Source organism: Protopterus annectens, chromosome 4.part1 (genome assembly GCF_019279795.1).
Source record: "Protopterus annectens isolate FY-2018-M chromosome 4.part1, PAN1.0, whole genome shotgun sequence".
NCBI classification, from domain to species: domain Eukaryota; kingdom Metazoa; phylum Chordata; order Ceratodontiformes; family Protopteridae; genus Protopterus; species Protopterus annectens.
The window spans coordinates 982,401,510-982,545,688 of record NC_056734.1 but is presented as its reverse complement, the minus strand read 5'-3'; positions in this window follow the sequence as shown (position 1 = coordinate 982,545,688).

Genomic DNA, 144,179 nt, shown 5'->3' with positions numbered 1-144,179 from the left:
CTTATCATGGAAAACAGCTCTGCTCCTAGCAATAACTTCAGCAAGAAGAGTCTCAAAGCTACAGGCATTAATGGCTGTGGAACCTTTTATTATCTTCCATCCGGACAGGGTTTCTCTAAGGACAAACCCAACATTTATGCCTAAGGTAGTGTCCAGTGTGGCTCTTAACCAAACCATTCATTTGCCTACTTTTTACCCAAACCCACAGAATAAAGGGGAGAGATTTCTGCATTATTTGGACATACACAGACAGCTACGGTTCTACTTGGACAAAACTAAAGCTTTCAGAAAGACTGAGCAACTTTTAGTGGCATATGCTGCAGGATCACAAGGAAAGGCTATCTCAAAGCAGACTATTACAAAATGGATAGGACACTGCATTCGTTTCTGTTATTCTCAACATGGAAAATCAGTGCTTAAGGGCATTAGACCACATTCTACCAGGGCAGCAGCCACCTCAGCAGCCTTCTTCAGAGGAGTACCAACCAAGGATATTTTAGAGGCTGCAACTTGGACTTCAGTGCACACTTTTACTAAGCACTACCACTTACCTCTTTACTCTAAATCCAGAGCAGGCTTTGCCACTGCAGTTCTGCAGGGCCTTATAGCCACTCCTAATTCTATTTAGACCCAGCCGCCCAACCTCAGCTTTGGGATTCAACCCAAGTGTAATGACTGCAACAGTGAAACACGATGAACATAGTACAGTTGTGTACCTACCATAAATGTAGATGTTTGAGTGTATTCACTGTTGCAGTCCAGGTTACCCACCCACCATCCCCCTTTCTTTGCTGGGACTTATCTGTACTTCTCTATTCTATACAACCTATGTGGTGTATTTGCTTGTAGATGAAGGTATTATTTATTTTAGTGCATGCTTTTATAAGCAATGTGTTTTAGCCTACCCTTTTGGGGGCACCTGACATCTGGGGCAAGAAAAACTGAAGAAAATGGCATTGGCTGCATCTTTTACACCCCTGGCGCACTGATGTCAGGGAAGAGGTGACAGCAACCGACGCCGGACCAGGACTTTGGAATTCAGGCTGACTCGAACATCTACATTTATGGTAGGTACACAACTGTACTTTCTGCGGCTTCGCTATTTTCAGCCTTCGATGTAGTGGTGTCGCTATTATAACAATTGAAGTTTTGCAACTTGATGTTATAATATAGACCCTCTTGAAGAGTGTTAGTGAGGAGCTCTGCCTAATGTAGATTGGAATCTTTTTCCAAAGCATGGGAAGTCTCTGGGACAGGAATCTATCCATCCAGCATGTACTGTTTATTGTTGTGGTGAGGTTTAGATCCCTAGAATGTGTGGCTCAAGGGGATAAGGTTTTCTTTAGGTGAAGCATGTCCATCAATTCTGGGTTGGACATGGCCTTGTATGTCAGGCAGAGATCACCTCTGAGTAGGCGGTATGCAACCAAATACATCTGGAGTTTCCTCAGTCGAGCTGCATAGGTCATCTGTTTGAGGCCAGTGATCCTCTTGGTGAGGTACTTCTGTGGTCTTTCCAGCTATTGCAGGTGTCTTGTAAGGTACATCCCAAATGGGGCATTGTACTCTATGATGGGTCTGATGAGTGATGAGTAGAGGGGCACGATGACTGCTTTTGATCTAGATGCAAACCCTTTTGTGATTAGGTGGGCCACATAGAAGGATTTTCTATCCACTTTGGCAATGTGATTATCAAAGGAGAGATTACTATCTACTTGGGTCCTCCGTTCCCTTATTATGTGGTAGTTTGTGGGTACTTTGTTTTTTCCAAAGGGGATGACTATGCATTTTTTGGCATTTACCTTAAGGCCATGATTTTGACACCAGGTATCTGTCTCAGTGAGACCCTTTTGGAGGATATCTGTGTCAGCTGGAGAGTCAATTATAGCCTCTAGTTTGCAGTCAACTGTGAACTTGGTCAGCAGTAGTCCTCCTGTGCTTGCCTGTACCACTAAGAAATATATTCCGAACAGAAGGGGTCCTATGACTGAGCCCTGGGGAATGCCACTTGTAACTGGTTTAGAGTCGGACCTAGCTCCCGCAACTCTCACCATGTGGGTTCAATCCATGAGCCAGTTGGCAACCCATCTTGTGACATAGGGGTTTATGTTCAGGCTGGTGAGCTTGTTTATAATACCAGAATGGGGAATGGTGTTGAAGGTCTTTGCAAGGTCTAGGTAGGCTGTGTGTACCACCTTTCCCTCATCTATAGCCTTGGTAACTGTCTCAAAGAAATCCACCAGGTTTAGGAAGCATAATCTGCCCTTAACAAAGCCAAACTGGGTAGGGTCCAGTGTTTGGAGGTTCCCAATGTCTCTGTTAATGAGTTCCATAATGATGCACTCCATAGCCTTGCAGACCAAGCTAGTCAGGCTTACAGGGCGATAGTTCCTGGGGTCTGTTGTGGCCCCACATTTGTGGAGCAGAATAACCATTGCTGTGCACCACTCTATGGGTATGTAGTCTGTGGAGATGCTGAGTTTGAACAGTGTGTTTAGGTGAGGGGTTAGTTCGTCTTTGAGCTTGTGTAGGAAGCAGCCTGGGACACCGTCCGGTCCCATTGATGCTGTGTTTTTGGCTTTGGAGAGGGCTGTTTTAACTGAGTGTGTGTGATTTCAGGGGCTCTACATTCTTCTGGTATGGTTATGGGCCTTTTGGGGGTGAGAGGGGGTGAAGTTTGCACTGAACCTGTCTGCCAGGATGTTGGCGATATCTGTCGGTTCAATGTATTTTGTGCCATTCTGCACTAACTCTGAGCAGATCTGAGCATAGCCACTTAGAGTCTTGACAAAGCTAAAGAAAAAAGAATGTCTTGTGGTTATATTTGGAGTCCTTGGCAATTTTTCTTTCGAAGCTCGCCTTGGATGATTTTATGGGGGATCGTAGTTTCTTGCTGATACTGATCAAGGATGTCTTGGGATAGCACAATTCTCCACCTCAGTCTAAGACCTTTATTTTACCACTGTTAATGAATGGATACACCCCACCTTTTGTATTTCGTCGTCTTAAACCAGGTTTCTGTTACTGCACATATATCGATTTTCTCCATACTGAGGAGTGCCTCGAGTGCGTGCATTTTGAGGTTTAGACTTCCGGCATTGAGTAGCATTATCCTCAGTTTTTTGTTACTTGTGCTATTTATGGCAGTGGGTTTGTCTTTTGAGCCTTGCCTAAAAAGACACTATGGGGGGTGGCAAGAGCCTTGGTCAGTATTCTAAAGCCTAAGGGTGAAAGTGCAAGCCATCTCTAGTGAAGTATTACGGATCATCAAGCATATCGTCCCAGGCAGACAGACACTGGATCCCCTTTGAATGACACCAGAAACTTAGCCAATTGTTAAAACTGATAATTTTTTCTTTATACTGTGATATCATTCTTGGTGAGGGCAGGATGCTACTCAGGGTCAGGGTCATATTGGCCTGGGCTATGTTATCAGAGAGCTCTTCCATGTCTCTTTTCATGTAGTCCAGGGAGATACAGATCAGGTCATTGACACCAACATGAACAATGACAGAGTCGTATTTGTACTTGTTTTGGAGTGACCTGAGTGCTTCTGTTATGTGGCAGATCCTGGCACCCAACAGGCAGCTAACAGTAACATTCTCCTTATTTAGCCTAGTGAGTGGGATGTCAGTGTGCCTGACTATAGAGTCACCATTACTAGTATGTTGGGTATGTTATTTTGCCTTAAGGGCTGTGATTGCGTGGCACATTGGCTTTGTGAATATGTGTTTCATGGTTTGTGTTGGGAGGTGGAGGTTGCTTGGATGTCTGCTTTGGAGGTCTCTGTTGCTTTTGCATATTTTTATTTAGAGCTTCAGAGTATGTTTTCATGTATTTATGTATGTTTTTTACTGGTGCAGGTTTAATGGGCCTATGTGAGACTGGTGGTGTGATGCAAGTATTTCCCTTCTCCTCTTGACTTTCTGATCCAGTCTTGGGTTGAGAGAGTTTAGCCTCCAGTTTGGCTGTATAATTGCATCTCTGGCATGTATTAGTGTTTGGTGGTAGGAGGAGAGGGTTGTCTGTGTACATGAGGCAGTTGTAACATTGCCTCAAAATGCCAAGATTCACCAGTTGGACTGGAGAGTACACCTGAAACTTCCCATTGGACATGCCTGGATAGGTACAGTGAACTGTTTTACTGAATGGCTGGTAAGGTCGAATAGAGAGCCTTGTCCTTCTGTACAGTATAGGGGGTCTAGTGCTAGGGTTTATAAGTGCTTGCTATGAGTTTTGAGCAAGTGCCAGGCTGAGAAATTAATGGCTTGAGTGCTTAATTTGAAAGTTTGTCTAGTTCCAAGGGAAAAATTGAAGAGGAGACTTTGTGGAGCCAGGAATGGTTATATCCTAGCTACCCAGCACGCAAAACTGGGCAAATGCGTTTTTTATAGCAGGGAAATCAAAGAGATCAAAATTAGCCAAGAATGGCCAATAGACTACTAATTTCTGGGCTGAAACCACTCCTCCAGGGACAGATGGGCTGCTCAAAGCTCCCCTCTCTCACAGGTGAACAGAGAAACTTCCTTCTATCCAAGTAAGTTATGGGCACACATATGGTTAATGTCTGTACTAGTCCAGGTATTTATCTTTAAATGGCATTTAAAAGTAAAATAAAAATTAAGAATTCTAAGCTGCATCTGTAAAACCTTTGTGATTACATCATGTAATTTTATGCCCTTTTAAAATGAAGTGATGAACTGTTTAAATTTATTTGAAGTCTCATAGTAATTTTTATAGAGACAAAAGTATTTACCCATTAGTTTTATTAAAGTTTGGTTTGAACATTGGAGTAGCATTCAACTTGTTTTGTTGTCCAGATAATAGTTATGTGTTAACTTTTTTTTACCAATCTTTTTTATTGATTTCAACATTAAAATCAGAAAATTAAACATTTATCAAACTATAGCGTTAAATAACTATATACAGTATACATTGTCCATAACAAAATATACCATAACTTTCATCATTAATATTTCTCTAATAAATCATACATTTTTTTGCCAGGATAAATATTGATGAGTCATATTTGGCATTCTTATTTTAACAATTAAATTTCTCTGTTTTATAAATTAAAGTTACCTTTTGAGGAGTTAAGAAAATTCTGTGCAAATATTTCCAAGTATAAATTTTCCAAGATATTGATGAAGTAGTTTTACTTACAGATTGTAAAGATATTTTTTATTCTTATCTGAGAATACTTCATCATTAAGTTTTGTTGAATATTAACAATGTAATGAATTGGAGGTTAAAAATTCAATTCTTCAAATCTTGTTTATTTTGTGTAAATAAGATTTATTCTTCATCACATTGCTATCAATAATATAAAACAATTCTATAATTTTTGAATGTAATCTGTACTCATGTTTAAAAACACTTTTAATTTGTCATTAATACAATTTGTACAAGTTTGTATACATAACCAGTTATTGTTTCCTGTACTCTGTCTAGCCAAAAGGAAATTGGATGAATGCATTCGATTTCCATTTAATAATTGAAACCAAATGTTTAAGTGTTTATCTTTAAGATCCAACATTTTATTCACATTAAATGTTTCTAAGCAACCATTAGTACAGGCTATGGAGAATGTTAACATTAACAATTCTTTAACAACATGATTAGATTCCATAACTCTTTTAAATGCACTCAAAATATACTTAAAATGAAGAGAAATAAAACAACTTTTAATATTCAAGCAGTACTTTTAATGACCCAATATATTTTACTAAATCTCAATTGAATGTTAGAATCTATTTCAAGTCTACTATTAGAGGTTAAAATGATTCAATGCAATTGTTTCCATTTTGAAATATAAGAAGAGTCTAACCCTTGAATTACTATTTTTGTTATTACAGATTTAGCATATAACTCAGTATTTGGAAAGCCATTTCCACCCTCTTCCCGACTTCTTACATGCCATTTAAATGATGTTCTAGGTTTTTTGAGAGTACCGTAAAATTAAGCAAAACAAGAGTTTAAACTCTTTAATTTTTTCAATGGTATATTACCTAAAATTCTATTTTATGTGCAGTTTCTAGTTATACATATCATTTTAATCAATGTTAATCTGTCTTCCATTGTAAAAAAAAATATTAAATTATTCCAGTTATTCATTAATTTATTCAACTTGTCAATTGCATTTTTATACTTTACCAACACCAAATCTTTCCAACTAGAGGTCATAGTAATTCCCTAATATCTAATTTGTAAGTTCTTCCAATTAAAATCCTTATAACCTCTTCAAAACATATTTTTTTATTGATGAGTATCATTTTTGTTTTACTATGATTAAATCTTAAATTTGATTTTTTTTTCATAACTATTTATTGAGTCAATGATGTTCAAATGAAGAATCAGTGTCTCAACACTTGTTAGCATTATATCATTTGAATAAAGTTGAATTTTGGAGGTATAGTTTCTATCTATGGAAAAACCCTTAATCGAAGAATTTGATCTTAGGAAATTCTTGCTTTGTGCCCTTCAATATTTTAAAGGAACTAGAAACAAAGGAGCCTATTTCAACAAAAGATAATGCATTATTATACAATGTTGTTATTAAATCTATGAATTGTAAAGAAAAATTAAATTCTTTAAGAACTTTAAATAAAACCAATTGACAGAATCAAATGCCTCATCCAAATTTAAACCTATAATTAAAAGTACTTTCTTATTTTTGTTTGCTATATCTAATAAGGAAAAAGTAGTACTCTTCTATTCAAAATAATACCAGTTTGACCATCTTCAATTAAACTAGGCATCATATGATTTAAACGTTCTCAATTATGGATATACATATTTTGTAATCTATATTAGCAAGAGAAATTGGGTGATAAGAACAAATTTTTGGGCCTTTATCTGGCTTTAATATGGGCAAAATCAAAGAATATTTCCAAGAGGGAGGAATATTTGATGAATTGTGACTTCCTCTAATTTTTTAAAAATGTTGTAAGGAATAAATTTATATATTTTCAGGATTATACCATCCATCACATGAGCTTTATTAGATTTAAGAGATTGTATTTGTTATTTTATTTCTTTAAAATAAATTGATTTGTTTAATTTTACACTTTGTTCTTTCATTAATTTTTTATATTTTCCTTCAAAAAATTGTCAATTAAAACTTCATATTTTATTTTCAATTTAGTGTTAATTGATTCATAATACTTTCTAAAACTTTCAGATATATATTTTAGGTTTGTTACTTTTCTAGTTAATGTGATTTATATTATTTAATCTTTTTGAACAAATAGCTAATCTATGTAAATGTTCAGTGTTAATGGAATAAGATTGCAATTTAAGATTTCAATGAATTGTGAAACATTAATGATGCATTATTTCTAAGTATTTTTGATTTAATACTTTTAACTCAGCATTTCCATTCTTGTCATAGAGCTTTAGATTCAATTTTATTGTATCAGTATTTGACTGCAAAACATATAACTCCATATCCCACTCTTTTCTTTTAAATGAATATCAACTTTTAATTCTACCATATAAATATGCTTTTAATGAATCCCAAAAAATAACATCTGTCACTTTTCCATTGTTAATTTCCATAAACATATTTATGTAGTTTAGAAACCATTCCTTAATATAAGCTGGAATTCTCTGACAAAAAACTAAATCACTAGAGTTCAACAATATATTAAAAGTAATAGCATTATGATCAGATAAAAGACAAGAAGTTTTCAGCACTTCATCAGTTTTAGAATATGATCCACTAGAGGCAAAAATGTTATCTATATTAGTTTGAATACGGAATCAAAATGAGTGATGTGTATAAGAGAATTTGATCATGTTAGCTTATATATATATATATATATATATATATATATATATATATATATATAGATTCACTTTATAACCTTGAAATGCTGAAATATCGAATTTCAGTATCTCGAGAATTTCAGTATCTCGAGAATATAAAACCGAATCCTCAAAACACAGACAAACAAAAACCGTGAAACCACATAATCGAAAACACCGCACACACTACACTAAACATACAACACAACACCCACATCACAACATAAACAAAAAAAACACACATACACAACTCACCCCCCACCCCCCCTACTTATATATACTAACTCTGAGATCGCACAAACACAACACAAACGCTCACTCACACATGCACATTCTCCAATCCCTCACACACACTCTAACTCCCACTCAAACCCCTTACAAAACACTCACTTACCTGACATAACACCTATATCCAAATACGGCACCGCGGACCAACAAAACACAAACCTGGACATTACATAGCGCAACTTCATAACCGCGAATTCGACATATTTTCGACATACATCAAATTCGCGATTATGAACGTTCGCTATTTTTAACATTCGACTTTATAGCTTTGAGATACTGAAATTCGATATTTCAGTATTTCGATGTTATAAAGTGAACCCATATATATGTGTGTGTGTGTGTGTGTGTACACATACACACACACACACATATGTATATATATATATATACATATATATATATATATATATATATATATATATATATATATATATATATATATATATATATATAAGGTCATTGAATTTACGAAACTGTTTAAACTTTTAGCCACTGCAGGTATTCTAGGTTCTTTTTAGTAGTATCTTTTCCTGATAAAATGCAATTAAAATCACCAGCTAAGAAAATTCCCCCTTTGCATGTAAAGCTATGATATTTAGATACTTTTTTGCTGCCCTAGAACCGATTCCAGGAATTAAATAAATATTGATAAATGCATAATATATTTTATTTATTTCAACCACCAATCCCATCATGCCATTTTTATCTGAATATACATCTTGTACTTCGGGCATAATTGACTTCTTCCGATGAATCAGAGTGCCTCCTTTTTGCATTACAGGAGACACATTTGTTGTCTGTATCCTTAGACAGCAAATGTGTCTCCTGTAAAAAAACAATTTGAACTTTATTTACTTTCAAATATTTGATCAAGCAACCTCTATTTATCAGACTGTTAAGACCATTAATATTTAATGAGATACATTTATAAACTGATATGTTTAATAAGTAACTTAGAGAAAACAGAAATATGAATTGTTATGGACAAATTCAGAAATCTATCTACTAAAAATCAATTATAAAAGTATTTAAACCTCCTCGCTTGGAATAAAAAAATCCTGGTTTGATGAAACTTTCATACAAACCACTTGCAACCAAACTCCCCAATAATTTTCTATTGCTTCTACTTCCTAATATAATTTAAATAATTAGCCTAATATAATTTAATATAATTTAAATATCAGCAAAAGTATTGCTATAATCAATCCATATAAAGAAATAGTATAATACCTGAACCCAGATTAACTGTATTTGATTTGTCTAGACACTAATGCCTATATTATATTCATGAACACCACATGTAACTAATGTTTTATGTTAAATCCTCATTTTAAAACAATCTTGGGAATGAAAAAAAAGAATACCTCTTATATGTATCACTTCAGAGTTAGATCACCCTTCAGTATTCCCTGTATACAGAATCAATCTAAGAAAAAAAAACATTTCCATGACACATTTACTTTCTATTAAGAGCATCCCTGTTAGAGTTTGATATACACAACACAGAAAATTACATTAATATAATGTACTACAATAAAAGGTATCATTTGGCATATTATATTCAAACGTATGTAATGTGAAAACAACACCCTTCTTCTTTATACTCATGAATTAGCCATACTGTGAACCAAAGATTTTTCCATAGTCCTGCTACTAATCAACTTCTAATTCATATCACAATTAATAACACAGGTGCATAAAACTGTCTCCATAATAACTTCCTTAATGATAAGCTGTAACTCTTCTTTCCCATTCTCTAAAATGCACATAACCAAAAATTATTTATGGATAAGAGTCAGGAAAGAAAGCATTGCCTTGAAACAATTAAAACAAGGACAACAAGTCTTAGATAAAACCATTTGTTTGAGACAGGAACAAGCAGCAGTAGCACTATTTTGAATGCAATAGGAAAACTTCAGCCACAAAATCTGTATATAGTAAATGTTAAAAGTCAATGAAAGTATCCAAATCATAAGAATCCTGCATTTTGAGAATGTGTATTTAACCTAAATTCCAAGTTACTACTTCAACAGAACTGCTCACAATTAATACTCATCAAATATATATTATATACTTATAATAATTAAAAATTTAATCTGTAGCTCAAATAACTTCTGGTCACTAGTATTAAAATTCTATAGACCTGCATACTTGTGTCTTAGTTACAATCATCTTTAAATGAGTTGATACTTGATAACTAATTTTACTATTTACAATTTCAAAAGAAGGAAAAGTTGCCAAATGTAACAAACTAAAAAAAAAGAATAATAAGCACCCGGATAGCCGTTTTACCCAAACAAAGTGTATTTTAGGCACAGCAAACATATGAAATTAACGCTGAAACACCAGTACACAGTACGTTTTCATCTGTAACTTCCTCAGAATAATAGCAAGCTTGCAAGCTCAGCAATATATAACACAGCCCATCCTCAATAATTACTTAATAATTAACTCTACCTTACTAATAGAATACTGAGTCATAGGCGAAAATACAAATTTTTAAACTAGTTTCCTAAACAAACATATCCCTAGGGATTTGTTCCAGGGCCTTTACTATTTTTACTCTTTACTAATAAGACCTGATCTGGGAACCTCCATGCAGCAACTACATGTTGTATGCTGATGAAATTATCATAATAAGCTCTCAAAAGCAGCAAATGCTTTAAAAATACCTAAGTACATCAGCTCTCTGTGGAACTGACTTAACAGAAACAATCTCATTATTAGTTAAAACTTCTTTCATGCTGCTTGGATCACAGCTAAGATGTATTACTGCCCAAGCTCCTCTAATAAGACCCACATGCACCCCACTACATATTACTGTCCAACAAAGCTGTAGACACCAGAAACCAGACCAAAATCTGCCATTCCATTTACACAGTTATACTAAAGTAGAAGTTCTGATGGGTCTAAATGGAAAGATGATAAATCAGCAAGAAAAGGAGAGAAGTATGTTGGAAATTAATTCATCCTCAAGTCTTAGTGAGTACCTTAATGAGGTGGACCCTGTTTTTCACAAAATCTCAGCAAGACAACACTGATGTAGAGACTGCATCTTACATAGCATATGTCATGGACTGAAGTAGGTTAAAAAAGAAAAAAAGTAAGTATGAGTATAAGTATGGGAAATTATATGGCACTGGTCATCTGATGAAGTCGAATTTTGTATGACGAAAATGCATTCATATGTTTCAAGGTGTTTATGGTGTTGATATTTGGTGATTGGCGTTTGTGGCTTAAATAAACAATTTGACAATATTTCTATATCTCAGCTCCATTTTTCCAGGCACCTTGTTGGATTATTGGTAGATTCAGTGCTGGTTCTGCTTTATTTTCTTAAACAAGAAAAAAAAGAGATAAGTGCACAAGACCCAAGATAAAGGTGTCCAATTCTGGTGGGTGTACTGATGCCAGGACTGGTTACAATGACAGTGTAGAATCCTCAAGGCACAGAAACATTCCTAGAATGGGTCTGGGCCAGGTTCAGGGGGAAGATGGCCCCTCTGTTGTAGAAGGAAGTAGAAGACCACAAAATCACAAGAACTGATAGGCCAAATAAAGAGCCATAAGGATGATGAGGATAAGAAAGAAATTATGTATTGTTACTATTATGCAAGAACCCCAGAATTTCCAAGCAGAAGATCTACAAAAAGATTAAGCGAGAATTAGAGAAAAGAAAAATACTTGCATAAGAAAAAATGTCATAACCTTCAAATAAAAAATTGTTTTCATTAATAAAACATATTTATGAAAAACATTATATAGACCAAGAAACCTTGGGCCACTTGGAAAAAGAAGTGACTGAGGAAGTGCAAAAATATAAAGAATAAAACCTAGAGATTTTTCAAAGGAATCAAAAAGAAATATGGACATGGGAAAGAAAGAGGGATCTGACATGATGCAATATTTATGCAAATTAGAAAGCCAAATTAATCAATACTAAAAAGCAGCCCCAAAGATATTCAAAGAGAAATTCAGGCAAAGGCATCCAGATATGGAAAATTTCCCAATACAAAAAATAAGGTCATAAAGAGGGAACATAGAACAGAAGATTATTACTGTAGAAGTTAAAAAATAGAACCTGAGGTTATAGATTACCTGCAAAGTGAAGGATTTAATGTAGAAAATCTAACTCTGATAACATCACAGCAGGATAGAGCAATGGATCCCCAAATTAAGGGGAAACCAGTGGAGTGGGGAACATCTGATTAGTTGCCATATGAAGATACTTTAGTACTGGCTTCCTATAGAAAGCTCCAAAGTTCAGATGGAGGAGCTCAGCAAGGGAAGGAACAGGAAACTCTGGCAACTCTAATACGGTCAATGTTGTGGAGTAACAGGCCAGTGAGTTCCCATATGAAAGAGCAATGGATAACACAAGATGAAGTTGAAGAGAATGTGGCACATGAAAATGATCTGGAACATTCTGTAGAATGCCACAGGAAATGGACAACATAGAATACACCCTCTGTTTAGAAGAAAATTATATAAGAGAAGAGTTTCAAAGATATGCGTTTGGAATGTTTCTGCCTGGGCCTCTGCTGAAAATTGGCTTTGTGCCAAGTCAGGCTTTCCTGGTAAACAAATATTAAATAAATAAATAAATAAATAAAGAGTTGCTTGATTTTAATAGAGATGGACAGACCTATTAAGATCAATGAAAATAAAATGGACTACAGAAAGTCAATAAAACCCAAAAAGTTAGAAGTTTGATAAAACAAATGAACACAGTAATTAGAACTGTTCATAGAAATTCATGCAATATAGCAGAAGTAAATAGGATATATTACTGTGCATCTAAATTAATAACAGATAAAGTCTTACCACAAAAACACAGGGCAGTAAAGAAAAGGAAGGGAAGAAATCAAATGCCATCGTGGAAGTATTGAATAGGAAAGCTATAAAGCAATTAAGACAAGAAGTGTCACTGTTAGAGTATAGAAGGGAGAAAAGATGAACAAAAAACTCAGAAAGATATATGTAATAAAAGCAATGTGCAGCATCAGAACAAATCAGGATATATCGTGCATTATCACAAATAATAAACTGAAAATATCAGCACAGGCAGAAAAACTTTGAAGATATGCAGATAAATATAAAGGAAAAGTACAAAATAAGCAATTTATTGATGAACCCAAAAAAAATTTAGAGAACTGGGAAACAAGGCAAAATAAATTGAAAAACCACCAAAACAAGAAGAAATAGATGAATTTTGGAAAAATATCTTTGAAGATTCTGTGAAACACAACAAATATAATGAAGGGATAGAAAAAATAAAATAAATAATAATAAGTTCAAATTTACAGGATATGAAATGGGATGAAGTAATGGCCAGAGAGATTGAAACAAAGTTAAGAAAAGCTCCTAATTGGGAAACCCCAGGCCCAGATGCAGAAACTATTAACATCTTTACATAAAGATTTAGCCATGAGTAAGAACTATTTATATGTACACCCCAAACAGATACCAACCTGGTTAATAACAGGAAAAACAATACACATACTTAAAAGTGAACCTGCAAGCTATCCTAAAAACTATAGACCAATAACTTGCTTTTTTCCAGTTTATAAACTATATACTGGAAATGATGCTGACAGAGTTTATAGTCATTTAGAAGAAAACTCAATCATGGCAATGGAGCAAAAGGGTAACAAGAGAAAGTCATATGGAACAAAGGATGATTAGTTAAGCAAATGGAGAACTGTAAAAAGGAGAAGAATCTCAGTATGGCATTGATAGACTACAAAAAAGCATTTGACAGTATCCCACATTCATAGATAGGAGTGCTTCAAAATGTATAAGATACACCCTACACTGATCAACTGCATTACAGTGACCATGAAACAGTGGCAGACCACTCTGCACTTAAGCCACAATAAAGGATAAGTTATTCCAGGGATAAAAATTCAAAGAGGGATATTCCAGGGTGACTCTTTGTCAATGCTGCTCTGTTGTCTTGCCCTTAATCCATTAAACTGTATACTTAATAGATAAGGTCATGGCTACAATTTGGCTCCTAGAAAACAAAATCTCATCTTCCCTTTTGTGGATGATTTAAAACTGTATAGCTCATCAGATGAACTGAAAGCACAACTGCAAGTTGTCAAAACCTTTTTAGGTGATATAAAAATGTCTTTTGGTTTTCATAAATGTGCAAAAGCAACCTTTAAAGCAGGAAAGCTGGGACATATATCAGCTGAAATTATTCTGGTGTGTATAACCTATTCAACTTAGTTATTAACTATAACTTGCAAGACTAATTGTTGATCACTATTGTGATCTGTAGTGAGAGTAGGGAACAGGTGGAGGAAACCTTGGAGAGTTGGAGATATGCTCTAGAGAGAAGAGGAATGAAGGTCAGCAGGACTAAGACAGAATATATGTGTGTGAATGAGAGGGAGGATAGAGGAATGGTGAGGATGCAGGGAGTAGAGGTGATGAAGGTGGATGAGTTTAAATACTTGGGATCAATAGTTCAGAGTAATGGTGAGTGTGGAAGAGAGGTGAAGAAGAGAGTACAGGCAGGATGGCGTTGGTGAAGAAGAGTGTCAGGAGTGATTTGTGACAGAGTACCAGTAAGAGTGAAAGGGAAGGTCTACAAGAGGGTAGTGGAACCAGCTTTGTTATATGGGTTGGAGATGGTGGCATTGACAAAAAGGCAGGAGTCAGAGCTGGACGTGGCAGAGTTAAAGACGTTAAGATTTGCACTGGGTGTGACAAGGGTGGACAGGATTAGGAATAAGTATATTAGAGGGTTAGCCCAGGTAGGAAGGTTTGGAGACAAAGCCAGAGAGGCAAGATTACGTTGGTTTGGACATGTGCTGAGGAGGGATGCGGAGTATATTCGGAAAAAGATGCTAAGGATGAAGCTGCCAGGTAACAGGAAAAGAGGAAGGCCAAGATAAGGTTTATGGTTGTGGTGAGAGAGGACATGCAGGTCGTTGGTGTGACAGAGCAAGATGCAAAGGACAGGAAGAAATGGAAACAGATGATCTGCTGTGGTGACCCCTAATGGGAGCAGCCGAAAGAAGAAGAAGAACTTGTTAGACTAATCTGAATGTATGATAATATTATTAAAAAATATATTATATAGAACAGAACAAAATAAATAAATAACCATATAAATGTATGCAACTGAAATGACAAAAGTTATGACTGACAACTCATAATATCTGAAAAACATGTGTGCCTTATAAGGTCATTGGATATTATGAGTTGTCATATGTGGGCCAAACACACTGGAATGATTTCAGCTGATATAAATTATATATGTACATTTTTTATACTTTTTTTTTTGGGGGGGGAACTATGTGTGTGTGTGTTTTGGAGTTTGCATGTTCTCCCTATGTCTCTGTGGGGTTCTTCCCACCTCCAAAAAACATGCTGAGTGTTTCTATCTCAAACTCACTGATGAATGGAGCCATGGGCAGCAGCACAGACTCTATATGTTGCCTATAGGGGAAGAGTTTGTACAGACCATCTGCTTTGGGCATCTACTGTGGTGTGCAGTGCCCTCAAGATAGGAGAACACTGATCACAGACTGCATACCATGGCAGGGCTAGCCACTCAGCGGTGTAAAATATGGCTCTAGGTGATGTGGTCATGTTGACTAATGTCACCAAATGGGCATGGGTAGTTAACGGTGATAAGTGGGTTGAGGACCCAGCCTACTCGGACCTACGCCAGGGACCCATGCTAATGATGGGAGGGGTGTATGTGCCCCTATTGGCCAGTGTGTACCTGCCATAAAGCCCAGCAGCCCTGGGTCAATAAGCTACTGGCCGGCATCTAGTTGCTCAGCCTGAGTTACATGGGATAGCCCTGTTGAGTAAAAGCTGGATGTAAAACCTGCCAAACATGAACTGAGAATTGCTGCACTTGATGTAGGTTCACTGACAGGATGCAGCTTGGAAGTGGATGACATGATGATACGGAGGAGGCTGGTCGACATCCTATGTATCCAAGAGACAAGATGAAAGGGCAGTGCAGCAAAGCCAATTAGCTTGGGATGCAGAGTCTACTACTCAGGAGGGGGACAAGCTAGAAATGGTGTGGGAATTGTGGTGAGAGAGAATATTCAGAAGTCAATGAGTGCTATCATCAGAATTAATGGCAGACTCATCCCAGTCTGACTCCTGTGTAATGACAGGGCAATATGCATAATCTCAGCCTATGCCCCACAGCAGGGTTGTGATAGTGAGGAAAAGAGTGCATTCAGACAGCAGTTGCAGGACCTAGTAGATAAAGCAAGCCAACATGAATTGGTGTTGATAATGGGTGACTTGAATGCACATATCGGGACAGAAAGAAGAGGATACAAGGACTGCCTGGATCCATGTGGGTGGGGCAAAATGAATAAAGAAGGAGAGGCTATTCTAGACTTCTGTCTGGCAAATGGATTGTTAGTAGCCAACTTATAGTTTAGAAAGAGAGACAGTCACAAGATCACATACAAGAGTGGCCAACATGCAAGTTGGGTAGATTTCCTCCTAGTAAGGAAAAGGCACTGGGGTAGAATCCATGATCGCAAAGTCATCCCCAGTGAAACAGTCAGCCCCCAGCATAAATCACTGGTTGTCACAATCAGCTGAAGCAGTGGTCAGAGAAGGCTCTAAGGTCAACAGAGACCAGGCTGAAGACCTGGAAGTTGACTGGAGAGAAAATACAACAGTTTAAGGAATTACTCAGGGCTCTAGCACCCCAAGAAGAGGAGGAAATAGGTGTGAAGAAGAATGGCAGCACCTCAAAGCAGCATGTATAATGACTACAGAACAGATATGTGGCTGAGCCAGGAATGGAAATAAGGTACGTAAGGAAAGTTGGTGGTGGAATGCAGAAGTCCAGAAAGTCATAATAGGTTCATAGGTGTTTACTAGGCTAATGATCACAAGAGCCTTTTTAAGTCTAGCCATGCATCCCAAATCTCTTACAAGTTCTGATACCCTTGATAAGTGTAAGCATGGGCCTGGGAGATGAACCATTTACAGGTTACCACTGTTCATTGGAGACATAGGTGCCAAACCAGGGATTTATTTCTGGTTTTCCATCCAGTTGTCCAAGTTGCACTTGAATTGGGTTAGGGAGGAACTCTGCTTCACATGGATGGGGAGCCTGTTCCATAGACTGTGTAGTCTCTGGGATACATACCTCTCTCTCCAGCAGTTCCTATTTGTATCACAGGCAAGGTTTAAGTCTTTAGAATGGTAATTCTGGTGCTGTTTGTTTTGTGAATATGCAGGAGGTCCATCAGAGTGGGGTCTGACAATGGACTATAGAAAGACTGACCAGGCCAGGAAGGGATACTGGTTGTCTAACAAAGAAGCTAAGAAAGGAGTTGCAGTAGAAAAGAATAAGGCATCAGAGGCATCCTACCAACTTCTGGAAAGTGCCTCAGTATGTCGCACAAAGAAACTTTATCAAGTTGCAAGGCAAAGACAGAAAGGCAAAAAAGATAGTCAGACATTCTTCATAAGAGATACCAGCAAACACCTGCTCACCAGTCCACAGGACATCAAAGGCAGATGGAAGAAGTACTTTTATTAGCTTCTAAATGAAGAAATCCATGCAGAAGCTGTACTGCCCTAGACAGTGTCACCCAAGGTGTGTTTCAGTTAGTTTATCTTTGTTTTACCATAACCTGGTCTGTTCTAATACCGTGTGTTACTTTTATCACTTCTATCTTTCTAATTATTTTTGTTGATCTATTCACTCTTGTAACAGTGACACTTCTTGTCTTAATTGCTTTATAGTTTCCTGTATTCAATACTTTCATGTTGGCATTTGATTTCTCCCCTTCCTTCCCCTTTTTGTCCTGTACTTTTGTGGTAAGACTTTATCTGTTATTAATTTAGCTGCACAGTAATATATCCTGTTTACTGCTATGTCACATGAATTTATGTTAATAGTCTTGATTACTTTGTTTATCTGCTTTATCAGACTTCAGACATTTTGGGTCGTATTGACTTTCTCTAATCTATTTCTTATCATTGATGTCAATATGTCTATCCATCCCTGTTAAATCAAACAACCTTTCCCTTAGATAATTTTCTTCTAAACTGAGGGCACATTCTTTGTTCTCCATTTCCTGTGAGCATTCTACAGTAAGATCCAGAACATCTTCCTGTGATACGTTCTCTTTAGTTTTATCCCATGTCATCCATTGCTCTTTCATATGGGAACTCACTGGCCTATCACTTCACAACATTGCCTGCATCAGAGTTACCACCATTTCATTCCTTCCCTAACTGTGAAATTCCAACAGAACTTTTGTACTGGTTTCCTGCTGAAGGCTCCAGAGTATTTTCATGTGGCAACTGATGAGATGCTTTCTGTTCCACCTGTTTTTCCTTAATTTGGGGACTCATTGTTCCATCTTTCTGTGATGTTACCAAAGTTGGATTTTCTATACTTGTTTGTCTTTTCAGCTTTCGTCGCCACAGCGGAACTCCGGTCCACTAATGATTGGCAGTAGATTTTTACAGTGCCGAGGTGCCAGCTCAATGCCCAACCTTCAGCGAAGGCACACCCATTCACGTATGTTTTTTGGAGGCCACTCGACCATGGGGAGGACATGCAGACTCCACACAGAAGGCACTCCAGCCGAAAATCGAATAGGAGAACCTCTTGCTGTGAGGCAACAACACTACCACTGTTAAATCTTTAAAATTGCAGGTAATCCATCACTTCACTTTCCATTTCTTTAATTTCTCCATTCCTAATCGTATTTTCTACCTTCCCTCTTTGTTTTCTTAGTTTTTGTACTGTAAAATTTTCCATATCCTGATATCTTTGCCTGTAGTTCTCTTCAAATATCTTTGGTGCTGCTTTTTTGTATAGATTAGTTTTGTTTTTTTCTTTCTATAAATATTACACCATATTAAATTTCTTTTTCTGTCCTATGTCCATACTTTTCTTCAGATGTCTGCAACTCCATCTCTTTCTCCTTAGGGGGACTCATCGTTCCATCATGCTGTGACGTAACCTGTGTTAGACTTTCTACTTGAAATCATTCACTTTGCAGGTATTCTAGACCTTCAGATTCTATTTGTTAAATTTCTGCTTTACTAATCTTCTGTTCCACTTCAACCCTTTGTGATCTTATTTTTTTTGTATTGTGAAGTTTTTCATATCTGACTGCCTTTTCTTGTACTTCCATTTACAAATATTTGGAGCTGTTTATTTTTGTATTGATTAGTTTGGCTTTCTCCTTTGCATAAATATTATACCATATCAGATCTCTCTTTCTTTCCCAAGTTTGTTTCTTTTCATACCTTTCACAAATGTCTAGGTTTTGTTTTTATTTTTGTACTTCCTCAGTCGGTTCTTTTTCCAAAAGGCCCAAGAATTCTTTGTATAATGTTTTTCATGAATCTGTTGTATTATTGAACACAGATTTGCATTTGAAGCTTTTAACAGTTTTTCTTATGGAAGTATTTTTCTTTCCTCTAATTTCTCTTTCAGTTATTTGGAATATATTTCTTTTATGGGGAACGTCTGGGCTTTTAGCATGATAGTAACAGTACAGAATTTCATTCTTATCCTCCATTGTCCACTATGTCATCTTTATGGCTCTTTTTTGGTCTGTCAGTTTTTGTTTTGTTTTTGTGCACTACTTCTTCCTTCTACAATGGTGAGGGGGCAGCCTACCTCTGGGCTTGGCCTAGCTCCATTGTAGAAATGTTTCTGTGTACTCCTGGCACCAGTGCACCTACCAGGACAGGGCAGTTTTGATTCTGGGACTTGTGCACCAGCCGTCCTTTTCATTTTTTAGCCTACTTGTGTCCGTGATATATACTTTATAAAATACAGCTATGTAAAAGTGTCATGTGAGGTTTTGTAAAAACAGGGTCCACATTGTGAAGATACTCATAAAGACTTGAAGATGAATTTAATTCTAGTAATACTACTATCCTTTGCTTACTGATTTTATCATCTCTCCATCTGGACCATTTGGGGAAGGGTAATTAAGCAGCAGATGGAGTTTCAGATTGACTGGATGGTGGTAGAGTTTCTTTTGTAGGTATATGCTACAAGAGGTAGGCAGTACTCAATGTTGGGCATGAAGAATATTTTAGCCAATAGCATTTCTTGTTGGGTGAAAGAGGAAAGAGATTTTGTTACCCTAAAAGAGTAGGGAATGTATCTTTTTACTGAATTTTTTTCGAGATGATGGTGGGAAGTTATGTGAGGGATCAAGCTAGACTGCTAGGTATCTGAAGCTGTTAACTTTCTCAATGGCATTGTTAAGGTATTCAAGAATAAGAAGTGAGTTGGGGTTCTTTTGCATTTTAGTGGAGGTTCTGAAGAACATAGTTTTAGTTTTTGAGGAGATAAATAAATGCTTTTTTGCTGATGAGCCATTTAATGAGGCAGAGGAAATCTTTTGCAGATCACGTTGAAATGAGTGGGTTGTGTGTTTATAGAAGAATTTTATTTATTTATTTATTTATTTGTTTTTGTTGACTGCGAAGGTCTGACTGGGCAGAACAGCCCATTTTCAATGGATGCCCAGAGAGAAAAGCTGAATTTCAGACAGTTCTCAGAAAAGCAGCAGTTACAGTTCTCATGAAACACAAACATAATTACAAGACAGGTATATACAGTAAAGTATTTACATCAACAATTTTAAGTCTATATAGTTGTTCCAACTGTAAAATCTTGCAGAAGTAAATAAACTGATACTACAGAACGGAAACATTAATGCAAAGAAGTTTAATGTTCTTTCATTTCAGTAAAGAAGATTTTAGTATTATGTAGGTTTTTAACGAGTTTGAGAGATATATTCAAGTAAGTTATAAAATAATGTAGGAGGGGATGGAAGATATTAGTACTGTATATGAGGATAGTGGTAATAGCATATGACAGAGAGAGCATGGTGTAGGATTAGTTTGGTTTAGGCTGTCTGTTCCAAATTGGTGTATCTAGAAGGTTTATAACTTGGGTATACAGGGGATGCATGAGAGGGGTAGAGCGGTGTATGGGAGCAGTTACAAAAAGATCAAAATGAGAAGTGTTGTTTAAGGGGTGATAAAAAGGGATGCATTAATTTAGGTGCAGAAGAGAAAGTTTTTAGGGGTGTAATGATTCAAGCAGAGGAGGGCAAAAAGGTTTGTGATAATAAGAAGTTTATGGTTTTACTAGAGGTCTCAACCTGTTGATGAACATGAGCATGACCAAGATTGGGTAAGGCACTGTTTGAGGTGGAGTTTATAACTTGGAAGTTTGTTAATCAGTTTTACTTGTGTAGGGATGATGTTCTAAAGCTTGGAGATGTGACAGGAGTATAGTGACTGCTCTGATGATCATTTACTTTAGTAGTGCTAAGTAGACATTTATCATCAGAATGGAGGTCCCTTGTAGGGGTGTAGGGCAAGAATATGTTTTTTAAGGTAGGGCATTGTTCAAGAAAATATATCAGTTTGTGTGCCATAACTAGCTGAGAGTATGTTAGTTGTTAAGCTCTAGCCAGTTTAGCTGCCTTAAGGCTTGGCAGTGGTGAGCTCAGTGTGCAGTGTTGGTAGCAAATTTAGCTATATTATTACAACAGGAGGCTAGTTTGGAGTTTAGTCTAGAGCCTACATTTGTAAGGACAGGTGAGGAGTATAAGAGGGTTGGAAACAAATTGAATGAGGTTAGACTTTTTCTTGCTTTATCTGTAAGGTACAGTTTTGCCCTGAAAAGGGAGCCAGGTTTCTGATGTGTCTTTTTAAATGTTTGAATAATTTGTTGACTGAATTTAAGACTGTCATCTACTGCAATGCCCAGTAATTTAGTCTGTGATACTACTTCAATTTAGTATTTGCTGATGTAATCAAAAAAGATTGTTTTTGATGCAGATTATGTGTTGGGACAAAGAGCATCAGTTCTGTTTTATCGGCACTAAGGAGTAGGTATGAATTTTTCAGCCAGGTCTTGATTGAAGAGAATGAAATTTGAGTGATTTCTTGTAATGTGGATGTTTCGGCGGCTATACATTATTAAAGTCAAATCCTCTGTGTATTATACTATATTTGTTTGGTTTATGACAGTGTGAAGCTTGTTTATAAAAAAATTAAAAAAGGGGGTCTTAGTATAGAGCCTTGAGGGACACCTATGTTAACTGGAAGAGAGGTCCTGTTGCCATTTGACTGCTTGTTGCCTTCCAGGTAGATAACTAAGGAACCATCTAAGGGAGGATAGAGAGAGATCCATAGAAGAGAGTTCAGCAAATAAATGCTGGTGTGATACAATGTCAAAAGCTTTGGATACGCCTAAGAACACAGATGTCACTAGGTTACCATTGTTCCTATGCTGGGTTATAGTGTTGGATAAGTGAAGGAAGGGTGGTGGTTGTGCTGTGGTGGGGTCTGAAACCACGCTGTGTTTCAGAGAGCAGATTCTTTGAATATAAGTGATGTAGAAACTGTGCATGAAAACATGTTTTAAAAATATGATTTTTAAAACAGTCTATCTTTAAACATGAGATTTGTTGTTTATTTTTTTATAAAAAAACTACTTTCTTTGTTACTGATCAGGAATATGTATTATTGAGAGAAGGTGTCTATGCAAATAGGTTAGAATAGAGACAGGAAAGGTGAAAGATTATTTGCCAGGCAGAAAAACACCAATGGCTAAATGAGAATATAAATAGAAAATGCTTTTTGAAAGTACATGCCTTGGAAAAAGGCAATGATTTTTAATTTCTTTTAAAGTTAAATTATTTTTAAGTAATGTAAAAATTAAGTTGCTGCTTTAAAACTAATTGATGGAGTTATTGTTCAATCCCATGATACATCATGTCATTTTTCGGCTTTACAAGGTGCAGCAGTTTTGTACCCACGTTGTACCTCTTCTGTTGAAGTCCCGTTATTTTTTGGATGAACGTCCAAATGTTGTATTGTTAAGATTAAGTGCATCTCTTTTGCTCACCTTTAGAATGTTTTTAGTTGTGTTTTAGTTTTTACTCACATGTGATTCATTTCAGATATCTAAGCTGCAGAGAGCACAAGGAAGATAGTGCCTTGAGAGTAACGAACCAGAAAATGATCTGTCAAGATCAGAGTTCTACAATGGATTATGAATGAAAACAAGCAAAGGTACAACTAACTAAATAAATAAATGACTGGACTGCCTGTTTTCTTATGTAGTTGTATTCAAAGTCTACCCATGGAGTAGACACATAGAGAAAAAGAGAGAACATTAATAGCTACAGCTCATAATATGAAAAACATGGAATATTACAGGAAAGTTCCAGTGAAACATAGATAACTATGTTATTCCATTCATGAATTAAGCTGGTAAGTGTGCTAGTCACATGTGTCTCTTTACTGGGGCAGAGTATAAGAAATAGTTTGGTTAAATGATTTATAGTGCCTTACAAATTGAGATAATACTGAGGAAACCAAACATAGGGCTATAAGATGAACATCTTTAACAACTCATAACATTATCCTTTCTTAAAACCCTCTGTAATGTCCTGTCCGGGCAGGTGAGTCTAAAAGTACAAGTATATTTAGCCACTGGTAAAGTCTAAAGAGTCATATGTATTTACTAGGCTATTGCTCCACGAGGATCTTTAGACGGCCTGCTATATATTCCCATGAAGTTTTTTTAGGCCTTACATTTGATGTACGAATAACATAATACGAGCAGAATGTTTACAGGTTACCCCTATACATAAGTGAGAAAGATGGTAAACCAGGAGTAAATTTGCTGTTACACATCCATTCATCCATATTCTGTTTAAATAATGTAGGTGAAATAGTCTGCTTTATGAGGAGAGGAAGATGATTCCAAAGAAGTGGTATTCTCTGCAATACATAGCTATGCCTCCAACATGTTTTATTTATGTTGCAAATGAGATTTAGATATCTTGAGCAGGTATTTATATCTCCAATAGACTGTCACATGTGCAGTAGGTTTGACAGGTTAGGAGCATACAAAGAAAGCAGTCACACGGACCATAAAATGCCTAGCCATGTACATCTTTAAAATGATAAACTTAAAGGTTGTTGCCACCTTTTTCAAGCACTTAATATAGTGCTCACCTCCCTAATGGAACAGGACTGTACATGATATCTCTGGTGTAAATCTGCGCCTGTTCATTCAATCATCAAGACCAGCCTTAAAGGTAGCAAATGTAGTACTTTGAGCTGTAGTGATCAGAGAGGGATCATGGTCAAATGGGGTGCTAGGCAGGGTAATGGATCAGGGGCCCCCACATCACCCCCCTGCTTCCTCACCCAGCAAACATGCCAGTTTCCCATTTTTTGCCTCTCTCTCCCCAGTTACCATAAACCCTGTTCAGACCTGTCAGTGTGACACTATTTTCTTCTTTACTTCTACAATGATTACAGTGATTTGGGTTTAATTTAAAATTTTACTTCAAATTTTATAGCACAGATACTGATTCCTAATAGTCAATATGCCAGGCTGCAGAAGTAAAAGTCAGCTGAATTACTCTACATTAAATAGATCTGTAACTAATGAAGAAGTTCCTCCTGGCAATCAGCTTTGCATATCAGTGCTTCATCTACAAATTCAGTGCCTGCTGCCCTTGAGAATAAATTACATTAAAAAAAACAAAAAAACGGTGTGTTAGTGATGTGCAATAGGGAATGGTTGACCAACAGACAGGTTCATAGTTACTAGGCATCTCATCCAACGGAGGACACAGTCATGGGTGCTGCACTCTTCCCCCCTTATGTTGCTCTGTAGTGTCAGCAATCAATCTACCTGGTTTGATAAGAGAACCCACAGCCTTCTGCACAAAAGGCTAGTATGCTACCTATTTCACCACTGATATTGAACAACAGAACCATGAAACTTTGTGACTGACACTGACAGATTGTAATCCTTAAGGATTTTTAAAAAAACAAACACAAAAAAATAAATAAAAGGAGACCTGGCAGTTGGAGTGGAGGTTTAAGACACTTGCTTGCCAATAATAAAGGCTCATGGTTTAACTCTGAGCGAAGTCACTTAAATAATCAGCTCCCCCCCAACTAGGGCATTTCTCACACACAGACACACCAGTTCTGCAGCATCCTTACTGTTTTGTTTTCCATTCTGTTTTACTGCTGTACTGTGTGCTTCAGTCCCACAACATTTTCTGGACAGTATATCTAAATCCCTGGCTGCTGTGCTTGGCTCTGCATATCCTCAGTTTGTTCAAATCTCCTGCGCTGAGGTTTTTGGGGTTTGCTGTTCTTGACAGAAGTCTCCTGCAAGGTCCTAAAGCCCTGCTGTGTTTATGGATATCTTTGGGCTTGTTTTATTTATGGAAGAGATTTTATTTGTATTGACTTTCAAGCCAAAACAGGTCCTAGGCAGATGTTTATGTCACCTAGCGCTGAATCTGGCTCTGGTAGTGGTAACTTTTTGCACAGGCTAGATATAAATTGATTTAGGAACCTGTCTCTCCATTGAGACTTTGGTATAAATGTAAGTCCTTAATGTAGGTATTTTAAGAGCCACTTGTTTTATGAAGAAATAGAAGGTCAAATAGAACTGGGTCTTTCATGCTCAAAAATGAGACATTTGTCACCTTATAGCAACCTTTCAGATACTGATTTTAAGGAGCTCTGCTAACCTAGCAGAGTAGTTGAAGGATTTAAGACAATTTTCCTTAGTTAGAAATCTTTGGGGTTTTTCCAGTTCACCAATATGCTTGGATTTGTACATACCAAAGGGTCATTCTTTTTGATGTTGGATTTGATAAGAGAAGAGTACAGTAGCGGGTTGACTTATTTGGATCTTGAAGATATTCCCTTGGAAATTAACTGGGCCAGAGAGGAGTTCCTGACTCTGAAGGAAACATGATAATTGAATGAAAGAAAGTTATCCACATAAGTAGCTATGCCTCTTATGACACTATACAAATTAGACATAATATAAAACCATTGTTTAAAATTGATACAAGGTATATGACAATCATTTAATATTTAGAGAAATTTTAGACAGGTTGTAGAGAAATTAAAGGTAAGTTAGTCTAATACAAATAGGAATTGCAATATGAAGTGAGGGTTAAAACAGGAATATAGTATTTTTAGAGAGAGCAGTATGGCAGTAAATGGAGAGGGGAGAGTAAGGAGGTATAAGGAATGAAAAGATATCTGATCACATTTAGGGATATAATTTCCACCTTCCCCTTCCACCCATATAAATCTATATGGGTTTACACAAATTATATCCACTCCCACTAGGATCAGTAAACCCAATAAAAAGAAAGCATCTTAGACTGGATACTTATCAATAGTCATCCACATATGTATAAAGGTGGGACCCTCCCTGATGATCAGACTCTAACCTATATCATCAGACATAAAACTGATGATCCCCACCAGCCCACTCACAAAACAATTAGAAACAATAAGAACTTCAATCCTGCCAGCTTACAAAATGAAGTGAAAGCATGTAACTGGTCAATCATAAGATGGCTGCCACTTCATGAAGCTGTAGTATTCTTTAATACTAAATTTCTTGCAATACTTGACTCACACGCCCATGCACATACCATTAGAACTAAAAGAAAAGCTGCACCATGGCTTACAAAGGATACCAAATCAAAGATCAAGCTTAGAAATAAAATATGGGCCACCTGACATGACACCAAAGCCCCTCTAGACCATCTGCGATATCGGCAGCTTCGTAATGACACAAACAAATCCATTCTGCTAGACAAAAAAACTACTATTATAATCTTCAACAAAGACATCAAAATAAACCTCAAAAGTTTTGGGCATGTATAAATAAACTTCTTCATCCAGGACAATCCACCACTCTACCTTCCACTTCTACCCATAAATCTCAAAAAGAGATTGCCAACACCTTTAACAGCTTTTTACTGAGACTGTCCAGTCCCTTGATAGCCACATAACTCCCACAAGTACTAATTCTATCATAACCTCACCCACTACCCATCTCCCCTTAAGTTTTCAACCAGTCTCTACCTCACTTATCCGATCCTTGCTTAAAAAACTAATACTGACCACCCTACTTGAAGATCTTCTACCTGCAGATTACCTACAAAAAGCTGCAGATGTCATAGTTTATCCAGCCTCAATCTTGCTCAATAGAACCATAACTGAAGCCTCCATCACCTCCATTTGGAAAACTATGTCATACCACTCCACAAAGGTGGCAATTCCACAGAACTATCAGATTATAGACCCATTGCCGTACTTTCACCACTGGCCAAAATAATGGAGAAATGTATTCATAAACAACTCTTGCACTATCTCATACACAACAATCTGCTGGCTCTCAGCATGGCATTGGACCACACCATAGTATCTCCTCTGCCCTCCTCACTTTCTCCAATGTCATAAATCATAACCGTAATAACAACAAACTATTCTCTGCCCTATTCCTCGACCTGTCCAAAACCTTTGATATGGTCATCCACCAACTACTCATTGCCACTTTGAAATCCATTTCCTTGAATAACCATGCCATTCAACGGTTTCAATCCTATCTGAATGGCAGACAACAGGCTGTCCTATGGGAGGGAAATTTATCTACTCTACTACCCCTTACCCTTGGAGTTCCCCAGGGCTCTATCTTAGGACCTCTTCTCTTTTCAATCTTTATGAATGACTTGTACTCTGCCATTCCAGATGCTGCATTCATACAATACGCAGATGATTCCACATTGATCTGCTCAGCCTCCACCCCATCTGACCTGCATACACTATCCCAGAAAACATTTAACACAGTTGAGAACTGGCTCTCATGCTGCCATTTTCTCTTGAACCCTAAAAAAAACAAACTGCTACTTTTCTCCCCCACTCACAGGTCGACATCACTTTCCTTTACGATTTCCTCTAATAATGGAACTGTTATTTCCCCAGATAACCATACTAAACTCTTAGGGGTAACTATTGATAATAACCTTAAATTTGATGTGCATATCAATCAAACCATTAATAAAAAACTGGGCTCCCTATATAAAAATAAACCTTTCCTTACCCCACTAGCAAGGACTGCCATTGCCCGCACTCATCTTCTCTCCACAGTTTTCTATGCCTCTTCCATTTTCACTAACTTGAACAAATCTGAACTCTGCAAACTCTCAAGCTGTTGTAATCACATTGCTAGATTTGCCACTGGCTCTACTTACAGAACTCACCACTGTCAAAACTTTAAACCTCTAGGATGGCTAGAATTGACTAGCTCACTTCAGTACAATCAACTTGTAGTAGCCCACAAAATTCTCAACCAACCAGATAATACCGCTGCACTTAAAAGCATTATTTATCCCCACAGGAAGAGGCCACTGCAATCTTTTAACAAACTACTAATTCAAACACTCAAAACTAACAACTCAGCTGGTGACTCCTTGTTTTCCAACTCTGTTGGTAAAATTTGGAATTCACTTCCAGCTGATCTAACACTAGAACCATCATTAAACCAATTCAAGAAAAATCTCAAACAGTATTTCATGACACACTGGCTATGCCCCTGCCAGAATCCAGACTAACTCCTTTCATACTATAGTATATGAAACAGTATTGCAAGGAATACCTAGCAGCTTCTATCTGATAGTCTGTAACCATATAAGTTTGAGCTATGTCTGACAAAAAATGTTTTTAATGTTCATGCTTAATTTCAATGTAATGTTTTTAATGTTGGAGCTTTTCTCCCCGGGCCTCCGCTGAAAATGGACATGTATCCATTTGGACTATCCCTGTCAACAAATGTAAAATAAAATAAATACATAATTTATCCTGCATTTGAGCAAGAGCAGAGGCAGATTTTAGCTAGAATTCATTCAGAGAGGTTTTGAAAGATGAGATGGAGGGTGTAGGCCTAATGGATACAGGTAAGGCGTTCCAGGCCTTAGCAACCTTGTACAAGTACAGAAAATGCCCAGCAGATTTGCTAGGTTTGTAGACAGACAGGAGTTTTTGGTCACTGGATCACAATGACTGACTGGGAACATAGTTGTGTAGAATGTTTTTTAGTGCTGGACAGGAAGATGGATATTAGATAATTTTATAGGTGGTAAGAAGTTGTGTATATGGTAGTTGATATGGCAATTCTAACCAGTTTAGGAATTTCAGTGCTGTACAGTGGTGGGTTCTGAAGGGGGTATGTGCTGCAAATTCAGCAACTTTGTTATAGCATTGTTCAAGTTTAAAATTTTGTGAAGCCTAGAGGTTAGTAAGGATAGGAACACCATAAAGAAGTGTGGAGACGAGGTAGGTAGTGGCAAGTGAAGTTTTAGTTCTTTCAGTGAGAAAGTTTTGGGGTCTGTAAAGTATCCCTAGTTTTTGATGAGTTTTTCTTATGCAATTTTCTATATGCGGATCAAATGTGAGATTGTCATCCACTATCTCCCCAGTAGTTTGCTATGAGAAGTGACTTCAATTTTTTTTTCTTTGAGAGAGAGATTGGGGGAAAAGTGGTAGTTTGGTCTTTTGTGGATTGAGCATGAGTTGTGAGTTATAAAGCTGTGTTTCAATGGCTGTTAAAGCTTCCTGAGTAATTTTTTTGGAGATGCACCTTGTCAGATGTGCAAATACGAGTGGAATCATCTGCGTATTGTATTAGGGTGGCCTGTTGCATGGAAGTAGAGAGGGTGTTGATGAAAATGTTAGAAGAGGAGACCAAGGATAGAGGTTTTGTGGTACACCAGTGGTGACTGGGAGGTAAGGAGAGAGCATGGAGTGGCATTTTACTGACTGATACCTATTGGACAGGTAGCTTTTGAACCGGAGAAGGGTAGGCTGAGAGAGACGTGGTGAGGACATTTGAAGTTGTGGTTTGCTGTGCAAACAGTGTTGAAGGCTTTAGTCAAGTCTAGAAATAAGGACAAGTCTAGTTTGCCATTATCTCTAGCTTTAGTGACAGTATCTGTACAGGTTAGAAGGGCAGTACTAGGACTATGGGAAAGATGGAAGCCATGTTGTGTAGGGGATAAGAGTTCTTCCTGTAGGAGATAGTTTAGCAATTGTTTCTGAATACATTTTTCAAGTATTTTGATGAGGGGAGATAAGATTGTTATAGGTCTAAAGTTATTAATGTCCGTTGAATTTTCTCCTTTGTGCAAGGGGATAATGTGTGACTTTTTCCAGAGAGAGGGAACATGAGATTCCTTTGAGGCAGGATAGGCAATGCTACTGGCTGCTAATTTTAGATATTCACTGGGAAGGTCATCAGCTGAAGAATATCACAGTTTAAGTTTGTTTAATAGTAGTTTTATACAGGATGTGGTCACAGGTTTGAAGGTGAAAGTGGATGTGGTGATATGTGGCTGTTGGGCAGGGCTGGAATTAGATGTTCAGGAATCCTTAGTCAGAAATGTTATATTTCAGTCCTTCCTATCAGTGGATGAACAGATAATAGTGCCCAGTTTGCAGTCATCAGCCAACTTGGACAGCCACATTTCTGAGATATTGGCTTGGATGTCTGAAAAATAAATGTCAAACAGGAGAGGGCCAAGAACTGATCTCTGTGGCACCTCACTAGTTAGAAAATTACATTCATGGGCTTCACAACTTGGAATCTGTTGGATAGCCAGTTGACAACCCAGCTGACAATACAGGGGTTTTAATTAAGCTTATATCATTTTTCAATAATACCAGCATGGGGGATAGGGTCAAAAGCCTTGGCCAGCAAAAGATAAACAATGAAGAAAGAATGACTACTGTCCACAGCCCCTGTAACCTTTTTAAAGAAGCTTATTAGGTTCAGGAGACAGAATCTGCCAGGCACAAAACCAAACTAATTGGGGTCTAGATCAGTTAAGTTACCTATCTTTGCATAAATTAGTTCTGCTATGATAGGCTCCATATTTTTCAGATAAGACTGGTGAGACTGACGGGTCTGTAATTAACTGGGCCTGTAGAGGGGCCACCTTGTGGAGGGGGAATCACAGTGGATGTTTGCCAGCCATCAGGAACATACCCTGTTGATAGGGAGAGGTTGAACAGGTTTGGTAGTGGCTCAGATATTGAATACTTGGCACAGATGAGAATGAAGCCTGATATGTTGTCTTGTTCTACAAAAGTATTATTTTTTAGCTTTTAACAGGGATTTAAAGACTTATTTCAATGTGATTACAGGTGCGACACCCCTGCACTTGCCCAGTAATCAAGGAGACTCAGTCCTTACCACTGGCAACAGTTTGGAACATACACACTGAGAGGATGATAAGTATGCACACAGTAAAGTGCAGTTTCCCTTAAGAGCACACAGAGGTCACAGTCAGTCTGGGGCTGGTTTCTCTCTCTTTCTCCAGATCCCCAATAAGACTCCCCACTTTCACAGCTATAGGGTTAAGATCTCAGCTGATGGGCCAAGCCAAGACCTCCAGCACCCTGTCTGTCCAACCAGTGCTTCGTGTCCCTGCCCAAGTAGATGACACGCATACACTTTGAGATTTGATATATGTACAAACACACACACACACACACACACACACACACACACACCTGGGGAAAGCTGGCACAGGTTTATTACCTATGCACACTTCTGCCCAGACTATAAGGTAGTTTCCACTGCCACCAAGCCCTACTTATCAGCTACTATACGGCCCTTACAAAGGGTGTCCAATCCTACTGTGTAATGTAACTATTATCCAAATGGTAGTTTTGACCAAGTGCCAGGCTATTTAGGAGTGGCCTGTACAGTGTCACCAAATACATATGCAAGTACTCTCAGAGCTTAAATATGTCTCACAAATATCAGCCACAATGATAGGTTTAAATATATTTAATAATAAATAATACAAGAACAAGACAATACTCAGTACAACACAGTAACTTGAGAGTTAAAAATCACAGGAAATATTTTAAAACAACATTGCAAGAGAGTCTCAAATAAATAGAGAAAACATCTAAACTAATCTTTACTATATTCCTATCATCTATATCTAAAAGAGATACTATGCCCTAAATCTTATTTACAGCCAGGCAAGTGCAGATGTTGATGATGAGTGGATGTTCTTGCTAGGTCCAAGACAAAATACAAAATGCACAGTCTCTCTCTGAGAAAGTTCCGAAATTAATATCAAACATTACTTCTGGGCCACCTTGGATGACATCACTCTTTGTCAACTGATTTCATTTCCAAGGCTAAACAGAAACTAACAGAATTTAACATCTCTGTGTGAGAAATGCATATCCCTCAGATGTTTGCTTAGAACTTGGAAGTTGTAAAACAATAAAACACTTTTACATTTTAAACCTAGTAATTACTTCTCTTCAAGACAATACAAAAGACTTCTAGCTCTAGACATTGTGTTTGCTACTGAACTGAAACTGAGAGATAACATCTTTCATTTATGGCCCAGCTATAAAGTAACTCAACCTCAACTATTCTTAAGTTTTACAAGTTAATCTGCTATGTTCCAGCAGGGCACACTGTAGATACATCTTAGCTCAGTACATAACATGCAGTTCTGTATAAATCATATGAATATTCACAAATGACATAGAATTATTTACAAAATTCCAGATAGCTGGGTTGGCTGTGTGACAACAGGGTTTGTCAAGTCCCTGTATGTGAGCACAGATTGCCCCTTGTAGTCTGTATAACACAGAGAAGAGGGGCAAGGCTTTGAGAAAGTCTACATAATTTTTTATGATTTAAGCCCTTGGTTTTCTTAGTTAGAAAGTTCTGTGGATGTTCAAGTTGTGTCAAATGTTTGGACAATTACATACCAAAGGGGTCATAATACTCAATGATTGACCCAGTGAGTGTGAAATACAGTGGAATGATCACATTCTTGTACCTGTACCTGGATGCCGTACCTTTAGTAATAAGCTTTGCAGTAAAAAAGCACTTTCTTACAATAGTGGATACTTGTTGGTCAAAGGAAAGTTCATTGTTTTCATAGGTTTCCAGGTCAATAACTACTGGATTAATTTTCATGGGTGTTTCATCAATGTGATAGGTTACACGGGACAGCTTGTTTGCTAAAGGATAGTGTACATTTCTTGACACTTGATTTTACTCCATGGTTTTGATACCAACTGTTGGGTTAGAAAAGGGTCTCTTGGAGGATCTTAGTGTCTTCTGTGGAGGTTATAATGCCACCAAGTTTGCAGTCATTTGCAAACTGTGCCAACCATGAACCATTAACAAGAAGTAAGTACCAAAGAGGAGTGGCCTACTAACTGAATTGTGGGGTACACCAATAGTGACAGATCTTTTGGTAGAGGTAAAGCAGCCCATCCTAATTTTCTAGGTTCTGTTTGTAAGTCAATTTGCTGTCCATTGAGTTACATAGGGATTAACAACTAGCTGGGATAGTTTATCAATATTGCTCTAGTGTGGGATGGTGTCAAAGGCCTCCTCTGTAAAGTCTAGATATGCAGTGTGCATGGACTTGCCCTCATCCATTGCTTCATTAACCTTCTCAAAGAGGTCAACCAGGTTAAATAGACAGGATCTATCCTTGACAACTGAAACTGGCTTGGGTTGAGAGTTTGTAGATTACATATATCTCTATTTATTAATTCCACAATGTGCCTTTCCATAACATTATAGATAAGGCTGGTGAGAATTCCTAGGTCTGTTGATGTCCCACCTTTATATAAAGAGATGACAGTTGTTGTCCTCAATACCTTTGATACAAAGCCCATTTTGAGACTGACATTAAATAGCTTCTGTAGGGGTCTGACAGGCTCTGTCTCAGGCTGACCAGTAAGCAGCCCAGTATGTTATCTGGCCCCTTAGAAGCAGTGCTCTTGGCCCTGGATAGTGCCTTCAGGACTTGTTCATGGGAGATTTGGGGCGAGTGTAGCTGCAGGTTTGAGATCTGGGAATGTAAGAGAGGAGAGTGGTATGAAGTCAGAGTTAAGTTTATCCACTATTAGAATGGTCATGCCCTCTGGGTCCAAGTATGTAATATCATTTTCTATTAGCAGTGCACAGCACTGGGCATTGTTTCTAAGGTTTCGAACATAGTTAAAGAAGGCTTTGTGGTTGTCCTTTGCCTGGGTGGCAATTTTTACCTCATAGCTGGCTGATTTGATCAGGGTCCAGAGTTCCCTGTGAAGTTTAGCAAGACCTTGAGAGCTGCATTTATTTTTACATGCACTGATTTTTTTTTTTCCTTTTACTATAGAGCCTGTTTATATTTGGGCTCCACAGTAGGGGGTTATTTTTGAATTTGGCATTGTATTTATTTCAGAGGGTGCAGATGCATCTGTGCACTATTCACACGTTCATAGTATTTAGTAGTAAAGGGTTATACATAAGCTGTGGGGTCACTGATTTAAACACGAATGCTGAGTTTAGCCAGGTCATCACTCAGTTTTAGTAGATTAGCCTTGGAAATCAAATTTCCAAAGGTATTTGTACCACAGTAGTTAGGATTTTATCAACTTTTCTTGTAAAATCTCATCTACTTAATATACAGATTTTAATAACTGCATAGTAAAATGATGCGACTCGACCCAATAACCCCAGACAGATTTACCATAGCATGGTAACAGGGTGATAAAAATTCCTTACTGGTGTTTAAGTGCTTGGTAAGATGACCCTTAGTAAAAGCTTTTCTATAAAATAAATACAAAAACGTGACCTTCAATGTTATTATCCACTTGCATGTGTGTACACATACATCCATATACATGGATTCCCTTGGGAATGTCTCTACTGTTAGCTACAGAGTATGACAGAACCATAAATTCCTTGATATGTCTTAAGAGTATGTTTATATGTGTGTGTTTTCATTTAGTTATCCTTGGAAACAACCAAGTGACATGCACAAGATTTTTCATGTATTTTTCTGTTCATTGAACTGTATTCAAACTGAGCATTTTACATTGTATTTGATGAGAGGGTGTTTGTTTAAATCTCAGGTGTTATAGATGATTCAGCAGTGAGATGATCTCTAAATGCCAGTATTTGTGTATGCTGGTATTTTGCATGAGATCGATGTTTTTCTGGAAACTGGGATGTTTTTCCCTTTATTTACTGATAGGCAACCTTGGAGTTGGGTGTGTGTGCGGGTGGCTTGCCACTGCAAAAAGGTAAGTTTTATTTATTTATTTTGTGAGTGTGTGTGTGTGTGTGTGTGTGTGTGTGTGTGTGTGTGTGTGTGTGTGTGTGTATAATATAGTGACAAAGCTCGCTATCCCAGAAACCCACTCCTGTTCTGATGTGGCCAGCCTATTAGGCGTTAGGTTTGGTATAAGTATAATTTATGATGGGTTCCCTTGTGAATGTGTCTGCTGTGACCTACAGATTATGGCAGAACCATAAATTGCTTGGTGTGCCTTAGGTTTGCCATATTGCTTTTGGTGACACAGCATCACAATGTGATTCTCTCTGCTTCTTTTACTTGTTTCATTATGAGTGAGTTAGCAGTCTTTACTGGGCTTTGTAAAAATGAAATGCAAGGCAGGAAGATGAGTTTTCCTGATCTAGATTAAAATATTAATATTTTATTGTTTTTTAGCCTCACTGGGTCTTCCAGTAGTGCGGTTTATTTAATGTTTTGCACACAGACAGCTGGGGAAGATGGTCTATTAATATTAACATGCATAAAACTGGCACACCTTACATAGTTGTATTCCACACTAAAATGATGTACAATAGTGGTCATAGGTTCATAGGTAAGTACTAGTCTAGCTGCCTTTGCAGGCCATTTTAAGTCTAGCCAATTTCCTTTTTTGTGCTCAAATTAACCTATCCTGTTTGGTGTTGGATTGGCCTTACCAATCCCATTGTTGATAATTATTTACTACTCTTAATGAGAATAACTGGGATCATACCATAGATAATTTGAGAGGACCCAATGCAAGGATAAAGCATTTAGGAGGTGCTTCTGTCCATTAGTAGTACAGGGGGCAGTCCTTGGTTAAATTTTCTGTTTCCCATCCATCAATCCAAATTGTGCTTGAATATGGACAGGGATAAACTTTGTTTTATGTGGATGGGGAGTCTGTTCCATGGCAGCAGTATCCCCTGTGAAATATACCTGTCCTTTCAAACTGTTTTGTTGATGTTGCAAAAGAGGTTTAGATCCCTAAACTGAGTATTTCTGATGATATCTCACTTGCTGATGTGCAGCAAATCCATCAGTAATGGGTCGCAGGATGCCTTGTATGCCAGACACAGGTCACCCCTTTGGAGTCTGTAGGATATCAAGTATTGTGACAGGGTTTTGAGTCGGTCCATGTAGGAGATGTTTAGGCCTTATATCCTTTTAGTATGTTATTTCTGTGAGAATTCCAGTTATTGCATGTGTCAGGACAGATACATGCCAAAGGGGGCATTATATTCAATGAATGGCCTCATAAGGGTGGAGTAAAGAGGGACAATGACATCCCTAGATCCAGGCACAATCTCTTTGTTTATAAACTGTGCAGTATAGGAGGACTTTCTTACAATAATAGACACATGTTGGTCAAAGTTTAGGCTACTGTCCACATAAGTTCCTAAATCCCGAACAACTAGGGCATTCCTTAGGGGTGTATTGTCAGTGTTGTAGTTCCCTGGAGTAGAGGACTTCTCAAAAAATACAATAATGCATTTTTTGACATTTAGTTTCAATCCATGATTTTGGCACAAGTTATTCATTTGAGGCGAACCTTACCACAGAATGGCTAAGTCATTTGGGGATTCAATGACTGCTCCTAGCCCATTGTTATTGGCTTCTACTTTAGAAAAGCAGATGGTAAACAGGAGAGGTCTTAGCACAGAAGCCTGGAAGAATCCACTAGTGACTGGTCTCTTTGTGGAGGTAACTTCCCATGTTTTGATTACCTGTGTCTTATCTGTGAGCCAGATGACAATCCAATGCATGACATAGGTGTTTCTTCCCAGTTTATTTAGTTTTTCAACTATGCTTGAGTGGGGAACAGTGTCAAAATCTTTGAACAGTTTTAAGTATGTGGTGTGCATATTTGTTCCTTCATCTATTGCTCTAGTTATCTTTTCAAAAAAAAAAAAATCCACCAGGTTGAATGACCTGCCCTTGATGAATCCAAACTGAGATGAGTCCAGTGTTTGGAGTTTCCCTATGTCCTGACTGATTAATTCCACGATAAATCTTTCCATGGCTTTGCATATGAGGCTGGTCAAACTTATGGGTGTATAATTGCCTGAGTCCATGAAAGGCTGTCTCTTATGAATGGAAATGCCTGTCGTTCTTTTCCATCCACTTGGTACAAAACCTGAACTGAGACTGAGACTGAACAGTGCTGTTAGGGCTGTGGCCAAATCATGGTTTGTTATTTAAAATGCATCCAGGGATATTGTCAGGACCCATCAATGTAGTAGTTTTAGCTTTGGGTAGCAGTTTTGTGACTTGGTTTTGTGTGACAGCAGAAGGCAAGACTATTTCAAGTATGTCATGAGGGAGAGACAGGGGGAGAGATGGATAAGTTTAGTATTTCTTCAGCCGCAGTTTATATCACATCATTTACAAACAGCTCAGTGCATTGCTGTGTTGTGCTTTTGAGATTGTGAGCATAACTAAAAAATACTTTGTGATTATCTTTGGTTAAAGTAGCTCTTTTAGCCTCAGACTTGGCATTGGTGGATTTTATTAAGCTCCTGAGTTGTTTTATTTCAGTGACAAAAGTTCTAACATTCTGCAGATTACTCTTTTTACTTTTCGTCAAAATTATTTTCCTTTTATTATAAAGTGTGTTGATATTATGATTCCACCATGTGGGCTTGTTTTGGAAAAACCTGCTTTCCATTATGTTAAATTTAAATAATATTGCCCTATAGTGCAGTGGGTACACCAAATGGTGAGGCGGAAAACAGATAATGTGCACCAGAGACACAAAACCTTAAGAAACATCTGAAGTCTGGATAAATAGGAGAGTGATAACAAGCATCTTTTAAGTCTAGTGTCACCAGAAAACTTGAAAGAGGAAGAAGAGGCAACAGGTTATGGAATGACATCATTTTGAATTTGGGCACCATCACAAACCGGTTTAGGGAAGAAAGATCCAGAACTGGTCTCCAATCATTTTCTTTCCTTGGGACTAGGAGCATCCTTGAATAAAAACCCTTCCCCAGCAGGGAAGAAGGAACTGTTTCTGTCTCCTTTTGGGACAGTATGGGATGAATAAGTGGAAACAAAAGAGTCTGATCTGGAAGATTAGGAATGACCCCCTGGAAAGGAGGAATTTCATCCCACTGCAGTGTGTAACCCTGATGAATGATTTTCAAAATGTATTTGTCTGAAACAATCTGTTGCCAAAGATAAAAATGGAGATTCAGACTTTCTGTAAGAAAATAGGGTCCAGGTTAGGAGTGGGTCACAAGATCTTTTGAACAGCCATTGAGACTTGTTGGACTGTCCTTGGTTTTAGAAGGTTTGAAACTTAGTTTTAGAACCCCCCCCCCCACACACACACACACCTTGCCATTTCTTGAGTGTTGTGGAAGGTAGAAAGCCACCATCAGTTAACATAATACTGTGACAAAATTCTCTCATAAACATGTTTAAATGCTGCATTATTGCAGGTGCCCTTACTCATGTAGCTCACATACTGTACTAATATACCAAGGGTTTGCTGATATTGTATGTATTCATTCAAACTTACATTGAATCTTAAACCTAAGGTGGTGTCTGGTATATGGAAACCAGATTAGAGCACTTATAGTTAGGACAGCAGTAGCAGAAACATCCATGCCTTTCAACTGTTCAGAGTTTCACAGAATGCTCAAATGTTTAACTCATATTTGGTTTTCTGGCAAATTAGAGAGGGTTTAATTTACTCAATAATGACATGCATTTCAGTTTCAGACTTAGACTTTCTAACTTTCAGAAGATGCATGCTAAGACAAATTATTATTCTATCAGCTTTTTAGGTTTGTAAGAGCAATATTTAAGTTCTCTGTCTATTTTTGTGCCATCCCCCATTATTTAAGGCTTTCTCCAAATTTCATGTGCTAACAGGTTGAGCAGTATGGAAACATTTCCTTCATGCGTGAGAGAAGAAAAAGTATAAACTTGAGACATAGTGCAGATGTTAATGTTTTATTCTGTGCAAGAAAAGCACATCAGATACCACATACATAGTACAATGTTTTGCAGCCTGCTCCTCTACTATGCAATGTTTAATTATACAAGAAAAGTAAAGTTATAACAATATAATTTTTAACCCCTGCAAAATGTGTATACAGTACAGCCTCCGGTCAGTGTAGGAGACTGCATTTTTTTAAGTTAAATCAGTAGCATGTGCATTGGCAGTAGTGTGAAATGCCAAAGAATCTTCCTTTGTAGTCAAGAATCGCTTTTGAGACTTGTGTACTGGTGCACACAAGGCTCATGGAACTGGAATGTGACCCATGTTTTTCTTGACAGATCAGTTGACCCATGTTATTCTTGACAGATCAGTCTTTTAACATTTTTCTCCACCACTGTAGCTAACTCACAACTTCAAATTTTCACTTATGCTACAGTTTTCCACAGCTTCCTCTGAACTCCATTTGCCCTATTACCTCCACATTTGTCATCAACTTGAAGTAATCCTTCAGCTGAGCAGTGCAACCTTACTAGTGCAGTAATCTGAACAGCCACTGCTGGTGTCAGCTCCAGTATTACCCAAGTGCTTTGGCTTTCAGGGGGCCAGTGGCCTTTATCCAGCTGGTTCCTTCCTCCCAAGTTGGTTAGGAAAATTTGGCATATAATATAATTAGTGAAGTACTGTTACTCCATCATAGAACATATGCCAGCTCTGTACCAATCTATTTTATATGTCTGGTAGACCCCTTAGTCCTCTCTCTGTACTACCGACCATCAAGAATGGGACCCTGAGGTGATAATATTCATGGAGTTGTATGAAGAAGTGAGCATATAGTGTGCTTCCAGTATCATAAGGATAACCAGATAAATTAATGTTATCATGGCACCTGTGAGGCTGCAATTGGCTTTACTCTTAATCTTTGCACTATTCACCAGCATCATGTTGGCTGATACAAGATCAGATGCAGGATTTTTGAGCATCCCAAGAACAGTCTGCTTCTCTGGGAATGCTGTCACATTTTGTTGAACAGCTTTTTTTTCAGACATCTCAATAGTCTGGTTTGAGTACTGGCTAATCCTGGTAAAAATGCCGGTGGTAACATCTAAGCCTTAGGCCTTCCTTAGCGTAAGACCATAATGTATTTGCTTGACCAAGTTGAACAGCTGCTGTTTGTAAAGATTGTTGGCATGTTCATCAGTTGGATTTCGGATTTTCACTAGTTCTCTAGTCTTTAGTGGCAATGTTTGGCTATTCTATTATAACACAACTTCTGTATTTGCTGAGCTTTCTGCAAAGCTTGTTTAATACCTGGCATTGTTTTCCTGAATGGAACAGAACAAATAAGTAAGTACCAGTTTTCATTCATCAACAGCATATGTGAACCTGACAGGTATCCAACTGTAATGTTGTATTTCTATAATGAAGCAAAACACAGTCTTGTTTAGAGCTGGCAGCAATGTATAAATAAATAAATAAATAAATAAATATATATATATATATATATATATATATATATATCTGTATCTACATCTGTATATATATATATATATATATGTATATGTATCTGTATATATATATATATTTTATATATATATATATATATATATATATATATATACACATACATATAAAATAATTTATTAAATGTATGTGTGTCTGTGTGTGTGTGTGTGTGTGTGTGTGTGTGTGTGTGTGTGTGTGTGTGTGTGTGTGTGTGTGTATATATATATATATATATATATATATATATATATATATATATATATATTTTATATATATCTATATCTATATATATATATATATATATATATATATATATATATATATATATATATATATATATTACCATTTATTATGATTTTCATACTGTTCATTACCTTATGGATCTCATGGTGCAGTAACTAAAGCAGAATAGCTTTAGCTTGAGTTTGCACATACTGTATGTTTTATAGACACTGTCACTTTAAGACTATTGTAAGGTTTTAAGAGTGCATGTATTACAGACACTGTCACTTTAAGACTATTGTAAGGTTTTAAGAATGCATGAATTCTGGATTCCAAGATGGCAGTCGTCCTGGGAACACCTTTTCCATGAGGCTCCTATCTAACTAAAATAACTATGGGCTTTTAACCATCCTTTCATAACCTAAAGCCAGATCCTAGTTGCTCTCATCTCTGCAATACATTTTTATCAATTTTGAAGTCTCTTGCCTATATTCTGTGAGCATATATTTTACTATTAAATCTCAAGACTTCCGCAGAGCTACTTTTAAGTGTATTTTCGAGGCCTGAATAGGCACAACATAAGGAGGTAAATATAAACTGTTTCCACTGACAGACTATGTCGAAGGAATCCGATACCATGGAGACACAAACCAGCAAAACTAAACTGTCTGCAATAGCTTCCCCGAAAAGGAATTCATTTCTAAAAGACAGAAAATTAAACAATTAGGCACTTTAAAATCTAGTGCTAAACAAAAGCTGGAGGCCAACATCCACATGAAGGACTTGAAGGAAGCCTTGTTACCATTGCATCTGGCTGTTCAAGGTTTCTCTGAACAGCTTTCAGGTTTTGGCAATAAACTGAATCAGGCTATGGAACGTATGGAACAGATTGAACAAACTACCAAAAATAATGAGATGCAGATTGCGCTGCTGGAAGAAAATTTAAGCACCAAAAATACCACTGAAATCCAACAAAAACTCATTGATTTAGAAGCCGGGAGTAGAAAAAGTAATGTTATAGTAAGAAGTCTACCTGAATTATATGCCTCCAATCAAATGACTGAGACCTTGCTTCAATTGTTTAATTTTATTTTAAAATCTAGTGCGCATGACAACAGCATTATAATTGAGAGAGCACATCGAGCTTTACGTACTAAACAACTGTCTAATATTCCGAGACAAATCTACGTCAAACTACTAAATTTTCAGGATGTCCAGAGAATCCTTTTGGTGGCTAGAAAACAGAAACTAATCTCCTGGAATAGTCATAAAATAACTGTGTCACAGGATCTCCCAATGGCCATTAAAGAAAGGCGCCAAAAACTCTCCCCTTTCTGCACTGATCTCATCAAAAGAAATGTTAAATTCCAAATGCGGTATCCAAATACCCTTAGCTTTACATGTAATGATAATAAATATAATGATAATAAATATACTGCTGACTCACCTAAAGATGCCAAAGCCATATTTTTGAAATGTTTTGGGAAGGCCCCTGAAGCTTAACTCTTTCATGAGAAGGTACTGCTCTGTTTTTCTCAGCAGAGGTTGTTGCTAACCTCATAGGCTATTTCTGATGTCAAAATAGCCCTTTTTTATAGAATGGTGAAGATTTAAATCTTTTAATTTATAAAAAAGTGAACCACATCTAACAGTCCCAGAAATGCACGCCAGACAGGAAGCACCCAATCTAGGAACATATCTGCTGGCTTTCGTTGTATGGTAGGATAGCTTCTGTGATACAACTGCTTGCTTCCGCCCATATGTCTGCTTATGGACTGTAACTACTGTTTTTAAATGATCATCTGCATGATCCAAATGAAGAAACTTGATTTTCAAATGGCTACAGTGTGATCGTGGTTGCTCTGGATTTAAGGATTGCAGCCTACACAGAGGCAGACTTTAAACTGGTACTTTGGATCGAGCAAAGTGAGTTTCCTTTTAACACCTTTTAACAACTGGAAGGTACTTTGGTAGGGAACTCATGCCTTCTGCTAAGGAACTATAATTACAATCAGCTATTTAAACCAATGACTGTCATGAGATATCTATAAGGACATTAGCACATAAATATGTCAAGCCTAATTTCTGTTTGCATGTAGGTAGAAAATTTCACATTTTGTTACTAAAAATATAAGAAAAATACATAACTATTTAACATGCTGCACAAATGGTACATAAGGAAGAATCAGTACGCCTGCATGTAAAGACCTTAATGACCAGTTTTCATATATATAATGTATTACAGATGCTGCTTCAGTTTTTATTTTACCACAAGGGGCTCTAGTAATGTTGCTGGGGAGGGCATATTGGTATCTAGGTAATTATTACTCAAACAGGTTGCAGCCTTTTTGAGTTTTAGCCATATGGGTGGTAGCACTAGCATTCAGCAGTATTGCAGCTTTTTTGTTTAGATATAATCATATCTTACTTTCAACGTAAGAGTTCATGGTCTGGCATACAGGCACTCATGCTTATATGCATGCACATTCATTTATATGGAAGCTTTTGGGTCTTATGCTTAAGTAAATGTGTTCTGTATTAAAACAAAGAGGATATTTATCCTAATCTGATGCTTCTGTTTCCATTAAGAGTTTGTTAGGCTAATTCTGAAGGGCAGTGGTGCAGCGGTAGTATTGTCACCTCACAGCAAGAAGTTCTCCCATTCGATTCTCGGCTGGAGCGCCTTCTGTGTGGAGTCTGCATGTCCTCCCTGTGGTCGAGTGTCATTCAAAACACATGCGTGAATGGGCGTGCCTTCGTTGAAGGTGGGTGTCGAGCTGGCACCTCAGCACCGTAAAAATTTACTGCCAATCATTAGCAGACCGGAGTTCAGCTCTGGCGACCCCTAACCGGGAAAAGCCGAAAGAAAAATAACAACACTATTTTTTAATGCTTTATGGGGCTAGGAAACCTTTATATCAAGCTTTCTCAATGTATTGCTTATATCCTATATTCTAATACAGTAAATCATTCATTATATTATATATCTGTTTCCACATCTCTGACATATAATTGTAAATATGTCTCCGGTTATAGTGTTTTTTCTTTTCAACAGCTATTGTAGTATCACTAACTGGAATAAAGCTGAAGTATCTATACTCAGTGACTTAATGTGATGGTTGTGTTAGCACTATATCTATTTGAATTTTTTTCTTATAGGAGAGGATAGCTATATTGGTAAAAGTGTAAGGATGATGACTCTAAGAATCATAGTGTTATTGTATATATGTTCTAGATTGCTTAAAGGGTTTAAAATATTGGTGATTACTTTACTCTCAGGTTATACAATCCCTCAATATGATACTCATATCAATATTTCGGCTTGTGTAACTATATTTCATCACATTCTTCCTTCTACTTGGAGTAACTGGGTAGGCACAGGGTTTTTGTTGGAAGAGTGCTATAGGGCTACAGTAAATATGCTACCTTATTTATTTTTATCTCCTGTTTCTGTTTTTAACATGCTTTTTCCTTTCCATTGGAACCTTGTAATCTGAAAATATCACATTTACTTAACAAAACTACTGCTCTATTTAAGCTCTAGGTGGGAATGTGGATCATAGACTCCTGTAATGTAAGGGGGTTGCAGGATAAAGATAAGAGAAATTTACTAATGCATCTAATTTTTGAATCTGAGGCACACATATGTTTTTTGCAGGAGACACATATGCTGAGTGAGGACTGGAAGGGAATCTCAAATAAAAAATGGATTAAAGAAATAACTGCAGTTGGGGACAACTCAAAGTCAAAAGGGGTAGCCATTATTATTAAAAAAATCACTTCAGACAGCAATCCTAAATCAATTCTCAGATGAGAAGGGTAGATGGTGTTATTTTATAACTACTAATCCTATTAATAAGAAACAAACCCTTTTACTCAACGTTTATAGTCCCTGTCAGAGGCAACAGGATTTTGTCTCAGAATTCCATAACATCTTGCGAAACTTTCCTGACCATGAACTTATATTGGGTGGTGACTGGAACTCGGTCTTTGATCTGGGGATTGATCGTACTAGTAACTCTTTATCCCAAAATTTGCAGGCATCAACTGCCTTAGGTGAACTAATGACTGACTTATGCCTGATTGACCCTATCTCTTTTGGTAAAGGGCAGAAGAGGAAAGGTATTTACACTTACTTTTCTAAATGTCACAATACCTGGTCTAGAATATATTTCTTCCTTATTTTGGAATCACTGGCGGAAGGAGATATTAAATACCAGGCAGAACCAAGACATTTCTCGGATCAATTACTTTAAAACTCTTTTCACCTAATAAGTTGGCTAAAAGGGTTAAAAACTCTAACTGGTCCTTGAATAACAATCTGTTATATAATTCAGAGATTGTTCGGGAAGTGTCTAGCATTTTAGCACAGGATATAGATATTCCTTATGACATTCAATGGGCAGCTTGTAAAACGCAGATTAGGGGAATCCTTATTCAGAAAGCGTCCTATCTTAAAAAGTTGCATTAGAAAAAGAAAGAAGATTATTAGCGGAATTATTATTACCAAGATAAACCTGATCCTAATACTGAAAGCCTGATTAAAAATACTCAGAGACAATTATATGAATTGCACCAGCAAAATTACTCTCTATATATGAGTTGAAATGTATAGCTAAATACTTGGAGTGGGCGCAATTACCTTCCAAAGCCTTAGCAAGTATTATTGCAAACAAACAGGAAACAGGTAGAATTTCACTTCTTCAGCATCAGGATAAGGTATTTAAAACAGATACCCAAATACTTGTGATACTTCACCTGATCTACTCTAAATTATATAGGATGAATTACCAACAACCCTCTGATGATGACATAACAGAATTTTTTGATAAAATAACATTCCCTAAATTAAGTAAACAGAATGTGGAATACCTAGCTGCACCCCTTGCTTTGCAAGAAGTGACTGATGCCATAGGAAGACTGAAGAAAGGGAAAGCACCCGGCCTGGATGGATTCACCTCAGAATTCTATAAAACTTTTAGAGTTTTCGTCACCTATATTATTGAAAGTATACAATCACATCAAAACTTATGGTATATCTGATTATCACCTTAATAATTCCAAAACAATTTTCATACCTAAGAACCCTTTAGATAGGTCTAATCCACATAATTATAGACCGATATCCCTATTAAATGTAGATATTAAAATTCTCTCTTTAATTTTAGCTGAAAGATTGAAAAAAATCATGCCTCACATAATCTCCCCAAAACTAACAGGTTTCATGACAAATAGACAAACATGGGACGATACCCTAATACTAGATGCTATGGTGCATCTTAACAGGGGAAATTATAGCCCTATATATGGGCTAATACTTGATGCCTGTAAGGCTTTTGATAAGGTGAATTGGAAATTCTTTTTTACAACCATGTCTCATTTCAATATCCCTAAAAGCCTTATCAACACTATTGAAAACCTGTACAGCAAAACTTATACCTATCTTTATATTAATAAGACCCCATCTAAACCCATCCAAATACGGAATGGAACGAGACAAGGATGTCCCCTATCGCCATATCTTTTAACCTCTACCTTGAGCCCCTACTTTTCTCAATATCCCAAATCACATTTCACTCTATCCCTAAAACCTTAAATATCAAGACAAGCCTATCAGCTTACGCAGATTATCTAAACATCTATTTTGAACACCCCATTTCAGACATTAGGAGATTAGCTGATACAATAGACTCCTTTTCTGGAGTTTTGAACTATCTAATAAACCCAAAGAAATCACGGATTTTCCCTATAAACCTGTCGGGTCATAAAGAATATTTGTTCACAGAATCCCCTTTCAAAATTAGTTATTCCCTTAAATATTTGGGTATACATTTTGACCATACTTCTCAGTCTATGTACCAGAATAACCTCTTGAAGGTTTGGACGGGTATTTTACAGGACTTGCATAGGTGGCAACAACTAAATTTATTCCCTCCTGTCCAAAGCTGCAATTATACGGATGAATGTCCTACCTAAGTTACTTTATCAACTTAATACTTTAAATCTAACCACCCCAAATACTTTCTTTCAAAGGGTTAATAAAGAGTTGGCTAAGTTCATATGGTTCCCTAAGGTGACTAGAATAAGTTATCAGAAATTATGCCTTCCTAAACGAAAAGATGTTCTAAGCTTGCCTGACTTTCATCTTTATTACTTGATAATATGTGCTAGTAGGGTTATACGAATCTCCACTTTCTCTCAGGTAGATAAAGTATGGTTCCCTCAGTGGATCAAACTCTGGCATAGACATCTAACTAGTATCAGTATTATCCCTATAACCTTACCTTTCTTATGACTTAAAAGCCTGAATTCTATTCCCATTCATACCATTATGAAGCAAAGGGTTAAAGAATTCCAGAATCTAATAACGTTCATGGAGTTAGAGAATACTCTTCACTTATTACAACCAATACATATGAACCCTAATATTAGGTTAAATAACAAAATGATTAATTTACTTGAGTACCCCTTAATAAGAAATTGTACTGTTTGGGATATATATAGACACAAGGAGAAATCAGAGTGAAATTAAGGAAGAACTAAAACTCGATCAGAAGTACACTATCATCCTTCGTCAAATCAGAGAACTCCTAACAGCAGTAGTGACAGAAGAACCAAATTTTGAAAATAACATCTCTGCTACTTTGGAAATTATAAAAACTCTATCCAGAAGTAAAAACGTAATATCTAATACTTATAAACTATTGATGGCCTCCAAATATCAGAATGCAATACTTTTTTCCAACTACTGTTATCAGCAGGATAGTAATCTTAGTAAAGACCAAAAACTCAGAGCAATAGAATTAACTCTTAAGTTTTCTCCTTTTAAAAAGTTTATTTACACACAACTAATGATAAATAATAATACTTATTTTACCCCATGTATCTTAAATAAATTTAATTCCAATACTTTTTTTTTTTTTTTGTACATTCCCGTCATGTCCTTGCTGCTCCTTTCCTCAAGCGGACTTGCTACATATTCTTTGGTCCTGCAATCACACATATAAACTTTGGTGCTCTCTCAAAGTTAGACTAGAAAAGATGGGTTATCAAAAATCGACCCTTTCATGGGAACTAGCAATCCTGCATATCACTGATCTTAGGTTACCTAGATTCAAGCTTTATGCAATCATCATTTTATGTTTATTGACCAAATTCTATATAACTAGAAACTGGTTAGATCGCACTAAACTTTCTTGATGCAGCCTTGAATTTAGTGATAAAGTACATATCTTAACAAAACAATTTTCATTAATAACCCAAATAAGCGAGTATATTACAAGGAAATATGGAAAATAATTTTTGATGTTTTTCAGGGAGATTAGAAAGTGTATGATCTAATATCCAAGATGCTTCTGTTTCTCAACCTGGCTAGCCTGATCTACCTCCGTGTATGTTTGTGTCTTTATTACAGAATTACTTGGTTCCTTTTGATGGAAATCACAGTAGCACCTGCACCTCCAATATAACCTTTGGGTAATCTTTTCTTGTGTATATATGTTTGATAATCTTGTACATAGTTTTTCTTTTTGTCCCCCCCCCTTTTTCTGTTACAGCTTATGTTATATAAGAGGACTACAGTATAAATATGTGTATGTATGACTTACCTGTTTCACCTTGTACTAAATGTTGTTTTATCTTGATTGTATTGTCATGCCATAGTGTTTCATTGTCCTTTTTTGTAAAATTCAATAAAAAGCTATTTGAAAAAAAAAAGAATGCATGAATTCCATAATTCATTAAGTCTAGTTCCAGTGTATTCCCAGCAACCCATTTTTACTGAGCTGCTACCATTTTGTACAGAAGAAAAGCTGCCATTTATGTTAGTGTTGGTGTAACCTGACATTAATGACATGACTATTTGACAGTACTGGGTAACCACGGGTGCAGATCCCTTGGTGAAGAGGTATTGTGCTAAAATTATTAATATTGATAAAATGTGCAAAATTATTAACTGACAGAATGTGGACCATTTGAGAATGTCAAGGGTACCATGGAATGAAAATAAATGGACTTCATTGATGTGATGGCAGATTCTGATGATATACCTTATAGCCTGATAATTTCAGGGTATTTAAAGTATTAATCAACATAGATTAGATACTAAAGATTCTTGAAATAAAACAGATCAGCCGCTACTTTACTCCATGGTCTGCCTGGTAATTCATGAGGTATCATCATGTCTTTAGTGCTGCTTTTGTCAAACAGATTGTACAATTGACCTTTTTCACCACAAGTGCTTTTTGAGGCCAAAATACAGCATTACATGGCATTTCTTTTCATTGAAACTATTCAAGTGTGCTTCATGCAGATTTTCCAGCATTTGGTTACAAAGGTGATTTGGCACATTCACTCTGTTGGATTTGAACAGTTAACTTTGACTCACAAATTTTATCACTAATCTGTAGTATAACTGAATTACTAATAGAACTTTTTCTTGCTGTCTGGCTTGTTTGGTAGTATCACATTTCCAAGTATTTGTAATTACATGTCTTGTTCAGTGGGATAGACAGAGTCCTGTTGGTAGCCCAAATCTGCAAGCAAATCAGCATGTCTTGGTATGGAACACTGGAGTTTAAAGTTCGGTTTGTGTTGTACGATCCTTCATCGCAAATTATACTGCATCAACCTGTTAAGCTTTTGTCTCACATATTGGTGAATCAATGTGAGCAAATTATTTACGTCATGAACATGTGAATGAATGAGGGTCACTGCAAGTCTGCTAACTTCAGGAACATGTGAATGAATGAAGGTCACTGCAAGTCTGTGAACTTAAGGAACATGTGAATGAATAAGGGTCACTGCAAGTCTGCTAACTTCAGGAACATGTCAATGAATGAGGGTCACTGCAAGTCTACTAACTTCAGGAACATGTGAATGAACGAGGGTCACTGCAAGTCTGCTAACTTCAGGAACATGTGAATGAATGAGGGTCACTTCACTGCAAGTCTGCTAACTTCAGGAACATGTGAATGAATGAGGGTCACTGCAAGTCTATGAACTTCAGGAACATGTGAATGAATGAGGGTCACTGCAAGTCTCTTTGCAATGAATCATAGAACTGACCAAACTCAGCCTTTAGCTCTTTGCCTTGATCTGGCCACATAAGCATCAACATATTCTTGTGAAACCTGGAAATCTTTCTCTTTTTTGTTGCTGTTTTTCTGTTTCCTAATCCTCTTAATAATGACAATGAAGCCGGCCAACTGGATGCATGCAATGCTATGTCTTATCATTAAAACAGTAAACCAGCAAAAACGTAGTAAAGTTTTTTTTTCTTTGTGTAGATGACACAGTCTTGCTTGACACCATTCAACATTGTTGTTAGGTTCACTTTTACATCATAGCCTTACAGTTTTCCTGGCCAGAAATAAACATGAAGAAGCCAGTGTGTACAGTCACATGCTTCTCTATGAAGGCAGCATCATGTGACATTCTACAGCCTTACTAAGCCTTACGGGAAACTTGGAGGCACTGCACCACACATTACAAACCTATCTTTGGTTTTATTTCATTGCTTATTTCCCGAGCACCTTTAAAAAATCAAAACAAAACAGTAGTTATATGAACAGTGAAAAGTCAAAATAGTTATAAAATTAATGCATTATCTCAAGCAAGGTGCATTCTGAGTAGAAAAACAAAAATAAAAAAATATATAACTAAAGTAATGAACTGTTTCATTAAAAAAAAAACTAAAATTACTAAAATTAACCATATCACATGAAAGCAAGCAAAATTAAATTCTAATCTGTTTGGTCCATAAAATAACAGTTAAAATACAACACAATGAAAAAATGAATAGCCAACCAAAGGTAATCTTGAAAGGTTTGATCCACCAGCTGGAACTCCAGTCAAAGGATGGTCCAAGATAAGGCCACAACATGTCAAGCATCATCCTCTTACAGTCTCCTAGATCATTCCAATAATGCAGGAAGATAAAAGAGTAGTAATAATGGCAGCAGTACTAAACATTTTGACTGGAATAAAACACCACTTGACTAACAGCAAGACAAGTAAAAAAAAAAAAAAAAAAGGTTGAGCACAGTTTTCCCAGGTACTGCACTAACATTATTCAACATACACTTCACTAAGAGTCCAAATGAAGAAATGATAAATTCAGCAAGAAAAGTGGAGTAGTATTTTTATTTTACATTTGTTAACTGGCAGTGTCTAACTGAGCCGAAAAGGCCCTTTTTCAGCAGAGGCCCGGGGAGAAAAGTTACACATAGAAAAATTACAGATACATTTAGATATTTAGACATGATCAATATACACACAAATTATAAAACATGTTTTTATAGTGGTATGCAGCACATCTACAGTTACAGTGAAGAAAACAAACAGAAAATATTAATTTAAAAATGAAGGTAATTAATAGATTTGTTGTGTACAACTATAATTTGGAACATGGGTAGAATACATACATAGTACACAGGTACAGTACATACATTGTACATTAGCCAGTGTTTGTGAGTAAGAGTGAAACTATTATCAAGTACTGTAGGTTTAGCATGTGTACCTTATCCACTTTCACTAGCCTGGGGAGCAACCATGGCACTGCCAACTTTGCTTGAGATGTTGCCTAATGAGGTTTTTAAAGGAGGCTTTGGATGATGTGTTTTATATGTTAGTGGGGAGAGAGTTCCATTTTTTAGCCACTGAACTACTATATAGCGCATCTCCAAAACTATTGTAACTGTTGGTGACTTCTAGTAGTAGTTTGCTTGATGATCTAAGAGGCCTTTTGGCTGAGTGATGTTGTACTAGGTTTTTGAGGGCAAGACACTTATTGGGGAGGTAACAGATAGAATGACAGAAGCAGAGCTGATTCTATGTTAGGAAGTTGGGTAGATCAAGCCAGTAGAGCTGTCTCACAGCAGTACAGTGATGAGTTCTATATGAGCAATTTGTAGCAAAGTGGGCAATTCTGCTATAGCAGGCTTCCATTTTGCTTAGTTCCATTTTGTTGAGATTAGTCAGAATGGGAGATGCATAGAGTGGGGTGGATAGAAGTTGGGAGAGAGCAATGGCTGATCTTGTGTTGTTGGTAAGAAATGGTTTGATACGGTAGAGTGATCCCAGTTTGGCATGTACTTTTTTAATAGTTAAGTTGAGATGACTATCAAATTTTAGGTGGGAGTATATGGTTATTCCCAGTAGCTTAGCCTGTGCCACTGGAGCGACTGGAGTAGCATTTGTGGAGTAGATAGTAAATTGACTGTTATCAGTGTTTTTGTTATAACTGGTTATAATCATAAGCTGAGTTTTCTTTGGATTCAGTATAAGTTGGGCTTTGGTAAGGTAGTTTTCAATGTCAGAGAATGCTAGTTGAGTTGTTTGCAGGAGGGTGGGAATGTTTTGTGGAGCACAGATTAAGGTAGTATCATCTGCATACTGGATGATAGATGCATGCTGTGTGGAGGTTTACTGTGTCTGTGAAGCAGAGGAGGGCTGTAGTGGTACTATGGGCAGGTCTGAAACCATGCTGAGTAGGTGACAGGATGTTGCTGTCTAGGAGATATTTTAGCACCTGGGTATGGATGCATTTTTCTAGGATTTTGGCCAGGGGGAAGAGTAAAGCAATGGGTCTGTAGTTATTAAGTTCAGTGGAGGTCCCGCCTTTATGTATGGGTGTAACATAGGATATTTTCCAAAGTTTGGGCAAATAGTTTTCAACAATTAATCTGTTTATGAGAGTGGAGATTGGGATAGCAATAGCATCTGCTGTGAGCTTCAAGAAATAGCTGGGGAGTAGGTTGGCTGCTGTTGATGAGGTTTTTAGTTTGGAGAGCATGCTTTTGATTGAAGTGATGGAAACTGTTTTGAGGGTAAAGCTTGTATTAGTGTTATTTGTGTTGGGGGGATAGTAAGGTAGGAACTGTCCTGTGATACCAAGGATAGAATTAACTTCAAAAAGTGGGAGTTGAATTGTGTTTCGATGGGAACTTTAGTATCAGGGGTGGTTGGTTTGGGGATAGCCTTTTGGGTGTGTTTTAGTAGCTGGTTTACATTTTTCCAAAATTTGGGGGGTTGTGTTGATATTTAGTTTGTAATGTCATGTAGTAGGAATTTTTGTCCAGCCTAATGCATTTTTTTGCATGGTTGCACAGTTCTTGGTACTTAGTTAGGCTTTGTGCTCCTTTGTTTTTTTGACAGTAACACCAGGCAGTGTCTCTGGACTTGAGGATTTGTTTGGTTTCTTTACTGAGCCAGGGGTTTGTAGAGGTTCTAACCTTGATTTTGTGCAATGGAGCGAAAGTGTCTAGGTGTTGTAGAAATGTTTTGTTGAAATATGCTACAGCCTGGTCGAGTGGGAGGGTTTTTTTTGGGGGGGGGGGTCCAGTCACAGTTACAGAGTAAATTATTGAGGACCTCAGGAGAGAATTTTTTTGTGTTTCTAGTGGATTTATAGTTAGTGGTTTTGCATATGCTTATTCTACTATGTATAAGGTGTGTTATGTTGTGTTCACTTAAGGTGTCTGGGAGACTGCCTGTGTGAGGGTACAATGTGGGGTTGTTAGTTAGGACCCAGCCAAGGATGGATTCCCTTTTAGATTTTTTTATCACATCTAGTTGGATATTGGACAAGCTGCTGGTAGCCATGGAGATTTATTAGATTACTTGGTGGCTCTGATATACAGGTGAACCAATCTAGGTTGAAATCCCCCAGAATAATGATTTCTTGTGAGTATGTGGAAGAACACCAGGATAAGAAGTCTTCAGGGCTAGCAGGTGTATTACCAGGTGGAATATAAATCACAATTATGGTGATAACCTTTTTAGGGTGAAGTTGAAGTTGTGAGATAAGTATGTCCCAATTATTGGGAGAGGGGTAGGAGTTTGGTAATTGACTTACAGTTAAGTTGGACATTATATTGCTGAAATTGATTTCATCCTGAAGTCTTGGTGAGCACCTTCATGTGGTGGACCCTGTTTCCAAGACAACACGTTTATATAGACTATATTTTGGAAAGCATATATCACGGATGGGCGGTAGGTTAAAAAATAAAAAAAGACAGCTGGGTGCACAAGTCCCAGGATAAAAACGTGCCCAATCCTGGTATGTGCACTGGTGCCAGGACTGGAAAACATGATACTGTAGAATCCTCAAGTCATGGAAACATTTTTAGAATGGGATTAAACCAGGCTCAGGGGAGGATGCCCCCCCCCCCCTTGTAGAAGGAAGTAGTAGTCCAGAAAAATCACAAAAACTGATAGGCTAAAAAAGAGCCATAAAGATGATAGATTGGACTACTGGGGATAAGGAAAAAATGATGTACTGTTACTATTATGTAAGAAGTCCAGAATTTTCAGATAGAAGATATACAAAAAGATTATGAGAGAAATTAGAGGAAAGAATACTTGGACAGAAAAAACTGTCAAAAGTTTCTAATACAAATTTGTGTTTATTAATACAACAGATCAATGAAAACTATTATATAGACAAAGAAACTTTGGGCCACTTGGAAAAAAGAATTGGTAGAAGAAGTGTGAAAATGTAAAGAACAAAACCTAGAGATTGTTGAAAGGTATAAAAAAGAATCATGGACATGGGAAAGAGAGATCTGACATGCTGCAATATTTATGCAAGGGAGAAAGGCATACTAATCAATAACAAAATAGCAGCTCCAAAGATATTTGAAGAGATACACGCAAAGGCACCAAGATATGGAAGATTTCACAGTACAAAAAAAAAATAAGATCACAACAATTAGAACAGAAGATTAGTAAAGCAGAAGTTAAACAAACAGAAGCTGAAGTTATGTATTACCTGTGAAGTGAAGGCTTTAGTGTAGAAAGTGTACCATACGTTATGTCATAGCATGATGGAATGATTCCCCAAAGTAAGGAGATATAGGTGGAGTAGGAATCATCTGAAGAAGAAATATAGACATAGGAAAGAAAAAGATATTTAATATGATGCAATATTTATGCAAAGGAGAAACCAAAACTAATCATTACAAAAAGCAGCATCACAGATATTTGAAGAAAAATACAGGTAACAATACAAAAAATAAGGAAACAAAATGGGAAAGTAGAAAAGAGGATTAGTGATAGAGAAGTTAAATAAAACTGGAGTTATAGATTTCCTGCAAATTGAAGGATTTAGCACAATCTAACTCTAGTAATGTCACATCATGATGGAACAATGAGTTCCCAGATTAAATAGAAACAGGTGTAACAGGAACAAACTAATCACTTGTCATATGTAGATCTACTTGAGCCTACAGTATGGAACCCGTACAAAAGATGAGTTGGAGTTGCATGGCAAGGAAAGGAGCAGGAAACTGGCAACTCTGACTCATGTTGTGGAGTGATACTTCCTAAATGAAAGAGAAATGGATGACTATATCACAGGAATATGTTCTGAAACTTTCTTCAGAACACCCACAAGAAACAGAGAACAAAGAGTGAGCCCTCAGTTTTGAAGAAAATTATTAAAGGGAAGAGTTGCTTGACTTAATAGAGGTGGATAGACAAATGAAGATAGATGAAAAGAAATAGATTGCTGAAAGTCAATGAAACGCAAAATGTTAGAAGTCTGATAAAACCGATGAACACAGTAATCAAGACTATTAACAGAAGTTCATCTCATATAACAACAGTAAATAGGGTATATCACTCTGTAGCTAAGTTAATAGATAAAGTCTTACCACAAAAACACAGAGCAATAACAGAAAGGAATTGCCATCATGGAAGCATTGAACAGAAAAGTATAGACGAGGGAATAGTTCAACAAAAATACTCAGAATGCTAGGTATGATAAAAGCAATGCACAATTTTAGAACACACCTTGATCTATTGTGCACTCTTGCAAATAATAAACTAAAGATAGCGCAAGCAGAAAAAATTAAAAGGCATGCAGATAATTATAAAGGAAAAGTACAAAATAAGCAATTCATTGATGACCTAAAAAGTTTTATAGAGACTTAGGAAACAAAGAAAAAGGAATAGAAACACTACCAAAGAAAGAAGAAATAGACACATTTTGGAGAAATATTTCTGAAGACCCTGTGGAACATAATAAAGATGCTGAATGGATAGAAGAAGTAAAAGGAACAGTAAGAAGTTCAAAAGTGCAGGTATGAAATGGGATGAAGTAGCAGCCAGAGAAAATGAAACAAAATTAAGAAAAGCTACTAATTGGAAGCCCCTGGCCCAGATGGAGTAACTAACATCTAACTAAAAGTATTAACATTGTTACACAAAGATTTAGCACTGAGTAAGGGGTTCATATCACGTTATTGAAAGCCGATAACATTGAATGCCACAATGTCGAACACTATGCATCGAACGCTAAAAATAGTGAAGCTGCAGAACATCGAATTCTTTCTTAGGGAAAGAATTTGGTTTTCCGTTTCTGTGGCTTCACTATTTTTAGCACTGTGGTGGAAAGTTACGGGGGTTCAGGTAAGTGTGTGATTGTGTGGACGTTAGGTTTAGGGCACGGATTATGTAAGTTAGGGTTAGGGCGCTGGTGAGGTGAGTGTGCGATAGTGACAGAGTTTAGGGTTAGGGGCGGGTTAAGTGAGTTAGGGTTAGGGCACGGGTAAGGTGAGTGTGTAATAGTGACGGACCTTAGGGTTAGGGTTGGGTTAAGGTTAGTAGTGTTTGCATAGTTCAGTGTAGGGTTAGATGTATGATTTTAAGTGTAAGTGTGTGGATTGCTGTTTTTTTGGTGTGCACGTGTTGTGTGAATGTGTTTCGGAATAGCAAATTTTTTCCCTGGGAAAAAAATTGCTGTTCTGAATGTTCGATATTGTGTGCTTTAGATTATTTAGGTTCGATTAAATGGTGTTCGACGTTATTGGCTTTTGATAACGTGATATAAATGCCTGAGTAAGAATTATTTATATACACACTCCAAACACACCAACCTGGTTAACAACAGGAAAAATGATACTCCTCCTTAAGATGAACCTGCAAGCTATACTAAAAACTAGAGATCGATAACTTGCCTTCAGATGATGTATAAATTATATACTGGAATTGATGTTGAGAGAGTTTAGAGTCATTTGGAAGAAAACTCAGTCATGGAAATAGAACAAAAGGATAACAAAAGTAAGTCACAAGGAACAAAGGATTATTTGTTCTTAAATGAAATCATAATAGAGAATTGGAAAAAGGGGAAGAATCTAAGTATGGCATGGATAGATTACAAAAGAAGCATTTCACAACATCCCACATTCATGGATAAAGGCGTGCTTACAGATGTATAAAATACACCCTACATTGATCAGTTACATTACAGTGGTCATGAAACAGTGGCAAACCACTTTGTAGCTAAGCCATGATGAAGGACAAATTGTTATCCCAGGGATAAAATTGAAAGGGGGATTTTCCAGGGTGACTCTTTGTCACCATTGGTCTTTTGTCTTGCCCTTAACCCATAAGCTGTCTACTTAACAGATTAGGCCATGATTACAAATTAGCTCCCAGCATACCTCTCAACCTGGAAACATCAAAAATCTGGATAAAGGCCCATGAAAACTAGGTACAAATCTACACACTGATTAACATAAAATTTGCATGCATAATCATGTAACCCCACCCACTCCGGGGGAATTGTAGGATACCATCATTCAAACACAAATTGAAAAACAGACAAAATATTAAACACAAATATAACCAGAATAGTATCTTTTTAAATATTTCACACTGAGCTAATCGAAGGAAGGACACTGAGCAGACCCAGATCTATAAGATATAACATTAAGTATCCTGTTTTTTTGCTTATTTTTTCGAGTTATTTATAGCACTTTGTCTACTGCATACTTTTCTAGCTAGCTTCACTGTGTGTGAGGTATTAACTGGAAATTGTCCATTTTTATTAAGCATCTGTTTGAGTTGTTTGATTCTGATCTCCTGCCAAGGAGAGTGTCATATAACTTGTTTGTAGTTAAAAGCTTTCTCTAGAGGCTCCTTTATCTGTTTAAAACTTTCATTTAAAGGCTCACTGCTGCTTTTCTGCTGTGAGAAACAGTTGGTGGCTTTGCAGTTGCCCACCCCTACTGTAAATCTGATCTGGGGCACTCCTCCCAGTCTAGTGTTATTACCTCATTCTACCTAATAGAGGGAGCACATTTGAGAAGGTCAATCCACTTAGTTTCTGCTCCTCCTTTCTCTCTTTCCACTTAAAAGAAAAAAAAAACTCTAAGCTTGTTTCTTGCCTTTCCTGTGGGTAGTCTAGTCTGGATACAGATTTGCTGTGTCCAGGACTGTTTGTGGGCTTCTGAGCTCGCAAGCCTTTCTGTGTTGGAGAGAAGCCTTCTAGCTTAATTTCGTTTCTTAGAACTAGCCAGTTTTTTAGTTTCAGCACTCAAGTCTGTTTCTTTGATCTCACCACTTGTTCAGAACTCATTGTAAGCACTAAATAAGCTACAAATTACTACAGCACTCAACTTTCCTCACTTGTCTAGAGAAAAAGTTTCTAGTACTTAAATAAGCACCTATCCAGGCATGTCTAAGGGTCAGCTCCCAGTGTTTTCTCCTGTCTGCCTGATGAATCTGGGCATCTTGGGACAATGCAGCAATTGCCTCATGTACACAGACAACCCTCTCCTCCTACCACCCAACACTACAACCTGTAAGAGGTGCAATTATATAGCCAAACTGGAAGCAAAGCTCTCTTCACCCAAGACTGAACTAGACAGTCAAGAGGAAAAGGTAAACACTTGCAACACACCACGCTCATCACATAGTCCCTCAAAACCTACACCACCAAAACACACACACAGAAACACAAAACACACACCTACATTCGCGACGGCTCTCAGTAAAAACCTGCCCAAACAACAGGGACCTCCAAAGCAGAAACACAAGCAATTTCCACCCCCCAACACAACCCAAATGACACATAGCCCACAAACTCAGTGTGCTACTCAACCGCAGTCCATAAGGCATAACAACATACCCAAAACTCTAGTCATAGGTGACTCTATAGTCAGGCACACTGATGTTCCACTCACCAGGCTAAACAAGGAGAAAGTTACTGTCAGCTGCCTGTCAGGTGCCAGGATCCACCACATAATGCATGCTCTCAGGTCACTCCACAACAAGTACAAATATGACTCTGTCATTGTCCATGTTGGTGTGAATGACCTGAGATGTACCTCCATGGACTACATGAAAAGGGATATGGAGGAGCTGTCCAATCTTGTAGCCCAGGCAGGTATGACCCTAGCCCTGAGTAGCATCCTGCCATCACCCAGAATGATACAACAGTACAAGGACAAAATGATTGACTTCAACAATTGGCTAAGCTTCTGGTCTCACTCTAAGGGGATCCAGTATCTGTCTGCCTGGGATGACATGATCGACAAACCACAATGCTTTGCCAGAGATGGCCTGCACCTGTCGCCCCTGGGATTCTGGATACTGGCTAAGGCTCTAGCCATCCCTATACTGTCTTTTTTAGGCAAGGTTCAAATGACAAATTCACCACTATAACAGGTACAAGCAAGCAAAATCTGAGGGTATTGCTACTCAGTGCTAGAAGTCTAAACCTCAAAATGCACTCACTTGAGGCAGTCCTTAAAATGGAGAACATCGACATCTGTGCAGTGACAGAGACCTGGTTCAAGGCTCCAGAGAGTGCACCTGCATTACCAGGCTGTAATTCATACCACACCTTTCGGCCACCTAACCTGGACCGAAACACTAAAGGTGGAGGCGTGTCCATATTCATTAAGGATATCCACACCTCCAGGCTAGTTGCTCAGCATAATGCATCCAAGATTATCCAAGTGCAACTAACTCTGGGCAAGACCACAATCCAAACTGTAGCTTGCTAAAGATACCTCACCATGCCCCAGGATTCCCACTCCTCATTTCTTGATACACTGGAAAATATTAGTGTACAACCTAACACCCTAATAATGGGCAATTTCAACTATCCCACCATTAACTGGGAAAACTACTCATGTACCAGCTCTTGTGCTCAATATTTTCTGGAATTCATAGATTCCAATGCCTTGGATCAACTTATCCACACCCCCCACCAGGGGCAGCAATATCCTAGACCCAGTTATTACCAACATGGGCAACCGGTGCTCCACACCAGAGGTCAATTCCTCGTTGGTCAGATCCGACCACAAGCTAATCACCCTGGACATCCACATTCCCCCCATTAGGGAAACCACCATAAAAAAATTCTCCAAAGCCAACTTCATGCTTCTTAAGACAAAAGTGGCAAACTTCACGACATCCATGCTGAAGGACAATAGAGGTATGACTGCTGAATCCTACACAAATGCACTTTATAAGCACTTACACAAATGCATGGATCGTGCAATCCCTAACAGAACCAAGATGCTATCCTCCAAAAAAAGGAAGCCAATCTGGTGGTCCCCTGCCATAAACAAACTCTACAACAGAAGAAAGAAACTGTTGCAAAAAAGAGTAAAATCCCATGACTGGAGGAACTCCCTGGTCAGCCTCACTAAGAAGCTGAGATCCCTCATAAAATCCTCCAAAGCTAGTTACGAAAACAAAATCACCACTGACTCTAAAGAAACCCACAAAGCATTCTATAGTTATGTCAAGAATCTCAATGGCAACACTCAGATCTGCTCTGAGTTACAGCACAATGGCACTAAATATACAGAACCAACTGATATTGCCAACATCCTGGCAGATAGGTTCAGTGCTAACTTTACCCCCCCCCCATCCCCTAAAGGGCCCATCTCTATACCAGAGGAATGCAAAGTTCCTGTAATCATGGCTGCACAGGTAAACAAACACACTCTCCAAAGCCAAGAACACAGCATCCATGGGACCTGACAACATCCCAGGCTGTGTTCTACATGAACTACAGAACGAACTTGCACCCCATCTAAGTACCATGTTCAATCATAGCCTCACCTCAGGCTATGTCCCCACTGAATGGTGCACAGCAATGATTATCCCACTCCACAAAGGGGGAGCCACCATGGACCCCAGAAACTACCACCCCATTAGCCTGACAATCCTGGTCTGCAAGGCTATGGAACGTATCATCATGGAACTTATAAACAATGACATTGGTAATCTCAAAACACTGGACTCCACCCAGTTCGGGTTTATAAAAGGGAGATCATGTCTCCTAAACCTGATAGACTTCTTTGAAGTGGTCAACAAAGCAATAGATGAGGGTAAGGTGGTTCACACAGCCTATCTAGATCTCGCCAAAGCTTTCGACACCATCCCCCACTCTGGAATTATATAAACTCACTAAACTAGGTCTAAATCCCTATGTCACAAGATGGGTTGCCAACTGGCTCACTGACAGAACCCACACTGTGAAAGTAGCAGACTCCAAATCCAACTTCAGACCAGTGACAAGTGGAGTACCACAGGGTTCATTCCTGGATCCTCTCCCATTTGGTATCTACTTCTCTGAAGTACAGGCTAACACAGAAGGTCTTTGGCTAATGAAGTTCGCAGATGACTGCAAACTAGGAGCCATAATCAAAACTCCAAAAGATGTGGACATCCTACAAAAGGGCCTCACTGAGACAGAAGCCTGGTGTCAAAGCTATGGCCTCAAGCTCAATGCCAAAAAGTGCATTGTCATCATTTTTGGTAAAAACTCTGTACCCGTGAACTACAACATAGGTGGTAGTCTACTTAACACCAAAAGTGTGATAAGAGACCTTGGGAAACAGGTGGACAGTAGTCTCTCCTTTGATAATCACATCACCACAGTAGTCAGGAAATCCTTCTATGTGGCACACCTCATCACAAAAGGTTTCTCATCCAGGAAAAAAGAGGTCATTGTTCCCCTCTGCTCATCACTCATTAGACCCATTATAGAGTACAACTCCCCTTTTGGGATGTACCTCACAAGACATCTACAACAATTGGAAAGGCCACAGAAATACCTCACAAAGAGGATTACTGGCCTCAAACAGATGTTCTGTGCAGACCGTCTCAAAAAACTGCAGCTTTACTCCATCGCATATCACCTACTCAGAGGCGATCTCTGCCTAACACACAAAACTATGTCAAACCCAGAGCTTTTGGACATGCTCCACTTAAAGAAATCCTAATCCCTCTGAGCTACATGGTCTAGGGACCTAAACCTTGTCACCACAATAAACAGAACATGCTGGAGGGATAGATTCCTGTCCCAGAGACTTCCCATACTCTGGAACAGACTACCTGTCTATATCAAACAAAGCTCCTCATTAGCACTCTTCAAGAAAAATCTTGATGATTGGATGGGAGATAGGAAATTCACCCCTGGGATCACTTCTGTGGCTCTGCTCAACAGTGGCACAGGAAAATAATTTTCTTGGGTGGCAAAAGCCAGGGTATCTTTTGGCTAGGCTTATATAAGCCCCATGGCCGATAGCCTAGTTCCTACCTATGAATGTATATCATACTTTATTCTGAAAAAATGTACATCTTTTTAAGCATCCTATTTGAACATTATTCCTGTTTCTATAAACAAATTATGTTTCTTTCACTTCTAGCATACTAAACATACCATATTGTACCTTTTTCTTCAATTTGTCATTTTATTTTCAATGTACTATACAATGCACACTGATTTTGCAACATTGTTTTACTCTTTCCTTCCTCAATGCAATTAATCTTGTGCTGCAAGCTACCTCGCCCAAAATGCATCATATAAGTATATCCAGGCAGAGCTTGTCTCCTCTAATATGAATGTGATGTGAAGAAGTGGCAGCTGGGAAATACAGACCTCAAAGCCTTTTTATCTGTCTGAACCAGTAACATCTTTGATAATTAATTACAGTTAAACAGAAATAGAAGGTTGGGCAGGTTTCTTCTAACTTTCAACATCTGCCAGACCACAAACACACACACATATAACACACACACACACACACACACACACACACACACACACACACACACACACACACACACACACACACACACAAGCTTGGACTTGGAAAGTGATATTTTTATTCTGCTGCTGTTCAGATTGCTTGCTACTGTAAAACAACACAAATTCTTAAGAAAAAAAAATCACATTAAGCATTAAACTGCTGCATTTTAAGCTCAGAGACAGTAACTTTCTCTCTCTATCACTCCTAAGAATTCTATATAAAAGGTTTAAGATTTTTTCAATACTGATCACTAAAGCTTTTAAATGGAAAGTAAACCCTTATAGTTTACAGTTGCAAGAAATAAAGGGCTTCCTTTCTCTAGAGTTTGAAAACCTGCTTTCAAGTACACCAAACTAATCACTTTTATGGGATTTTCTGCTTCATAAATAAGGACCTATCAATAGCATTTAAAAAAACATAAAATACTTCATAAATAAGGACCTATCAATAGCATTTAAAGAAACATAAAATACTTCATAAATAAGGACCTATCAATAGCATGTAAAAAACATAAAATACTTCATAGATAAGGACCTATCAATAGTATGTAAAAAAACATAAAATACTTCACAAATAAGGAATTATCAATAGCATGTAAAAAAAAATATAAAACTTAGCAAACAGGCCTTGACAGACATGATTTGCCATTATAACAACTGAATGAGCCATTAACTTAGAAAGAAGCTAGAATGGTAGTGATTTATTTTAAGTATTCTAAAATTCCTTCAGCCCATTTGCAAGGATTACATCTTTATACACTGCTCAGTAATTCAAATATATCTACTCACTTGCAGAAAGAGCAATTGAACTGCAACCATTAATTAAACACTTGTCCCATGAGGTGTTACCATTATTATGAGCCAGAGGTGTGTCCCTTACCCCCAGGATGGGGGACCAGACATTGACTACTTACTCTCATCCTTGCCAGGCAACTCCTACAGGCACCTGAGCCATCACTCACATTTGGGTTACCTATAGTATAGTAAGGGCTGAGCTGGCAAAAGATAAAAATCTTGATTGTGATAAATTTTTGTCATATTGCAGCCAGTATTACAAATTATATAAAGGGAATCTCCATAATGATAGGAACAACATGAAAAAATAAAATTCAGTAGGTGATACAGTTTGCATATTTTGCCCCCATGTATGCCAACCTGTTTATGAGCTTTTTTGAGTTACACTTTTTTCATCATATTGGGTTTTATAAAAACCATGTTGTTCGATACTATAGATACATTGATGATTTAATATTTTATGTGATGGGGGATGTCAAGGTTAATGACTTTTTAGGTGACTTAGATAATAATCAGTTTAGTTTATGTTTTGATGGAGTACAAAGAGGTAAGAGGGTCATCTTTTCCAGAATTGTAAGGTGTTGCAAATGTGGGGGTGAAAACTAGAATATATAGGAAATTTGAGGACGGCAACCACTTTTTGCATGGTGAGAGTTGTCACTCCCCATTTGATGAGATCTTTACCTTATGGACAATTACTCCATATAAAAAGACTTTGTAATGAACAAAAGGTTCTTGAGGTTGGGTCTAAAAAGACGTGATCAATTTAAACAACGTGGCTATGATAACTCTTGTATTCAGGACGCATATGATAAAACTTCCACTAATCAGCTAGCCAAGGATGATAGACATGATATGGCCAGAAATAAAAAGTGGTATAGTAACATTAAAGGTGGACCTGAAAAATAAAGAAAATAAAATGATGCATTTTGTTACAGAGTATACTATTTTTACTGATATTTTTTCTAATATTGTAAAATATTATTGGGACTTTTTATTTAAAGATAAGAGTTTAGTTAGATTGCTCCCTGATAAACTATGTTTTTCTTATAAGAGGGGCTGTAATGTGAAAGACATGTTGGTTCATAGTTATTATACCACATCGGTTCTATATAGGAACATGGGTGTGGGCGATGTTGGTACCATTCTGTGTAAGCATTGTTCTGGGTGTACACATGTAGTTCAGTTTTTTGACAAAATTATGTGATTTATACACCTAAGGAGTTGCATAGTTGTAGTACAGAAGGGGTAGAATATGCCCTGAAGTGCCCATGTAATCTTTTTTTTATATAGGAGAAACAAAAAGAGCATTTAGAACTAGGCTTTTAGAACATCTGAGGGACATAAGAAACCAAAGGGTGAAAAATTCAGTTGGCATGCACTTCTCTTTGTGCTATAATGGGAATGAAAAACCTCTTCAGGGTACCATATCAGAAAAGGTAAAGTTTTTATGAATGGTGATTTAAAACAGAAGCTACTTTTTAGAGAGTTTATTTATTTTGAAATATGTTACTCTGAGCCCTAATGGTCTAAATTTAGAATGCAATTGAAAGTGTTTCTATAAAGTATAGGGTTCTTGAACTGAATTGTTTTATTTCACTTGATTTTTTTTTATTTGATTGTTTACTTGAATAATTTTTATTGGTGGACTTTTTTAATGCAGGGATGTATTTAATTGTTTGCTGGTTTTGTGCTTTTTGACTCTTGAAAGGCCGTTTTGGCCAAAGCGCTGGAGCTTGTATTGTTTTTGCACATTTTATATTAAAGTTTGGGTCTCTTCTACTGGCCTTGGTCGTTATTTAATATCTTTCTGCCTGTGTCATTTCGTAACCTTATTTATATTGTCAGAAGGTAAATTCTGGTGTTTTGGGTATCTAGTCACTGTAGGCACTGAAACATTTTTTAAATGGTTGTTGTTCTGCTTTACATTGTCTCGGTTTGTGCACCATCATGCTCCATTTGGTTGGTCTGCAGTGAGCTGAGCAACAGTGCTGCTGTTGCCACCGAATGAATCTTTCCTGTACTGGACTTCCCTGTTTTTGTAGATAATTGTTTTAAGTGAACTGAATTTTTCTTCTAACTTGCTTAATAACTTCTGCTACTATATTACTACTTTACTGATTTTGTTACTGTTTATTTTTTCATGTGTTTCTATTTATTTGGAACACTTGACTTTATCTTGTTAGATAAAGTAAACTGCTGATATTCTGGGAATTTAGTCATGCCAGGCATTGGAGCATGTATTTTTCGAATGGCTGTTAGCTATAAATTTTTTTTGCTCTGGTTTTGCACCATTGTGCTGAATTTGAGTCACATTGCATGCCACAGTTGCAACTGGTTGATTTTAACATTTGGTTACAGCTTTGGTTGAGTCTCCCACTTTGACCTGCAGAATTACCCTCTCCTTACCATAGTGTAGTCAGTGGACTACTTGCTGTACCCATCTCCATGCCACCATGTTGTCATCAAGGATTAGCAGCACAGGGTGAGAAGCCTTGCCATGACAATTCAGGTCAAGGTTAAAACAAATAAACCTTTATAAATCCTGTTGCTAAATGCGTGGTTAAACCAATAGGGTTATACTATTAGTATATGAGGCAGGCTAGTGCTAGGTCCACAGCTGCATACTGTCTACTGTCTTGCCATCATATTAGCCTGGATATTAAGCTTTGCGTGGTCTCTGGCTCACTTTACTATCTATCTATCTATCTATATATATATATATATATATATATATGGGTCTACCTGAAAACGCCGAAAGTCCTAAACGCCAATGACGAGAACACCGACACTGGAAGATCGACAACGATGAAGACTGACAGTTGAGAATCCTGACGCTGAGAACACTGACATGTTAAGGTAAATGTGTGATAGGGACGGATGTTAGGGTCAAGGTGTGGGTAAGGTAAGTGTGTGATAGTGACGGACGTTAGGGAAGGGTGGGGTCAGGTAAGTGTGTGATAGTGACGAACGTTAGGTTTAGGGGTGGGTTAAGTGAGTTAGGGTTAGGGTGTGGGTAAGGTAAGTGTGCGATAGTGACAGACTTAAGGGTTAGGGGCGGATTAAGTGAGTTAGGGTTAGGGTGCGGGTAAGGTAAGTGTGCGATAGTGACGGACCTTAGGGTTAGGGTTTGGGCTAAGGTTAGTGCATATTTGGTGTGCTTGTGTTGTGTGTGTGTGTGTTTTTTTGGGAAAGGTATTTGTTTTGTTGATTGTCGGGAATGTGGTTTGTCGGGTATGTGAAGTTTCGTGTTTTTGAACTTTAGGTTTCTTTTAGTTTTGTTGTGTCTGTTATTTTGTTGTCAGTGTTTTGGCATGTCTGTGTTATCAGGTAGACCCATATATATATATATATATATATATATATATATATATATATATATATATATATATATATATATATATAGCTTACCATTAAAATGTCGATCACCCCTTGTCGACACCACTAACACAAACTCCAAACTGCGACTGTTGATAATGTCAAAAAACAGTATTCCGAAACCCAAAATCTCGCCCCCTTTTTCACCCATGGTAGCACTTGTTTTGTGGTGTGGAGTGGTCGGAAATGTTGAAGTTCGGTGTTTTTTCACCATTTTGAGAAATTGGCATTACAGCTTTCACGTAAAAGAGTCGCCAATATAAACACTCGACAATGGGTGATCAAAATTTTGATAGTAAACCTATATATATATATATATATATATATATATATATATATATATATATATATACACACATATATATATATATATATATATTTATATACACACACACACCTTTGCTACTGTATACTAGGTACAGGAGATCATGAGACAGTACTCAGCAATTACACCACCTGCTACCCAGCTGCCTTTCACCACTCACCCTGAGACAGTGCACTAAGTGTCTTATGTTGTCTAGAATCATTTACCCCTACCATGAGAGTAGCATGAGAGCACATACTAAATCTAGAAGCCAACCTTTCATCAAAAATATTGTCAGCATTCAAAAGGGTGTCCCTGTACCCACATTTACCTCAAAACAGCAGTCCACTCATCAGAAATAAACCTCCTCCCACTGATGTACTTAAATTTATTTATTTTGACATTTGTTGACTGGGTAAGTCCGACTGGGCAGACACCTTTTTTCAGCAGAGGTTTGAGGAGAAAAGCTCCAGTTGTGTAAGTAAAAAGATAAATACATGATATAATATAACAAAAAAAATTAAGAATAACAGTAATTACATGCAATTAAATACAAGTATTTAACAAGAAGTACATTCTGGATAATCTAACGTTTCTTCGGGGTTGAAAGTTTGAAGTATAGCTTATCTTTTTGGAGTAAGAGCAGCATTAAAATAAAGGTAGGTAACAGATGGAGAGGACTGAATTTGGAGGGAGAAGTTAGTAGAGAGATAGTGAAAAAAATTAGTGGAAAGAGGAGTTAGTTGTAAAACAGGAGAAAGTAGATTAAGTTGGGTTGAGGCAAGAGCAGGTCAATGAGTTTAGTAGATTGTCTTTTAAGGTTTTTTTGAAACAGTTAGTGTTAGAAATCTTTCTTAAACATAGGCACAGTTTATTCCATGCACTGGCAACAGAGTGATTGTAGAGAAGTTTGCCTATGTTTTTTTCTGGGCTTATAAATTTCCAAGGTGTTGGTCAGACCTTCGGAATGTATGATTAGGAGTATAGAGAGAGATGAAAGTTGAGAAAGCAGGACAGCAGTTGGGTTTGTTTATGATGGAGTGAGTTAGGTGTAACTGAGACAGAAGGAGTTGTTGGCAGATTTCTAGCCATTGTAGGTTTTTTAAAGATAGGCAGTGGTGTGAGTGACAGGGTTGATTTGCAGCAAATCTAGCAATTTTATTATATGTGAGTTCAAGTATACCCAAAAGATTAGATTGTAGGTTAGTAAGGATTGGGGAGCCATATAATAGGCTGGGTAGTAGGTAGGCTTGTGCAAGAGAGAGAGAGTTTAGATTCATTTGTGAGTCATTTTTGTTTCTGTAGAGCAAGCCCAGTTTTGATGAGTCTTTTTGATGCACTGTTGGATGTGAAGATCGAATTTTAGTTGGTCATCTATTATGAATCCTAATAGTTTTCTGTTGGGTTTAATCTTGATAGTTGTGTTATTGAGGAAGCTGACAGTGAAGATAGATTTGTGTTGTTGGGGAGATTTAGGGAGGAAGAGGAGGATTTAGTTTTCTTAGGGTTGAGTAGGAGTTGGTTGGTTGTTAGCTATTTTTCAACTGAGTGGAGAGATTCTTGGGTAAGGGTGAGGAGGTGGGAAAGATTGTCAGAGAAGGATATTATTGTAGAGTCGTCAGCATATTGTATTAATGAGGAGTGAGAACAAGATGTGTAGAGGTTGTTAGTGAAAATGTTAAACAGTAGGGGGTCCAAAAATGCAGCCTTGGGGACCCCAGTTTGGACTGGGAGGAAGGGGGAAGATTCAGAGAACCATTTTACAGACTGTAGTTTGTTGGAGAGGCAGCTGAACAACCAGCAAAGGGCAGAGTTGGAGAGCTTGAGGCTAGATAGCTTAAATAGAAGTAGATTGCAAGAGACAGTGTCAAAAGTCTCTTTTCTATTCCTTGACCTCTCAAAGACTAATTTATTGTTGTCACGAGATCTAGAGACAGACTGTGTAAAAGATATTAGTGCTGTAGATGTGATGTGGTTAGGATGAAAGCCATGTTGAGTAGGGATTAGAAGATTTTCTTGTAGAAGATGATCTAGGAGCTGCTTATGAATGCACTTTTCAAGAAACTTTGATAGGGGAGACAAAATGGCTATAAGCTGAAATTAGAGGGGTCAGTAGAGCTTCCTCTGTATTGTAAGGGTATAACATAGAATTTCTTCCAGATATCTGGGACTATGGTTTTCTTGGATTGACCTATTGATTAGTATGGAGATGGGATATACAATAGATTTTGCAGCTAGTTTAAGAAAGAGAGGAGGTAAGTTATCGGCAGAAGGGGAGCATGTTTTGAGTTTGCTGAGAAGTGATTTGATATAAGTAGTGGGGACAGGCTTAACAGAGTAGGAGGTTGTGTGGGTGGATGGAGAGGGAGAAGTAGTGGGGAAGGTGGGGAAGGTACTCTTGTCTTTTTTAGTTAACTTATGGATGGTGTCAATGAAGAAGGAGTTAAGAAGTGTAGCAGTGTCTAAGGCAGAGCTATTGGGGCCGAGATTCAGTGTAGAGGGACTACCTGGCTGTAGTAGCTTGTTGAGTGTATTCCAGAATTTTGGGGAGTTGGAGTAGGGATTATTTTATGGCTTTAGGTAATTTTTTTTTGTGGTTGACCTGTGTTTTTGTTAAATTGCAAAGTTCCCTATAACTTTAAAGATTGGAAGAAGATTTTGTTTTTCCAATTTTCCAGGCATTATCTTTCTTGTACATGAGGGACTAAGTGGATTGAGTTTTCCATGGAGTGAAGTTGGATTTTATTCTAATTTTCCTGATGGAGCCAGGGAGTTAGAGTGTTTAGGAAGATGCTGTTAAATTTTAGAACAGCTTCTTCTAGGAAGAGGTCATGGAGGAAGGACCAGTTAACTGAGAAGATCATATGGTTAAAGGTGTCTGGGTTGAAGTTAGAAAGTTTGCCACAATCTTTGTATCAATGTGATTTGCACAGCTGGAGGGAGTGTCTTTTGATATAGGTGGGAAGGCGGTCACTTAGGGTATCAGGCAGTGTGGTGGGGTTGTGATATAGCTTATGGTTGGAGGTGAGGATCCAGTCAAGTATAGTGTTAGTATTAGTGTGTTTACTCAGATGTGTGGGGGAAGTGATTAGTTGGGAGAAGCCATAAAGGTTAATGCTGGCATTTGGTGAGTCTGAAGTCTGAGAATTCCAATCTATGTTAACATCACCCAAAATTATAATTTCATAGGAGATAGCTTGTGAGATCCAGGAAAGAAAGAGTTTGAGGATAGGGATGTTATTTTCTGGAAGAATATAAATGGTAGCAGTGGCTATCTTTTTGTGATTGTTCAATTTGCAGTTTACTATTAAGACTTCTGGAGAGTGAAAATTAGGAGGTGAGACTGATAGAGGGAAGAGGGAGAGTTGTTCTGAGTACAGTATAGCTGCACCTCCCCCTTTTTTTCTCACCTCTGTACAGCCGGATGATATTGTATCTGAAGGTTCACATTTCACTATCAGATATGTGGGGTTTTAGCCAGGTTTCAGAGAGGGTGAGAATGCTGGGAGTGTGGGGAGAGATCCAGGAATACAGTTTAGTGACTTTGTTTAGAATACTTTGAATGTTCAGGGATAGTATATTTAGATTTCTGGTAGATGCGAAGGAGTAAGTCTGAGAAGGAGAAATGGAGGGGAGAAGGAGGAAGGTTGAGAGATGGGTAGGGAGACAGGAGCTGGATAAGAGATAGCTAGGGAGAGAAGAGCTGGTGACTGGTCCTGGATGGGAGTGTATATCACCTGAGAGTAGCAAGTTTAGTATAAGTAGTTTTAGTGATGAACAGTTGAGGTTAAAAAAGCAATAGTTTTGTTTTTATTTTGGAAGGGACTGAGGGCTGTTAAAATAGCTTTATTTTGTGTAGGTGAGTGTCATAGTGGTTGAATAGTACAGGGGAACTGGGAATGTGTGAGTAGTTGAGGGATTAGTTTGTGGGTAGGTAAGTGTATGTCAGGGTTTTTGTCTGTAAGGGTGTGATGGTATGAGGTAGAGAGAGAGAAGAAAAAGCAGAGTAGTAGTCAAGAGAAGAAGTAACATGTTGTTTGATAAAGTATAGGCAGGTGGAGTGAGAGCTTAGGCGAGTAGAACAGCTAGCATAGAAAATGGGGGAGGAGCTTTGCAGTAAAAAGGTATTGGAAGGCTTTTAAGGTATTAAGGGTTTATTATAGTATAGTGTGGGAGAAATAGAGTTAGGGAGTTAGGGTTAGGCCTAATTTTATCAATGTTCCTATGAATAGAGAAAGTGAGAGTTGATAGGAAGGTTTGTGAGGAAGTTGGGATTTGAAGGAGTGAGCAGTTTGGATGGACAGAGTATAAGTTTAGAGTATGTGGAAGTGGAGTGAGCCCAAGCATAGTGAGGGTGAACATAACGGGTTGGCCCAGTCGGAGATATGGGCTTAAAAGGAAAAGCAGTCACTAAGTAAAAGTAGGGCAGCTCTTGCTGGAGCTAGGGTTAACAGAGATCTGAGTAGTTTAGCTTTTTAGATAGTGTTGTAGAAATAGGCTAAGAGAAAATAAATTGTTTTGATAGTACAGTGGGTTTGTAGAAGAAAGGAAGGGAAATTTAAGTACATTCTGGTGATATATGAGGAGCTGCTAGTATGGAAGCATGTGGAATAGCATAGACAAAAGAAAAAAAATTAACAGACTTACAATTTATTTAACTGTTGGTTTGAGACTGAGACCGCAGGGATCGGGAACTTAGTGCACACCTGGGCTTTGGTTTGTAGCTGATCAAGAGAAGTGGGTATTTTAGGCTACAAAATCTTCTAGCAAGTAAAATTGTAAAAATGAATATTGGTCATACACCACCAGAAGAAGTGGACAGTCACTACATGTAGCAAAAATGTTTGCCTTGTCATGACATTCAGTCTGTACCTGCCATTAGCAGAAATAGTTTTTAATTAAATTTTTTTTCCTTACCTTATATAACCTGCAAACATTTGATATTTCATAAAACATCTGGAGAAATACAAAACCTAGCAGTTGCTATTTGTACTCTATAATTTTAAAAACATGCAAAAAAGAAATTACTACACAATATATTTAGACAACACACACTTCTCTAGCATTGGCATTACTTCTATTTTCTAGTGGTCTACGGTTGAATAATAGCGATCTACTAATAGTACCGCAGTAAAATTAATAGTCTGAGGTTGCATGAGTATTTAGATACACTTTTGAGCACAGCAGGAAAATGACAGAAAAATGTACCTTCAAGCAAGTAAAACTTTAAAAAAGAACAGCGCTCACACACCACCAGAAGCAACGGCCAGTACTCTGGGTAGGGTCAAGAGGGTCTGGAAAAAAGATGGCGTCAAATGCCGTATACAAAGTTTTAAAAGTTGCAAGGCATGACGGGAGGGAGGATTATGCTGTAAAGCAATGATTATAGAAATGAGAAAGACAAAAATGTAAAAGTCAGAGCAGAGCAATTAAGTGAAGTGAAATGGAACACCCAAAATTACTGCATCAAAGGATCATGATGGCAGGCTAGATTTACAGATACAAGAGAAAAATGAAATGTAACTGGACACCCAATCTGAGATACGGGCTGAAAGGAAAAACAGTCATGGGTAAATCTAGGACAGCTTTGGCTAGAGCTGGGGTTAGCAGAGATCTAAGTAGTTTAGCTTTTTCGATAGTATTGTAGAAATAGGCTAAGAGAAAATAAATTGTTTTGGTAGTATAGTGGGTTTATAGAAGAGAGGAAGGGATAGTTGAGTGTGTTCTGGTGATATATGAGGTGCCACTAGTATGGAAGCATGTGGAATAGCATAGACAAAAGAAAAAAATTAACAAACATACAACTTATTCAGCTGTTGGTTTGACACTGAGACTGCAGGGATCGGGAACCTAGTGAGCACCTGGGCTTTGGTTTGTAGCTGATCAGGAGAAGTGGGTAATTTTCAACTCAGTTTGCTGGTGGTTTGCTAGGTTACAAAATCTTCAAGCAAGTAAAATTGTAAAAATGAACATTGGTCATACACTACCAGAAGCAGCGGGCAATCACTACAGGTAGCAAAAAAAAAAGTTTGTCTTGTCATGACATTCAGTCTGTACCAACCAGCAGCAAAAATAATTTTTAATTTCATTTTTTTTCCTTACCTTGTATGACCTTATGAAGCAGACATCCTGTCATGATCTTATTTTCTTGAAAAGCTACTTTTTACCCATAATACACTGTGATGGCACAGCTGATGGGAATACTTCACACTTGTATCTCCAGTTAGATTTCAGTTCCTTTCATTTAGAATGGACGTAGTGAGAAATACTATTAATTTGCCCTATTGTCACCAGTTAGAAGTATTGAGAAATGAGGAAACGAAATATCTATTTAGCCTGCTTACAGATTATTAGTGCTTCTGTCTGATAAACACTACCCACCTACCTGATACAAGATTTTGAAATCTTTATCCCTCCTAACTGATTTTATTTGTGGTACTCTTGCCTCTTCCAGTGGAGGTTAGCCTCGCTACGCTCGGGCTCACTTTTCTCCCCTACCCCCATTCCCACCCACCCCCATATCAATTACCTTTATAACTAACCCTGCCACACCCACCACCAATCACTCACCTCCACCCCATAACATCTTTTTCATATTACCCTATCCTAGTCATAACCCTCCTAATTACCAGCTCTCACTCCTCCCCACACTCCCCTCTTCCAAGCTACACTACCTCCTACTAACTCCTCCCCTACCAACTTTCCACTGACTCACTTCACTTCCTAACTCTACTCCAACCCTTTTATTCCCCCTCACCCCAGAAATAACTAACCACAACCAACTTTCAGTATACCATTACTCCTTCGTACAGTCATACATCCAGCACTGCCATAAATTCCTCTACCCTACCAATTCACCCACTCTCACCCACACCCATCAACTTTCATCTTAGCCTCCCATATTTAAACACTACTCAGCTATGTCTCTTTTTTTTAACATCTTTCTCCTCATACTCACTCTCCACCTCTCTCTCCTTCTGAAGCTAACATCATATCACACAACCTATCTTCCTTCCCCACCCTCCCCCACCATATCAACCCACTATCACACCCTGCCTAGCTACACAGCTATCTGCTCTAACCTATATCTAACTAATCCTATCCTACAAAAGAAAATTATCCTGCTCCCCACACAACATAGCACTATTTATCACCAAGATCACAAACACTTCAGCAACACAAAAAAGAAGCCTCTCCCTAGCTACTTCCCAACTCTCTGTAATTTGGCCCTCTATGGTGACATGCACCCAAATCCAGGCCCTTCACCACCTTCTCATAATTCTCCCACCTCCACAAAATGCTTAAACTTCACCACTGTTAATCTCCAGAGCATTAGGAACAAGATTCCCCACCTGCATGCTTGGCTAAGCCAACATAAACCAGATTTCACCACCTTCACTGAAACATGGATAAATCCATATATCAAGGATTCTGAAATTCTTCCCCCAAACTACTCCTGCCTCAGATCTGACAAACTCCACAAAAAAGGTGGAGGTGTCGCCTTACTATTCCCAAGCACCTACACAGTCATCCCATACTTTTGGCCAATTCCCCCTTTCCCTTCTGCTGAGCTACTAGTTACTTTCCTCAAACTTAACAACTGCAGAAGCCTTTGTATCATAGTTATATACATCCCCTAGGTAAAAACTGTTCTATTCTAGAAGACATTCTAGACTGAATAAGCCACAACATACAAAACAAAACTATTATACTAGGCAATGTCAATATCAATTGGCTAGACATCTCCAATAATAATCCCTCTACAAACATCAACCTTCACACTTACTCTCAACTTATAACTGATATCACCAGACCAGACAAAAACAGAAACAAAGGGCCAGCCTTGGATTGGATCCTGGTTTCTGATCCTGACAAATTCTTTTCCTCAGGCACTCTCCCAGACAGTATCAGCGACCACTCTCTAGCATTCACTATACGTAAGCCCACCTCTACACCTAGCCTTCACCAATATAGATATTCTAGAGATTTATCTCATTTCTCCCAAAATATCCACAATGACATCCTGCAGAAAAGAAACAGGAGCCCACTGAAATATCTTCCAGTCTATGAAGCTGTGGAATTCTTTACTTCCACATTTCACAGAACCCTAAACAGTCTTGCCTCCTCAGACTAAAGAGAGTCAAATCAACACATGCCTGCTGGCTGGCAAAAGCCACAAAGCAAGTTATATCCTCTAGGGACAAAGCCTGGAAAACCTGGCAAAAAAACAAAACACTCTCCAACCTCATTCAATACAAACAACTTTGAAATCAGGCTAAATGTTTAGTTGCCAAAAACAAAAAAAGAATACATCCAAGCTATTCAAGACCAGCATAAACAAAATCCCAAAACATTCTGGGGAGCTGTTAATTCCCTCCTCCACCCAAGGACTAACAATAGCCCATGCCCAAACCCAGATAAAACCCCCTCTGAGCTAGCCACATTCTTCAATACATACTTTATTGACACCATCACTAAATTTACTACTACCTTCCCACCCATCAACCCAGACACATTAGGACCACCATCATCACATAATCTCTCAAATCTCCTACCCAAGTTCTCACTATCACCCATCCCCACATCCACCATCTAAAAACTTCTCCTTAAACTAAAACCTTGTACAAACTCCCCTGATAATCTACCTGCATAATACCTACAACTATCAACCCCTTCCATTCCTTATCCTATCAGCATCCTCCTCAATAGGACAATTCTAGAATCCTATATACCAGATATCTGGAAGAAAGCATTTGTCATTCCTCTTCATAAAGGTGGCAACAACTCTGACATATCAAACTTCCATCCTATTGCCATTCTTTCCCCCATCTCTAAAATATTAGAGACTGTATCCATACACAGCTCCTAAATCATTTAGTAAAACACCAACATTCATGTCAGTTGCCCTGCTGGACAGGGGTCCAGGTAAGTAAATACTGTGGGAAGAAATAGTCAGGGAATTGTTATGGCTAGGCTTGTATAGGCCCTAGGGCCGATAGCCTAGTACCAACGTATGAATCTATGAACTACTTTCCCCCACTCAACATGGCTTTAGACCAGGACATAGCACCAACACTGCCCTTATTTCCTTCTTAGACACAGTTAATAGAGCTCATGATGCTGGGTCCTTAGTTTCTGCTCTCTTTCTCGATCTATCAAAAGCATTTGACACCATTTCTCACTCACTACTGCTTACCAAACTCTGTAACCTTAGACTATCCACCCCCACCCTACAGTGATTTACCAACTACCTCAATAACAGGCAGCAATCCACCAAATGGCAGCACTCCTCCTCCACTTTTATTCCTGCTAATACAGGAGTTCCACAGGGTTCAATACTGGGACCCCTCCTCTTCAGCATATTTGTCAAAAACTTTCATCAAACTCTAACCCATAGTTCTGTCATCCAATATGCGGATGACTCAACAATAATCTGCTTCTCAAAATCTTACACTGAATTACAGCATCTCACCTAAGAAGCATTCAACTCTACTGAGCACTGGATGTCCCAGAATCACCTTGCCTTAACCCCAATAAAACTAAACTCCTATTATTTACCTCCACAAAATCAAGCCTAATATCTACACTTTTCAGCGTCTAACCCTACACTGTAATATACCTTTACTCAAGCTCTTAACTCATTTACTCTGCATCCTTCTTTCTTGTTCTTAACTGACTTCTATACACTTTGCCATTTTTACTATCACTTTCTTCCATGTGATAGTAACTTCCCACATTATTTCATCCTATGTATTAACTTTTTTCTTTCTAACAGATTAAGATTCAGAGAATTATTTTACAGACGGTAGTTTGTTGGAGAGGCAGCTGAACAACCAGCAAAGGGCAGAGTTGGAGAGCTTGAGGCTAGATAGCTTAAATAGAAGTAGATTGCAAGAGACAGTGTCAAAAGTCTCTTTTCTATTCCTTGACCTCTCAAAGACTAATTTATTGTTGTCACGAGATCTAGAGACAGACTGTGTAAAAGATATTAGTGCTGTAGATGTGATGTGGTTAGGATGAAAGCCATGTTGAGTAGGGATTAGAAGATTTTCTTGTAGAAGATGATCTAGGAGCTGCTTATGAATGCACTTTTCAAGAAACTTTGATAGGGGAGACAAAATGGCTATAAGCTGAAATTAGAGAGGTCAGTAGAGTTTCCTCTGTATTGTAAGGGTATAACATAGAATTATCATTTTTAATTAATGCAATGACATCATTGTTATATTTGTTTTTTATATTTGCAACCTTGTATCCAATGTAGCAACATTTTTTTAATTTGTTTTTGCATGTAATATTGTGGAGCTTTTCTCCCTGGGGCTCCACTGAAAATGGGCTCATCCTAGGCCCATTGGACTTTCCCGGTCAACAAATGCAGTAAATAAATATTTTTACAATACACATGGTTTTCAGCGATTCTTGCATATTCATTTTGTATGCATGTTACAAACCCTATACAAAAAGTATTCGAAGAACTAACTAAGAAAAACAGCCTTTTTTTAAAAAAGTGACATTTTGTGAGCTTCTGTCATGCTTTTCCCCATCTTCCTTCCCTGAATCAGATGGAGTATCATATTTATTGGCTTAAGGTGAGCTACTTAGTGAAGTAGCTATGTGGTTAAACAGTTTTCTTCACTTTCACATTACAAATGTCTCAGACATTTAATGGCCTATGGGAGGGAGAAAATGCAGCTGTGCATGACACTACGCACAAAAAAATTGTTAGCCTGGGTAGCTTCATGACTCCTTTGGTTGTGAAATAGAATTTAAAGTAACTTCCTATGTGTGCTTTCCTTGGCAAGAAACATTCATATGTGAAAGGAAACTAATGTAAGAGCAGGGGAGGAATAGTCCTAGACAAAGCATCCTGAGATTTCTTTCAACCCCAACGTGGGGTGCACTGAGGGAACTGACTAGTGTAGAAATACCACAGGTAAGAAGAAACTGCTAAGCTATGTTTAATATGTGAAAGTGTGGGGATCATTCTGCAGAGAGAAAAAATACGCTGTGGAGATTGGAAATAATAGTTTTTTTTGCATAGCTGTCATTTAATAAATCTTTTAGTAAGCATTAAGTGCCTCCATGGCATAGGACTGACTTACAAGTTCTGCTAGCTACACATGTAACATAATTTAACAATAACACCATGAAAAGAGATTACCTAGCTGGCATGCCAAAGGCGTTAAGGCTACTTGGGCAAGCCAAAGCACATGTAAATATCCTAGATATTGGGAGTTCCATAGTGATACACTCAAATGGACCACTAAGCAGGCTGAGTAAAGAAAAGGTGATGGTGAACTGCCTCTCAGGTGTAAGGATTTGACAGGTTACTAAGCCAGTCAAATCCCTTCACCCAAAGTATGCATACCGCATATTTGTCATTCATTCAACTTTTAATTTAGGGACAAACCTGCCAGCTCCCTCTTGCATTAATTTTTTTTTTTTTGTCATTAAAAAGATCATCTGGGTATCCCCTTTCCTTAAATACTTTTATTAAATCGTGTTTTTTATTCACAGATAGACACCAATCTGGACCCCTGGACTACCTGTCCCTTAACTGTAATCACTTTCTGCTTGAAGGTGTGACAGCTCTGACAGTGGAGATAACTATTCAAAAAAGTGTCCTTTCTGTATGTGTTAGAAGAAAAACAGACTTTTTGCTTGATTTTGTAGATAGTCAAAAAAATGGAACTTTGATTAAAAATGTCACAAAATCTTCTAACAAGGATGAAGACTTATTTCATAAAAAAGTGTCATCTAGGTGTCTTAAATAAATACCCAAGAGGCATGCAAATGGAAAAGAAAATAAATCATTAGGCCATCAGTACATCAGTACTACTGTAGCATACGCAGGAGCACACTAAGAACCCATTGCTACTTCTTTTTTTAATGAGAAAACTTTTGCTCAAAATGCAGAGATCCTTTTAGTATATTAGTATCCAAACTGGAATAAGACAAGTTGTCTGTTATAAAATCTTTAAACAAATGTACACCTGTTTCATTAGGAATAACAGAAAATAAATCCGTAATGTCCATTGTCACAAAAAAAATGCCTTTTTAGGATAAATGTCTTTGTTATCACTTCAAAAAGGTGCCAAGAATCCTGTAGGATGTGTGGAAATTTTTCTAAACACCCCCTCCCAGTTTCCAGTCAATAAACTTGGCTAGAGGTTCCATTTTGGACCCTCCAGCCACTAAAGTTGACCTCAGTGTGGGGTCCAATATATTCTTATGCACTTTTGGTTACCAAAAATAATAGGGACCCTAGGATTGTCTACTTTTAAATACTCATACAAAATAACATCAGTTCTCTGTTCCAACAATAAATCTACTTATCAAAGATTATTCTTACTCCTTGAATCTTTTTCAAGGAAATATTTTCATATGATTGCCAGTTGTTTAAACATTCGAGCATTTTTCAAGCATAGTCAGTAGATAACATTAACACTACCCCTCCATTCGGTTTCATTAACTAGTACAGAACTCTCCCTTGCTAGTTTTTGTAACAAAAATGTTTATTGTAGGTCAGATTGTAGCAAAATGTGTTATCAAGGTCACCATGTAACCTCCATAAACTTTTTTCACATTGTTTTTCAAATAAAGATAAACTAGATTTAATGTCAGGTGCAAATGCTACTTCTGGATAGAATGTCATGTTGAAATACAGCATCTTAATCTTTAAATTAAAGTGCTAAATTAAGATTATGCACAAACAATGTTAAATCAAAGAAGATGTTGAATAAGTAGGAACAAATGAAAATTCTCTTTCAAATAAATGGAGGAATACATTCCTGTATAGTTGAAAGCTTAAAATTGTTCGTAATGTTGTTGTTTGTTGTTGTTTGTCTTTCAGCTTTTTCCCGGTAAGGGGTCGCCACAGCGGAACTCCGGTCTGCTAATGGTTGGCAGTAGATTTTTATGAAACGCCGAGGTGCCAGCTCGATGCCCAACCTTCAATGAAGGCACGCCCATTTATGCACGCATGTCTTTCAAACGCTACCCAACCGCGGGGAGGACATGCAAACTCCACACAGAAGGCACTCCCAAGCCACGCTGAGAATCGAACGGGAGAACCTCTTGCTGTGAGGTAACAAAGCTAGTGCTGTACCACCGCGGCACTCTAAAATATGTACAGTAAAAAAGTCCACCACTGTTATCTCCTCCACTGAGTTTGGCCACAGCATCTGCATCTGCCTCTCCCTCTTCTTGTGGCATTTTTGGTGCTTTTTTGGTGTGTGTTTCTCCACTGGTAGATGAAAATCCTTAGCAAGGTTCCTTGTGGTGACCATTTCCCTTAAATCAGTTTTAGACAGGCCTGCACTGCCACTCTCTACATTCTTCAGTGTTACAATCTGTAAAAGGTCATTCATCTTGCTCATTCTTTGTCAGTTCCCCCTTCAGGAACAACCTATTTAGCAGGCTTTTCCGCTGGATATACTGCTTTTTCCTCATACTCAATTCTACCCTGCTTAAACTTCTGTTTTTTATGGGTTTTAATCATTTTAACATGCTCGTCCACTTTCTTGAACGTAGCAGTCTGTGCTTCCTTGTACAATGCAAAAATTAAGTCTTTAGTAAGAGAATTGTTTTAAGACACCGGTTCTTTGTTCATTGAACTTAACTGTCTTTCATTGCATAGCTCTCAAACTTCCATCTCCAAAATGAGGAACACAAGCCCTCATAATGTGGAACAAATGGCCAAAATGTGGAACACACACTAATGGCTTACTAACAACTTCAGTGAGGAAGGTCATAGGGTGGTTAAAATATGCTGGCTTTTTATATAAAGATCTTTTAATGAATTAATATGGCTAATTTCTATTTACTATGGATTTCACTTAAAAAATTACTAACACTGAATGTGTGACAGACCCTTTCAATGTGGAACTTCTAGGAACATGAACTTTTTTAGACCCCAAATGAGGTACGTTTCTCATAATGAGGTATGTTTAATTGTCATTTATAATTAAACCAAATTTGTCGAGTAAGTTAATTAGTTCTTGATGTAATGCTGAATCCTTAATTAAGTCATTTGGATATCTCCATACCCTTAACCCTTTTGGTGCCTTTATCACCTCGCAGTAAGCAGTAGTTTATCCATTTTCTTAAGCTGTGTCACCAGTGACCTATGGTTGGCTTCCATCTCTCCTGAAAAGCAAAAGTCTGCTTGAAAACATTGGTCAAAGCTGGAAAAAACAAAGATTACCTGCATATGTATTGCGAGAAATGTTATAAGAGGTACTTTCTCTGTCATCACAGGAATTGTTTGCTTGTAAATTCATCAAGGAAGAATGCTGTTGGCATGCTTGTTAGACAAATCCCATGCCTCCATTTGTTGAGTTAATAGTTGAAATAATCTGGTTAAATTTACGAGCAGGCAAGCTTTGCCCATATCATTCATCTTCCCTTTTTGGGAATTACCAAAAAGGCTCTCTGAAGACATTACCGAATCCAAGTTCACCAACAAAAAACAAATAACCAGCACTGAGAACCATGGAATCAGCTCCACACTTGCACAAACACAGTAATTAATATAAAAAAAAGTGAACAAGATCATCTGTACAGACTCTCTTATTCAAACTGTACCAGCCTTCATTTGAATAAGTACTACTTGTAAAAATCACATGCAAATATTCCTAAGTACATAACTTGGAGCTATAGTCAGCTCTCCAGAGACTTCTTAAAGGACTTGAAACACATATAAACCTATGGCACCAGGGCCCTGGTCTTAATTTCGATACTGAAAATATAGATGTTATGTAGTTCTATCTCACCATAATTCTTGCTGGATGGGTTCAGAGCCGATATTCGGCTCTGACTCGGCCGATACTAAAGCTTGAGAGCTTTTACTGGCTCAAGGCTAACCCCTATCCCATGGTGTCTCATGGCAATTCCCCAGATCTCATTTGCCGCAAAAGCTTTGAGGTTATCTCCTTACTGTCTCATTGGCTAAGTAGAAGATTTTTTCATAAATCTTCTATTTTTACCACTTTTTTCTTCATCTTTTACTTTTTATAGTTATTAGCATTTTCTTGTGTGATTGTATTGAGTGCTTGATGCCTATTCCCCCCCATAGGACTGTATGGCCCATTTTAGTTAGAGGGCCATAGTTGCCCATTTAAATTAGAGTGCCTTTCCTCCCTGAGTGTTACTTCTTTAAAAAAAAAAAAAAAGGAAATTTCCACTCTTCATAACTTTACTGTTTATTAATTAGTATTGTTATTTTAGCTAGTGTTGTTGTTCTTGTATTTTGATAGCTTTGTTAGCTTTGTTCTTGACAGCATGTCTAAGGAAAAAGACAGAGAACACAAGGAATACCGCCCCTCGGGGTTCAAAAAATGTGATAAATGTTCACAGAAGATGTCATTGACTGACAGTCACACTAGCTGTGTGTACTGCCTAGGCGAAGCCCACTTACAAGAACCCTGTACTTTTTGTCATGCCTTCAGTGCTAGGGTTCTTAATGAGAGGAAAAGCAAGTTAATAGATAGGGGTCTTATGACCAGTTTCTTCCAGGAACAGCTGGAACTTGGTCAGACTGCTCCCAAAACTACTAAAAGAATATCTTCGGCTCCAGCTTTGGAGCCATCTAAAAAGTCCAAAGTGACGGAGCCAAGGAGTTCTGGCTCTGATTCTGCTTCTTCTGCCTCAGTGCCATCAGTCTCTTTGGTGCTGAGGCAATTTTCAGTACCGAGACATTTACCAGATATCGACCCTGTCTCACCTACTTTGAGGTCTCCTATATTAAAGAGGAGGAGATCTCCTTCTGTCTCCACCCACTCCTCCAGGACACTTTCAGATAAGGACATCGAGGGTGGTGAAGAGGTTGCTCTCTGACCCGGGTCTGACAAGAAAAGTGGCCCTTCTGGACCCAAAAGCTTTGGAGCTGCCCCATTTACAATCCACTGCTCCTCCTCTGACTGCTTCACTCTCAGAGTCAAACACTTTGGGTTCTTCGATGTTGGATCCTTTGGTTCTGAGAATTCTTTCTGCTTCCTCAGAACCGATAACTCTGTCCTCAGTGGCTCAGTCTGGAGCTGAGGGATCCGAGAGCTGATGCTCTCAAGTCGACTCGAAGGGGATAGTCACCTTGGGTTTTCTTTGGACCCGACCCTCCCTCTCGATTCCCACTTCTGCTTTGGAGCCAACCTTACATCTCCTCGGAGCTGAGGTCATCTTCAGAGTGGAGGGGAAAGGCCTTCGAAGCAATAGAGAAAGCTTTGTCCAGTGCAAAAGCCCTGTCTTTAAACCCAATGTCCCACCAGCGACCAGCGACAACCTCTTCTCCCCTGCCACCCCCTCAGTGTAGGGAACCAGAGACTCAAGCAGCCCCCATTGGAGGTGTCCCCTCTTCCAAGACCTCCCCAGATTATCCCACTGGAGAGCTTCCTCGGAACAGAAGCATGTTGACTCACCTGAGTCTGTCACATATGACACTGATTTGGATGAGTCAGAAGGGCTCCCTAAATCACCCTCTGAGGATGTCTCCTTTTCTGACATCCTTGAAATCCTTAGAAAGAGGGGTGATTGGAAAACCTCTAACCCTACTGAGGATGAATCAGTGTATCTTGAGGCCTTTGGTTCCCAACCTTCCACCTCCTGGGTGACACTGCCTTATGACCAGCTCTTGGGGTCATATTCTGGAAAGCCTGGACCTCCCCAGACACAGTGGAGCCTGTCCCAAGGAGGCCAAACAAATTTATGACTGCACTAGAAGATAAGTCCTTTCTTTCCAAGGGAGTTCCCATTGATGCTATGGTGGTAGCAGCGGCCATGAAGAAGGAGTTGTCCAAGATATCTTCTAATATCCTTCCTCCTAATAAGGAGTCCAGGACGATGGATAGGTATGGAAAGTGTACCTTCTCTTGAGCGGCATTTAACTTAAGATTGCTGAATTACCTGTCCCATTTTACTCGACTTCAAAGGGATCTCATGAAGAAGTTTGGAGATACCCTTCAGGGTTCAGTAGCTTCGGGATCCATGGATAAGGTTTCTGCATGGCTCTCCACCCTTACATCAATAGCTAACTCCTCCATGAGGCTGATTTCCTATGCAGTGGACAGAGCAAGCAGGGCAGCCACAGCAGGAATTTCTCTTAGGAGGCATTCCTGGATGCGTCTCTGTAACTTCACAGAATCCTTTAATTCTTCCTTCACCAACATTCCCTTTGATGGTTCAACTCTTTTTGGACCTCAGGTGAAAGAGACCTTGACCAGGTGCAAGCAGGAAGGGAAAACCTTATCTGCCACTGGAGTCCATTTCTCCCTTCCTTCTAGACCCTATCCCAAGGGTCACACAGGAGGGAAAATGTGGTTCTGTAAATCCCAAAAAGGTTTCCCTCAGGCACAAGGTCAACCCTCCCCTAGGGGCATACAATGGAAGACGCCATCCTCGTAGCAGAGGTGGTCTGCAATAGCAGGTAGATAGAGAAACCTTCTCTGATCATCCCTTCCATCACTCCTGAGGGGTTGCGCTTCTGTCCGTCTCTGGAGGCAGTCGGGGGTCATCTTTCACTGTACCCAAGTGCCTGGCTAAACATTTCACAAGATCATTGGGTACAAACCATAATATCCAGAGGTTACCTGATTCCCTTTGTTTCCGATCCCCAGGTAAGCTGGTCTCTACCAACTAGACCATGCAACATCAGAGGTCATCTCGTTGCTGTGAAAAAGAGTCATCCAAGAAGTCCCCTCAGAGCAAATAAGATCCGGAACTTACTCTCGATTCTTTTTAGTTTCAAAAAAGGCAGGGGACTGGAGATCAGTTCTAGATCTCCGCAAACTCAACATGTTTGTAAGGAAATCAAAGTTCCAAATGATCACTCTGCAGTCGATATTTCCCTTTACCGGGAAAGACAATTGGATGTGCTCAATAGATCTTCAGGATGCGTACTAACACATCAAAATGAACAGGTGCTCCAGAAGACACTTAAGCTTTCAGCTGGGAGCCAGTCATTTTCAATTTCAAACACTGCCCTTTGGCCTCACTACAGCCCCCAGAGTGTTCACCAAATGCATGGCAGTGGTAACAGCTCACCCGAGACGTCAAGGATTCCAGGTGTTTCTGTATCTAGACAACTGGTTCCTCACTGCTACCACCAAGCACCAACTAATCAAAACCAGGGACGAGACTTTATCCTTATGCTCCATATTAGGCATTACAATAAACCTAAAAAAAAAATCAGCCTTATCTCCATTGCAGCACATTGTATTTTTAGGCTCATAAATAGACTCAACCACCATGACAGCAAAACTAACACCAGAAAGAATAGAATCACTGAGCGACCAAGTCAGATCTTTGCTGAACATACACAGAGTACAGGCCAGGGTAGTCATTCAGGTCCTAGGGACTATGGCTTCCTCGATTCTCTTAGTTTCCCTAGCCCATCTGCACATGAGAGTACTTCAGTGGCTACTATTTGCCCAGTGGTCATTGCAGGATCTCCCCCTGTCTCACCAAATTCCCATCACAAACGCCTGCAAGAAGGATTTGACATGGTGGTTACATACAGATCAACTTCATTTAGGTCGCCCACTTGTTCCCCCTCAAGTAAATGCAGTTTTGACCATGGGCGCATCCCAGATGGGGGGGGGGCATTATCAGGGAATGATGGTCCAAGATACTTGGCAGAACCACGAGAACCACTTGCACATAAATGTTCTGAAGATGAGAGTGGTGCTCTATGCGTTGCAAGCACTTCACAGTTCTCTTCCCACAGGGACAATTGAGATTCAGTCAGACAACATGTCTGTAGTGTGGTACATAAACAAGTAAGGGGGAACCAAATCTTACCCACTTTGTCAAGAGGCCTTAAGAGTATGGAAATGGGTGATGGACACTCAGCGCTTTCTGGTAGCAATGCACATCCGGGGGAATGTCATTGGATATGTGATAGCAGACAAACTCAGTTAAGCAATTCTCATGCCTCATGAGTGGTCCCTGAATTCAGAACTTGCGAAGGAGATTTTTCACAAATGGGGCCAGGCTTGCTGCGACCTATTCACCATGTACATGAACACCAAATGCAGCAGCTACTTAGCCCTAATTCCCCATCCGGGGATGTCACTCAGGGATGCTGTGCTCCATGATTAGCCTCCGGGACTCCTTTATACTTTCCCACCTTTTCCTCTCATTCCAAAAGTAATTCAGAAAGCAAAACAGTTGGAGTACCCTGATCCTCATTGCTCCTTACTGGCCTTGCTAATTCTGGTTCCCCTTCTTGTGGTCCTATCTCTTGGAGGAACCATGGATTCTGGAATCATCTCCAGACCTCCTGATTCATCAATCGGCGCAGTTCCTTCCTACCATCCAGACCCTGAAGTTGACAGTATGGCTGCTCCATTTCCACGAATAGCCAGGTGTGTTTCCCTTTCACCTACAGTCAAACACATTCTGATTTCTTCCCACAAGCCTTCCACTATGAAAATATATTCCAGCAAATGGAAAAGGTTCTCTATCTGGGCAGTAAACCAAGGCTTATATCCCTATACAGCTCCTATAGTCTATTTTGTCCTTTCTTGCATCCATTTTTCATGAAGGAGCTGCGACTGCTACGGTTAGAGTTCAGTTAGCTGCCATCTCAAATTACCATTTCAGCTACATGGGAAATCCAGTCATGTCCCACTCCTTGTGCAAAACTTTTTGAAAGGAGTCCTCCTTCTCAGACCTCCAGTCAGACAACCACCAGAACCCTGGGACCTAAACCTAGTTCTTACATCATTAATTTTTTCCCCTTTGAACCCTCTTCTTCATTGGATCTGAAATTATTATCTTGGAAAACACTGTTTTTAGTAGCTATAACTTCTGCTAGGAGAGTTTCAGAATTGCAAGCTCTCACCATTCAACCTCCTTACATTGATTTCCACAAGGCTAGAGTCTCACTTAGAACTAATCCTTCCTTTCTCCCCAAGGTATGTTCAGAGCATAATCTCAATACCACTATTGAACTACCAGTGTTCTTTCCAAATCATACTAATAAATCAGAATACAGACTACAATTGGATGTCCACAGAATTCTCAGGTTTTACCTACATAGGACTAAAGAATTTAGAGAATCAGACCAATTATTTGTTTCCTTTTCAGACAAAAATAAAGGCTTGCCTGTTTCTAAGGTTACCCTGTCAAAATGGCTTTCAGATTGCATTTCTTTTGCTTATAAGACTGCTGGCAAACAGTTACCTAACAAAGTAAAAGGCCATTCAACAAGAGCAGTATTAACTTCATGTGCTTTTAGATCTAGGCTCCCAATTGATACCATTTGTGCAGCAGCTACTTGGGCAAGACCTCATACCTTTGTCACTCATTACAAATTGGATTTGGCCTCCCAGGACAGGTCATCCTTTGGGTCCACTGTGCTGAAGAGTCTCTTCACTTGAGCCACCCAGGGATACAGTTGCTAGGGACGCTGTCCCATCCAGCAAGAATTACGGCGAGATAGGACTACATAACATAAAGAAGTTATGTACTTACCATAACGTTCCATGTTTGTAGTCCATCTCGCCTACATTCTTGCGTCCCTCCCTCCAACCCCCTTCCTGTTTCCTGGAGGATCTGGTGGACTATACTTATGCTGTCTGACCTGGTTGTAGTTGTCTATCCACCTGGCATGGATAGTATGTAGTCTGTATGTACACAATTATTGATAGTTTACTAACTATTAGGTACCTATTACTTTCTTGCAAACAAGATCTGGGGAATTGCTGTGAGGCACCATGGGATAGGGGGCTAGCCTCGAGACAGTAAAAGCTCTCGAGCTTTAGTATATTCAGCTCCGAACCCATCCAGCAAGAATGTAGGCGAGATGGACTACAAACATGGAATGTTATGGTAAGTATATAACTTCTTTTTATGTATCCTTTGCAAAACCACATAAACAACCCTCTACCCCTAAATCAACACTGTTATGTTACAGTGATAGCTCAAAACTGTGACCTAGGTACTTCTCTAGTCACTAATTTCTCCTTTGACCACTATTCAGGTTAAAAGGCATATTTTCAAGGTCCAAGAATGTTAATCCTTCTCCCTTATTAGGCCCATACTGGAATATAATGCTGTGTTCAGCATGAATCTGTGCAAACACATTTATTTATTTATTTTATTTTTACATTTGTTAACTGGGTTAGTCTGACTGGTCCCAGAGAGCCCCTTTTCAGCTGAGACCTGAGGAGAAAAGCTCCAGGAAAGTAATTAAAAAATACGAAAAAAACTAACAATTCAAGTTGTAAGATACTTGATACAAAAACAGAGAGAAATATACAATATGAATATATATATATATATATATATATATGGCAAAAGAGCAGTATTTTGAGAACGCAGTAGCAATATGTTTGAGAAATTTGGTTAGCATTAAGTTACTTACAAGGAATGTAGCAATGACTAAAATAAAAAAAAGATCAGAGTAACATCATGACATAGTACAACAAAAATGCGTTTAATAACATAGGTACTAACTGCAGAGAGAGTAATATATGGAGACAGTTTAGGTAGATACCAGTCAGATATGTTAACTGAGAGAAGAAAAATTCATTAGGTAATTTCCTGACAAGTACAGATCCATGCATGTTGGAAATTAATTTTTAGTTCCTTTTTGAATTCACCACTTTTGGCAGTGAAGGGAAGGGAAAATGGAAGTTTGTTCCATGAGTATGCAATTGAAAGTAAAGTATTTTTGGTTTACTATTAAATTTTCGATGCAAACTCCATCGACTGCACTGTTGTCGAACACGAAAGTTTGAAAACGGTAATATCAAACACCAAAAGCCAACCTAGGAACGGGTTTTAACATGGGTTGAGATAGGGGTGAGGTTTGTAGTTCGGCAATAACACTGAACACCTTTCTTGACCCATGTTAAAACTGTTCCTAGGTTGGCTTTTGGTGTTAGATATTACCATTTTCGAACTTCTGTGTTTGACAACAGTGCAGTCAATGGAGTTCGTTTCGAAAATCTAATAGTAAACCGTATTTTTCCATGATCCAGATTGAAAGAGTCCAGTGTTTTCTCACGAAGAATATGAAAGGCTTGAATTCCACAGCATGTTTTCAAGCTCTTATTTTTCTGCCTTGATTATACTCATATAGGGTGACCTCTGTTTAGCTAACAAGGCCTCAAATGACCCAGTCTTGTGTAACCTTCTATGCTTTTACAAAACAAGTAACACCACAAACACTTGCACAAGAGACCTAAACCTCCACTGCAATATAAAATCTGTTGGGAGGATAAATACAAGGAATTCCTCTACTATGGAACAGGCTTTCCCGTTACAGCAAACAAAGTAGCTTCCTAACTCTCTTCAAGCACAGCTTAGTTGAGTAGTTAACTGTAATTTCACCCCATGTCTAGCCTTTTATTCCCTTTTAGAAAGGGGTAGCAGTAGTAGGAGATTTACATGGTTAAGTTATAAATGATTCATCTATCTTGTATGAATATATAAGGAACCAAAAAATAAATAAATCTAAGTAGTAGGCAGTACATTTCTGTGTGATAGGTAATTCCCCAAAGTAATTGGAATATATAAAAAAAAACATCTAAATTAAAAATAGCCAGACTGTCCTCTTCACGTGTTGACTAACAAACCCTAAAAATAGAAAAAAAGAACAAAAAAAAAAAAACTATCAAAACCTTGGGTATACTGTTAATAGGGATTATTAGATTAAAGTAACAGCAAAAATCAAATGACTTGCTATACCTTTATTAAAATCTATTAGCAGAAAAAATAGAATCCTTTGTGTGTATAACTTGGATACTGGGTAGCTCCTATGAAAAGGTTCAGCTGCAGGGTAATAAGCCTCCCTGGTGAAGTTCAGTGATTTTCCCTTTTATGTAGCATTTTTTGTGATCTGTGATAGAGCTACCAAATAGAAGATTACCTGAGAAAGGAGCTTTCCTGATTTGGGCCTTTGCAACCCTCATATTGTTACTCCGACCTTCATGTCATATCTCCAAATGACTGCACATCTTATTACTGCTCTTGAAATGGCATCTGTAAACATAAGAGAAACTCAACATATGATGAAAATACACCAGAACCCGAGCAGGGGCCAGGGGGTGGGGGTATTTGAACAGTCAGAGGGGCAGCAAGAGAGGCACCTACAGGGGGCGCAGTTGATGGATATGCCCCCGCACTCTTGAGTTTGTGATTTAATGATTTCACCTGATGTAACTGTTTCTTTAAACACAGAAGAAGACTTTAAAGTTTTTAATTATTCAGATGTGTCAATTGATATACATGACTGTGATTTGTTTGCTCGAGGTTCATAGGTTCAAAGGTTAATACTAAGCTAACTGCCCTTGCGAGCCATTTTGAGCCTAGCCAATTATCCCTTGTGAGACTCAAACCCTGCACCTTGTGTTTGTAAGGCACCTTAACCATTAGGCCACCCTCCCCAGGTTTCATTTTTGTTCCAGAGAACTGTATGAATTTGGGGGGCGGGGTTGTTAGATCTGAAACTGTTTGTGAGGAAACTCAATTTGAACTATTTATTTAAAGATTTGGAGTCAGCTATGGACCCCTTAAAAGTTTCTAGTACTTTTAATCCCAAAGCTACCTTTCTTTACAACTTTTTGAGAGTCTGTGATTTGGACATTTGTAGTGTAAAACATAACAGGAAAATTAATAATTTAAAAGACAACGAGATCAAGAGATTAAGATTATTGAGTAAAATCTGGGCAATTTTTTTTTTGACTAGGCTTGTAAAGGCTCCAGGGCCATTAGCCTAGTACACATCTATGAACCTATGAAAAACAAGGAAATTTGAATAATGAAACCAGACAAAGGGGGTGGCACTGTCATAATGAGTGTGGCTGATTATAATAAGAGTATATATAATAAGAGTATAAAAAAACTCCTTGCTGGTAGAGCTTATGGAAAGCCTCCCTGAATGAGATAAATAAGGCATATAGAAAAGTTAGAGGGGTTTTACAAGACCTATTTATTGATGGAAGTATTTCGATTGATGAATATAATTTCTAGAATTCAGCACATCCTAGGATCCCTGTTATATTTGGATTGCCTAAAATTCATAAAGTACTAGTGCAACCCCCTATGCATCTCATTGTGGATGCAAGGGGTTCGATTACACACCCCCTGATGAAATATCTAGACAAAAAACTTAAAAACTTTATCCAACATGAACACCTTCTGTGTAAAGATTTGTGGGACTGTTTGAAAATGCTGAATGCTTTAGAATATGATGAAGAAGGTTTGTTTATTACAATAGATGTAAAAGACATACACAGTCATACCACATGTAGTGGATATGGAGTGGTTTTGTGAATTTCTGGAGGAGAGGGGGCTCCTCTAGACCCAGGTTAAAACATATGAGATATTGTTGGAAATGGTTCTCACTAATAATTTTATTTTATTTGAAAAATAATTGTTCCTACAGGTAGAAGGTATTGCCATAGGGGTCAGCGTGTGGGGGACTTTATGCCAATATCGTAATGTTGCAGTGGGAAAAGACATTTTTACTGTGTTCCCCTTTGTTTAAGCATTGCAAGCTATATACTCATTTTTTGGATGACATTTTTATTTTTTGGAATGGCCCAAGGAGTGAGATTGGTGTTTTTCTGGAATATATTAACCAGATGACCACTTTTCTCAATTTTACCCACAGCATTAACACTAAGGAAATAGCCTATTTGGATGTATGGCTCACAAAGGATGTGGTTATCAAGGGTCTATATCAGAAGATCGAAGTTTCAAAACTTCTAATCTGATATGGTCAACACCATATGCTTGAAGTCTTGAAACTTCAAATCTTTTAATGGAGCTCTCCATGCAGCGCGGAAAGCGAAGATTTCCTTTTTCAGCACTGTAGTGCGATCTCGGACTTGGTATATTTAAGTAGCAGGAGGGAGTGCAGGGGTGCTTGCCCCCCCTGCTTAGAGCATTTAAATGGTTTATTTTTGTAGGTTGTTGTATTTTGTTACATTTTCGATGTTTCAAGACTTTGATTATATGGTGTCTTCCATATGATATTCGAAGCTTTGAAACTTCGATAATGTAATATAGACCTGGTTAACAAAGCCTTTGTGGTGCAGATTTATAGAAAGGAAACCTATTCTAATAGATTTTTTACATTATAAAAGTGAACACCCCTTCAAGCAGAAAAAAGCAGTAGTAAAGAGACAGTTTGTAAGGGCTGCTTGTATGGTGAGTCTGTTTGACAGCTTCTTGGATTAATGTGATTGCTTGAAGGATATGTTTCTTAAAAGGGGCTACCCTCCAAGTTTGATCAATGAGGTAATGATCGAAGTGGTAAATAAAAGGGAGAAAGGTTTTTTATCCCTCTGAGTAGTAGTCAACAGGTTTGTCACAAACAAGTAATACAGACACCTAGAGAGTATATTCAAGATAGGGAAACCATTGATGGTTGCCCAACAGTTACTTGCCATTTTGAGTGTTCCTTTATTACTGTATTTAACAATAACAGCAGAGACGTCTCTGACATTCTTTTTAAAAATTTGGTTATTCTTACAAGTGATAAAGATGTAAGGGTATGTGTTGGTAGGAAACCCAATATTTTTTTTTAAAAAAGTTAATAATTTAAAAATGATTTTAGAATCAAATGGAGGTGTCCCACTACAAGGGATGATGAAGAAATGTGGGGCCTGCACCCTATTGTTTTGTGCTGGAGGGTAGTAAATTTATGGTGAACAGAATTAGAGTGCAATTGAGCAGGAGGGTTTATTGCTTCGCTGAAAGGGTGCTCTACTGTGCAGTCTGTTCCCTCTGTGAATGTTTTTATATAGGAAAGACTGAAAGAAAATTTAAAAACAGAATATATGAACACTTGAGGGACATAAGAATTAACAAACCCACAAATGCCCTTGCTAAACACTGTACGGAAAAACCAGGACATTAGTTTAAATTCTTTATTTTGGATGTCCTTGACCATGATGAAAAAGGTGGCCCCTGGGCACTTTTGTTAGAAAAGAAAGAATTAACATGACAAATTCGTTTAAATGCCAGACAGTGGCCAGGTTTGAATGACTGTCTCTCCATTTCTTGCCCTCTAAAATTAAAGGCAATTTGTTTAGCACTTATAGATGGTTTTTAATTTAATTTAATTCACTTTATATGTGTTTCATATGGTTTTATATAGTGTGACACAGAATGTTTCATTAAACTTTTAGTCTATTTACAAATATTTAATATTTTCATGTATTTATATTTATACATCTTTGGATCTGTTTATGAAATGCAGTTTCCTTTAAGTACAATAATGATCCTGTTGGGATGTTATTTCCCATTTTGATTTGATTGGTTAGGACGGTGGGCGTATTCTAATTCTTGCTTTTAAAATAACTGCTTTTAGTGTTTGGTACTTTGTCTGAAGCCTCCAATAGTTGATGATGAAAGCACTTATTTTATTGTGTTTTTCTGCAAATAAAAACTGACTACAACTTCTCCTTGTGCCTTGGATTCGTTTGCAACTGGTTTTGTGGTCCAAATGTGCCAGTCAGATTTTTTGTTTTCCTCCAGAAACTCAACAAATGCAGACCTAATATTTTTTGTGCCCAAAATATCATAAATTTGTGATAGTACTGAATTTTGATAAGATACCATGCATAAATAGTTCCATCCTTAATAGCTAATATGCTAAAAGTATATATTATTTTTCTATGTCTGTTGAACAAATCTGCAGTTTGTTTAAAGAAGCTGTTTCTAAACATACCAGATGTTTGTCAAAAAGTGCAGAATTAGAAGCTATAGCGAAACGTCCTGGGTCAGCTTTCAAATTAAAGTTACTGATTTGAGTTATCATACACGTACAAAAGGTCAGCCAGTTTTTCTGCAGATGGTTAAGAAATGGAGTGAATATTATGTTTGCATAATCCCTGAACTGTTTTAAACATTGGAGGAATCCTTCCTACAGGGTACAGAACCTTGGGCATTTGTAAGTATATTCTAAGAGACAGAATGGCGGTTACATCCCTGGTGCAATTTTCATCTGGTGGGTTCACAATTGCATTGAATTAAGGCAAGTCAGAGGCCTGGGAAGAGAAGTCCTCATGACTGAAGTGTCTATACCTGGGAGTGAAATGCTGCATAGATAAAGTCAATTCTTGTACCCCGGAGAAAAAGACTCCCGACTTTTCTTTTCCAGGACCTTCATCAGTACTACTAGAGATCCTGTCTGTTGTTGCTTTTTGTCAGATCTCCATCAGTCTCTTTACAGAACCAGTGTTCTTGGTTCTGAGAATTTCTTGGTGGAAACTGCAGTGTTTTTTGACTACATATTGAAATATAAAATACTAGTAATAGTGAGCCCAAAATGGCAACCCCCCCCAAGAAACACAAGAGAACATTAAATGTTGAGTATCACTTTCCTTCTTTAATTTTTTTTTGCAGAGGCCAAGTTGTCCTGCACCTCCCTGATGTAGGTATGAAGCTCCCCTCCCCCCAAATTTATGTATACAAACTCCAAGACTGCCATACCTCTCAGAAAACAGAAAACTCTACTCGGAAGTACAGAAATCTCATACTTAGTAAATGTAAGCCCACTTTTTTAGTCATTCAATATCGCTGTTCAGGGACTGGCACTGCCAGTTCTTAGAATTTCAAACAGCTACTGATTTACTCTGCTAATCTTTTATAGTCATTTGGCAAAATTTGAGAGATGGCCAGGCCCTTGTTGGGGAGAAAAGAGGTTCCTTAGCCAGGAGCTTACTTGCCTACCAACTTCCAAAATAACAATACCAATTTAAGTGCCTGCTTCGATTTATATTTTGGTGGCATTGTCCTCATTATGGTTCTGAAGGCTGTACCAAAACCAGCTATATTTCCCTTCAATTAGGATTTGGTAAAGCAAATGTCTGTTGGTCTCTGCAGTGTTTGGAGAAAGATAAGCAGATACAGAGTTTGTAAGAAATGAAACTTTCTTCACCTTTATGGATTTGGTCCTCTTCTGATTAATGCAACTTTTTCTGTCCTAGTTGATTGCTTCATATATTTTTCTTGGATTTCTTCTGCAGAGTCCTTGGATATTTTTGAGCCAAAATCAGCTTAATGCCTTTTGTCTCTTTAGTTCATTACCCAGTTTAAACTGACTACAATGCAGTCACTCACAATGTGGCCTGGGTCTAGGCAAAACAGCCCCATTTGAATGGGAATATTTAGGATTATTTGCCTGCCAAAAGCACATGTATTTATAACTTTAGCCATCATATTTGATGTAGTTGTCTGTACTGATTAAAAATAACTGGAAATATGTTGAGGAACTGGTAAGAATGATCAGAAAATTATCAGGAAAATGGTCACAAAACTAAAAACTCTGGTAGAACACCTGAAATAGTGAGAATTAAAAAACGTAGACGAAAGTTGGGTATACATCCCCATGTTACCCCCTCAACAGCCTCTGGTAAGTACCCACCATGAAATATGCATCTAAGACTCCATGTGTCACGACTCAATAGCTTATGAGACAAACCTCCACACACTCTAATGTCTTAGTGATGGGTGATGCTATAGTGAGACACACTGATGCACCACATACCAGACTATGTAGGAATGTCACAGTCAGTTGCCTATTGGGTGCCAGCATTCACCACATTATGCATGCACTCAGATCCTTGTCCCAAAAGTATGCATACGATACTGTTGTAGTAAATGATTTGCGACATATCTCCTTGGACTATATGAAGAGAGACATCAAGGTCGTTAAGGACCTAGAAACCAAAGAAAATCAGTGCCAAACGAGAGTCCAGAAATGGTCCAAGAATTAATTTATTATAACAAACTAAAACACTAAAATGAGCACTTTCATCTCATACAAGAGACTTCATCAGAATAAAAAGATCCTAGCACAGAGCCATTAAATAGTGCATAAAAAGATTTCATTAGTAGCTGTTTAATTCATTAATAAGAACTGTAGTATTCTTTAAAGGGCCAGATAAATACACAATAATAAGCAATGATACACATAGTCCTTGCTAAACAAAAAAGCAGCACAACAGAGTGCATCGAAAAAATTTTATTATTTAAAAATAATGGTGCAAGAATTTATAACAAATGTAACAAAAGATTTGTAAAAACTTGGGCTGTAACTTATTACCCTTCAGTGTTAAAACAGGTGTAACTGAAACACTGCCATTCAGACCAAGGGGGAAAGATAGCCCCCAGTTTAAGTTGTCAATGCAGTTCATATACTTTTAAGTAATTATTCTAGTCCCCCTCTGGGATCCAGTGTAATCTTTTCTAAAATACCAAAGTGAAACTTCCTATACCTGTTACATTGGTTGTAATTTCGCACCTATATTACTTCAACGAAAGCTTAAGTTGTCGAATGTCTAAACATCGACACCTAAGCAACGATACCTAAAAATCTCAAACGGCCATTCTTTCCTCGGGAAAGAATTCACTAGGCCTTCACGAAATAAAATAAACTTCTGAACCCACACATAGTGGGGGGCTTTGCCCCCCACACCCCCAGATGTAGGGGGCTGTGCCCCCCACACCTCCTAACTAAATATACCAACTCCGAGATCGCTCTACATTGGGGAAAGGGCAAATCCCCGATAATGGCCAAGTGAATTCTTTCCCGAGGAAAGGATTCTCTTATTTGGCCATTCGCAAGTTTAAAGTTTTGACGCTTAGGTGTAGATAATTAGGCAATCGACAACCTAAGCTGTTGAACATCTAATAGGTATCCGGAATTTCTATACAGTGCACTGTTCTCATTCTTGTTGGCAATATAACGTCTTTGTTCATAAATATGTGTTTTGAGAGCTCACTCAGCATTGCCAACATAGAATGCTGGGCATCCTGTGCATATCTCTAGGTACATTTCCTATCACCACAGCCTGGTTCCCAGTAACGTATGTGCACTGGTTGCACCGTCTGCATTTAATAGTGCCCTTGAAAATCTTATAATGGGCGGCATGTTTGCTTTCCATCAATCTCTTGAATTTTGGGACAGTTTTCAAAATAAATACCTTTTCAGGACCCATTAATGAATATAATTCAGGGCTGGTTTTAAAAATACATTTTTTTAAGTCTCGTTGATTTTCTTATAGAATTGATTGTATTCAACTACTAATGCCGTTTCATATTTATGCTTGTCTTGTCCTGATGTGTTAGATCAGTACCCAAAAGAGGTTCATACCTATTACCCCATGCTTTAAAGAATACTGCAGTTCCTATTAATTAACCAACTACCAATGAAATCTTTTTATGCACTATTTAATGGCTCTGTGCTAGGACCATTTTATTCTGATGAAGTCAGTTGTATGAGACGAAAGTGCTCATTTTAGTTTTTTAGCTTGTTTTACTACATTAATCTTTGGACCATTTCTGAACCCTGGTTTGGCATTGATTTTCTTTGGTTTCAAGTTTATCTGGTTGATGCTGCACCATTTTGTGTCTTTTCTAGGTATGAACCTAGCCTTGAGGAGCTTGTTACCATCATTGAAAATGATGCCACAATACAAACAAAAGATTAGTAACAATTGGCTTGTATTCTGGTTTCATTCAAGGGGGGAGTCCAATATACACTGACCTGGGAGGAGAATGTTGATGGTTCTATGTCAAGGATGGTCTGGACCTATATCCCCAAACCTTGTCCCCCCCATATAGTGCCTTTGTCAGACAATTTCAATCTTCAGAAGCTTCTAGTTTAAGAAAATATAATCTGGATAACACAGAGGTTTGCTGTTGAATACTAGGACAACAGCAAACTCCAGTCCAGCAGGCATTGTGTACCATGGATTACATCTATATATGCATTGTCAGAGAAATGTGGTTCAAGACCATTGTAATCATCCCATTAGTACAGGATTTCAACACCTATCATGCATTCAGGCTCACAGCACTAGACAAAGACACTAAAGGTGACTGTGTCTCTATATTTGTTAAACAAAATCTCTCCTCCAGTCTAGTTAGACAGGATAATGACCTGGAACTCTTCCACATCCAGTTTACCAATAACAAAAGCCCTTATCACAGCATAGTTTACTATAGGACCCCCTCTATGCCCCCCTTGGTCTATACCTCCTCCCTGAGAAATATGGAGTCCCTATACCATAGGCCAAGCACCACTCTCCCATGGGACTTCAACAACCTCTCCATCAACTGGGAGACTTATAGAGCTCCTAACACATATGCCCAAAGTTTTCTTGACTTCATTAATAAAATATCTCTAACCAGTTAGTCTGCACCTAAGCTAGGGGAGACAAAATTCTGGACTTGGTCTTCAACAATACAGGACAGCTCTATTCCCCACCAGTTGTAACTTCCTGGTGAAATCAGACCATAAGTCATTCACATTCACCATAAGACTGAAGATAGAAGCCTATTCAAATGCATCAGTATTCAGAGATTATGCAAGCCTAATCTATTAAAACTAAGTGATGACCTGATTAAATTCAGCTTCCTCTCAAGTCTGATGATGCCATTAAGTATGGAAAATTCTTTGCTGCCAAATTCTATACACGAAAAGCGTGTATGAAGTAAAGTTTATTACGCTATTTGTTTTGTTTGTGGTCTATCTTTGCATAGTTTTTACCATTCCTACCAATTGCTGCTGCAGTGACTGTTTTCTTTTTCGGTATTCTTTGTGGTTTTGGTCTTTGTGGATTAATTCAGTTGTTACGTTTATTTTTTCATGGCCGAGGAAGGTGACGAGCAGCTTCTAAATCTAACAATACACCCTACACCGGGTTCGGATTCAACGAATACACAGGACTTGCTTATAGCTACTCTGATTAATATCCAGAATTCGTTAAACTTTTTAGTGGCTGATGCCACTAAACATAACGTACATCAGCAGGCAAATGTGGCGAACGCCTCAAGTCCATTGGGGTCCTTTAATGAATTGGATACCGTTGTAGACACCAGTGATACCAACGGTTATTCTGGAAAGCCACAGTCAAGAGTTAGCGGCAACCCTGAGGATCATCATGGTTTTTTACAACGGAAGGAACCCGGTTTCGGATCTCTTTTAGACCGCTTCGACAATCCATTTGGCGGTCAAACTGGGTATGTACTAACATTTAACAATGAAGCATTTCACCAGAAAGTTGAATTGTTAAGCAGTTTGTTAAAAAAACATCGCTCTATTTTCATTGAAAATTGCTATTTTGAGCGATGCTTAGAACTTGGCATAACACCGAAGGGGTTAAGATTTTTCAAGTGCCCCAACGGTGTAAATATTGGAGATCCGATGTTTCAAGTATTGACTAATTTTTTCAATGACGCCGGACAGGCTTTTTTAAGATTATTGATGGACAATAATGTGGATAAACTAAAGAGCTTGAAAGAAGACATTTGTGTTTTAGAAAATGAAATCAAAACTTTATGTGTTGACAAAAATAAACAAGCGGAATTGTTTGAAAAAATGAGCGAAGATTTAGAGAAACATGCCGGTGAAGTTACCAATAGAAAACATTCCAAATTACTAAGAGATATTACAGCTTACGAATCAAAGTCGGCCTTTAATCACTTTGTACCAGGCCACAAAGACAATAACTATAAGAAGTTACAATTTGAAAGGGCCATAACACTAATCGTGTTTTTGGTTGGGGTAATAGTTTTAACAAAGTTACGAGCAAGACCATGGCCTCAAATGGGGCTAATAATGACAAGGCTCCTCAAACTGCGGGGGCAGACTCTGTTGATAATGTTCCCATGAATGAGCCTAATGACAGTAACACTACTCAAGGTAAAACAAGCAGTGTTAACAAAGTTACTAGTTCAAAGGTTTTAAAAACATCGAATTTTTTTGGGAAGAAAACACCATTGGAGAAAAGGACAATATCAACCAGGAGCCGTACATTCCTGGGATCAAGCTCCTCAGCAGACGAAACGTAGAGATTAATGACTTTAAAATTATCAACTTAACAGACATAGTTTTTGACAAGTATGAAATAAATGTTTTGAAACTGGGTTTAAATTTTGTACCAACAAGAAAAGCAGATTACAGTAAAACCATAGTTGATATAAAGAAATATGTGAGGAAATTAAACCTACATTACTTAATGCATGACATCTCTATGACAGAAAATAGTCTCATTAAACCATCCACTTTTAATCCACAGTTAAATCATACCTTGAAAGTGTTTGAGGATATTTGTATACAGGATTTGGAAAACATGTTGAACAAAAATACCAGAGTTACTCACAATTTAACATTTAGGGAAAGAAAGGCTTTCAATGAGTTGCGTAAGAAGAATGAGATCTGTAGATTTATGAAAAGCGACAAAGGTGGGAACTTAGTGATAATGTCACAGGAGAAATACAAATTGAAAATGCTAGAGATGTTAAATAACATCGAGGAATATGAGGCTATTCCGCTTTTTAAAATAATAAAGAAATTTAAAGAGATCCAGTCATTTTTGTATGATGCCCTTATGTCTAATGAAATCAATTTTAGGGTGTATGACTTTTGTCTGATTAACAACCCCCGAATAGGAATTTTCTTCGGGATACCAAAAACACATAAAAGTGTAACAGACCCCCCTTTCAGACCCATTGTTTCCTCAGCCCATTCAGTGACTGAGGGAATTTCTTTAGTTATAGATGCTACCTTAGGACCTTTAGTGTCACAACAAGAATCATTTATAAAGGATTCTTGGCATTTTTTGGAAAAACTTAAGGCATTTAGTGAGAGCAATAGATTTGATCCTAAAGAACACATTATTTTTAGCTTAGATGTCGAATCTCTATATACATGTATTCCCCATGAGGAAGGGGTTGAGGCTATACGCCAGTTTTTGAGTAAACACAAAAAGTTTGAAACTGGACAGATCTCTACCATTTGTAGATTTCTGGACATTTTATTACATCACAACTATTTTATTTTTGGTGACAACTACTATAGGCAAAAAAGAGGGGTGGCTATGGGGTCTCCCGCCGCTCCATCGTATGCCAACCTTGTGATGTCATGGTGGGAAGATGAATTTCTTAAACCTTTAAGAAACAATTTCAACATTTTATTATATTACAGGTTTGTGGACGATCTGGTTTTTATTATAAAAGGAAATAATGACACAGTTAGGGAATTCCTGGCAGCTATTAACAGCACAGTTGAATTTTTAAAATTCACCAAGGGGGAAACTGGTTTTAAAATTAGTTTTTTGGATATCCTTTTTTGGTGGGATTCAGTTGAATCCAGATTTCAAAGTGGCATTTTTAGAAAAGATACATTTACGAATGGTTATCTACATTTTAAAAGTGGTCATCCATCTCACACTAAAAAGAACATACCAAAGGGGCAATTTATAAGGGCCAGTCGAATGACATCTAAGGATAGTGATTTTTATGAAGAGTTAGACTTCATTTCTGATATGTTTATCAATAGAGGATATGATTATTTGTTTTTGGAAAACACAAAGAGAGAAGTGGTGGAAAAACGTAGTACCCAATATCAGGCTATTTTGAATAACAAAGATAAGTTTTGTTCTCTAGGCACACATAATGATGAAGCAAACAAGAATGTGGTTTGTTCCCTGGATATGACTATTGACAGTGAATATATTAAACAAATTCTAAGAAAAAATTGGAGAATTTTGCAGGGCAATGCTGACATTAGTCAAATAATTGGAGAACATCCCCTTTTTGTGTTAAGGAATGATTATAACATCAAAAGAGCCCTAGAAATTAAGAATCACAACAGAGTTGGTGAAACTAGTAACATCCAAACGAAGGGGATGTTTCCCTGTTTTGGATGTAACATGTGTAGATTCATTTTACAGGGCCCTTATATTATGATAGATTCCATGGATAAAACTTTTGAAGTACCCCAGTATGTCAATTGCAATACAAAGGGTGTCATTTATATTAGTTTTTGTAGCAGCTGCACTTCGTTTTATATAGGAATGACCATTAGATGTTTAAAAACTAGAATCCGTGAACATCTGTATAGTATAAAAAGTAAGGACATAAATAATGCTTTGTTTAAACACTCAGTTGTGTGTCCTAATTTTAAGAAATTTCTTTTTTCAGTGTTAGAGGTTTGTCACTCAGACCTGAGGGGGGGCGATTTCAAGAATTTTGTCGAACAGAGGGAGACCTTGTGAGATCTGAGGTCTGAATGATTCAATTAACATTAAATGTTTCTTGAAAAATAAAAAACTATGGATAGATAAGAATATAACAACAGAATTTTTTAGTTAGTTTGTTTTTAAAAAAATCTTGATTATGTTTATTGGATAATTGAATGTTAATTAATGAATTAGGTATTTAAATGATGCTTGTGCATTTGTAATGTATTCTGAAGAAGTTTTTACGAAAGCATGTATGAAGTAAAGTTTATTACGCTATTTGTTTTGTTTGTGGTCTATCTTTGCATAGTTTTTACCATTCCTACCAATTGCTGCTGCAGTGACTGTTTTCTTTTTCGGTATTCTTTGTGGTTTTGGTCTTTGTGGATTAATTCAGTTGTTAAATTCTATACACATGTGAAGAGCTGCATTTGTCCCCCTCTAAAATAAATACAATGCCACATTTAAAAATAAACTTATCTGGTGGAACCCGAATTATGAACACGCTCTACAAGAAAAGGAAAAAAAAAACATTGCATGCTAAAATAAATGTAAGTCTCAAGATTTCAAAAATGCTATCGCTAAACTTCAAAAGTAACTCTGGTTCCTGATCAAATCAACCAAAGCTAGATATAGGGTAAAAATAGCCACCCAGGCAAAAGATAGCCATAAAGCCTCCATTAACTATGTTAGAAACCTAAGAAACAATGCCCAGTACTACAATGAGCTAACAGTAAAAGATATCACATAATCAGTCTCTGAGGATACAGCCAGTCTATTAGCAGATAGATCTAGCCCTAACTTTATCCGCTTCTCCCTACATTCCTAGATCGCATACACACATCTACACCCCTCTCAAATCTCCCATAGACAAGTTCTCAAAGCACTTTACAAGGCCAAGAACGCTGCTTCTATGTGGCCAGATAACATACCAGGGTGTCTATGGCCCAACCTAAAACAGGACTTGTCAACCCTCTATTCAGTATCAGTTTCCAAACAGGTTTGTGCCAGATGAATGAAGGACTGCAACAATTACCCGCTGCACAAATGTAGGGTGTCAGTAGACCTGGGAAATTATAGATTCCTAAGTCTGCCCAGCCTAAGGTTATAGTGAGGATCATTGTGGAACTGATAAGGGCATGGGTAACCTACAAACTCTTGACCTAAGCTAGTTTGGTTTTGTCAGGGGCAGATCCTGCCTACTTAACCTGGTAGACTTCTTCAAAAAAATTACGGAAGCAATGGATGAAGGAAAATCTGTACACAACCTATCAAGACCTCACAAAGGCATCTGACAAAATCATTGATAAACTCTCCAATCTAAATGTTAATCCCTACGTAACTTGTTGAATAGCAAACTGGGTCACAAGTAGAACCTAAGAAATTAGGGTAGATGGTTCTACCTCCTTCAAAATACCTGTCACTAATGGTGTACTGTAAGCTTCAGTGTTTGGGCCACTTCTCTTTGGTATTTACTTGTTGGAGGGCGAAGCACATGTTAAGGGTTTATGGCTGATGAAGTTTGAAGACAGCTGTAAACTTGATGAGATCATACACTCTTCAAAGGTCCTCCAAAAAGACCTTTCCCAAACAAAGAGCTGATGTCATAACCGTGGACTAAAACTAAATGGCAAAAAAAAATGTATAACAGTCTCCTTTGGCAGGCAAGGCATTCCCTATAACAATCACATCAACAACACACCTATAAAAATCGATCTAATAGTTTAAGACCCAGGATGTATTTGGACAAGAAACTATCCTTTGATCACCATGTACCCACTATTGTAAGTCCTTTTTCATTTACATCTTATTAGTGAAGGAATGACATCCAGGTCCAGGGCTTTGATTGTTCCACTATATTTGTCACTTATTAGATTGGTCATTGAGTAAAATGTCCCCTTTGGTATGTACCTAAACAAACATTTAATACAACTTGAATGACCACAACTCTTCCTCACCACGAAAATCCATGGCCTAAGTCCTAAATAATCCCTTACTCTTTTCAAACGTAGTCTGGATGAATGGATGGGATCCTACAAATTCACCCTTGATTTAGTAGCATTGTCCCTTATGGACAGAGATGCATTTTAGTCGTCTTCTGCTTCCTCTGCTCGATATTGATGTAGTGGTAGTACATCCACAACCTTGCATAGTACATCAGTGAAGTGCAAGAGTGGTGACAAAAAATGCAGCTATTTCTCCATAGCAGTTTATATCTCATTTTCTTAGCTCAAAAATTGTGGATAAAAACAAAAATAGGGACAGCATTTAAATATTACTCTAATTCACTTAAACAATAAATAGAGCAACAAGTTTTGCATCAACATTAATTCTCTGAACATTAGGAAGTATGCGTTGTTAATATCTAACATTATTGACTGACTTTAATTGTCTGATTTACTAAAAAATCAAACATTTAACTAGGGACGGAACAAAAACACCATGAAAATCAGGGACATTCTGCAAAATTCTGGACAGCTGAGAGGTATGGTTAGCAAAAGTATGACTGGTCCAGCTATTCAGTAGTACTTCAACAGCTGTACTTTTTTCTACTGGGATATTGTTAATTCACAATGGGCACATAGATTAGCCTGTCCATTAGTGTGGCCATTTTTGAATAATAATCATGTTTTATTGTATAATTTAGAATTAATAGGTGAATGGTTTTAGATGTCAATATTGGGGTTGGGTGGGGTATTGTACTATAAGCTCTTTTAGACTGATGCGTATGTGTGAGTAATAGTTCAGTTCATAATGTGGGATGTGGTAGCTGAGAGGCGGGAGGAAAAGAACAAGTAAGACTGGAAGTTGTATTATTTCATGTTTGTAGTTTGGGTGTTAGCTTGGTTATCCTAGTGCAGTGGAATGTTGCTTGATTTCCCATAGTGTAATAGTATGAGGTAATACGGGTCATTGCTAAGTTGACCGCGGGTCTGGTAATATATTTAAATTATAGTGTATTACACTGTTTTTGGATACAAAGGTATTATGCTATTATGTACAAAAGGTTAGGAGAGGACTTGATGTGAATTCACTGGAAGAACGTAATAGTAAGCAGTGGGAGGGAACCAAAAGTATGTAGTTTTATTAAGTTTTAAGAAGGAAGGATGTTTGATTAGTTTAGGTCAAGCAGTAAGTAGATCCACAGTGGATTAAAAAGTGAACAAGTAAGACAGAGTGTTACTGAGTGATGGAAGAGGAAGCAGAGGGGAAACAGCAAGGCATATGGCAGTAGGTAGACACATATGGGGAAGGAATTACAATGTGCTTTATAAAGAGCAAACATTATTATTGGCTGCTAGAAGATGAATAAAGTAAATAAGTAGGGGTGATAGGGGAGCAAAACAGAGGTAAGCACAATAGCCATAGCAGTGTGAGCAGACTCAGCATGGTTTCATACCAGAAGCAATCTGCTGGAATGAGATCCTTGCCCACAGTGGTGATTTACAAGGCTGTTCTGAAACACACAACTTATGTAGTTTATCATATTCAGAATGGAATACAAACATACAATGAGGAATACAGCAGTAGTAACTCACCACGGTGCATGTGGAAATATGAAATGTCTAATCAGTAGTTTATTAAATGTCTACAAATGCAAAAAGTCTGATTCGGAGATGCCTAAATATGTCTGTATACTGTACAAAGTAGAGCAATGGACATGGAAAACATAAACGTGACGAGAAGATGCTACATGTGTCTGAGTAATGATTTAAAGCAGCACTACACAAAGAAAACAGAAGCACTGAAAAACATGCATCAGACTACATTACAGAACAAAATCCACCTATATTATCCACAGAATTCAGTAATGTTTGAACAGCACTTAGCAGGTAGAACGAACTGTAAAATAACTGCTATCTACGTAACAATACAGTGAAGCAGTAGCCTTTACTTAGTGCAAAGTAAGTACAGATCCTGTGGTAGAGTGATAACTGTTGGAAAGGAAGGTGCCAATCCAAAGCATTCTGTTTAAATGATTAATAGTTCTGTAGTGTGTATGCACAAAAGAGCATATAGGAGAATTTAGAATTTAGTTCACAACTATAAAAATCTTGCATCCAGTGTGGAAAATTGGAAATAATTCTTTGAAAGCCTGAAGATGATCAATAAATAGGGTCCATTATTCAGCAAATCAGGCAAGACACATATTCTTGTATTCTCTTTCATGACAAGGTGCTATACCTCTCAACCTCTTAGCGCAAAAATATAGACAAAGCCAAAAATAATGAGGAGAAAAAAGGTCCAAAATTAGGGATGTAGTTTAAATGTTGCTCTTATAAACTTAGAAAATTGGTAAATATTGTTTTACATTACCTTGCATTTTTCTGAGGGATATGAAGTCTGAAACTTAAATAACCTAATTTAAATAATGACTTCAATGATTTGCCAGAAAATCACAAATGTTATGAGGAACAGACAAAAAATAAGATAAAATTCTGGACAGTTAAGAGGTATGCATGGTACTGTTAAATCATGGATTCTGTTTCTGTACAGCTACTACAAAATAGGCACAGCATTTGACAGAACCTATGTCCCACTTTGCCCACCTAGCTTGCTCATGAAAAGTGCATATTATTTTTTTAATTAATTTATTTATTTGACATTTGTTTACTGGGGTGGTCTAACTGGGTCAACAGAGCCTGTTTTCAGCTGGGGCCTGGGGAGAAAATGTCCACATACAGTACAATACAAATACAGTATAATCCAATACAATACAAATTACATTAGAAATACTATACAAAAATAATTTGAAAGAACAAACTATGTTACATGATGTTGCAATATATAACTACACATCTAGACAAGTCTATAGAGTTAAAACATTAAAGACAATAATAGTCACTCTCAATAGTGTCCAAAAAAATAGTACATAGGTAGTGCAATGTGTGACATTGACTGTTACAGTACATGAAAAATAGAATGTTAGTTCAGTTAGGAAAACAGCAGCCAGAAAGCTAGTGATGCAGATAGATAGTGAGAGAGTTAAGAAGAACAGAAACAATACAGACTGAGCAGTAGCTTAACAATATGGTATAGAAACAGTGGAGGGGTTAGAAGAGCCTTGGGATCTTGCAGCCTGTGAGGGATTGAAATGTGACAGAAGAGGACAGTGAGGCTAGTGCGGAAGAAGAGGAAGAGCTGATCATTAGGCAGGCTTTATGCAGGAGCAGAGCCTTGTATTTTTGAGATGATTTTTTAAAGAGGCTTTGAAATGGGTTAGGCCAGGCATAGAGAGTGACCTGTTTTTTTGTGGGTTTTGAGATAGCTAACAGTTTTTTTTTCTGATCTTAGGGATCTATTTTGTGTGTAAGGTGCGACTAGTTTGGCTAATGCAGGGCAGGCAGTAGGCTTGAAAATAAGGCTGTGCAAGGTGGAAAGCTGAATAAAGGCAAGTTGGTTGTGGAATTCAAGCCGGTTTAATTCTAGAAGTGGTTTACAGTGGTGTCTGTGTGATATTTAGAGTTTGTGGCAAACTTTGCAACTTTGTTGTAGCACTGTTCTATCTTGCTTAGGGTGGACGTTTGTAAGTTAGGATAGGGGCCCCATAAAGAAGGGAGAGAAGTAAAAATGTTTTTGCAAGGGTAGTTTTGGTTGCTGCAGTAAATAAATGTTTCTTTTTATATAAGAGTCCTAGTTTTTGATGAGTTTTCTTTATATTTTGCTGTATATGGGGGTCAAATGAAAGTTTATTGTCAAAGATAACACCTAGAAATTTGGTTTCCTGCACTATTTCTATGACAGTGTTGTCAGATGCAAGAATGTTGAAATGATCACTGGCAGGGGAGGTGTTTGATAAAAGAGTACTAGTTTTGTCTTCTTTGGATTAAGAAAGAGTTGGGCATTTCTTAGCCAGGATTCGACTGCAGTAAAGGACTATTGAGTTTGAAAGTAGTTCTGGTAGTGATTGAGCAGTACAGATTACAGTGTAATCATCAGCGTATTGAATGAGGGTCCCATAGTGAGAGGCAGTGTGAAGATTGTTAGTGAAAATGTTAGAGTAGGGGTCCTAGGATGGAGCCTTGAGGGACTCCAGTAGGGTTGTGGAGAAAGGGTGAGAGTTCATTGGACCATTTCACTGCTTGTTTATGATCCTTGAGATAGCTCTGAAACCATTTTACTGTGTTATGTGAGAAGCCAAAGTTAGACAGTGTGTTCAAAACTAAGGGGTGAGACAATGTGTCAAAAGCCATGGAGAAATCAAGGGATACTGAGACTGTATAGCATCCTGCATCTCTGGTCTTGTTCACTGTGTCTGTAAAAGATAATAGGGCTGTAGCTGCGCTGTGGCTAGGTCAGAAGCCATGTTAGGTTTTGGTTAAAAGATTGTTTTGCAATAGATATTGCATTACCTGCTGATGGATACCTCTCCTGAGAATGTTGGATATGGGTGACAAGATGGATATAGGACGGAAGTTGGATGGATCAAAAGAGTTGCCTGCTTTGTGGATGGTGGTGATGTGAGATTGTTTCCATATGGTAGGTACTTCTGATTCAGATAAAAACCTATTTATAAAGATACTGATTGGGTAGGTTAGCAGTCAGTTTGAGGTAGTGTGGTAGAAAATTGTCAGCTGAGGTGGAGCAGGGTTTTAGTTTTTGTAGCAGTTTCTTAATGGTGTCAGTGGGTATGGGCTGAAATGAGAATGGGGTTTGTATAATGTTTTGTTGAGTGGGGGGTTAATAATGACACGGTTAGTTAGTAGTTGATGGTCTGGGGTTGGCGTCTGAATAGGTTGAAGGGTAGGGGGGTCCAGCATTAGGGGTGTTAGTAGGTCCGAAATTGATTTTATGAAGTGCTTGTTAAAGTTTTCGGCTATTTGTGATGGAGGGGTATCAGGTGATAGGGTGTGCTCTCCATTTCTTCCAGGGTTAAGTAGAAAAGATATGGAGTGCCAGAATTTACTGGTGTTGATTTTATGCTGGAGTTGAAGCTGGGAATAATATAACTTCTTATCTCTGTTGATTAGTGTTGTCACTTTGTTACGTAATGTTTTGAAATTAACGTGATTTTGTTCATTTTTGTTCTGTTTCCAGGTTGACCAGGCAAGGTCCCTTTGCTTCATCAGGTGTTTACATTCCTTAGAGAGCCATGGTGCTTCATCAGGTGTTTACATTCCTTAGAGAGCCATGGTGCTTCATCAGGTGTTTACATCCCTTAGAGAGCCATGGTGCCGAGTTCTTTTTGATTCTTTTCATACGAATGGGAGCTGGTGTATTAAGTATGTGAAGGAAGGCATTATTAAAGTATAGTACAGCATCATTAAGGGATAGTTGTTTAAGGGGTGTCCAGTCTATTTCATGTAGGAGATTGTTGAATTTATGCTGACAAAAACTAGTTGAGTTCCTAACTGATTTTATAGTGTATATTCTTAGTTGTTTTTCTATACAGAGAGTTGATGAGACTGGTGTGCAGCTACATGTACAGTTCTTGTAAGCTCCTCTATTCCCAGTGCAAGGAGTTTGCCAGATTATATGTTGTTTGAAGATGGTCAGTCAGCATACCCTGGTTTCCATATCACAAAATATATTAAAGAAAACAAACAGCAGTACGTATGTCCAGCATCACTGTTCACATATTGAGCGTCAGCAAAGCAAAAAAGAATGTCATGTTTTAAAACTAGAGCAAAACAAGATGGAGTAGGCACAGTACAAAGGCAGAGGTCAGATGGCTGCATTTTTTTAAATACAGTTATAGGTGATTTCCATGTGATTTGTGAGGAAGATGTAAAACCAAAGACAGGAATTCCAAGAATGCGTGTAATGAGCAAAAATAATCATAGGCTCAGTATCTGAAGCATTAGAGCACTATTTGTTTTGTGTATCAATGACTTACATAACAGGTCACGTGGCCCTTCTCTTTTAAATAATATAATTTGGCAATGTATGTTGCAATACATGTCGCAGGAATTTATTTATATAATCACTTCTCGACTATGCAGACTTTCCATGCACTATATAATATGATAAGTAATCTTTTGCATTGACTAGTTACAGCTGTTTTTAAACCTCTGCTTATTCTTAACTCTTATTTATAATGAACATACCGGAACCTCCTACAAGCTTACTTTTATGACTTTTTACAAACCTAAGCTTTGTAGCTTCTGCTAATTCTTTCTTGTGTGTATTATAAATATTATCACTGTCTACAAGCTTAGTTATTTATTACTGAACAACTGTATACAATGTCTCTCTTTCTCTCTGTATATATATATATATATATATATATATATATATATATATATATATACACACACTAATGTTTCCCAGTTTAATATTGTATATGCGTGAAATTTTATCTTATAACTGTCCAAGTCATGGCTGAATAGGGTTTTGTGGATCAATTTACTTATCCTGTGATCAAACTGAAATAAACAAATAATGATAAATTATATATTTTTAGGTGTTCATCATATTGATCACTGCTGCACTAGCCTCAGCTACGTGGGATTATATCTTGCCAAAGATATAACAACTTGTCAGTTTCAAAGCTTCAGGACACCTTCCATATGCCAGAACTATATTTTGTACAAAGACCCCTAGAGCTTTACTGCCAACAAAGAGTGAGCTCCTCTGAGGCTTTCAGGGATCAGTGGTTGGCACATAAGTTCCCTTTGGAGAAAAAAAAAACCTTCCAAAGGCTGTTCCTAGTGCCAAAGTAATAAAATTCTTGGAGACCAGTTCTGGATCTTTCTTTTCTAAATCTGTTTGTTATAGTGTCCAAATTCAAAATACATCATAACCTGTTACCTCTTCTTTCTCTTACAAGTTTCCTGGCAACACTAGACTTAAGAGATGCTTATCATCACACCCCTCTTCATCCAGACTCCAGATATCTCTTAAGGTTTTGTCTGTCTGGATCACATTATTGGTTCACTGCCTTACCCTTTGGACTAAGCACTGCACCAGGTGTATTCACATTCACAAAGTGTCTAGCTCCAGTTATAGTTTATTGCAAGATACAGGGTATCCAGATTTTTTCAAATTTAAATGACTTGCTTATCTCTGCAGACTCCTTTTCAAAGTGTCAGAAATTTCTCTCTTAGGTGAGAGATGTCTTACACAAGCTGGGATTCTAAGAAAACATTCAAAAGTCTTTTTTGACACCTTCACACAGACAGGATTATGTACCTGAGATGTCAACTAAACACATAATTTCAAAGAGCTTTTCTTCCAAAGAAAAAAATAGATCTTTAGATGTATTTCTAAGTTTTTCCACTCAGACTTTAGTCATGCAAGAGAATACCTCAGGATATGTAATACAGAAAGCTGTCAAGTCACACGGTGGTAGTTCGTATGACTGAATATTTTTAAATGTCATGAACAAATGCATTCCTCACGTATAGCCGATTCTGTACCTTTGGAAATGATACTGACACCATTTAAACCGTTACACATGGTTTCAAGCAGTAATTTGTTATGGCATATTCCAGTTTCTGTGGTAACTTTCTTCATAGCCTAATCTCACAGTCAAATTTGTCTTTTAATAAACCTCAAAGTTGATTTGTACTATGCCACAAGATCAAGTAATAATTCAGAAAAAAACAGGTGAATATTTAAAGATGATCATATCTTTCTTGCACCTCATCTTTGTTAGACCCTCCTCAATCTAAAAAATAACAGCATTAAAAATCTTAGAGTTAGTAAACTGAAAACTCAAACTAATATTTGGACGATGAAACCAGACTACTACTTGCAAATCCTGTAAATAATCATGTGGAACATTTTAGGAAGTCCTTGATGAAATTTCAAGAACTGTATTTGCTATCCCTTAGAAGAACAAGATGGAGTACCATAATATTGAAAATATAAAATATGTCAGAAGCTGCAGTCAGTTGGAGTACTCTCCTAGCTCCAAAGTGCAGAGATCATGATCTTAAATAAGTAAGAGTGGTGTGCGTGAGCAGAATCCCTAACTCCGAGAGGTGCAGGGAAGAAAATCCCTTCACAAGGATACTTTAGTGTCACTATTACTTTGAATTTTGAGATTTCCCATATTTCCCTAGAAATCACACTTGTATATTTTCTATTTTAGGACTTGCAAATACAGGTCTCAAATTCCCAATAGTAACAGGATTAAACTGGAAAGTTTGACAACAAATTAAAAAAAAAATACTTCCAATTTTAATATCTCAAGTTAGAAGTTTTGATAATTGCTCATGTTTTAGAAAGTATTATTCCATCTCAGTCATACTCTGCTACTAAAACTTGTTAATGCTGGGAGCTAACTGAAACACCGAATGCAGACTGGGTCAGAAGTCATCTAACAAACAAAAGATTTAAACGATAGAATGTTGACTGAGAGGAGAGTTCATTCATCATAGGTATATAGGGCTAAGGCATTTATAAGCCATTTTAAAATTATAAGCCTATTTTAAATTACACCACCCCTTATAAAAATACTGTGCCCATTAGTTTGTTGTGCCTCTGTCCAGCAGTGACAGTGACAGAGATTCCAGGGTAAACCTACGAACGATCTCCATCCACAGGTAGATTTCTCTTGAACCAGAGTCAATGAGGTGCCTGCCTCACATGGACCGGGTTTTTATTTTCCACAGGGAGTCTCTGAGTGATGATAAAATATCCTCCTCCAGCCGCGTCCTTTTATAGCCGTGCTAAGGTTTAAGTAAGCTTGCTCTAGTGGTTTGGTGGATTTGGATTTTTTGAGGTGGAGCATGTCCATTAATTCCGGTTGGACATGGCCTTATGTAGTGCTAATCTTATACATATACTACAGGATCCTGTGCAGGGATGACTTCTAAGCTTGCATAAGCATGCTTGGGTAATAACATTCTTAATGTATACTTTATTCAGATGACTTAATGTTTATTTTCAAAAACAGCCTCCAACAGTGATGATTAGGTTTGGAGAAGAAATTTATGAAGATCACTGAATTGTTTCTTCCTTTGCATCCACTGCTACATGAAAACCATATCACTTGGTTCCTAAGCCTAGGTATTTTCATCCCCAGATGACTAAATAAGACTCCTGGTTAACTACTCAAGTCTTATATTTCCAGAAACTGTGGGTATAGCAGGGCATTCACTTGCCTTCAGGATACAACATGTTAATGCTGTTGCAAAGTATTAAGATAAATATGGAGGCTGTGTGTCTGGGATTAGCACTTTAACTTTTTTACATAGGGCACTCCCTATGGTCATGCCCATGTCCTAAACCAGACTAACCTCAATTGTCTTAATCCACCATTGACTCTTCCCTATCCCAGATTTATCTTCAGATTATCTATACAATTATGATTGTTATTTAACCAATATGTAAGCACACACTTTTTTTCTCTAACTTTTTTGTCTCTATGTTATGCTATTTACTATTCACTGTTAAATGTATGGTGTTTTTTTTTTTTTTTTTTTGCTTTTTCTCCCGGGCCTCTACTGAAATATTTGGAGAGTTGTGCCCTGAAAAACACCAACTGTCATGAGATTTTAGAGCAAAAAAGTAGTTTTGTGTTTCTTCTAACAGTTAAATAAGACAATACTTTTTATATCTGAAACACCTTGATGTAATATAAAACAAAATATGCAATTCAACCTGTACAAGAATGAGCTTTGATTTTAGCCAAAAAAAAAAAAAATCAAAGTCCATTCCCTCGTACAAATTGATGGTGCTTCATATATAACTGAGGTGTGGTTTAGCAACTATTGTTTGATGACTTTTTTTGTGCAAACTACATAGAAAACTATGCATATTAGTCACACTGATCTCATTACTCAAAAGAGACTGGTCTGTAAACTTTTATTTATTTATTTATTTATTACATTTGTTAACCGGGAAAAATCCGACTGGGCCAGGAGACCATTTTCAGCAGACGCCTGAGGAGAAAAGCTCCAGAAAAAAGAAGTATGCAATACAACATAAAAAATACCAGTCAGTACAATTTTAGCATTTTGAATATTATACATAGGACAATTATAAGAACACACTGAACTTTATATCAAGCTAAGAACAGAACATTAAAGCTGATTTTACAGAGGCAAGATAGCAAATAAATCAAATAGAATGTAACATCAAGAATATAAGTAGAAATAGTCATGAAATATGTACAGTCACTGGAAAATCTGTCTCAACAGCGGTGCCTAAGCAGCCTTTATATAGGTAGAGTTATGACAACCAAAAGAGAACCAAAATAATCCAAGAGAGGTAGTGGTAAATAAGACGCAGAGTGGAGAAGAGCTGAATTTGTTAGTATATTTAAGGAAAGGGGGTGATATCCCCTGCACAAGCACATTTTAGATGCTTTTTATGATAAACTCTTTCTTCAGCATAAAAAAGACAAAGCATTACACTTAGAAATGTCATTAGAGTTAATGTAGTGCAATCCTTAGTGTCGTTATTCCACTTATGGGTCTTGCTTTATCAAAAAAAAACTTGCATGGGCCACATCCAACAAAAGAATATACATTGTACCTTGAAAGTACATAAAGGGACTTGGAAACAGTTTCAGCAGTTTTAAATGATTGTTCTGTTTTTCTCAAATTTTTTGTATTACTGTGTCTCAGAAGCTAGTCTTCATTATTCACTGAAACTGATCATTGAAACAGCTGAAAAATGAAATCTGACCAGCCTGTGTCAATAACTGTTTCCAAAGATAATGTTATAATGCAGTTGCCTGACTCTGCTAGGCAGCTTAGCTCAAGTTCCTGTCATTATTTTTGTCCTTTTAGATATTTTGTTCTTAGGTGTATTACTAAATTAATTCTAGGGTCTAGAATAATATGCCACCAGACATTTCATTAAAGCAATAGATGTAACTGTATATGCACTGCCTCAGAATAGTTATTAAAAAGATGATTAAAGTATTTTAATGATACAACCTGGTGTCAAAGTTTTATTAAAACTCATGTTTATGGTTCTAAGAACTTGATCAATATGACAAGCAAAGCTTGAGCGACTTGTATGCTGCAGAGGTGTGGCCCGTGACCTTTAACCTAGTAGTACGCTTCATTATAGACATAGACAGAGCAGTGCTTGAATATCTTCTTCTTGAAATGCAATAAAGGATCTTAAAGCTGTACATTAGTGTATTTTTTGACTGCCTAGACTCCACCATAGGAATGTTTTTAAGAATTTTTTCACAGATGAAAACTCCAGGTGAAACAAAAAGCTGCTCCGAATGAGGATTCAGCAATAGACCTTTCCACAAAGAAGACCATCAAATGAACAACTAGCATAGCTTGACAGCTGGTCCCATACTCTTAAGATACAGCAAAATGCAGGGACCAGCGAAAGTCTGATACACCGGAGCTGTCACGGGACTCTTTTCACAAGACCTCCACTATACGACTGCCCTGAGGTGGACCTCATCCTCTTTTAGGCTTAACCCTCCACAGGGGGTAAGTGAGAATTTCTGAATTAGCTAGTTTGTTCCCCTCATCAATGGCAGGGCCATTCTCATGACCTGGGCTACCGCTTATGATCCGACTCCGATTATAGAAATAGTTAGGATGGAACATACAGTGTCAGGGATGTTATGTGATTTAACAGACTGCTATATTTAATCCCATAGCATATGCAGGATGGGTCACACATTGTGTAGAGAGGCAGTTATTGTACCAGTATAGTCTGAAGTCTAATAGTGAGAGATGATACAACACTCGAAGCCTATTCCACAAGTTCAGATCTTGGAACTCAGTCATGCCAGTGACAGATTAAGTCAAAGTTGAGCTATGGCTGGATTAAGACTAATAACATGGAGTATGGCCAGGCAGAGATGGACCTTGGTCAAATGGGACCCTAGGCTGGGTAATGGACTGCCCCCCTCAGCCATACTAATATCCCATTGTTTGGCTGTTTCTTCCCAATTACAGTAAAAGATTGTTCAAACTTGTAAATGTGCATACTATCTTCTTTACTTTTACAATGATCAAATAGATTTGGATTTAACTTAAAAATGTGTTAAAACAAAGTCTTATACTGAAAACAGACTCGGCATAAGCAAAAGTAAACTCCTTCCCCTTGAACTCAAACATATTGCAGGTGCATCTGTCAAGCCAGTATACTACAACAAACATGCTGGGATTAATGGTCAAATGGCATGTAGTGAAGCACTAATCAGCAGCTATATGAAGGATGCAAGGATTCAAAGACAATGCCTTATGAATTTACTAACAGCCCAAGAAAAAAACACTGGATGAAACTACACTTTCTGAGGGACAGCCCAGCCCAGGAACACTGACTGGTAAAGTGACTTTATCAGGGTCAGACAGTAAAATAACAAAAGCTGAGTGGAATCAAACTCTGGTCTATAGAAAGCAGCTCATTAACAGCTAATAGTCTTACTCATCTATGCTAAGTGGTAGTCTAACACAGTGCATTTCACTTCTAGGTGTCTACAAAAAAAAAAAAAAAACAAGATAGATTGTCCTTTGCTGTCCATTTTATTAACAAACAAATAATACACTGTTAACAGTAAAAAAAAAAAAAAAAAAAGCCAAGGATCGTTCCCAAGAAAAAATGTCTCATATGATGATGCTCTTGTTTACTATAATCGATTTTTTATTTTACATTACAACTTTGGGATTTGTGGACTATGTATGTGTAGGAGTCTGTGTGTGTATACATTTAACATATATATATATAAATTGTGTGTATGTATGTGGGTGTGTGTATATATATATATATATATATATATATATATATATATATATATATATATATGTGTGTATGTGTGTGTGTGTGTGTGTGTGTGTGTGTGTGTACACACACACACTATACACACAGACATACAAACATGCATGCGTATGCTTACACACACACATGACCATCAATTATCAATAATTTTCTGAAGTTTATAGTCTGAAGCTCATGAGTTTGTCATTATTTAGAGATGGCAGTCAACAACAATTTGTCAAAAACACAAATTTTGTAAGGAAAAGATCACAAATATGAGGAAAAATCAGATGCAGTTGAGAGCAATACTCTGCGCACAACACACACACAGATCTAACCATCAATTCAAATCATTTGTGTGACTGTAAATACCAAAGAGATATTTTCTTGAGATCAAGTGAATTGCTAAATGCATAAATAATATCCCAGAGATGTATCCCAGCTGACTACTACCAGAGTCATAAAGTGCAACCAACTGCAACCCCCACCTTCACTTCAATTTATTATCTCAAGACTCAGAGACTTCAACCCAAAATCAAGAACAGATTTAGATATTTCTCTTATATACCAATTTGCTAGGATAATACGTTTTGTATTACCAAGCATTTTCTGAAGGCTACAAAGTCTGAAACCTGCATGCTTGCCATTATTCAGTGACTAAAACCCACAACACTTTGTAGTAAACCACAGATTTTATGAGGAGCAAAGCAGACCAAAATATATTTCAGCTTTCTTTGCTCAAGAATTCTGGACAAAGCCAAAAGCAATGGGGAACAAAGGCTCAACGACAGGGCATTTGTGTTTAATGGATAAACTCACAGTGCAAAGTGCCCGGTTTTAATGGGAGCTGTCTGATTATGTAACTTGCTCAAAGTTGCACAGTAGGCAAATGAATATAGAAGGAATCAAACCATTCAATTTTAATGAAAGGAAGTAGCTTCTTAATAGCTGAGTGCCTTAATCCTCAGCACTAAATGTTAGGCAACTTTAATTTAATTAGAAAATTAATAGAACAGCAGATGTTGCATCAGCATGCATTTTCTGAGCAAAAAAAACAAAATTTATAATTTTGACATGTTTTCCAAAATCGAGGACGGTTGAGAGCAGAGCTATAGTCAGACATGCACAAGACACAGGTGCACATATGCACACTCAAATACGTTTGCATTTATTTACAACATCTACACATTCATGGCAACTGACTCTTCAGCATTACTTGGTACCAGTTTTAGTGCTGCACTGGCAATATTACTCTTTGTCCATGTATAGAAGAGGGCAATGAAACTTTATGTAGTGTAAAGTAATGGCAGGTCAACCAGATGCAAGTCTGCAAAGAGGAAATTGGTAATACATTTTATGTTGTTCATCTTGAGGGACTGATGAGTTTATTTTTGTTCACTGATATAGTCATGAAATTTAGTGACCATGCTTCTGCATCAGTAAGCTTTATAGAAGCAGCAAAAACATTACAATTTTTGTCATGAGAGAACGACACTATTAATGCAGTCCCCATCTAGCATTGGGCCCTAGGCGTCTGTCTAGCGAGCTCTAGTGCTAGATCAAGCATTTTGAGTAGGAGATTGCCATTTCTGCTTTCATTATGTTCTCTGCTCCTCTGTGTGAGTGTGCAGCCTAAACCACATAATTGCCTTGCTGCACTTAACCAAGCTATCTTGTTCCTCAACTATCTGTGTACCTTCGTAATATACCAGCTGTAATAGGGCCAAAAGATAGCACACAGTGTGTGCGTGTGTGTGTGTGTGTGTGTGTGTGTGTGTGTGTGTGTGTGTGTGTGTGTGTGTGTGTGTGTGTGTGTGTGTGTGTGTGTGTGTGTGTGTGTGTGTGTGTGTGTGTGTGTGTATGTGTGTGTGTGTGTGTGTGTGTGTGTGTGTGTGTGTGTGTGTGTGTGTGTGTGTGTGTGTGTGTGTGTGTGTGTGTGTGTGCGAGAGTGAGTGAGTGACAGTACTTGGACCATGAGTAATAGTGATCCTTTATAGCTTACTGTGGAATACCTTACCACACCAAGTCTTGAGGGGATAAAAATATTTATTATAGCATAATTGTATTGCTACAACAGAGTTTCTAATTCGTTTCCATTCTTCTCCATAATAACATGAATGCGTGCAAGATGGCATTGGCATATGTGCAGGAATTTTTAGCAGAAAAAGGATTTCTCTTAGCAATTCAAAAAAGGAGAAGAGGGTAAGAGGTAAATAAACTGAAAGTATTGAAGTTTTCCATCCCTCAGGGCAATTTTGGTCTGCTGTTTGACAAACAGGTGTCAGAGGAAGCTACCACATGTCTTAACTGTTTATATTTCCTGTCACAGCTCTAGCGTCTGGGTTTTTCTAGTAACCATAAGCATTTTGTGCAGTCCTACTGTGTTTGTGTGTCTTTCTCCAAGCACTTTAGTTCATAGTTTCATAGTTTAGTACTAAGCTAACTGCCCTTGGGAGCCATTTTAAGCCTAGCAAATTATCCCTTGTGAGACTGAAACCCTGCATGTTGTGTTTGTAAGGCAAACACCTTAACCATTAGGCCACCCCCCCCCAACCCCAACCTGGGGCTTGTCCCATCTTCCAAATACAACTAATTTGTTGCTCTAAACTGTTATATATATACCATTTACCCTTCCAATGTGGCCTGTATACTGGTCATGATGACACGTTCACTTACACATTTAACAAATTAAATTAATATTAATCTACCTAACTGAAGACTCCACTATACGCTATTTTTTGGGGGACTGGAAGCCTTAATAACCCATTGAGGGACAGGTATTCAGTTAGTGGGCTGTCTGGTGAAGCTTTCCAGCAGAAAACCATCAGGCTTTGTTTTTGCTTTAACCAGATGTGTTCATCCAGAAAGTTGTATTTGGGATATATTTGGAGACATTTTTGGACTTCTGATGGATGTGGTCAAGCACCAGAGGTTTATTATCTCAATGAAAAAACAAAGATATTTTTCACTGATATCTGAGATTTTGCTGGTGGTTAAGTATGAAACAAAGCAATATTTATTTGTATGTTTGTTTGTTCATTTACTGATTCATTTGCATTTATTTACTGAGGAAAGTTTTGATTTGCCCAAGAGACCCATTTTTAGTTGAGGCCTGGGGGGGGCTAAAAAAAAATATCTTACCAACTGTGGACTGTAATACATTGTATAGATTACAACAGTAATTCAAACATAGATAGGCAAGTATTGTGATAAGGATAATTTAGATAAGTATATACAATATATACAAAACAAATATAACAAAACCTTAAGGGAGTAAAATGAACTGGACAGTGCAGTGGTAGCATTTTCGCATCACTACAAGAGGTTCTTCAGTTCGATTCTCTGCTGGAGTGCCTTCTGTGTTGAGTCTGCATGTCCTCCCTGTGTTCGTGTGGGTTTCCTCTGGGTACTCTGGTTTCCTTCCGCATTACAAAGACATGTGTCTGGAGTGTTTCTCCCCATGCTTCACTGAAAATTGACTTTGTTCCAAGTTGGACTTTCCCGGTAAACAAATGTTAAATAAATAAAATATTTCACTAGCTATGAAGTACAATGGAGAGTATACAGATTACTTGTGAGACTATAGAGAATAATTAGGTTATTAGCATATAGGCTTCTGGAGAGAGCAGGAGATTACTAATGTTACTAGCAGTATTAGCAATATTAATTAAGTATTAATACTTGTTGATGGGAGCAAGGGGTTTCTTTGGAGATGAGGAGCAGGCACAGAGTCAAGAATCTACTGGATAGGTTTTAAGATGGATTTGTAGGGTTTAGTACCTCCTAGTTGTCTAATGGATGAGGGAAAGGAATTCCATGCTTTGGATATGAATGGGGATTATAGGGCATCCCCATGGCTATTGAACATAACCTGAAAAACTGAAGATATTTAAAACAGGAACAAAGGACATCTGATTATCATAAAAAATTTGAGTACCAGATCCCTTCTTCCTTCCAGCAGGAGTGTGGGATATTACTCAAAAATAAATGTTTAAAGCAACAGAGGATTATAAAAAAGAAAATATGAGTACATTATCAAACAGATAGTGTAAAATCTGTAGACTTTAATGATTTTTATTATTTATTTATTTATTGTTGCTTCAGAAAAAGTTAGATGTAAGATACCTGCCTTCTTTCTTTAAATTATTGTTTCCACTAGCAATTTGGTCGTGTAGTGTTTTTTTCTGTTTACTAGATAGCTTCAGAATTAATGTGATGAGGGGGATTCAGGAAATTTTGTGAAGGGGTAAATCAAGCCTTGAAATAGGAACATACCTCCAAAAAATAGGGACATACAGTGCAGTGGTAAATCAGGCCTGAAAATAGGAATGTTCCTCCAAAACAGGGACAGTTGGCAGGTCTGCTTTTGAGTGATTTTCTCAAGAGGCAAGGTACTTGTCTTTAGGATGCGGAACTCTAATGGAGAGTGCATCTCTATTATTGAAGTATCGTTGGACACTTCTCAAGGAAATAAAGGATGGTGTGTGCAGCATTTATTTGAGAGAAGGTCAGGTAATAGGAAATTCAAGTCAGTTTAAGGTTCTTAGTGTATTGCAGTAATCAGTTTTATTGGGTAGTTTGACAGCAGATTTGGCTATTTATTTATATCATTGCTCTAGTTGGTTTAGTTGAATGGTTTGGATGTTCATAATGGGTGGAGAGGCATATAGGAAGCTTGGTGAAGTTACATTGCTGCTGCGTTTTTTCTCATTCAGACCTGTGCTGTCAGATATTGTGCTGTTTTGCAAATGAGACTTTCCTTGTGGTTGGTTTGTTTAATTGCTTTTTGTATGTGAATGATAAATTTGAGTTTAATGATAACTCCTAGGTGTTTGGTTTGTAAGAAAGTTTAACACAAGATATTGCTTGAGGAGTAAACGTGGAAGTTATTTTGTGAGACTTTGAGATTTGTGGCTGAAGATCATTAATTTATTTATTTATTCTTGGTATTGAGCAACAAGTGGGAAAGGTTTGAACCATTTCTCTGTATGATGCCTTGTAGCTCAGGGAGGGTGGGGGCGGTCCAAACGAGTTTGGAGTCATCTGTGTATTGTAAAGGTGTGGCCTGGCCAGGTACTCTGTGTAGGTTGTTTATGAAAAGGTTGAACAGTAGGGGACTGATGATGGAGCCTTCTGACACTTCAGTTGATAGAGACAGAAAAATAAGATGAGAGTGCAGACTGCCATTTGATGCATTGAGTTTTATTGGATAAGTAGCTTGTGAACCAATTAAAAGAAGAGACAGAGAGACCTAGGTGTGTAATGGTATTTATCAGAACTGGGTTAGATACAGTGTCAGATACTTCAGAAACATTAAGGTATAGAAAATAGAGCAATTTGTTTCGGTTTCTGAATTTCCTGTGAGGGGGAAGGCTGGTTGTTAAAGATGTATTGCAGTAGCTCTGAATGTGTGCATCTTTCAAGAGTTTTAGATGGAGGGAATGGCTATAGGCTGAAAGTTAGATAGGCCAATGGCTTTACCACCTTTGTGAAGTAGGATGGTGCACGATTTTTTTCCATATGATATAGACATAATAGTCAGAAAAAAAAACAGCATGGGGTTGTAGCTTGATGTAATAGTTCAGGTGTTCACCTCACAGATACAAGGTACAGGGTTTGATTCCCACATTTGAAAGGGCAATTGTCTAGGCTTCAAATGACCCACAAGGCCATTCACCTACCTATGAACCCATGTGAAGATACTATTAATAAAACTAGAGATAAGATAGGCTATAACTTTGATGGCAAGTTTTAAGTACTCAACTGGCACGTTGTCAGCTGCTTTGGTAATAGTTTTCAGTTTGCTAAGAATTGTTTCAATGTATTTTGTGAGAATTGGGTGCAGCAAAAAAAGCAGGAGAATATTGGATGTATGGAAGAGTGCAAATAATTGGGGTGGTCTTTCTGGAGTAATGATAAAGTTCCATTTTTGGGTCTAGGTTGGGTGTTACCTGATAGTAGTGAGATTGCATTTTGTATGCCTCTGTACTAATTTCAGTCCTTTCCTATATGTAATTCTCTTTATGCATGTTAAAAGGTGGGTGTGTGGTCAGAGTGCCACTGTTTCCAGGTGCTCTCTGTGTGTCTCTCTCATGCAGTGTTTGGTTTCATGTTTCAGACAGGAGGCTAGGTTTGCCTTGCCCCTTTTTCTTCTGATAGGGACATGCATGTTAATGATGTCTAGGAAACAGGGAATGAATGCATCATTTCTTTGTTCAAGTGGGAGGATTTTTAGTGGATGTAAGTTACAGTTTTTGAGTGATGTTACAAAGGAGTTAAGGTTGAAGATTTCTGGGTATCATACTGTGCTACAGGAGGTAGTTCTAGGTTTTTTATTACATTGATGAATAGCAAATATGGGGGTGATGATCACATAGTAAGTCAGGGAGTGAGCCAACGTGGCTAATTGTGTCTGGAGCATTAGTTATCATGTAATCTAGTATTGCGGCCTTTTGACTGGTTTTATTATATCTAGCTGGATAAAATTATAAATGTAAAGAGAGTGGGAATATAACTCTTAATTAATGGTGGACAAATCATACTTGAACTCACCTGTAATAATAGTTTTGTGATTGTTTGATTCAGCCTGGGATAGCATATCCTCAATAGTTGGTGTGCTGTTGTTTGGAATAATGTAAATACTTATGGTGCATAATGTTTTGCCTTGGTTTTAGCAGGCTGGCCAAGATTTCTGTCTTCTTAAAGAGTGAAATTTGTGTAGTATATGGTAGATTTCATGGTGTTTAGTGTAAATGATGGCTATATGTTTCCCCCTTTTGTTGGTTTTGTCAGTGAGGAAGATATTATACACTTAAGGAAATAGGTCATGTATTATTTCTGATTTTAGCCATGTTTCAGTAACTGTGATGCTATCTGGGGAATTTTGGGATCCAAGCATGGCTTTCTACTATGTTGTTTTGTATACTGTGAATATTTAGGTTAACTGGCTTTAGACCTAGATTATTATTGAGGATGTTTATAGGGAATGTGTTACAAGTTATGTGGTTTGAAGTTGTTTGGGTATGATACCCATATTCTGTAATGTCTGTTTTTTATTATTTTTTGAATGGAGAGAGTAAAACTGTGGTGTGGATTTTGCTATAGTGTAACTTGATTTAATTTTAAGTAATTGTATTTGTTAAAGTCTGTGATAGAGGAGTGGGACAGTGAAGCTCTAATTTGGCTGTCGTGGCTTACTGGGTGAGGTGACGAGTCGTTTGTGTAGGACAGGGTTTCAGTGTGAAATCTGTGTGTACAGTGATAAGATGTCATTTAAATGGATAAAGAGAAGTGAGAAGATGGTGAGAAGAAACATTTTAATAATGTTATTTGCGATAGTGAAGGATAGAGAGAGGCAGTACTGTTAAGGATGTAGATTGTCCAAGACAGGTTGTTGTAAGGGGAGAGAAGAAACACTGGCATTTGTTTAGTGGGAGGTGAGTAGCTGTAATTAGATAAATATGCTGTGCAGTGTAACACCTGGAGATGAGAGATGTAAGCTATGACAAGTCTGGATGTGGTTGAGGTGTGGCTGACACAGTATTGGATAGGAAAAATGTGATAGATGTGTAGCTAGCTATAAATTTAGATAAAGGGGTCAATGAGAATTGGGGGGGGGTAGAGTAAGGCAGCAGAAAGAGGCTGAGTTGGTTGATCCTGAGATGAGATGGGCAGATCTTGTGTAACAACTAAAGTTCTGGAACGTTTTTTTGTGTTAACATTTCAGCACCAGAAATGTGGCATCATTTTTCCTGAATGTTCCTTTTAAACACTATTTCTTGTTCCTGTTTGTCTCAGATCAGTCTCATGCTATTAATGACACTTAGTCTGCAGTGCTTGAGTAGCCTTTTGTAGTAGCATTTGCTAAAAGTTCTTACCAATGGTAGTTACCTAAAAACTGGCAGTGGGAGAGCACGAAGAAAAGCTTAAAGGAAATATTAGAAAAAACGTGCAAGTTGGTTGCCGAAAATAAGGCTATATGGATAAATGCCATCAGTCATGGAAAGCCAGTGGGACTGCACAATAGAAAGTTATCTTTCACAGGTAGGGAACAGCTGCACTGTTAAGGAAATCTCGGCTCTGGGTTCAGTGACACTGAAAGAGCTTGACACTGTTCACTGACCATCTACAGTCAAGACAAGATGAACTGGAAGTGTGTGTATGTGGGGGTTGGGGGGGTGGTATCCTAAGAGCAGTTGCCAATGAAGCAAGATATAGTTGGATATATTGTAAGGAAAGATTTGTTGATAATTGTGATGACATACAATCAGGTTAGTAGGAATTATACTTTAGGGGCCATATAATTTCCTCAAAGTCACAGGGAATTCACTGGAGCAGACCCACTGAATGGAAGTAGCCTAGAGTACCATAGTTATCACTATGATTTGTGGATGTTCGCCATTCCATGTATGTACCCTCTGATAGTTGGAGTTTAGGGGATCAGATGTGAGCAGGGAGTTTCTTTGCTCTGGAGTGTTCTGAATTGTGGGGGCTGTTTGATTCTACTGATTCTACTGCACAGCAGCAGCAGGTACCGTTTGTATTTATCCTGGTGTTTTGCCCCATTCTCTGCAGCTGTATGGAGCTAGTGTATTTAAGTTAGGAGGTGCTGGGGTGGGTTGGAGGGGCCTTGCCCATTCACAACAGTGCTTGTTTATGTGCTTTTCAGTTTCAGTGAAAGTGGTGGTGATGTATTTTACTTGTACAGACATTTACCTTTTGTAGGAGAATGTGGTGATGTTGTCTTCCTCGGTGGTGTTGTCTTCCTCAGCCCTTCATCATTATTCTCTAACATGCTTGTTCTTGTCAGGTTTATGGCGGTACAGGACTAAGCTGAGCTGACAATGTTACCTCTAACAACAGGCCCCAGCTTATTCTATGTGTCTCTCTGTTGAGCTGAGACATGCAGTCTCTAAAACATGTCCACAGTCATCTCCAAGTCACCCTGCCAATGAGCACCTTGCCATAGGACGGTCCCAGGATAGACTCTCACATTGTGCCTAAACTACCCAAAGTGACTCCTGCTGCACACTGCATCAAATACACTTTATGTATACTTCTAATTGCCAGGCTTCTGTTTCTGTCATGCGTATTAAGTCCTGCAGTCTGAGAAGGGACTTCATTTGTGCTGCCTATCTGATATCTCATCCTTCTGCTCACTATTCATAGTACATGACCAGAGGTAAGAATGGGGTCATAAGCATACTGGCAAAATGAGAGCTTCATTGTACAGCTCAGCTCAAACTTCCCCACTTCAGTTTGACACAATTCCTGCAACACGTTAGTCTGTCTCATTATCTTTTGATACTGACTTATGAACAAACCCAAGGATGCATAAATTCCTCCTCCAGCAAGGGTAGCTATTCCATTAACACCTGAGAGAGAGAAATCCACTATTGGGAGAGAACCTTGACCTTTGATATGGAGGTGTTTTTTTTAAATCACAGCCGCTTCACACACTGCAGTGAGTTACACTAGTCCATTTTGCAGATCACAGTCAGCCAAGGTAATCTGCAAACAAAGATTATGTAACCTACTTATCCCCAACATGCATCATCTCCAGATCGTTGCTGTGCTTTGATATATGAGTGTCCCTCACCCTATATCTCAAATAACCAAGAAACTCCAGCTTACTTTTGACGCCTCCCAGTTCAGTCTCCATACTTTACTCTCAGTAACTCTGTCACCCTTCATCCCCGTTTTAAACAACATATCCTTTTTATTAATTTCTTCCCATACCCTCATCACTACACTCCAGCTCAACCCATCCCTACTGTTTTTCAGATCCTCCTTTCCTTCTTATAGATCTTCATTTATACTTTCAAAATGATTTTATCGACTGTTCTACTGCTGCTCCTTTCATCTCTTTCATCTCATTTCTACACTACCTACGATGGATTCCTGTGCTTACCTTCATTTCTCTCTTTCATTTATACTCCCTCTATTCCATTCCAGTATACCTACTTGCTGGAATTCATGGATTCAGTTTGTTTCCTCTCTCTCATAAAGGACATCGATTCTTACCATATACTTTCTCCACAATTTCACATTAAAGTAAATCCAGCAAATCTTGCTCGTACTTAACTCCCATTTACTTTTGCATTTCAGGAACATACGGTCCAACCCAGGTCCTTATCCTCTAGCCTCTTCCCTGACTCCCTCCAGCTGACCCACACATTTACCTCACTCACAACTATATGAACATTAGCAAATTAACAACAAATGACCTCAGTATGAATTTTGGACTATTCAACATCCCTGTAAATTGTCAGCTATATCTGGAACATGGTTAAAAGACTCCTCCTGTATAGTACCATATTTCATATCAGACTTTATCATAGCTTCAGATAACAAACCCAGTTCTTGCTGAGGTTGGGCACAATGCTTTTTTATCAAAAAAATGCAAACCTCTCCCCAGTCCTGATTGCAACATTTAATACTAGCTCTGGTAGTCAGCCAAACTGGCCATTAGTCCAAATTTTACTTGATGATCATACCACAATTATGATTGCAGTTGTATATATTGCATCACCACTGTTGCCTTACTGGAAATTACAGCTAACTCAATCCTTTAATAGTTTAAGTCAGAAACTAATACTGGAAGGTGATCTCAACTTTGATTGGCTTGGCTATCTTAAGGCACAACTTGATCACTGTATCTCATAATTTCACCCCAGTAATATCTTAATGGATCACATCAAATACTCTTCACTCCAAACCTATTCTTCCTGATGTCATATTAACTAATATTCAAGACCAATTACAGCTGCTGCAAGTGATTTCTAACTCCCAGAGTTACCACTGTCCTATTTTTTTTTCTTAAAAGTAAGAAACTCAAAAGTAGAAGTGCTACAGACAAGTTTACTGAACACAGTAATTTAAATTAGTACACTTTCTATAACTCTTCTGACTTCATTTTTGCCTCTCTCTAATTTATTGCTCCCCCTCCAAAATAGGCTATACCCCCTCCAAAAAACTTAGATGGCATGCTATACCTTGCCTTGGATTACTGACAATATTATATAACTTAAAAAACATGGGAAGAAATTCTGGTCAAACTGGAAGTATAACCAATCAAATGCAGAATTGTAATGCCCACATCGAACTTCAAAAAAGAAGCCAGAGTAGCAACCAGTCTAGCTAAAACTGAGTAGGGTATATAACTTCAAAACTCATATTTTGTGAATCCCAAACATTTCTGGAAATCCCTGAAAAGTTTTGTATCCTCTGTTTTTCCCAAGTCTGCTTCTCAACTCAGATTTTCTCCAAATCATATCACAAAGCTATATAATAGCATTAACAATTCTCCTTGTTAAAACCCATTCTTCACCAGTTCTCATCACAAATCATTAGCAATCCTCCTCGTTAAAACCCGTTCTTCACCAGTTCTCACCACAAAGCATTAGCAGTCCTCCTTGTTAAAATGCTTTCTTCACCACTTCTCACCACAAAGCATTAGCAGTCCTCCTTGTTAAAATGCGTTCTTCATTACTTCTTACCACATAGCATTAGCAATCTTTTTTGTGCTCAAAACCCATTACTCATCAATTCTCAGCATATATCTCCTTTCCTCCTCCTCCTACACAAGATAATCTATCCTTTTTTCTTCAAAGTCATTGCTCACAAAGAAGTTGAAAACATCTGGATAAAATCAATTGCACCTATAACCCTTCCTTCCATACTTCTTATCCAAATATGTGTAAGCTAATTAGTAAACTTCTCTGTAAGCTGTTTGCCTTTATATTCAATTTAACACTTGCAGCAAAAATACTACAACACAATTTCAAACATTCTCTTTTTCAGCTCAGCTAAAGTCTCCAGCTTCTCACCAGTCCATGATTATTGACCCATTTCCAACCTGTACATCCCCCATCAAGATTCTGGAAAAGATTATTTATAATCAACTCCTCAATTGTATAGCAAAATCTGACATTCTTAATAATAGACAGCATATAATTCATCTCAAGTGCAGTACCATCAGAGCCATCTCTGTACTCACGGTATAGTCCAATATGGAACAGGATAAAATTACAGGGACAATATTTCTCGATATTAAAAAAGCCTTTGCTACTGTCAATCTCTCTTACTTCTCCACAAACATAGTAATACTTTTTTCTCTGTTGTAGTACGGTGGTCTAAAAATCATCTTAATCGTACCTTCTTATTGCTTGGAAATCACACTTGTTTCAAATACAGCCAGTAAAGAAGTCCCCGAAGGTTCCGTTCTAGGTCCTCTTCTCTTTCCTCTCATCATTAATGATCTGTCATGGGAGCTACTACAGAAGACTTGTATCCTATACAGTCGTGACATTGTTCTTCTGAGAAGCAGCAAAAGTCTTATCTCACTACAAACCAAACTGCAAAATGACTTTTCTTCCATCAGGAATTGGTTCCATGGCAATGAATTTGCTATGAACTCTCAGAAAAGCTTATTATTGCTTTTAGGTACTTACTGCAAGCTCCAAAACTCACAATCCAATAGTGACGCCTCTTCTGTTTGTCAAGGAACAAAGGTATCTTGGCCTGCTGGTTGACTAGCATCCTACTTTCTGCAAAACCTTCAAGACCCAGAGCTGGTTATGGTCAAGTGGAGACCTAGGCACAGGGTAATGGATCAAGGCCCCCCAGCAGGATCCCCCCTAGCCAGTCCAGTTTCCCATTTTTTGCCTCTCTCTCCCCATTTACCATAAACCCTGTTCAGACCTGTCAGTGTGATACTATTTTCTTCTTTACTTCTACAATGATTACAGAGATTTGGGTTAATTTAAAATTTTACTTCAAATTTTATAGTAGAAACACTGATGGCCATTTGCTAAACATAATACAAGCTCACATTGAAAACAGACTTAGCTTGCACAGAACGTTTCTCTGCCCTTGAAACTCACATTCATTAAAATGCCATTGAAACCCATACTTAAAGAAAATGCAGTGGCAGATTACATTTAACTTTGGGCTGTTTTCAAACCATAGGCCCCTTCCACATATTTTTTTGGACCTTATATACATACATGTTTTCTTTGATGCACCATCTTGATTGCATTAATTATACAGTATTCCTTGTCTAATACAACACCACTTGTTAGTGTGTGTTTTAAATTTGTAGATTTGAACATTTTTTCCAGTAAGCAATGAAACAAAACATACAAACCAATAAGGACAAATCTACCTATTACAGAACGTTTCACCCACAAAAGGCCACTCAAACTTCTGTCATTACAATCCAGAAAGATCAGTCGATGTACACAATCTCTGCAGAAGTAAAAGTCATCTGAATAATTCCACATTAAAGCGATATATAACTAATGAAGAGGTTGCTGCTGGCAAACAACTTTACATTTCAGTGTTTCATGTACAAATTCCAGTGCCTGCTGCTGGTAGTATTGCAATGGGGAATGGCTGTCAAACCTGTAACATGTTCATAATTACTAGGCATCTCATCTAAAGCAGGATGCACTCAGAAGTGCAGCTACCCCATCCCCCTTAAAGGAGTTACTGCAATATCAGCACTCCATATACATCATATGGGAGTAGACCCCACAGCCTTCTGCACCAAAGGCAAGTATGCAACTTGCTGTGCTACTAACACTGTTTTCAGGAGTTATAGCACAAACACTGATAATGGCCATTTGCTAAACAAAACAGTTATACATCGAAAACAGACATCACGAGCAACAGTAAACTTCTCTTCCCTTTAAAGTTAACACTCCTTGAAAATGCACAGAAAATCAAGTCTTTGAAAATCCGCAGAAGCTCAACAGTCCTTAAAAATGATAGTTTGTTAGTTAGTGTAGAGGATTCGGTCTTCAGGGTTCTGTTAAAGATACAAGGTTTGATCCTGAAGGCGTTAACTAACCTGCCATCTCTAACTGGGCATTTTACACACAGACACACACAGACACACACACAGACACACAGACACACACAGACAGACACACACACACACACACACACACACACACACACACACACACACACACACACACACACACACACTTTGAGAACAAATGACCCGTTTCATTCAAAGCATTACTATATCCTGTGCTCTGCTTCAGTTTAAATGAGCTTGCACATTAGAGGTGCATATATGGATGCTACTAAGAATGTATTTTCTGTGCGTCTTTAAAGAAGAAATATAATGCGCACAGAGCACATTATTAAATAAGAATGTATGTTTTTGTGTCAGTCCCCCAGCTAGTGGTCCCCTACCCTGGCTATTGGGCCTCCCAAATCAGTGGGCTCTAGGTGACTGCCTAGGTCATCTACTACTGGAGCTGGTTTTTTAAGACCCACCTTTGTAAAGTACTTTATTGATAAGAATTTCTTACAAGATCTATAACCTTTTTACTCTTGAAGCCAGATGCTACACTGACATCGACATTCTACTTCCAGCCTTAATAAAACAAGCACCCTTATTCAATCAGCTGAAAACCAAAAACTTGAAACTTATCCACCTCTCTAACTACAATCAACACCACTGCCCCACACTAAATAGAACAAATGTCTACCTTTCACGTCAGAGCTAACCTTCTCCTCAACACACTTACCATTCATGCAGCAGACGTCTGCATGAAGGATCCTACCTACCTCCCCTTAATAAATTGTCAATCAAATGCTCTTCCTAATCACTTTAAAGCTATGACCTGTCTTCATTATTGCTCCCTGTGAACATTCATTATCCAAAAATTGTTCCATCTCTTTGCCAAAACTGTCAGACAAATTGTCTGTCAAAAAAACCTTCAAAAATGTCTGCACTGTCGTTACTAATAAAAACGTATGTACTTGCTTGTGGGATACAGGTTAACTTCACCTCTAGTCCTCATTCTAGCCTTTAGTTCTTGTTGTTTATTATTGCTTCTAAGTCCTTCTTCATACCTAAAAGACAGTGCAATCCTTTTTTCATATGTACAACTTCCACTTCATCAGTTTACTCTTTTTAAAAGGATGAATGGAGAATTATGTTATGCAAAAGAAGGAATAAAAGGGGAAGTGTGTGACGAGTATTTTAAAAGGTCTAATTATCATTGCCAGACAAGTGGCAGCTCCCTACACTACGCCTGTTTAAATATTCCATAGAATTAATACCCCTTCCTCAGGCACAGTTTTTAGAGCTGTTATATGCTGATATTACCAGACGCTAGCCACCTTGTAAATCTTCAGAGGCCTTCTTCTGGAAATGTTTCCGCCATCCTTGATGTCCTTTTACATTACTGCAGCACACTAGAAACATTTGAGTAGGTATCGCTACATTACTCTGCAAAACCATTATTAGTTGAGAGACAAATCCTACGGTTGATGTGTATTTCACACATTTAACAGGAAAGCTAATTTTTACTAATAAACTATACAGCTGTAGCCTTGGCATCACAGCACTGCATCCTGCATAAATGGTATTTGTCTCATCTAGATTTTCTGAGTTGCTTTCCAGAAGTCAGTATGTATGCCGGAGATCTTTCTTCTTTTTCTTTCAGCTGTTCCCGTTGGGGTTGCCACAGCAGATCATCTGCTTCCATTTCTTCTTGTCCTCTGCATCTTGCTCTGTCACACCAACCACCTGCATGTCCTCTCTCACCACATCCATAAACCTTATCTTATTTAATTTAATTTATTTATTTATTTGCTTTTGTTAACCAGGAAAGTCCACTGGGCTGGTATGAGCCCATTTTCAGTGGAGGCCCAGGGTAAAAAGCTCCAAAAACAATGTACATAATAAAGAATTTGTTTAGAAAATAATAACACCATATAACAATATACAAGAGTAATGACATAAGACTCAGAAGTAACATAGAGAATATATGGCGATATTTTATGGAAGACTTGGCTGCATAGCAAGGTATTCAGTATATCAGACAGATTATAGTAATCTACACATACACAACTTTTTTTTTTTACCATGTGAGGCAGGATGAGGTACACTGTGCTGTAATTAAGGGTGAATACTCAGTTAGGGAGAGTGAATAAGAGTGTGGGTATCTGAGAGATGAGTCAAGTCAGGTTACCAAGGAAATGGGGATAGTGCATGGGCATAACCATTGAGAGGAGAGATGTTGGTGAAGTGATTTTTTGAATGATGGGGTATTATTTATGGTCTGGAGAGAAGGTGGAAGGGCATTCCAGAGTTTAGCTACAGTGAAAGAGTAGAGGTATTGGCCTGCAGGGAGTTTTGGTCTCTTAACTTGGATAAGTGATTGATTTTCAGATCTTAGATGTCAGTTTAGTTGATAAAGAGTCAGAAATGAAGCAAGGGCTGGGCATTTTGAGGAATTATAGATACGTTTGTGTGCTGTAGATAGTTGTATGTATGTGAGGTGTTGTGGGAGTTCTAGCCAGTTCAGGGATTGTAATGAGTGACAGTGATGGGAAGAATGTTTTGCCCTGGTCACAAATTTAGCAATTTTGTTATAGCAGCTCTCCATTTTAGTTTTTAATGAGGATTGGATCTTTGTTAGAATGGGGGCACCATAGAGGAGAGAAGGTAGGAGAAACATTTGGGCGAGTGTTTTTCTAGTAGAGTAGTTTTAAAAGTTTTTATGTCAGTAGAGGGTACCAAGTTTTGGTGTGTTTTTTTGATGGTGTTGTGGATTTGTTGGTAGAAGGTTAAGTTGTCATCTAAGGTTACACCAAGTAACTTGGTATGGGAAACTACCTTTAAGGCAGTCTTGTTGGAGGAGAAAATGATGAATTCAGATTTATTAATAGTGGTAGTGCTTTTGGGCATAAACAGTAGGAGTTTGGTTTTATTTGGGTTGAGGGCAAGGTGATTATTTGTCATCCAGGTTTTGGTAATGGAGAAAGCATTCTGGGTGATGGTCAGAAGTTCAGTTTTAGAGTTACCATAGCAGATAATAGTAGAATCATATGCTTATTGAGCTACAGATCCATGAGTCAGAGCAGGGTGAAAGTCGTTAATGAAAATACTGAACAGAAAGGGGCCTAAAATGGACCCTTGGCGAACTCCAGTGGAAGTAATGAGAAAAGAAGAGAAGGCATGTAACCATTTGGTGGATTGTTGCCTGTTTGTGAGGTAACTGGTGAACCAGTTAAGGATGGGAGTGGACAAACCTAGGTGTGAGAGCTTGGAAAGGAGGAGAGGATGGGAGATGGTGCTGAAAGCTTTAGAGAGATCGAGAGAGAGTGCTGAGACACGGTTACCATCATTGCGATTGTGGTTAACAGTTTCTAGGAAGGATAGGAGAGCAGTTGTAGTACTGTGGCCAGGGCGGAAGTCATGCTGAGTGGTGGAAAGTAGCTGGTTTTGGGATAGATAATCCATAAGTTGAATTTGAATACATTTTTCCATTATTTTAGAAATAGGCGATAGGATGGCTATGGGGCGGAAATTTGAAATGTCTGAATTATTACCACCTTTGTGTAAGGGTATGATGTAAGCCTTCTTCCAAATGGATGGTGCATAGGCTTCTTGGATAGATCTGTTTATGAGAATGCTTATGGGGTAGCTGATGGATTTGGCTGACATTTGAAGGTATTCTGGGGGTAAGCTGTCTGGTGCAGTGCTACCAGGTTTGAGTTTTAGCAGGAGATTAGTAATAGTGGAAGTGGGAATAGGAGAGCAAGAGAAAGTCTGCGGAGAAGCTTTTTATGGGGAATGGTGTGTTGCTATGGGGTTGCTGTTGTGAGTAGCTTGAGGAAAGGGGGAGGCAAGTTTGAATATAGTGTATATAAAGTAGGAGTTGAAAAGGGTAGCTAATTCAGCAGGGGGGTTTGTCAGGATTTGGCAAGGGTTGCTTTTAGTGCCAGGGTAGAGACTGAATTCCAGAAATGTGTTTTTTAATACTATGCCATTTTTTCCATGCTTGGTCTCTGGTATTCCTAAGTTTTTTGTTTCTCTAGAAAGCCAGATTGCGTGATTAGTTTTTATTCTCTTATTCCGGAGGGCGGCCATTCTGTTGAGTATATTAGGAATGTTGAATTGAAAAATTCAACTGCTTCATCCAGAGGCAAATATCTTAAAATGCTCCAATTAATTTTACTTAATGGTTTGTTGAAGCTTGTAGGGTTGAAGTTAGCTAGCAGTCTAGAGGGTCTGTACTGGTGATCATGTAAGGTTGAGGAGATGGCACATGTTATATAGGCAGGAAGGTGGTCACTGATATTGCAGGATAGAGTTCCTCCTGATGTAATTTTGTTGGGATCGGACACTAAAATCCTGTCAAATAAGGTGCCATTGTTATTATTGTTGTTAGGCCTGGTTATAGTAGTAATGAGCTGAGTGAAGTTATACAGGTTGATGGCAACATTTGGAGAAGGAGTTGTATGATCTAGCCAGTTTATGTTGACATCCCCTAGAATTACAGTTTTATTGCGCATATTGTTTGAGGCCCAGGATAATATTTCTTCTAGTATAGGAACATTGTTGCCAGGTGGGATGTAAATGGCTATCAAGCACAGACTTTTGAAATCATTCATTTTTAGCTGTGCTACGATGAGTTCAGCTGCAGAGAATTGGGGAATGGAGTTTGGGTAAGGGATGATGGTGAAAGAGTTAGGGTAGAGAAGAGCAACTCCTCCCCCTTTCTTGCGGGGTCTGTCTGGCCTTAAACAGGAGAAACCTGGAGGGAGGAACTCTGTGTCTTTTATATATGGCTTTAGCCATGTCTTGGTTATGGCAATTATGTTGGGTCTGGAATGGGCTATTCAGGCACGGAATTCTGGAATTTTGTTTCTCATACTTTGTATATTTATGGTAGTGAGTTTTAGGGATTTATGAGGTTTGGGTGGGGGAAGGCAAATGGAGTGGGTCCTGGGTTGGGGTGGATGTCTCCACATTGGGGAAGTGTGGAGGTACTGTTTGAATGGTGTTTTTGTAGCAATTTATGCTTAGAGTTAATTTGAGTTATGAGGAGTGTAGTTTGTAGAGTTTGCTGTACATGTGCTAGGATTATATGTTTGAAGAATAATAATGCGTTAGTGGAGTAAAGACTAGGAGATATTGTGGAGTAAGACTTATGTCTGAGAAGTTGGATAGCTGTACAAGAGGTAGTTTTTGGTTGTGTGTGAATGGGATAAAATGGTGTAAGGAGTAGAAGTAATATGAGAGAGAGTGAAGTAAGAAGTGGTAGTACAGTGACGTTTTTTAGTGCCATTAGTGTATGTTTGATAAGTACAGAGGTACCAGAATAGGCTGTGGACAGAGCAAAGGGTTTCCACTTGTAGAAAGTGGGGATGATTAATAAAGGCTAGTTCTGCTACAGTTGATAGAGGTGTAGATGGGATGGATTTACAGAGTTATCTTAGGCCTTCCTCTTTTCCTCTTACCTTGTAGCTCCATCCTTAGCATCCTTTTCCTAATATACCCAACATCCCTCCTCAGCACATGTCCAAACTAATGTAATCTTACCTCTCTGGCTTTGTCTCTAAACCGTCCAACCTGGGCTGACCCTCTAATATACTTATTCATAATCCTGTCCACCCTCGTCACACCCAGTGCAAATCTTAATGTCTTTAACTCTGCCACTTCCAGCTCTAACACCTGCCTTTTTGTCAATGCCACTGTCTCCAACCCATATAACATAGCTGGTCTCACTACCCTCTTGTAGACCTTCCCTTTCGGTCTTACTGGTACTCGTCTGTCACAAATCACTCCTGACACTCTTCTACACCCACTCCACCCTGCCTGTACTCTCTTCTTCACCTATCTTCCACACTCACCATTACTCTGAACTATTGATCCCAAGTATTTAAACTCATCCACCTTCACCACCTCTGCTCCCTGCATCCTCACCATTCATCTATCCTCCCTCTCATTCACACACATATATTCTGTCTTAGTCCTGCTGATCTTTATTCCTCTTCTCTCTAGAGCATATCTCCATCTCTCCAGGGTCTCCTCCACCTGTTCCCTACTCTCACTACAGATCACGTCATCTGCAAACATCATAGTCCACGGGGACTCCTGTCTGATCCCATCTGTCAACCTGTCCATCACCATTACAAATAAGAAAGGGATGTGCGTGTTAATTTGTCTCTTATTCCATGTGTACATAGACTGCCCACTAGTGGACATCCTTCATCATATTAATGCCATTATCCCCATTTACTGAAATTTATATTCCATGTACGTCTACAAAACAGAAAAAGTAGCAATTAAGAATGCTTTTTTCTGACCGATTCCTCAGCATTCTTCTTGGGAACACCTCAGAAACAAAATAAGCCCCTAAATATTTGATAAGCTCTTCAACACTTGGTATCCCCTTAGTTATAACTGCTGAGAAATAAACCCAAATTAGATGAGAAAACAAACAATTTAAATATAGGAGATGCCCTCTATCAGCCTGGCAATGGCTTTACTAACCCTTACCAAAACAATCTCAGCCCATATGTGTAAAGTCTGCTAATAATGCTGTCTGCAGGGTTAATAAGTAAATGCCTAAAGCAGTGCACAAACTGCAGAAGAATCATCATCTTAATAACTGGTACTATAAAACTAAAGGCAGCGACTGAAACTGTGGATTCATTTAAGGACCTGGGTACATGGGTATCTCCATCTTTGATGTTTTCTAATATCTGTTATTTGATATTTTTGTATCAGCCAGTTAGTTAGTTATAGTTATTGAACTGTAGGTTGTATAAAAAGATTTTTAAAGTCTAAGAAATCAGAAATGATGACATCATTGTTTGTTAGTTACATTAGACCCAAACTTTAGTATGGGATAACAATATGGAAATCTTATAAGAAAACAAGCATGAATAAACTGGAAAGAGTACAACAGAAATATACCAAGGGCATCCATGGATGATTATTTTGAAAGATTAAAATATCTCAGCGTGTACAGTGTCTCATATAGATATTTAAGAGGAGACCTTATTCGGGTATGTAGGGTATTTAGAGACAACTAACTCTGGGAATGTTTGGGATTATCACAAAAAGTAGTAGAGAATCACCAGACAAGCTATGTAGAAGTTTATATAGTAATGAGAAGTGTACTATTTGGTTCTCTGAGAGTATGAGAGAGGGAGAGAGAGATTAGCTGATGCATGGAATAGACTGCCAAATTATACTAAATCAAGAACAAGTTCAGATATTAAAAAAACAAAAAACTTGGGGACTAATTATAGGAACAACTGTTTTAGTATATTGGCAGGCCAGAAGGACATCATTGCCTGTGCTTGAAATATTTGTAGGTATGCATGTATGTTGATGTTGGTTTGGTCTGTGATTTCCATATATAGTTTAACTATGAGTGCTACACATTAAAACTGTCCTTTACTAAATCTGCCTCTGTTGACCTAGTCATAAATCCCATGTAATTATGTCGACTGCTAGTTAATCAGAAAGGGAGATCCTCAGTAATATGTACATACAGTGAACAAATAAAATAAAAGGCACCTCATTCAACATCACAAAACAGTTTTTACTCTATTGAGACAAAGCCTCAAAACATCCCTAAGGAGCTGCAAAATTGTCTCATTGTTGTCAAAACTATCAGCAGTGTCTCTCACATCACAGCACAGTTATTAAATAGCTGTGTACAGTAAAGCAAAAGAGAGGTAACAATGTTTTCTTTTACCGCAACCACTCAGAAGTGGGTCTATAGCTATCTAGTACATAAAGTTTGGACCAAACCTGTTAGCTTCCGGTATATTAAACAACAAATCCCACTTCAGAGAAGCAAATGTCTTATTGATATCAAGAAGACTAAAAAAGGCAAATGTTGGAATAGACCTTTCAGCATAAAAGAGAGTACATAACAACCATAAATGGTCAGCAGATTGTCACCTATTTCTAGTGGTACATAGTCTTTTATGGGATATGTAGTTGGACAGGACCTTAACCAAATTGTCATACAGCTCTTTGGCCAAAATATTAATATCTGAGTTGATCAGGGAAATTTGGTCGGAACACGCATGTTATTTCCTGCTCTAACCTTCCACAAAAAAGGGAGTGTGGTAACTTAACTGAAATGTCTCATCATACATATCTGTAAGCCAAGGGAGTAAGATATGTAAATACTACATGTCATAGGCAAACCGTTTTCACTCTGTAACGTCTACTAACACTCAGCTTCTGAGAGTCACAAAGAGCTTGTCCTGACATCACCATGGTCACATATTATGAAGGACTATAGATATGTAGTTATTTATCCCAGAAGACAAATCACAGTTGTGGAAGTGCACGATGGTGTTTTGAATGAAATATACCCTCTCCTCCCAGTGGCAGCGATTTTTGCTGACATGAGTTAGGAAAGGAGTTATTTTATAAGCGTTCTCCTTGTATTAGTTGAATGTTTTGCAGGCAGTAAGAAATAAGATCAGAGTTAGGGTGAGATATCCATGGGATGGTGTTCAGCATGGCTTACTGGGAGAAAAATCTAAATTCTTGAGCCACAGGCCCACTAAACATGCCAGGAAGGAAGGAGACAATAGAGGTATGAACAGAGTTGGACAGCGGGCTAGCACCATTCTAGAACTGATGTATTGTTGCTTTGTGTCTTGTGAAATAATTTTTTTGTAGTCCCTTATAAGTTTTTGCAAGCCTTCCTTTGCAGCCCAAAAGATTTTAAGGTAGAATTAATTTTGTCGTTTGGGTGCTGTTCCCAAATTCTGTCATGACAGATTCCAGGATTCAAAGATCATCCACAGGAAACTGACATGATTAAATGTAGTTTTTAGTGCTGGTAGATGTGTCTAGTCTAGTAAACTAGTCTAGCTGCCTTTGTGGGCCATGTTAAACCCAGCCAAGTTCCCTTTCAAAGGTGAGTATCAAACCCTGTAACCCCTGACTGTGAGGTAAACACCATAACCATTATAACAACCCCAACCCAAATCCTTGTTATATATTTGCCCCATTAAAGGGCCTCAACCAGAAAGATAAACATTTTAAGGTAGACCAATCAACACCAGAAATGGGATCTACTTTGTCATGGTGAAGATTATTAAGCTTTGGACTTTGAGAAATCTATTGACATGAGAAGGGTGGAGCAGAAGGGATGGCTTCCCCAGGCACCAGATTGTAGAGAGTGTTGAACAGTTTGATTTACAAGCTGTCATTAAGTGATTGTTAATGACAGCTTCTTTGCTGTCAAACTGTTTTTTTTTTTGAAAGTCAGCAACAACTTATTGGTTTGCTACATAATAAACTTACTTTATAAACTTTCTTTGTTAACATGCTTAATGACAATACAAAGTTTATAAAGTAAGTCGAGTAGACTAGAATAGACAAATCTACACAAAGAGAATCCATGTTAGATTGGATACTGACTAACAGTCCAACCACAACACAACACTTCGGTACATTACCTAACACTCTAAGTGACCACCTCCCCACCTTTATTCTAAGAAAACAAATGAAACCCACAAGGCAACCTTCCATCCAACAAATTTACTACTCTAAAAACTTCAAATCTGAGGACTTCATAGCAGCCTTAAACCACTGCAGTTGTTCCCCTCTTAACTCCCTTCCACCCAACATGACAGTAGAACACTTCAACTTCACTTCCTAAACATACTTAACCAGCTAGCCCCTCCTAGAACAATTAGAATTTAAACCAACTATGCCCCTTGGCTCTCCAAAACCTCTCACCTTCTTTTAAAGGAAAGGAATAAAGCTTGGGACACCTGGCGGACTAACAAAACCAGCTCATACAGGCAAACAGTTCTTGAACTAAGAAATAAAGCTAAAAAAACAAGAAATGATAAAAAAGCCATTACTTCAATATCCAAGCTAAACACAACTCTAATCCACAAAAAGTCTGGGCAGCAATTAACAAAATCTTAAAACCAGGTAAAACCACTACCCCACCCCTAAACATAGAAGGCATTGCAAGCAACATAGTTACCCAATTCAAAGACTACTTCACCAAAACAGTTCTAAAATTGATTACCCCCTCATCCTCTACCACTCTCCCAGGTCCCTAAACAATCAAAACCTCTTTTCACTAAAACCAATCCCAACTAGTCTCATCTGTAAACACCTGTCTAAACTCAAACCCATTACTCTTGCAGCAGACAAAATCCCAGCAGAACCCTTCTGGAACACTGCCAAAGCCATTCCATAATCTGTTTTCATATTAATTAACAGATCTATAGCAGAACACATGGTACCTTCCCTCTGGAAAATCTCGCATATAATTTCTATACACAAAGGTGGCTCCTCAACTGAATTATCCTACTACCGTCAAATACCATACTATCCCCACTATCTAAAATATTGGAAAAATGTATCCACTCACAACAACTAAACTACCTCCTAATTAACAACCTCCTTGTCAAAACACAGCAAGGTTTCTGACCAGGCCACAGCACTACTACTGCCCTCATTAGCTTTACTAACACTGTTAGTCAGCAAAGGAACCTAGGCATACCTCTCAACCTGGGAACATCAGAAATCTGGACAGAGGCCCATGAAAAATAGGTAGACATCTGTAAGGTTATTAACATAAAATTTGCATACATAATTATGTAACCCACCCCACTCCAGTGGAATTGTGGGATACCAACTTTCAAACACAAACTGATGAACAAACAACCAAAAATGGCAACCATTTAATGGTGTTCACTGGGAGAGGAGAAGATGACATGAGGAACCTTAGGATTTTGTTTTTGGTGACTTGCAGTATGTGGGTTTTGTGGTAAAAGTAGGGCATTTAATGGTAGGCAATATTCTAATCTTAGCAAAAGAATATTATAGTTTGCTAGGACCTCCAAAAGTCATTCTCCATAGCCTACTGGTCAGTGGCGTAGCTAGAATTTCTGCCAACCAGGGCTGTCTTTGAGTTTGCCTCCCTTCCCTCCCTGACAAAATCATGGTCGAATGGGCCCACCCCCCCCCCATACACAGTCATCCCTTTCCCCTGCAGCCATTCCAATGCCCCATTACTTGGTTATTTTGCCCCATTTACCATAAAAACTGTAATGTGCATAATGCTTTACTTCTACAATGATTATTTGGATTTCATTTAAAAACTTTTATTATTTATTTTACATTTTATAGCACAAACACTAATAGACAGCTGCTAAACAAAGCTATACAATCTCACAATGAAGATAGATTTAGCATTAAAACAGCTCTGCCCTTGAAACTCACATTCATTGAAACAACATTGAAACCCATATTCAAAGAAAATGCATCTGGCCAGTGATGGATAAAGATTACCTTTGGGCTGTTTTCAAATCATAGGACCCTTGCACATGAAACATACATGTGGTCTTTGATACACCTTCCTGATTGTATTAAATTATATTCTGTGTATAATATAGCACACTTGTTAGAGCGTTTTTAAATTTATTGTTTTGAACATTTTTCCAGTAAGCAATGAAACAAAATGCACAAACCAGTAATCACAAGACTGCCTAATTCAGAACATTTCCATTATAAAAGTCTATTCAAACGTCTACAGTTCACCAGTATCAGTAAATATGCACAATCTCTGCAGAAGTAAAAGTCATCTAAATAATTCCACATTAAAGGGATCTGTAACTAATGAAGAGGTTACTACTAGTAAACAACTTTATATTTCATTGTTTCATCTACAAATAAAGTGCCTGTTGCCCTTGATGAATAAATTGCCTATGTTATACTAAAAAAATTATATGCTAGTAATAGTGCAATAGGGAATGGATGTCAAACTGATAACAGGTTCATAGTTACTAGGTATCTTTGTCAAAGAGGACATTCTCAGGGCTGCAGCATCCACTCCCTTTAAAAGTACAGCACAGTACAGTATCAACAATCCATCTATGTACTGTGGGAGTAGAACCCACAGCCTTATGCATCAAAAGCAAGTATTCTACCTGTTGTGCTATTGCCAACACAAACAGACTTGGCATAAGTAGCACTAAACTTCTCTCTCCCTGCAGCACAAGAAATCTGGAAAAAAATGAACTTTATTGACAGGGAGAGACAAAGGCCCAAAACCAGGGACACATTTTAAACATTGCTTATATAATCTTAGAAAAGTCGCTAGAATAAAATGTTTTGTGTTACCATAAGTTTCCTGAAAGATAGGAAGACTGAAACTTAAATGGCTGTCATTAGTTAGTGAATTAACTTCTCACTGATTTGCCAGAAAACCACAAATTTTAAGAGGAACAGAACAACAGTACGAGCCAAACATTCCAGACATTCTGTAAAACTTTGGACAGTTGGGAACTATGGTCTTAACTCCTTGAATTGCAAGTGCTGGTGATATAGGTAGTGAATTTAGGCTCTTGCTCCTGGTACCTAAGGTACAGGGTTTTTAGTTTGAGTAACTATAACCACCAGTTATACCTAACTGGGGCATTTTACACACAAGTGCACACACACAGACACACACATGCACACACATGCGTGCACACACACACACACACACACACACACACACACACACACACACACACACACACACACACACACACACACACACACACACACACACACACACACACACACACACACACATGTTCTCTCTGCACTTTCAGAAATATGACTGCTGTGTCTGTCTACACTAGCTTAAACACAACTTAAGTAATGGCTCAAGCATTCTGACAGGCTGTCTTTTTGCATGTCATTGCACACCCAGCACGTGATGATGTAATTCGTCCAAAAAAACTTAAAAAAAAAAAACCCGGGAGGTTTGGGATTTAGAGGGGCCACTCGGGAATTCATGGCACCCCAATATGTTTCCCTCAAAACCGGTATTTACTGAGGAATGCTGTATGGTTGAGAAGTATGAGCCTAGGTAATCTGGTCTCTACCGTTTTCCTGGACCTGTCAAAATCATTCAACATGGTCTCTCACAACAAGCTCCTAACCATCCTCTCTGAACTCAACCTGAGCTATTCCACCCTGCACTGTTTCAAAGACTATCTGTCCAACTGCCAGCAGGCCATCAAATGGATGGACTCCCTATCTCCTCTCCTTTAGTTACACTAGGTATATACCTCAGGGATCTATACTTGGCCCCTTGTTCTACACCATTTTCACAAAAAAATCTACACTCAGCCACACAACAAGCAAATCTTGCACAATATGCTGATGATGCCACACTAATCTGTGTGGTTCCCTCTCTCAAAATTCTTCAAGACAAAACCCAGGAATCCTTCACCACCATTGAAATGTGGCTTCAAACTCTCATCTTATTCTAAATACTAAAAAAAAAAAAAAAACTCATGCTCTTCTATCCCTCCAAAGCTACTCATCCCCTCCTCCTTTTAAATTATCCTCAGCAAACAATACCCGTCTCACCCCAGTACCACATACCAATCTACTAGGAATAGTCATTGACCAAAATCTGAAATTCGATATACGTATAGCCCAAACCATAACTAAAGTCCACAAAAAAACTACACACACTTTATAGATGCAAAAACTACCTGACCACTGACAGTAAAGCCACCATAGCCAGATCTCATCTACTTTCCACCTTACTATACTCATCCCCTGTCCTAACCAACCTAAACAAAGGCAACTGCCCACAAACCCTCAAGTAACTATGTTTACCTCTCATGTATTATTATTAGCTACTCTTGTTACACTTTACACCATTACCCGCTACCATAATGTGCACATAATATTTCA